The following is a 121,896-nucleotide window of genomic DNA, read 5'->3' as shown; positions in this document are numbered from 1 at the left end:
TCCCAAAAATTGCCCAGACCAGCCATATTTATATGGCTCTGGGAAAATAGATTTTTTACCCCTTTGACATGGTTTTCTTGAGTTGGTTTCTAAAGCAAACTTGTAGAGCTTAAAATTATCTACATTTTGATAGGTTGTTCAACCAGTAACTCCAACTGAGCCGTAATTTATGGCTATTCAAAGATTAATTTGTAGTTTTAGGCCTGAAGCTGACATGACCCATGCTAGCTGGCATGGGCACCCATGATAGGCTCGGGAAAATGGCCAAAATTGACATGGGTTGTGCCTAGTTGACACGGCAAGCCGTGGTGGAAGCTATTGGGTTCATTTTAACACTGTTTAGGCTTGATTTTGTCTGTATGAACACGTTCGTGTCATGGGACATGACCGGAGCATGTTCATTGATTAAAACTTCATTTTAATGGTCTTTTGAATCCATTTTCCCTCTTGAATGCTTCATGTATTAGTTCAATGATGAAGCTCAATGATGAGGCATGACTAGCGCGATGATGAGGCATGACTAGTTAGTGTTCAGCCTTTTATGGTTCATTCTTCATCTTTCTTGGCCATAGGAGCACGCCCGTGCCATGGGACACGACTAGAGTGTACGTCTTGCTCCAACTTCACATTCCAAGGGGTTTATACTATTTTTTGTTCTTAAAATACGTTCTATCAATAAACACAAGTAAAAAATAGTTCTCTAAACTAAAAGAGTAAAAATAATGAAATCACATAGAAATATGGTACAATAATGTAAATCATGCTCATGAAATACAAATAAATGTACAACAATCTATTGATACAATGTGCACTAATGATCTAACTCATATTTTGATAAATGACAAGGGAATTAAAGTTAGATGTGTTATATGATCTAATTACTTTACCAAGTATGCAGGAGTTGAGATGTTTGGAGGACCTGACCCAGGCTGAAATCTAGCCAGGTCCACTGGACTCGTTAGCTGGTGCGAAGTCCAGATTGGTCCACAGGGCCTGATATCTTGCGGAAAGTCCGGTTGGGTCCACAAGACCTGACAACTGACCGAAATCCGGTTGGGTCTGTGGACCTAACAACTGGCGAGAAGACCTGGGAGGTCAAAGGCAAGTCAGGCGACTGCAAGTGGTAAGTAAAGGTAAGCAACTAGAGGAAAGATCCAGTGAGGACGCGTTTCCCGTTGAGGGAACTATAGGCGTCGATCCAACTTAACTCCATTTGGGAAACCTAAGTTGAGACCTTAACTAGATCCTGGTCTCAGGAGATAATATCTAATTACTACTCTTATTTTATTAATGTTGTGCTAATTCTATTTTGCAGGATAAATATATTTTTATTTGTATGAACTAACACCTTTTTACAGGAATTCAAAGGCTGAAAAAAGGGAATCCGGGCGCCCGGAAGGGATCCGGATGCCCGAAGCTGGTCCGGGCGCCCAAACCAACGTCGCCTGGGTGGTCCGGGCCCCCGTAGTTGGTCCAGGTGCCCGAACCATAAAAGTTATCCCGAAGCTGAGTTGGAGCATGATACTAGCCGAACCCACGTCAACTGTCCAAGCACTCGGAAGTGGATAAACTTCACGGATGAAGTTTCGACAAGAGATCTCCACGTCAGCAATGGTTCAGGCACTCGGAAGTGGATAAAATTCACGGATGAAATTTCGACAAGAGATCTCCATGTTAGCAATAGTCCAGGCACCCAGAGGGGTTCCAGGCGCCTGAAATGGGCCTATATAAGGGCCTTCGACCAGCAGCTTCACCTCATCATCTGCTACGACTTTCATTCCCGTGCGCTGCTTCAAAAAGGCTCCGACGACGCTACAACACACCACCGACAATCGGACATCAACTTTATTTAGTTTTCTTTGTTGTCGGTAATTTTTCATATATAGTTCTTGTACTTCATTATTGTATCTTTTCAAACTATTAGTGGATTGCCCAACGAAAACACTCGACGAGTGTGGGCCTTGGAGTATGAGTCGTCGAAAGCTCTGAACCAAGTAAAAAATTACTTGTGTTAGATTGTGCTTGTCTTCTTCATTCTAGCTTTCTTTTATTATTCCACTGCGTAACTTATTTTTAAATCGATATTTTCGACGATCGCTATTCTCCCCTTTAGCGACTTTACGATCCTACACAATCAATGCCTAGAAACATGCATAACCTACACTCATCAATGCTAGGGCAGATGAAGATCTATAGATAAGGAAGCTCCAGACACAAAGTCTAGAGAATAGGAGGTTCATCTAGCATGAGGTAATTGGTTTTGATTGGTATATTAAATGAAATAACGTGTTTGAGGATTTAGGAATTGAAAACCCCTATTTTAGGGTTTACTAATCGATAGGTGAAAATCACCAATCGATTGGGAGCTAAAACTCAAACCTCAAATTCTCAGTTTTGCATCACCAATCGATTAGCACAATCGATTGGTGTAAATCCAAAATTCTAGGTTTAGCAAAATGGTGTATCAATTGATTAGCACGGATTGCCAATCGATTGGTAACCAATTCTGAGTGCACAGTAGCTTCCTAAATTGATTAGCCAATCGATTGGCAAGCTCTCTACCGCTTTCTTCGAAGAGCACGATAAGTTGTCAAATCGATTAGGCACTTGCAAATCAATTGGCAAGCTTTCTTTGCGAGGAAAAAATGTCACCGAATTGATTGATTAATCTATTAAGCTTGTCAATCGATTGGATATTCCCACCAATCGATTGAGATTCAAAATGGGATAATCTCAGCCGTTGATTATGAGTCAGTAACCATTCAATGGACAGACAGATGATCATTAATCAATTGGGATATTTGCCAATCGATTAATGGCAACTAAAAAGTAGAGAAATGGCCTGATTCTAAAGTGTTTAAAAAGGGGCTTCATACTTGAGAAGACACTATTGTTCCATTGCTCCATTGTGCACCCAAGATCTATCTCTTATCTGTAATACCCTCTTAAGCAATTCAAAGAAGAAGAATGGTGCTTTGTCTGTAATCTCTTCTACTTTTTATTTGTGCTATGTTTTTTCTTGAGTGAGAGCTATAAATCCTACTATAAAAGGTTTCTCCACCTTCCATGTTGTTTTGAGAAAAAGAGTTCATAATGAAAGTTGTGATTACTGGTATGGACCCTTGGATTAGTCATCTCAAGGAGGTGAATACAAAGTAAATCAAGGCGTTAGAATTGTGATGTACTCAACTTCAAATATCCACTAATAAACAAGAAGAATCGAAGCGATCGAGTTATTCATCCCCTCTAGCTCTTAAGTGTCCTAACAATTCCGTTTTCAAAATAGCTCGTCATCTTTTAACTTAATAATTATCTTATTACGTCTAATATTACTAAATTTAAATTTCATATATTGTATATTTACTCTACTAAATTTAAAATATTTACAGTGTTTTCTATCAATATTCAAATTTAACATTTACTTATTCTCGTGTCTCATCTATTAAAATAATATCATCAGTAAAAAAATATACATCATGGTAATGTGTCCAGTGGATTCATTCAAAATTAGTATAAAAAAATAAAGATTTAAAGTTGATCATTGTTATCTAAAATCTTCATTCTTATTATTACATACTTATACAGATCTTTAATTATTTTAATTTTTATAGGTCGATAAATATCATAGGTAAATCTTATTTTTGTTTTTTATATTTTTTAATTGATTGTGTATAATTTATATTGTTGATGTTTAATATAAACTTTATGATCATGATTTTTTTAAAAATATATTTTACTATTCTTTTTCAAACTGTATAACTCATTAACTTAATACACTATAATTTATATAATTTTATAGATTTCTTTTATTTTTTTTTATCGCTCTTATGGCATAGCGCAAACAGTACGTATATTTTCTCGGCATATCTCAGGCATCTCGGATTATTCTGAGAATACTAATTTAGAGGTGGCTAATCTGTTCGATTTTTTTCTTATTTTATTTAAAAAATAATAAATGATAATTTACTTAGATTTTTAAATTTAATAAAGACGCACATTATTTTGGTATTTATTAAGGAAAGCACGTTTTTATAGTACTTTGCTCATTTTACTTTCTTGACAAATTTGACTATTTTTTTTTCTTTGTCATTTTTCTCTCTTTTCTTTTTTTCTTTTTTCTCTTTTCTCCCATACATAGAGCATCTTTTATCTTTCCTCTCTTTTTTTTTCCCTTTTCTTTATTTTGCAACATGATAACGTGAACTTAAAAAGCCTCCTGAAAAACTGATTCTTCTAAAAATATTTTAACATCCCTGAAAAATCAAAATAAGCAATGGATCGGATAACACTGTTTCATTCCTTGTAATTTCAAAAATCCATAGAACTTGAAATGAGTCCAATCAGATATGTCTAAATCCATCAATGGGTTTTGACCAAAATTCACTGAGGGACCTACGCAGGTTCGATTGGACTCATTTCAGGTCTTATGGATTTCTAAGGTTGCAAGACTATCCATGACTTATTTTGACTTCTCCGTGGTGTTAAAATATTTTTAGAAGAATCGGCTAAAAAAATTTCATATCAAGCCCGACGTGGGCCAGATATAGAATCATCTCAGGCTCAATGTGAATATGATATGATTCTATATCAGACCCATATTGAGATTTTTTAGCCAGTTATTTCATTAATATTTAATATGTTCCGAGAAGACGAAACAAGCAATGAATAACATCTTTTGATTCTTTACGATCTCAAAAATCTACAAGGTCTAAAATGGGTCTAATTGGATATATCTAGATTCATCAGTGAGTTTCGGTTTGATTGAACCAATTTTATATGAACTCATTACTATTTTCGGCATTCCTAATGGTGATTCAATTTTTTTTTAAAAAAAATAATAAATTCTCTTATTGTTTTTTCTCAAACCTGTTATAGTAAATCAAATCTAACCTGGTCTGATATCTTCCCATGCATATAATTAACACATGATACGTTGAGATATCAGACCTAGATATCAGACCTAATTAAAAAGAAAAGAAATAGAGAATTTCACAAGTCCACCCAATATAATTACCATTTTTTTCCATATTAAATAGAGATAATCAGATTAGTTGTGCGAGTTACAAGGAATAGAATTTATGACCGTAAATGAGTCAAATAAAATCAATAAGATTTATTTTAAATGTTAGTCTAAATTCGAACGTGTTTAATTATTTAAATTTTTTACATTTTAAATGTTATTTGATTAATTCATTATTAGTAAATTTGATATTATAATTTTATTGAATGAATATAAATAAATTTTCATTTAAAAGTTAAGTTGATTATTTTTAAAAAAAAATAAAAATAAAGATAAAACAAGAAAAACAAGATAAGGAATATCTGTAATTTTTCTCTTTTTGTCAATTAGGCACAAGGATAAAAATGATAAAAACGAGTTTGAAACATGGACGAAGTTTGAAAACAATGATAAAAACTGAAAGAGATTTGAAAATATTACCAAAAGAAAGAGTGTATCAAATTGAAAGTGGTGCACAGTTGGCATCTATATTTTTAATTTCAAGATAGTTTCTGGAGTTGTGGAAGAAATTGGCTTGGAGACCAACAGAAACACGAGATGAATAAACAAGTAGCAGATGAAATTAGTCAAACGTTACAGAGCATGTTTTGAGTTAAGATCTGTGGTTTCTTTTTCTATATTCACCCAAACTATGAACTTGTTTCCTTCCTTTGAAGGCTTGACCGAGCACGTAGATCCTATGACGGTTGTGACATCCGCCGAGCTCTCAATTCCTGGGTGGACTTGTGAACTTCTCCCACCAGAATTTATTTCTTCAGAACTGATATCAGTCTAATGCGGTTTCAAAACTTTTGAACTCCATCAAAAATGCTGAAAATAATAATGAGTTCATTCTAGATCCATTAGTAGATTTTGATATAAAATTGATTCATTAGTAGATTTTGAACTCCGATTGGATCCATTTTAACTTATAAATTTCTAAGGGTACAATGAGTCAAAAGATGTTATCCATTGCTTATTTCGATTTCTTGGAAAGTGTTGAATATTAATAAAACAATCAACTAAAAAATCTCAAAGTGGATCTTATATAGAATCATATCAAGCTCACATTGGGCCTAATATGATTCTACATCAGGCCCAATGTAGGTTGGGCTTGATATATAATTTCATATCATGCCCAATGTAGGTCTAATATGTAATTTTTTAACTGATTCTTCTAAAAATATTTTAATACCACTGGGAAGCCAAAATAAGTAATGGATAACATCGTTTAACTCCTTACAACTTCAAAAATCCGTAGGATCTGAAATTGATCAAATCAGACTTGTATATATAGGTCCAGCAGTGAATTTCGATCAAAACTCACTGATACACCTAGACATGTCTAATTTCAGGCCCTATGGATATTTTTGAGGTTACAAGAAGTAAAACGATGCTATCCATTGTTTATTTTGGTTTCTCAAAGTTGTTAAAATATTTTTAGAAGAATTGACTAAATAATCGACTTCTCGAGAAACTTTTTAAGTTCACGTTATTATATATGCAAAAGAAGAAAGAGAAAAGAGGAGACGAAATTAAGAGGAGATGTTGCATGAATAGGTGAAAAGAGAAGAGAAATGACATAGAAAATAAAAAAAAAATTGTTAAATTTTTCAAGAGGGTAGAATGAGAAGAGCATTATAAAAAGATGCTCCCTTTGGTAAATACCAAAATAGCGTGTGTCTTTTGGTAAATTCAAAAATCTAAGAGCGTCCACATCAGCTTTTCTATCTAAAATACATAATTTAGTGTAAAAAAAGTTACTTTATTAAATTTAAATATCTATTTTTCAATACACCATATATCATTTTCCTATTTCTTCTTTCACCTCTATAATATTTAGAGAATGAAATTCATTCCCTAAATTTAAATAAGTATTGTTCATAGATGTATAATTTATATAATTGATAGGATAACTAATGCAAATATTTTTTAGCTACTAATGCGACGATAGAGGGGGGCCCACCCGACAGGGGTCAACTGTCGAGGTGGAGGTCAAAGTCAAGATGGTCAATGACAAGGTGTCAAAAGGCTCGCTTACGGTGGCTGAGTGGAGAACAACTACAGCGGCCGGACGGGCAATCAGGGTCCAATCGGCAAGAGGCTACAAAGGCCGGTTGGGCAATAAGTGTCCGGGTGGGTCAACCGTTTAGGTCAGATAATATTGTAAGACAGTCAGACGCTCAGTGTAAAGCAGCAGGACACTAAGGAGACTGAAGAGCTTGTCCGAACGGGGAGGGGCATGCTACTACACTTAGTCATCGTAGGGAAGAGCAGTTAGGGTCGATAGAGCGGAGGAGTTCCGGCCGAGCGACTACCTTGCTCGGCCAAGCAGCGGGACCTGACCATAACGGAGTGGAGGAGTCCCAGCCGAGCAGCTACCCCACTCAGCCAAGCAGCGGGATCATTGTCGTATCTCTCGATATCCTTTTGGGAGGTAGTGTCGTCGACACGAGGCATAGTCGACAGACGAATCGTACAACTGAAGCTCCTACTATTTTGTCAGAGATATGCATGTCCTGTTAAGGTACGATGTCAGAGGTACTTTCTTGACAGGTCCCTTCATGGGACATATTGGAAAACGTGACTGCAGGATGAGGGATAGATGAAAAAAGTGACTGACTTGATGTCGAGTCAGGCGAGGGAATAGATGAAAAAAGTGACTGCAGGATGAGGACTCTCGTACCTCCGGTGAAGAAATGGAGACCTTATATAGACCTCTCGAGGGAGCCTGGGCGCGCCAATCAAAGTAATCACCTGCTTTCGACGATGCCCAGGTATGGGGCTGTCAGAAGGGCATCCATAAGGCCATACCGTTACTGTATCAACCTCTCCATGATGTGACGACAAGATCCTTTATCGTGAAATCTTGTGTACGGCATAATCATCAGACTTGCCTTTGCTGACATCCCATATCCTGAGCCGAACGAATAGGCCGCTCGGCTAACCTTTGTATCCTCGCCCTTATCCTGGCCGAACGGACAACCCGCTCGGCCCTAAACCCAAGCCTATGGCTGGGTTATCTCTGGCTCCGCTCGGACCTGCTCAACTGCTTGACGCGACCATTACCCGCTTAGTCAGCCCTCCATCCGTCCTCAGGCTGGGACCCTTCAGGAAATGGGTCCCCCATTCTTACCGCCGGATCATTCATTTTTATGAGTTTATCATTTTATATATATCTATCCGTGAACTTTTTTTAAGATTTTTTTTCTCTACATATCATTTTTCCATAATTTATATATTTACTAAAGAATATATTTTTTCTTAAAATATTCTCTTTTCTAAAAAAAATATAAATTTATTATTAAAGTATTTAAAATTCTTCAATTTTACATAAATTTAAAAATATTTTTAGTGGAGCCATGAGGCAATGATGATTAGGAGTGAATAAAAATTTGGTTAAATTAAATAAACGGGTGGAACTGAAATTAAAAATTCGGTTCTGTTAATTTGGAAATTTGATTTTTTTTCCTTAAAATATAGATTATATTGTTTTAATCGGATCAATTTCATTTTTGAAAATCAAAATTCAATTAAACTGATACCATAAATTGAATTGATATCCAATCGATTGATCTGTGCCAATTCCTTCGTCGAGTATTGCGACAAACCCAATTGATTGGGGCATTCCTCCAATCGATTGGGGACATTTCCCCAATTGATTAAGGTTAGTTCTTTCGTGATTCCTTCACAATAAATTCATTCTCAATCGATTGATGATGACAGAATTGATTACCTAATCGATTCCAAATGAAAAATTCAGTTATTTCAATCGAAAATTGTATCAATCGATGTTTTATCAGTTGGATCGGTTCAGTTTTTTTAAAAAGTTCGATCGGTTACTAATTTGATTTGTTCGGTTATCGATGTAATCAGTTTAGTCAGTTCGCTTTTAACTAATTGCTCATCCATGGCTGTGATCGTGACCTTCGTAAAATTATGGCTTAGTTGCAGGGTTGTACCTGATATGTATTAGGTACGAGCAAGGACATATTTATATAGTGACCTGGGGGCCACAACTCCTCATAATTTTGTTTTATTTAGTGAACCAATCTAGTTCAATCCCAACTGACTCTATGTGATGCAGGTGGAATGAGGATGGAGGAGTCATTGTAGGATCGGTGTACATGAAAGAAAGGGGATGAATCATGTATATTTTAAAAAAAAAAAATTTCAGTTTTAAGAAATATAAGTGCGTAGCAGAATAAACAATAAAATAAGAAATGGAAAAACACAAAAGTTTTTATTTAGTTCAAAATCTTCGACGACTCTTACTCCAAAACTCAAGTTTCTTGGACTTATCGATAGGCAATCCATTAATATCTTCTACCGGTAAACTCTTGGTAGAATAATTTAGTACAAAATAGAGAAATAGGAAAATGTAACAACCCTATACTTTCCTTTTACAAATATAAGAGATATACAATAAATGAAATCGTTTCCAACACTTAGAAGAATGAAATTTGATCGAGCTTGTGTGTTGGTGTCATTTTACCGGCAATGGTCGGGCATAGTAGAGTCGTAATAGTTGGAGAATGAAGTGACAGAATGATCGAGAATAAGCATTGAGAAGTACTTATGTAATACTTATACTGGTCGAAGACCTTGTTTTATATACCATTGGAGGTGCCTCCAATGGTTCAAGGCACCTCCAATTACACTTATCAAATCTGAAGTCTTTGATTCTTATCTGATCTGAGGTGCCTCTATCCGCTCTGAGGCGCCTCCGATGTGCTCCAAGACGCCTCCGTTGTGCTCCAAGGTGCCTCCGCACCTCGAAAGTTCATCTGTAAATTTTATCTCTGTGAGGGCACCTCCACCCAGCTCTGAGACGCCTCCAGTCAGCTCTGAGGTTCCCCAAGCACTGTTTATTTGAGACTTAATTTTTGCACTTCACTCTTGCAAAATACATTAGTCCAAATAACAAAAGTTAATCTGCAAAACAGAGTTAACACATTAAAAATAAGATGATTATTAATTAGATCCTGTCTTATCAAGATTAGGATCTAGTTATAATTTTAGCTTAGATTTTCAAAATAGATCTAAGCTAGACCAACGCCTACATCCCCACTGGGCGCAACCACACTGGATCTCTCTCCTTCAATAACTGACCTTCACTTACCATTTGCAGTCACTTGACTTGCCTCTCAACCCACCAGGTTTTCCTGCCAGTTGTCAGGTTCGCAGACCCAACTAAACTTTAGCTAGCTGTCAGGTCCCACAGACTCAGTTGGACTTCCTGTCAGATATCGAGTCATACCTGAACTTCGTCTCAGTTATCATATCCTCAGATCTAATTGGGCTTCAGCTTAGTGTCAGGTCCTCTAGACCTGTCAATTCTTACACACTCAATAAAAGTATTAGATTGCACGGAATCTAACTTTAATAATTTGTCATTCATCAAAATCAAAATTCAATTATTAGTATCAACATTACTAACAAATAACAATCAGCACTTCTCAAGATAACATGATAGATGAGGCCGAGCGAATCTTTTTCATGTACATTCACTTTCGCCTATCAAATCTTCTCTAATTCATCTAAAAACACTTGTTACTATTTTTACCATGTTACCATCGAATATGCCACGATCGATCGTCAAAATTCAAAATTGATTATATATTTAGAAAGTTTGTGACCTAAATTTTTTATTGATAGTTTGATATCAAAATTTCAAAATAATATCGTGACCTTTAGATGAGCCATTGGCTCCTATTTCTCATCGGAGTTGGGCGTGATTTTATTCGTCATTGACCACCATGAAATCTAAGGGTTCGTGATGATTTTTAGAAAGTTTTAAACTTGATTTCTGCCTTAAATTGTGAATTAGGAAGCTATCTGAGAAAGAGTAAATTTTTGGCTTGATTTGTGTGACTTTGATTTGATTTTAATATTAATAATTGGTATTTATTGTATCACGTAGACCTTTTTCCGCTTTAATAGATTTGCAAAAAAAATTAAATGATGATATGAAATTGTTCATTCTCAATAATATCTTAAATTCATAACATATGATGGAGTCTTTTAGAATTATGGATATATATAAATTAGTTGAAAAGTTTTGTGCCCCAAATTTTACAAATTATAAGAGATGGAAAAAATAATTAGAGATGCAACTCAAAATTACGAGTATAATGATATGTTTTGAGAGAGAAATTACTAAAAATATGAGCATGAAAGTGTTATCATTTAAGAGTGCAACATTTTTAAAAAAAATATTTAATTTTCTGTGAATTAGAGAATTGTATTTGATACCGAATATATCTTTTATGGAATTTTTAATTTTTTTTCTTTAGTAATATATTAATGTTAACTTTGAGTATTATATATATTTTTTAATTATTATATTTTTATTATTAAAAGTCATATATTGTTGGATATATGTGAATGGAGAAGAGATGTAAGAAACATGAAGTTTCATTGTGAATGAGACTTTAGTTCCATATTGGGAATTTCAAAGCATATTGGTTGATTTATATTGATTCACATGCATTGGTGATGCAAATAAATATATAGGGGAGGCTCTCATTCATATGTTGAATGCAAGATTGGTTGAGGCTAAAGTTGCCCAAGAGGAATAATCAATATTTTGCCATATAAATTTTTTGTTGCTTATTTAAGAGTGCAATAGATGCATTAAATTAAAACTTAATGCAGCCGAGTGAAATGTTGTCGTTTCACAGCTGGCGAATAATGATCATTAACACTACCCACTGATCTGAGCTCCAATATAAGAAGGTTGTGTCCACAGGTAAAAGGTTACATGCTCAAAAAGTTGAAGCTCTCCACCTACTTTCCCCTTCTTCTCTGTTGTTCATCTCTTGCTCGGTGGAGTACCCGTGATAGCAGTCGAGTACCTCTCAATTCGTCGCGACCATCAGTGATTGGTGGGAATCACAGGTCACCGTTGTACCCTAGGAAATAGATATTAGGATGTATACTAAAAACCTAGCTTTTGTATGAATATTTATTGAATGGACATTTATTTTATAATAAGAATCACATTGGTCAAATGTCTGCATTTAGTTAAAAGCAGTTGTTCATTTAATTTATATTGTAGATAACATAGTGTGTGGTGTCGCACAGAATATCATGTTATCAGTTCCTTATAAATTATAAATAGTAGCTCACAACCAAGATGGATTGGGACAAACCATTGGAATGGTTGTAGTGTAATTTGGTAGTAGTTTATCTTGACTATAAAATAACACAAGTACACTATGCGTGTATTGAGCAGGACCATTTGAGGTTGTTCCTTTTATACTGACTGCATAAAAGAACATAACCTCTGTTATTATTGATGTTTGTACTCTTAATTCCGATATAATAACATGCACATATACTTAGTATTTATTTCTTTAATTTATTAATGAGTGAGATTTATTCGTTAAATCAATAGACCCGATAAGTTGAGAAATAATATTATTTATATGGTGTGTTGTTGATTATAGAAGGAAACTGTGCCCTAGTAATCTAGGTTGATGATGTCCCCTTGAGGAACTCATAAGGATTTTCATGTAAACCCTACAGGTGGACCTAGTCCGGCATGACAATGAAGTTGAGTGGTACTACTCTTGGAGCTAGATATTAATTAAGTGAGTTGTCAGTAACTCGTTTAATTAATGAACATTCGATATATTAAACACGGGGAGATTAATGCACTCATGATCAGAAGGAGCCCATAATGTAATATGAAATTGGTGCGGTAGTTCAATAATAACTCTTTAGTGGTATGAGTTATTATTGATGAACTTGAGTTGGATGTTCGGGTCGAATACAGGATGCTCAAGCTCATCGGGAGACCAAAACCAATTCCTCCTCTCGGTCCCTGTTGTATCCTCTATAAAGCCTTGTATCCACAAAGTCCACTTCTTACCCAAGTAATGGGTCACACACATCCTTGCTTGGTGCAAGGGGGTCGGCCAAGCATTACCTTGGAGCACAAGTAGTGCCAGTCAAGCCTTGCTTGGTGCCCAAGCAAGGGGCCGACCATAGCATGATAGAAAAGGAGATTTTATTTAAAATTAAATTTTGATAAAATCTTTCCTTTTTTAAAGCCATCCACATGGCTTTAAAAGAGAGTTTTAAATTTTAAAATCTTTCCTTTTATAGCTATCTACAAAGGATTAAAAGAGATATTTAAATTTTGTTAAAATCTTTCCTTTTTGTAGTTATCTATAATGTTTAAAAGAGAGATTTTAATTTTGATAAGACTTTCCTTTTTTGTAATCATGATTTAAAAGAGAAACTTTAATTTTAATATTTCTTTTCTTTTTATAGTCATCTACAATGTTTAAAAGAGAGAGATTAATTTTAAAAAATTTCCTTTTGTAACCATCACAATAGGAAATTTAAAAGAGAGAAATTTTAATTATTATTAAAATTTCTTTTTTTGCCATGACTAAGGATTATAAAAGAGAGGTAGAGGGTGCCTTACAAGATGTAGAAAAATCTCTCAAAAGCTCCTCTCTTTTCCTTGGTGGCTGGCACCCCTCTCTCTATTCTTTCCTTGCTTGTTCTCCTAGGGCCGGCCACTATTTTTAGCTATTCTTCTTCTCATCTTGTTTGGTGGCCGAAACCTTGCTTGGAGGGGAAGAACATAAGGGTCGGCGGTTGCTTGGAGAAGAAGGAGAAGAGAAGGAAGTTTCCTATTTTGGCATTCCTAGGGTGGCCGAAACTTGTAGGCAAAGAAGAAGGTTTGGGTGGATTTCATCTTGATAGATCGTCGACCACACGACGTCCAAGAGGAGGAGAGGAATACAGTAGAAGATCAAGAGGTCTTTATTTACAAAGAAAGGTATAACTAGTTCTTAATTCCGCAGTGAAACGAGTTTTTCTTTGTATGGATCCTGAAATACCGACACAAGAGGCTAGCAGTTTTTTTTTGTGTTTCGATTTAGTGTTTTGATCTTGTGCTTATATTGAGGTCTCTATAGTTAAACCTAGCGTTACTGTAAGAAGTTTAAATATCCAATTTCTTTGAAAGACTTTGTCTAGGAAGTGGTGAATGATCTCATACCTAAGAAGGCCGAGTGTCTCGCCATGTTTAACCTGGAAGCCAATCCTTGAAATATATATAGTTAATCAACTTTTGTAATATGAGATGAACTTGGATTAATAATGTTAAGTACTGTTTGCAATCCAAGTTTTAACTACTGAAGAATACATGAGTTGAACTTGAAGTAAAAATATTAAGTTCCGTTTCCAATTCAAGTTTAACTCATGAGGAACACATAGGTTGTTAGGAAAGGTCTGTGCTTGTACAAATTTTTGTATAGGGGAAGCAGAATGGAATTCCGAGTAGTAACTAACAATAGACGACCCGAGGAAACCTTGAAGCACAACCGGAGGTGGAGCGAATCTGTTTCAAGGAAACTACGTTCATCGCAGGCCTCGGTTCACAAGTCCTCTTGCCCGGCCGCTCGTTCGGTCCGCTCGGCTGAACACTCACTCGCCCGAAAGGTCTCATGCTCGGACGCTCACTTCTCCTGCTTGGCCGACCACTTCATCCGCTCGGGTTGTAGTTCGCTCGACTGCTTGCCCAGTTCACTCAACTGTTCGACTGCTCAGCCTCCAACTCGGTTGACCTTTTCGTCCGGTCGGTTGCATGCCAATCCAGTTGTTCACTCGCTCGGTGGTTCGACCGCTTGATTCTTTGTTCACTCGTTTGCTCCGCCCGTCCTGCCGCAACTTGCTCAGTCTACTCGCCTGGCCGCTCGATTTCTCTACCTTTAGGTCACTCTGCCTTCCACTGTAAAGCTAACTGCCCGCACGGTCTAACTGCCCGCTCAACCTGTCTGCTCGATAGGCCAATCTACTATTTGTTGGTTGCTACTCGGAATATCGTATTGGTTCCCCTGTACAAAAATTTTGTACAAGTCCCGAATCTTTCCTAACAACCTATTGTGTTCTTTAGGAATTAAATTTGGAATCGCAAACAGAACTTAACATTATTGATTTCAAATTCAACTTATCTGTTCTTAGAGGTTTAGACTTGGATCATAAACGATGCTTAACATTATTAATCCAAATCCACCCATGTTACAAAGTTAATTAAATATTTATTTCAGATATCAACTTCTAGGTTAAACATGGCGAGGTACTAGGCCTTCTTGGGTATGGAATCATCTACCACTTCCTAGACAAAGTCTTTCAACAAAATTCAATATTTAATCTCCTTATAGTAACCCTAAGTTTAACCATTAAGAACAATCAAATCACAAGATCGAAAAATAAAAGAAACACAAAATCGAAACATAAATTCGATTGTCTAGAATCGTTAGCCTCTTGTGTTTGGTAATTCAAAGTCTATACAAAGAAAATTAGCATGATGCGGAATAAGACAACTAGTTATACCTTTCTTTGTAGCTAAAGACCTCTTGATCTTCTGTTGTATTCCTCACCTCCTCTTGGACGTCGTGTGGGCGACGATCTACCAAGATGAATTCCACCAGGACCACTTCTTCTTCTCCAAGACTCTTGAGCCATCAAGGGATGCCAAAATAGGAAATTTTATTCTCTTCTTCTTCCTCTCCAAGCAACCGGCCACCAAGATGATGAAGCTTGAAGAACCGCCGACCTCAAAGGAAGAAAACAAAAGAGAAGAGCATGGAAGAGATTGGGCCAGCAAGGAATCAAGGCTTGTGTGTCGCCAACCCTTAAAGAAACAATAAGGGTGTCGACCACACGATGAAGAGAGGAGAAATCCTAGGTTGTGTTGTCTCATCAGGCACCCTCTCCATCTCTTTTATAATCCTTGATCTTAGCAAAAAAGAAAAGTTTAATTAAAACTTCCTTTTCTTCTTCCTATGGCCGACCATATCATGGAGTCTAAAAAGGAAAATTTTTACAATAAAAAATTAAAGCTTCCTTTTAAGCCATGATGTCTACAAAAATGAAAGTTTTAAACATAATTAAAACTTCCTTATTTGTGGTCTCCCTTTAAAAGAGAAAATTTTAATAACAATTAAAATCTCTCTTTTTAAATTCCCTATTGCACATGGCAATAAAGGAAAGTTTTAAAAATTAATTTCTTTCTTTTAAAACATGTAGACAACTACAAAAAAAAAGGAAAGATTAATTAAAATATCTCTTTTTTAAATCATGGTTACAAAAAAGGAGAGTTTTATCAAAAATTAAAATATTTCTTTTAAACATTATAAACAACTACAAATAAGGAAAGATTTTAACAAAATTAAAATCTCTCTTTAATCTTTTGTAGAATAACTATAAAAAGAAAGATTTTAAAATCTAAAACTCTCTTTTTAAAACCATGAAGATGACTATAAAAGGAAATTTTAAAAATAAAATTTCTCTTTTAAATCTCTTTCATGAATGATTATAAAAGGAAAGATTTTAACAAAAATAAAATCTCCCTTTAATCCTATGTGGTCGGCCCCATGCTTGGATACCAAGCATGGTTTGGTCAGCCACTATTTGGGATCTAAGCCTATGCTTGGCCGGCCCCCTTACTCCAAGCTGTTGGACCCCGTGGTAGTTTTGATGTGATCAACCAAGTTGGTTAGGTCCTGCTGTGTTTGATCCCTGTGTCTGAGTGTGCAGGAGCTTAGGAGCACAGGAAGTCGAGCGGAAGACGCAGCTAGCGAGAAGGACGGCACGGGAAGGGAGCCGACGGGCTCGGTGCGTCCGAAGGACGAGAGAGCTGCAGAAGAGTACTCCGGTGGGCGTGAAGAGCGTGCGCGGCGTTCGAGGGACGTTAAGCCGAGACGGAAGGCTGCTCGAGGAGAAGGCCGGGAATTGGGTTCGGGTGAGCCCTATTCCGGTTGGCCGTAATCACCCAAAAGAACGGAGCGCCGGAAACTGAATAAACCAAGCTGAAAATGGAGCTGCCAGCTTGGAGGGGCCTCCAGCTTGAAGGCGCCTTCAACCCTATTGAAGGCGCCTTCAACAGGTCAGTTTTAACCGTTTGCGCTGCGGATAAAACTTTATCCGCTGATCGAGCTAGAGGCGCCTTAAACCTTGTTGGAGGCGCCTTGGACCCTCGGGATAGACTTTCCAGGAGTTATATAAAGGCCCCTGGAGCTAGGAATTCAATAACAACTCAAGCAATCAATCTGTAAGCAATTCCTAAGCAACTAGTGCTCTTCCAAAGTGTAAAAGGCTTCTCCGCCTTCAGAGAAGGAGATTTTTTTCTTACTGCGCTTTTTCTACTGCCCTGGATTAATAACCTCCTTGGTTGTAACCAGGTTAAATCCTTGAGTCTCTTCTGTTTCTATTTCTTTTTCTGTTTCCTTGAATTTAGTTGCTATTATTTTATTGCTGCATTTATTTCTGAGTTGAAATCCGAGGAGGGTATTTTTTATTTTTTTGTTTTCAGCAATTCACCCCCTCTTGTCGGTCTCCGTTTCTCCTACAATTAGTATCAGAGCCTGATCGCCTCATAAGGACTAACCGCCAACTGAAGCACTACGATCAAGACGATGGCCGGAGCGAACATCCATCTCCCGAAGTTCGACGGAGACTTCGCAACATGGAAGCGCAAAATGGAGGTATTTTTTAAAACCGAATTTGACATTCTGTTAATAATGAAATATGGCTATGCAGTTCCGAAAGATAAGGAGGAAAATACCTAGACGAAAAAGGAGCAAGCAGATTTCGTCGTCAACAGAAAGGCTGAGTTCCACCTACTCAGTGTTCTACCGCCGCAGGAGGTAAATCGGATCGGAAGCTACGACTCCACGAAAGATCTCTGGGAAAAATTCCTGGAGCTTCACGAAGGTACTTCCGAAGCGAAGCTAGCGAAGCGCGACATCCTCCGAAACCAGTTAACGAACCTCCGGATGAACCAAGGCGAGAAGGTAGCGCAACTCTAAGCGAGAATCAAGGAGCTGATAATGCAACTAACGAACCTTGGAGAAGAGGTAACCAACCGGGATTCGATTCGATACGCGCTCAATGCCTTCACGAGAACTCCGGAGTGGGCTTCCTTAGTAGATGCGTATTACATCTCTAAGGACTTCGAGGTAAGTACTTTAGAACAATTATTTTCAACTTTTGAACTTCACAAATCTCGAGTTTCAGAACCCAACAGAGCTGAGAAGACAAGTCAGAACATTGCCTTAAAGGCAAAGATGAACAGTTCTGACTCCGAAGCCTCAGTCGACCAATCCGAAGCGGCACTACTGGTAAGACACTTCAATAAGTTTTTTAGTACTAACAAATTTAAATCGCAGAGGCATCATCGAAAGAAGAGGGCGGTTCGTTGCTACAACTGCAACGAAGAGGGGCACATCAAAGATAACTGCCCAAAGCTAAAGAGAAAGGAGAAAGAAAAAGAAAAGTCAAAATACAAGAAACCAGAACCCTCCAAGCACAAGAATCTGAAGGCTACTTGGTCAGATTCATCATCCTCTGAGTCGGACATCGAAGAATTCTCAGGGTTTGCACTAATGGCGAACCATCAGCCGGAAGAAGACTCAAGCTCAGACATGAGCATGGATAAAGGGGGAGGAACGTCAGAAGAAAGCAACAGTGAAGGGGGAGCGTCACCAGATCAGGTAAGTAAGGTACGTAATCTAACCCCGAATCAATCGTTTATTAAATCTCTTTCTAGATAATTAGATAAATTAGAAAAAGAAAATGAAAATTTGAAATCAGAAAATGAAAATTTAAAATTTGAAATTGAAAAATTAAAAACTGATGCATGCTTAAAGATAAATGTTTTTCCAAAATCAAAACTTAAAATTTATGGAAAATTAAATTGGTATATACGGAAGCATCAGGGTCAACTTAGGAAAATTCCTAAGGATTATATACCCCCTAAGTTTTTGACTACTCCTATAGGAAGAAACCTTTATTGGGTTCCAAAATCTCTGCTAAATTAATTTTTTTTAATTAAAAAGCTTTAAGAGAGAAAATTAAACATTGAAATTCTTTATGGAAGCTTTGTCTAAGGAAGTAGTTGTTGCTCCAATAACCAAGAAGGCCTAGTGCCTCGCCACGACCTGGAAGCTAAAATATTGAAAGAAAATGTTTAATTAACTTTCTGAAAAATCATTAAACAAGAATTAAATAATGCTTTGAAAGTTTATCAAATATTTGTTAATATTTCTTAGAAATTTTTACTTGAAAAATTCTAACTTAATTGTTTTTTTGTTAGAAATTTTTTTTCTGAAAAACTTCATTTGACTTAGACTGTTTTTTTGGGAACACTTAAAAAATTTTTACTTAGGATTTTTTTTTTTGACTTAGGATTTTTTTTAAAAAAATCCAATTTAACTTCGTAATTTTTTCGAAAATTCATTTTTACTTAGAAAATTTTCAAAACTTCAATTTTATTTAAAATTTTTTTTTCTTACTTAAAGACCCCATTTTTGCTGTGGGAGAGTAAGGTACAAGTTTAGGGGGAGTAAGGAGAATTAGGAAAATAAAAATTTTACCTATTTTTTTAAGATGTGTTGCAATTTTATTTATTACAAAATTATGCTTAAATATGTTAGTTTAGTAATTTTTCTTTAAAATTACTATTTATGTCTATTTGTTACCCTAACTTGAACTTGGGTTGATGCACATCAAAAAGGGGGAGATTGTTGGACCCCGTGGTAGTTTTGATGTGATCAACCAAGTTGGTTAGGTCCTGCTGTGTTTGATCCCTGTGTCTGAGTGTGCAGGAGCTTAGGAGCACAGGAAGTCGAGTGGAAGACACAGTTAACGAGAAGGACGGCACGGGAAGGGAGCCGACGGACTCGGTGCGTCCGAAGGACGAGAGAGTTGCGGAAGAGTACTCCGGTGGGCGTGAAGAGCGTGTGCGGCGTTCGAGGGACGTTAAGCCGGGACGGAAGGCTGCTCGAGGAGAAGGCCGGGAATTGGGTTCGGGTGAGACCTATTCTGATTGGCCGTAATCACCCAAAAAAACGGAGCGTCGGAAGCTGAAGAAACCAAGCTAAAAATGGAGCTGCCAGCTTGGAGGCGCCTCTAGCTTGAAGGCGCCTTCAACCCTATTGAAGGCGCCTTCAACAGGTCAGTTTTGACCGTTTGCGCTGCGGATAAAACTTTATCCGCTGACCGAGCTAGAGGCGCCTTAAACCTTGTTGGAGGCGCATTGGACCCTCAGGATAGACTTTCCAGGAGCTATATAAAGGCCCCTGGAGCTAGGAATTCAATAACAACTCAAGCAATCAATCTATAAGCAATTCCTAAACAACTAGTGAGTTTCCAAAGTGTAAAAGGCTTCTCCGCCTTCAGAGAAGGAGATTTTTTTCTTACTACGCTTTTTCTACTGTCCTGGATTAACAACCTCCTTAGTTGTAACCAGGTTAAATCCTTGAGTCTCTTCTGTTTCTATTTCTTTTTCTGTTTCCTTGAATTTAGTTGCTATTATTTTATTGCTGCATTTATTTCTGAGTTGAAATTCGAGGAGTGTATTTTTATTTTTTGTTTTCAGCAATTCACCCCCCTCTTGCCAGTCTCCGTTTCTCCTACACAAGCAAGGTTGTGTCCGACCCATTACATGGATAAGAAGTGGACTTAGTGGATACAAGGTTTTATAGAGGCTACAACAGGGACCGAGAGGAGAAATTGGTTTTGGTCTCTCAATGAGCTTGAGCTTCCTGTGTTCGCCCCGAACACCCAGCTCAAGTTCATCAATAATAACTCATACCACTAAAGAGTTATTATTGAACTACCGCACCAACCCCATATTACATTATGAGCTCCTTCATATTATGAGTGCATTAATCTCCCTGTGTTTAAGATATAGAATGTCTACTAATTAAATGAGTTACTGACAACTCACTTAATTAATATCTAGCTCCAAGAGTAGTACCACTCAACTTCATTGTCATGCCAGACTAGGTCCACTTGCAGGGTTTACATGACAATCCTTATGAGCTCCTCAAGGGGGCATCATCAACCTAGTTTGCTAGGACATAGTTTCATTCTATAATCAACAACACACCATATAAATGATATCATTTCCCAACTTATCGGGTCTATTGATTTAACGAGCTAAATCGTACCCTTTGATAAATTAAATAAATAAATATTAAATATACATGTTTGTTATTATATCACGATTAAGAGCACGTACTTCCATAATAACAGAGATTTTGTTCTCTTATATAGTCAGTGATCCTGTCTGGAAGCTGAGAAAACGAACCTGCCGGTGTGACGTGTCTGGAAGGTTGACCGCATCCCCATGCCCCGGTTGATGATCTGTCCGTTGCGTTGACCAAGTCATCTGAAGTCCTCCTCCGGTCAACTGTACCTGTATCCAGCGACCGGGTTCCCCCGGTCACTGGTACCTCGGTGCTCGAGGCGAATCCCACAAATGTATGAGTAACCAGATAATAACAGAATAGTAGTAAAATAAATAGATACCGAGTACGAGAACGTACCCTGGCCCAGGGGGGCGCCCTCGGATGAATGGATGAGTGGGTCGGGATACCGATCGAGTCGTCGCGGCTTTGAACAGTAGATAAATGTCCGCTCGGTGAGTAGCTGGCTCCAGTGGCTCGGACCCGGACGCGATATGGATCCGTAGGATGATGCCCTGTCCGACTACAACCTCGGCTCGCAGGCCGGAATACAACAACGGCTCGCAAGCCGGAACATGGCACGCAGGCCGGATAAACCCAATAACCCATCATGATGATAACGATGCAAAGAATAAAATACCTTAGCGCGATGGCCAGGATTACCCATATAATACCAAGCTGCGGCTACCTGGAAGGTGACAATATCCACTAAAGACAGCGGCAATAGATGCGAGGGGGGGCAACTGCAGCTGCCGGCGGCGGCTGTGGTCGCGGGAGAAGGCAGCGGTGGCTGCCGGCGACGATGGTCGCAAGAGAAGATGGCGGTACCCGCTAGGGGCGGCGGCGCACGCTAGCGGCAGCGGTGGCGGGGCTTCTCGTCGTCGTCCGTCGGGAGACCGAAGGAGGAGACGGCTCGACTCCGGTAAATCAGCGTCTACAGAGAGAGAGGGAGAGAGGAAGAAAGGAGAGGGGTAAGTGCGACTCCCTGAACACGAAGAAGCCCCCCCTGGCTTGCCCTCCTACTCGCCGGCGGCTGAAAACTCAGTCATGAGGAAGCCCTTCCTCCTCATGGTGGCGGCGGCGACGCTAAGAGGCTAGAGGAAAGGGATAGTGGAGAGGAGGAGGGTAGTGGCTGTCCGTCGACGCCGGTGCCGGAAAGACACGCGAGAAGAAGCCCGCCCTCTTCCTCGCGGCGGCCCCACCAAAAATGCGAGCCTCTCTCACCAAAAATCCCCCTTTTTCCCTCTCACGAACCAGCCCTCTTCCCCTTAAAGCCCTAGCTTGTAAAAAGACCTAAATGCCCCTGTCTTTCCCTCCTAATTTCCTCTCTGCCACTCAACTATATCCTGATCAGTCAGTATAAAAAGAAACTACCTCAAATGGTCCTGCTCAATACATCCGTAGTGTACTAGTGTAATTTTATAGTCTAGATAAACTAATACCAAATTACACTACAATCACTCCAATGGTTTGTCCATTCCATCTTGGTTGTGAGCTATTATTTATAATTTATAAAGATCTGATAACATGATCTTCTGTGTGTCTCCTCACATCATGTTATCTACAATATAAATTAAATGGACAACTACACTTAGCATAAATATAGGTATTTGATCAATGTGATTTTTATTTCTAAATAAATGTTTATAAAAAAAACTAGGATTTTAATATACATTTCAATACTATTTACCCACCCGACCCTTCAGTCCACTCGGACTTTATTACTCGGACTCGGAGCTCGATCTATATTTAACAATTAACAAAAATCAACCTCTACTAGTAATTTAAGATTATTAGCTCATGTTATTCCTATATATAAATTGAATTTAATTTTATATTATTTAAATTTGATAATGTCTTAAATATTTCTGACCGATTGTTTTGATCCAACATATATAATATATAATAATTATTTTTTATGTATGCGCCCCATCTAAAACTCTCAATCCGTTCCCTAGGTAAATTATTTTGGAAATAGAGACCCTTAAATAATATCACCTATTTTACTACTTTTCTGTAAATGTTTAGAGTCAATTTTTTACTATTATATCTAGTAAAGTATTAAAAACATATTAGCGCACATAAATTATTTTGTAAATAATTAATTCAAATATTTTAAATCCAATTTTAAAAATATCATCATGCTACACATAAATATGTGAGTAAATGACGCTTATACTTGGACCAAAAGAAACCATTAAAATATTTGAAATACATAAAATTAATAAAATATAATTAAATTTTATGATTACTTTTTTCTTTAATTTTTTTAAACGTGTGGGATACCAGGCAGGATCCTATAGTTCCGTATGCCCTGATCCGTCCCTGGACTAGGAGCAGTGATTGAAATGATTTAATGATTCCCATCTGTTTAGCAAGTGGGGATCATTGAATCTCTTCAATCAGTACAGTGGACCAGGGTCTGATCCGCTAAAAGTGAACCAAAGAATCCTTGCTCATGTGATACGGGATAATCAATGAAGGTCACATGATTAAAAATATTAAAAGTTTTGTCATGATAGTAATCAAAGTCAAGGAAGTCGCTACTGACTCCCGACTGCTAGCTCTCGGCTATTAACTCCCAACTCCAGACTATCGACTCGTAACTCTTAGTTCTAGTCTATCGACTTCTGGCTCTAAGTTACCCGGCTCTCAACTCTTAGCTCCATGCTACCAATTCCCGACTATCGACTATCGACTCTCGACTCACATTTCAAGTTTCCTCAAACTAAACCGAAATGACCCCAGTTATCAAAAATTAAAACAACTAACGTTATACTTTGAGGATGTGGATAGAAAGGCGGAAAAAACAACTATTTATCCTAACATAATGGGCCGTAATGATCATTTATTTTCTGAGAACGTAACCACGAATGCAAGAAATGAGGGGGGTACAGGGAAAACATGGTGAAGAGTTATGATCCTATAAAGGTAGTCGTTCCTCATGAGCAAAGGTACACGCATATAAGAGCATCTACAACGCGGCGTTAAATGCCGCGTTATAATGCTACTGTGCATTAACGTCGCGTTGCAGGATGCCAACGTGGCGTTCAAAAGCTTGAACGCGTTCAAGCAATTGAACGCGTTCAAGTGTTCGTGGGGTGGGTCAGGGCGGGCCCACCCCATGTGCAAAACTTTTTTTTTTATTTTTTTTTACCAACGGCACATGCAACGGCTTGTTAACTTTTTTTTTACCAACGGCACATGCAACGGCTTTTTTAAATATAAGTTTTTAAATAATGATTTTTAAAAATAACAGATTTACATTTTTAAATTAAAAAATAAATAACGGCTAGTTATTTAACGGTTACTTTTTAACGGCTAGTTTGAAATTTCGACTATAAATATCCATCCATATGTGCACATATTTTCATTCACACTCACTACTCTTTCAATTTTACTCTCTAAATTCTCTCTCCATCTATTTTTTCAAGTTCCTACCATCTTATTTTCTATCTGAAATGGATGAAAATAATAGGGCATTTTTTACAAATTTCTTGAATCCTACAAACATGTCGCAAGAATATTCATCTTCCCAAAATCCATAAATTCCACCAAATTATCAATACCCACATCCATTTCCCAATATGTCGTTTCCTCCACAAAATCTTCAAAATATCCAAGGTTTTGGAAATTCTATGAATCATCTGAATTATGCCCCTCGAGGTCCATATCAACCGCTTCCAGCTGAATATTGGCAAAACATGAGCCATCCATATTTCATGCCGTCGGTTGTTCATGGATATGGTACCCCACACACAACTGGTATGTCTTTCACTCCTTCGATGTCGAATGAACTTGCAACTCCGACTTTTGTCCCGGAGACTCAACTTTCCGACCGTGAATCCCCAATTGAGGTGGTCAATTTAGAAAAGACGGTTTCAAATGCTGAGAGTACAAGAAAGCGTTCAAGTTGGACAAAGGTTGAAGATGAGGTCTTAGCGAGAAGTTTTGTCACTATCAGTGATGATCCAATAATCAGCAATGATCAAAAGGTGGATGCTTTTTGGGGACGGGTTGCAAGCTACTACAATGAGAATCTTCCCCTAGGTTCAAACACCAGAAGTGCAAATGTTATACGGTCACATTGGCACAATACAATCCAAAAGAAGGTATATCGATTCAACGTAAATTACAATAGTATTTATAGTTCATATCAAAGTGGTCACGGTGATGATGATATATTGAGGTTTAAGTACGAAAAATATCTATCCAAAAACAATGGTGTTGCATTCAATCTCGAACATGTGTGGAGAATTGTCAAAGACCGTCCAATGTTTACTCCACAGTCCGCTGATCACTTTGTGACCACAAAGAAGACGAGGACCTCAGAGTCGGGAGCAAGCAACACCTCCTCCAACCAAGATGTGAGTATAGACCTGGATTATGAAGATACTCGTCCAATGGGGCAAAAAACAGCAAAAAGAAAGGGAAAAGACAAAGTAAAATCGACCATGGAGGATCTGACAGTAAACTACAACAATATTATCACAAAGTTCACTGAGTACACAAGCGTGAAGAAGTCTGAAGTCGATTTGAAACAAAAACAACTCGAAGTAGAGGAGATTAAGGCAAAAGCTGCATTTCCAAATCTGAAGCTAAGAATCGTCGCTTGAAGTTGAAGGAGTACGAAATATTGAACAAAGACACCTCGCAGATGACAAAGGAGCAGCTTATCATACATGAATATCTATGCAAGGATATTAGGTCAAGATGGAATATCTGAATTATTTAATTAACGTTCATTTTCTAGTATTATTATATTTTCGAGTGTTTGTAATTTTTAATTATTGTATTTCTCATTTCGATTAATGTGATTTTTAATTATTATAATTTTGTAAAATAGTCGTTATAAACAAGTTGTTGGAAACTAGCTGTTACAACTAGCCGTTGCAAACTAGCTATTACAACTAGCCGTTGCAAACTAGGCGTTACAACTAGTCGTTGGAAACTTACCGTTGCAAATTAGTCGTTGCAACGCGACGTTGCATACTAGTCATTGCAAACTAGCCGTTACATGAGAAAAATAATATATATATATATATATATATATACCATCATATCATTTCTCAAACACATATACTAAAACGTGTTTCCTCCAAAAATGTCTCATTCTACAGACAGTTCTAGCTCAAGTTCCAGCTCGACAAGTGAAGACGAAGTCCATGTTGAAATCGATGAGCAAGCTTATGATCCGGGTGAAAAACTGATGTTATTGGTTCTTCAACAACACCAACAACTTATGGAAGCATATCAGAGGCGGGACATGCGCAGAAGAAGGTTCGTCCAAAGAAATCGTGAAGCTGGGCATGAGAGACTCGTCAATGATTATTTCTCTATAATCCCGGTGTATCACGATGAAATATTTCGAAGACGATTTCGAATGCGAAGAGAGTTATTCCTCCGCATAGTGAATGCATTAGAGAATCATTCAACATTTTTTCAACAAAGGGACGATGCTGTATGAAGAAAAAGGTTATCACCACTACAAAAATGCACCACTGCGATTCGCCAACTGGCTTGCGGAGTCCCCGCCGATCATCTTGACGAGTACCTACGTATGGGTGAATCAACTGCCATCAGGTGCCTTTTCAAGTTCTGCGAATACGTTGTTGAAATATTTGGTGATAGGTACTTGAGAAGGTCAAATACTGATGATGTTCAACGTCTTCAGCAAATGCATGATGAGAGACATGGCTTTCCTCGCATGTTAGGTAGTCTTGATTGTATGCACTGGAAATGGAAAAATTGTCCAGTTGCTTGGAAAGGTCAATTTACAAGGGGACATGAGTCACCAACAATCATACTTGAAGTAGTCGCGTCTCATGACTTGTGGATGTCATGCATTTTTTGGGGTCACCGGTTCATGTAACGATATTAACGTGTTATATTAATCTCCCATATTCAACGACGTCTTGCAAGGAAATATGACAGAGATTAATTTCACGGTGAACGACACTGCATATACGAAGGGTTATTATCTAACAGATGGAATATATCCCGAGTGGGCTACTTTTGTTAAGGCTTTTCCTTGCCCGGAGGATCCCAAGAGGAAGTTGTTTAAGGAAAGACAGGAGTCTGCAAGAAAAGATGTTGAATGGGCATTTGGGGTGCTCCAATCTCGATGGGCGATTGTCAGAGGTCCAGCTCGGTATTGGTATAGGAAAAAGTTAAAACAAATCATGTTAGCATGCATTATTTTGCATAATATGATTGTTGAGGATGAGGGAGGTCACGTGACAAATTGGTACAACGAAGAAGGTGACAAACCCGCACAACCTATCCATGGCTCAAACCGAGGATTTCAGGATTATCTTCGAACAAATTCTGAGCTACGTGACACTCAAGTTCATCACCAACTTCGCGCCGACTTAGTTGAACATATCTGGGGGCAATACAACAACAATCCATGAATTAATATTTAAAATAAATTTTATTTTCCCAACTTTGTAATTTTAGGTGTAATTTCATTTTCCCAACTTTATAATTTCATTTTCCTAACATTGTAATTTCGTTTTCTCATAAACATCTATTTTATTTAATAAATATATTTTAAAAATTAATATTATTTTTGAAAAATAATAATAATAATTTAAAATATTTTATTATAATTAATAATAAAATAAGATTATTAAACGTTTATTTTTTTAACAAACGTAAGATTATTATTTAAAATAATAATAATATTTTAAATATTTTAAAACATATTTATTTAATATACTATAATGTTAAAATGAGTGAGTGGATGGTGGGGCCCATGAATAATGAGTATTAACGTTAAAAAGGTTGTGGGTGAAAGAAGGATGTTGTTATAACGAGTATGTGGCAGTGGGCCCCATGCTTTTTGATGAGGTGGTAGGTGTTATAACGTTAGAGCACTGTGGATGCTCTAACACATCAAATTCTAATTTCTGTGACAATTTCTCCCTTTTCCGAAGTCTTACTTGAGCGTCAGAGTGGCTGCTTCAAGGAATTCCCTGTATGTCATTCTAACCCGCTCCTCTGGGTGTGTTCTTCATCCAAACACTTTAAAAAAGTCTTGCGAGATTATGTGGCTTGATGATCCTTCAGATAGTCAATATCAATAACACCTCATCTACTAATTGATCATCGATGTTCTTATACATAAAATGTGGAATCATCACATCACTAGCCATCTTAGAGTCGGTCTCATAAATATGAACTGAGGTAAATATAAATACAAAGTTGAAAGAGTATACATACAGAATTATGTTATATATAGACTAAAATGGAAAGAAATTAACTCTTCAGATAGATGGATTATAATATATAATTAATGAAAAAACCTCTAGATTGCATCATCGTGCATAACCATCTCCATATCACGTTGTAAGTTTTTTTTTAACTTATTTTATTTTACAGCTTGTGATCTAAAATGAGTCTAATTTTTTATAGGTGCTATGTCTGCTTCGATAATTAAATTACATAGGATTAAAAAATTAAAATTAATTTGTTAACCTATAAATAATCTATAATATTTTTATAAGTCCGTAAATAGTTGGGCATGTGATGGAGGCCTCCCCTCAAATGATTACAATTAGCCATGATCAGCACGATTGGTAGTCGTGAAATTACGACTAGATCTAGGCCGCAATCAACTAGATCAGTAGACAACGAGTTTTCTCACTTCGTAGATCCGATCATGGTTATCAATTGTAACCTCCTAGCATCTCTACGGCGAGTTGCGATTGCCTTGTAGCTCGAAGACGAGGTGTTTTTTTTTTTAATAATTTAATATTTTTTTAAGAAATAATTTTAGATTGATCAATATTGATATGGGATATTATGGATGAACCCGGATATAACGTAACAGTCAAAGTCAAGAAAAGATAGCAATTAGCGTGTCATTTTCCATAAGATTTTGCTCTTCGCCCAACGCTAAGACCTTCATAACGAGGAAGTCGAAAAGCAGTGCTCCTTATAAACTCGGTCGGATTTTCCGATATTATGTTCTCACTTCAAAAACAAGTCTTCTCTCATATATAGATGATCATCTTAAAGTATCAATTGAATTTCTTGGAACTTGGTTTCCCATTTCTTAGAGATAAGTATTCTGGTATATGATCGGTCGATCATAGAACCGACCAGACCTAGGAGACTTAGCTTCAGATTACTTCCGGACAGTGGCAGATCTAGGGGGGAGCGGGGGTGTGCTTGAGCACCCCCTTGCTCCAGGAAAATTCCACCAGTATGCTGCAGTCCGAGAGGCAGTGAGAAGGAAGACAAGCTCCAGCTCCCTTCTTTGAGCACCATCTTCCTTTTTGTCTGGATCCGCCACTGCTTCCAGAGTATATCTTCAGCATCACCTAGTCCATAACCAAACGACTTAAAGGAAGAGCAACTACATAGTCAACCGATTTAAAAATCCGATTGAGATACACTTAACAGATAACGTGGTCAGAGAATTATAACAATTTGTCAGAATAATAATTGTTTTGTCAAAGAATATTTTTCTATTGTAATATGAGCATTTACTAGAATATTCCTCGAATATGATTACACTTCCTATCAACCGATAACTTATATTATGAAAACATATCCCTTCAACAATTTCATTAATGATGTAAATTATAAAAGATAAAAAAAAATGCATATATGGGTAACGGAAGATTCCTTGAATGATTACTTTACATTGACCAGACTATATATCTTCCCGTATTCGATAATTTCTGACATTCTTTATTACTTTATGATTATAGAGATTATGGGATGTGATATATAAAGGGGATCATTTCCGATGATAATATACATGTCTTATGATAGTCTTATTTATGTATATGTATTTTATTATTTTTTTTCTCTCCATTTATCCGTTCAAAGATCACAATGACTTGAATATTAGAGGATGTTCGCCAAGATTCCTTTTATGATTTTTTTTTTTAGTACTGGTATTGTGTTACTATCTTTGGTGTGCTGTAGAAAAAAAAAATCCTTTTCTATAATTTAAAATTTCCATACAGTCAACATGGTCACCTACTATCTCTTCCATTTTAGATAGGATTAAATATAACAGTTAAGTATGTTTTAAAATATTTTCAAAAGTTGAAGTTAATTGGACTGAGTTAAGCCCTGACAATAAACAATAAAAATAAAGATAAAAATGGAATTTATATCCAAATAGAAAGTTAGAAATTTCTGTGCAAGCACTCGGAAACTTCTTGGTTTCATTCCTGGCCTAAACAAGACAGAGACGCGTTAAATTTTTATATCTAAAGGCGGCAAGTTTTACTTTGACCTCTCGATTTACTACAATTGTCGAACAGTAAAATAAACTAACTAATGAATTAATATTATTATTATTATTTATTTATTTATGAGTCGACCGGGTTCACGCGCTGCAAAAGATTCTCAGATTCTAAATCAGTCCGGGTTCACCGGCCCTTCCTACTCCAACACTCGGCTTGTCAAAAACATAAAATAAAGTGTCAGATAAGATAATAATTTAAACGTGTGTGGTCGGCGGTCCTCTAGAAGACTCCGTCAGAATAATTAATTTAAAGGTGGGGGGCCACTTGACAAATTGTCCTTTTCTTCTAAAAAAGTCAAACAAATTTTAAAAATGACAATAACGCCATCTCGTTTTATCGCCGTGTGATTCAACAAGTTCAGTCTTTTGACTCCTCCATTTCCGGGTCATTTCCCTGCAGTCGAAATGGAATTTCCTCCTCACCGTTCTTCAATTTCTCTTCGATCTCATTTCTCGGAGCCCTATTTTAATCTCTCCGCTCTTCCTCAACTGCCCATTTCTCCGCCATGAACTAGCTCGTTCGCCTTCTTCTCCTCGCAATTTCCCTGCAGGAACCTCAAAGTTACCATCCAGCGACCGATTCGTTGTTTAAGGAGTGGCGCACATCAGCCCTGGGAATTGAGGAACGGCAAGTATGGAGACCTACCTGAACGAGAAATTTGTTGGCGGTGTGAGGTCCAAGAACTCGCCGGACGAGGCGCTCCAGCGATGGAGGGACCTCGTCGGCGTGGTGAAGAATCCTAAGCGCCGGTTCCGCTTCACCGCCAACCTCTCCAAGCGCTCCGAGGTTGCCGCCATGAAGCGCTCCAATCATGTGAGCCTCTTTTTCCCTTTTGTTCCTTCCGCATTGTCGTGCTGCTGCACGCATTTTAGGGATTTACTTAGATCTACTCAAAATTGTAATCCATCTGCTAGAAACGGTAAAGTTTATACTCTCAAAACTGTCCATTTGGCTGATCTTGGAGAGGGTCGGCTTTATCGAACTATGGCTGCCATGGAAAACCTAGACACATATTTAGGAAATAGTATGGCTAAAGCTATTTTTACAGATAGAATTTTCTTTAGGCTTGAAAAGAACTCGTGATCCAAGCTGGAGCAATTATAACCTTAAGAAGCATGTATTGCAGTTCTGAAACAATATTAAAGAATTTATTTCTGAAATACAATAAGCAAAAGCTGAAGCATAACCAAGCTCATCTCAAGCCTGTATCAATAACTTCAATAGTAAATATGATGCCTCTTCAGATAAGTCTGCCTCATCTAGAGCTTGATGCTGTAGAAATTAGTTTAGGACTCTTTCAGTGTAAGTTAAGTATCTAATGGTAGAAACACGCTTCTACTAAATAATAATGGAGAAGATATTAGCTATATTTTTGTTTTCCAATACTCACAATGACTATAATCTATTTACACAAATGGTATATTTTTAGGTAAGACTGGCAAAAATAACAGATTTGAAATAGCACAATGAATGCAAAACCAACTACACTAACCATCAGTTGCACTAAAAATGTGATTTGATGTTAGAGATGTATGGTGATGAATATACTGCCTTGTATATATCTTATATGTTTGGACCAAGTAATCCACAATCCAAGCCTGACTTAGCTCTGCTAACTTCAAGCTTGTCTCAAAATAGTGTTAGCTTAAATTATAGATAGTGTCAATCCTATTACATACACAAATGGTTTAATTAAGCTTGTAACTGAGACATGAGTAGTGCATGAGTGAATTGGTTAGATTAGTGGTAGTATTTGTAGGCTTCGTTCTAGGATTATACTTTTCGTTTTTAAGTTGATCCTCTAATAATACATTTGTTTGACAATGGCATACTGCAAAAATCAATGAATGCTTATATTCTATTCTTCAATCATAGGAATCTCATGAGTTGCAATCCTCTGTCTTTGGCTCTGTTTTATGAATTAACCACAATTATTTAGTCATAATGTTTCCTATTTCGTACAAGTTCTCCACATATTACATGTACACTAATGTTGTTCTCTATCAATATACTGATTTGATATGCCACATTCTTCAGGAGAAGTTGCGAGTTGCTGTTTTGGTTTCAAAAGCTGCACTGCAATTTATTCAAGGTAACCTATTTTTCTCATATTTCAGTAACTTCATTACCTCTCTTAGGTTGCAAGAACTTTGCTGATTCTTTTCTTTCAATTTTGCATCAAATATCATGTTCATTTTCTTACAAGGTCAACCCTTGTTCAGGTATCGCTATGCAAGGTGCATATAATGTACCTGAGGAAGTGAAGCAAGCAGGCTTCCAAATTTGTGCTGATGAATTGGGTTCATGTGTCGAAGGCCATGATGTGAAGAAGTTGAAGTTTCATGGTGGTGTTAATGGTATCGCGAACAAACTTTCTACATCACTAACAGATGGATTAACTGCTACTGAGGAAGATTTAAAGCGCAGAAAAACTATCTATGGCGTGAATAAGTTCACTGAAAGCCCAGTCCGAAGTTTTTGGGTATTTGTTTGGGAAGCACTTCAAGACATGACTCTCATCATTCTTGCTGCATGTGCCTTTATTTCACTAATTGTCGGCGTTGCCACAGAAGGATGGCCTAAAGGTGCACATGATGGCCTTGGAATTGTGGCAAGTATACTTTTGGTTGTCTTTGTTACTGCAACTAGCGATTATCGGCAATCTTTACAATTCAAAGACTTGGACAAGGAGAAGAAGAAGATATTTGTACAAGTTACACGGAATGGTTTCAGGCAGAAAATCTCAATCTATGATGTTCTTCCCGGTGATTTGGTACATCTTGCAATTGGGGATCAAGTTCCTGCAGATGGCTTGTTTGTGTCTGGTTTTTCCTTGTTGATCAATGAATCCAGTCTAACGGGTGAGAGTGAACCAGTTGCCGTGAATGCTGAGAATCCTTTTCTTTTATCTGGCACAAAGGTCCAAGATGGAACTGGTAAAATGCTGGTGGCTACTGTTGGCATGAGATCACAATGGGGTAAACTGATGGCTACCCTCAGTGAAGGAGGAGACGATGAAACTCCATTGCAGGTCAAGTTGAATGGAGTTGCAACTATCATAGGAAAAATTGGATTGGTCTTTGCAATCGTGACATTTGCAGTGCTAGCTCAAGGTTTAATCATCCGGAAATTCCAACAGGGTTCATACTTGAGTTGGTCAGCTGAAGATGCATTGGAGTTGCTTGAGTATTTTGCTGTCGGAGTCACTATTGTAGTGGTTGCAGTTCCTGAAGGACTTCCCTTAGCTGTGACCTTGAGCCTTGCCTTTGCCATGAAGAAAATGATGAATGATAGGGCACTGGTCAGGCATCTCGCTGCTTGTGAAACTATGGGCTCTGCTACATCAATTTGCAGTGATAAAACAGGTACATTGACCACCAATCACATGACCGTAGTGAAGGCTTGTTTATGTGGAAATGTTAAGGATGTCAGTGATCATGGAAACTTGAAAACCATATTCTCTGAGATACCAGATGTTGTTCTAAAAGTACTTAAACAATCTATCTTTAACAACACTGGTGGAGAAGTTGTCATCAACCAATCTGGAAAGCGTGAAATCCTCGGAACACCAACTGAGACCGCTCTTCTAGAATTTGGCTTGTCATTAGGAGGCGATTTCCAGGCTCTGCGCCAAGAAACTAAGATTGTCAAAGTAGAACCTTTTAATTCAGAAAAGAAAAGAATGGGAGTGGTTCTTGAGCTTCCTCAAGGAGGATTCCGGGCCCACTCAAAAGGTGCTTCAGAAATCGTATTGGCTGCGTGTAGCAAAGTACTAGATGCAGAAGGGAATGCTGTTCAGCTCGATCAAGCAACAGCGATTCAAATGAGGACTACCATTGATAGCTTTGCCAACGAAGCTCTGCGCACTCTGTGCCTTGCTTACATGGACGTTGGGAATAGTTTTTCAGCTGCCGAACATATTCCTGTTGAAGGGTTCACTTGTATTGGAATTGTTGGTATCAAAGATCCTGTCCGTCCCGGTGTTAAAGAGTCAGTTGCAATTTGTAGGTCTGCAGGGATCACTGTGAGAATGGTTACTGGGGATAACATAAACACCGCAAAGGCCATTGCTCGAGAATGTGGTATCCTTACCGATAATGGGGTGGCCATTGAAGGTCCTGAGTTCAGGAATAAGAGTCTAGCGGAAATGATGGATTTAGTTCCCAAACTCCAGGTATTGATTGTTTGCTGGTTCATTCAAATCCGTCCTTATTGGCTTGCTTATCTATGAAAATTCCAGGTGATGGCTAGATCTTCTCCAATGGATAAACATACCTTGGTGAAGCACCTGCGCACCACATGTGATGAAGTTGTCGCTGTGACTGGCGATGGTACAAATGATGCGCCGGCACTCCATGAAGCAGATATTGGCCTTGCAATGGGTATTGCAGGAACTGAGGTAATATTTTATGCCGCACACAATTTTACATTTTGTACAATTGTTCTGTTTTCTGTCTTCACGCAATTGACCACAGAATATCATTAGGAATTTGTTCTGAAAATTTTATGGCACAGGTGGCTAAAGAAAGTGCTGATGTTATCATTCTCGACGACAACTTCTCAACAATTGTTACCGTGGCAAAGTGGGGTCGTTCGGTATACATAAACATTCAGAAGTTTGTGCAGTTTCAACTTACTGTTAACATTGTTGCTTTAATTGTTAACTTCTCCTCGGCCTGCTTAACAGGTAAACTCGACTGTCGCAATGAAACTGAGATCTGTCATAACTCAAGATGAATTCTGATTCTAGTTTCCATTTCTTCTTCAGGACAAGCTCCTCTCACTGCCGTTCAGCTACTCTGGGTGAACATGATCATGGATACACTTGGGGCACTTGCTTTAGCCACCGAGCCACCTAATGACGAACTGATGAAACAATCTCCAGTCGGAAGAAAGGGAAATTTCATAAGCAATGCGATGTGGAGGAACATCTTAGGACAAGCCTTTTACCAGTTCATTGTGATATGGTATCTTCAGAGTCAAGGCAAAGTAGTATTTGGCCTCGAGGGCCCTAATTCTGATCTTGTGCTCAACACTCTCATATTCAATTCGTTCGTCTTCTGTCAGGTGAGTTCAAATTCACATTTCAATTTTCTTTTTATCCTTTGTCATTTCGTCATTCCAAACTCTGAAAGATTCGTTATGCGGCGGGCACTTCTTGTGTAGGTATTCAACGAGGTCAGCTGCAGAGAGATGGAGAAAATAAACATCTTCCATGGCATATTGCAGAACTATGTGTTTGTTGCTGTCCTTTCTTCGACTGTCATCTTCCAGTTCATGATCATTCAGTTCCTCGGCGATTTTGCGAGCACCACTCCATTGACTTCGAGCCAATGGCTTTCCTGTGTGCTCATTGGGTTTCTCGGAATGCCAATCGCCGCCATCACCAAAATGATTCAAGTCTGATTCAGAAAGAAAGAAAGAAAGAGAATGGAAACCTTATGAAAGTCTCCTAATTGCTGATTGCTTCATTTTTTGTGTGATAAGATGCGACTTTGAATCGATGTTTAAGTAGTTTAGTAGATAATCCAACGAGATGCATGAAAACGTTATAATTTTTATGCTAACTTTCTTTAAGTCTTCTTCTTGCCGAGGTTAGCTAGTCCTGTTATGTTTCTTTTATATTTGACAAATTTCTATTGGATATTGTTTTTTTTCTCAATTTAATTTGTATTCGAGCACAAATTTTACTTAAACGCATGAATGATTTTTTCCATAGATTTTGTCACGGTGAATTTTTTGAAATCATTTTCTTTTCTATTGGACAAAATCTATGTTTTATATTTTATAGAAAGTAAAAAAAATAATAATATGATCATTTTACTCAAGTTACATTCTCAAGCTCAAATGCCTAAAGAATGAAGGCAATAAATTACTCAATAAATATTAGCATTAGTAGCCCTAAATGCATTGCAGACTTTCCATTGTTTTAGAGAAAATTTAAAACATATGCAAAAGAAAAATATATTAATACATCGATGCATAACTTTTTATGAAAATATTGGCATATGAATATAACTAAAAGTTATTCAAAAATCATTATTAATAATTTTAATTTAAATTTGGTTGTGCTATAATTATATCACTTTATATTAGTATATTGCAATTAACTAAAAAAATGGATTGTGTTTATTTAAAATTTACTAAAATTCTTTGCGCATACTTAATAGTTAATAATAATTTAAATAATATAATCAAAGAGAAAGGGAAAAAAATATTCGGAGATTATCAAATTATATGTACTTTAAGTTTTAGCTAACTGATTCTAGAAGCAGATCATCATTTTTTCCGGTTGAGATCCTCTAATCCGCAGATGAGTCTCTCTCCATTATTAGTGAAGAGTGATAGCCCCCAATGATAGAGAGTGACCCATCTGATCCACGTTTTGCGGATCAAAGGATCCACGTTCCTTTTTTTTCTCATTGGCAATTTATGCACATTTAGAAATAAACTTTCAAAATGTTCGTCTCAAAATTCAAACTTTTATCCTCTATTATCCTCCAAGATATCCTCTTAGGGTGCGTTTGATTCGGAGTTATTCTTGATAACCTTGATTATCTATCCAAGATTATCAACAAAAACCTTATTTGGTTTAGGTATTCGATGATTCCTGAGTAATATTCCATGCCCGACACGTCAGCAAAAGGGTCATGCAACTCGGGAAAACCTCAGAAAACTAAGGTTTTTCTTGATTCCGGCGTTAACAAATTTTTTTTTACCAAAAATACCCTCCGATAAGAAAAAAACATGAAAAAAAGAGAAAAAATGTAAAAAAAATATTTAAAAATGTAAAAAAATAAAAAAAATGTTTAAAAAAATTTTAAATTTAAAAATTTATTTTTTAAAAAAAAATAAATAATTTAAAAAAATAAAAAATTTTAAAAATAAAAATTTTAAAAATAAAAAATAAAAAATAAAAATTTTAAAAATAAAAAATAAAAATTTTAAAAATTTTAAATTTTTTTTTTAAAAATTAAAAATTTAAAAAAAAATTATAAAAATTTAAAAAAATTTAAAAATAAATTAAAATTAAAATTAAAAAATATAAAAAAATAAATATAAAAAATATAAAAACATTAAAAAATAAAAAAACACATAAAAAAGTAAAAAAATATACAGGAAAAAAAAGTAAAAAATTATTAAAAAATAAATAATAATAATAATAATAATAATAATATTATTATTATTATTATTATTATTATTATTATTATGTATAGTTGGTTTTGTAACTGAGGATAATACGGTAAAATATTAAACTAGGGTATTCATTAAAACCTTCAAACAAACAAGTTTTTGTTGCATTACCTAGGTTGAACCAAACAACATTGGTTATGTTTTATTCCCCATAATCTTGGTTATGTGATTACATGATAATCACATAACCAAGGTTATACATGATGACTTGAACCAAACGCACCCTTAGTGTCGACGATCTACAGCCTCACTGACCAACCCCCTCCTTTATACGCAGGGCCACTTCTTAAAAGTTAAACTTGGGTGAGCCAACACCAAGCACTCATCGTCAATGTAGACATAACTACAAGTCTACAAAGGCCCTCGCGCAACAACCACACGCAATTGCAACCACACGCGAGACAGCCGGGATCTCATTAGCAATCTCATGCACAGAGGCTGCGAACTCACATGTGTAATGGTTGCTCATTTGAGTGCTCAAAATTGGCTTGAGCATTTGTTTGGGTGCTCAACACCCATAGATAGAAGAAGACACTAGTTCTTAATTGAAACAAAATCAGAAATCAAACAATAAAAAAAGGGGGCATGGTCTCAAAAAACACTTTGTAAGGATGGAGCTGATCAGAGTGTCTTTATATAGAAAAGTCTAGAAAAAAAACATATAAGATCCCTTGCTTGCAAAAATATAGGATCAATTTGTAAGAGAAGGAAGAAAGAACTTTTTTTTAGGTCAACCATCAATTTCCTAAAGGTATGGCTTATCTTGAACTGCAAATCTCTTCATCCAGCCCAGGAAAAAAAAATGAAGATTGGTTCACAAAACTGCCACAACATGCAACAGAAATTGACATTAGCATCTACCAATTCAAAAATGACAGAAAACCTGAGATCTTAAAATTAATATGCTTACTTTGAGCATCACTTTTACTGCAACGATTTGTTTGCATCTACGTTTGAATCGTTGGTTCCTTGCTTTTCCTGAAAAGGAGATTGGAGCTGTTCAAGAGCTAGTAATATGTTGAAAATGCTACTAATGGAACGAATGTCTTTGAGGTTCTGCTGCGAAGTGATTTGAAGGATGCTACTCAATTTGGGCAAAAGCTTAATATACTGGTGAAGGAATTCCAATATAATAGTTGTTGGTGCAATCATAATTGCTACTGCCTTTAAGTTGTGAACGCACATTTCAATTATGGTGAAAGCGAAATGTAATTCACTTTACTTACGACACATATATAAGCATTAATACTGATTTACTTATATGGTTGACCAAAACCACAAAAGTTTTTCCACAGTAAAAGAATTAGGAAACATAAATGGAAATTGTGGCAGAAGTAATCAAATGTTCAAGTGGTGCGTATAGTTTTATCCATCAAGGTCCTAATTGCCTTCTGCAAAACAATAAGAGAATGATGAAGAGAGATTGAGAATGACAAAGAGAGATGAATGGGTTAGGTTAAACGAGCACCAACAAGACTGAGCAAGTAGTAACAGACATGCGAATCTCAGGCAATAAGACTTAGCAATTAGGTTGAGATTCAAGCAAACACCACTCACTTTCTCCCTTGCATGATAGATCAACTGATTTTCCTAAATCAACCCAATTTATACATTTTCCCATCAGATGTAATTCTAGCTAATTTCATTCAATTCCTAGTTTACTATGCTTCTCTAGCAAGCTTCATGAGATGCCTGTCAGGAAAGATTGGATAGACCTTTGACAATTAGATCCAATTCAATCGGTGAAGCCAATTTTGACAACTATGATTATAAACACGCGCCATAGATCACATTTGAGAGGATGAGGAAAGAAGTGCAGTTGATGTTTGTAAAAAGGGCAATTGAACACACATGAACAAAGACGAGAAAATTACTGATAAGAATAACTAAAACAAAAAAATCTCTCTTCTGCCAATGGAAGCACCATATTAAGTTCATTTGAATGATCCTAAGACAATGAGTAAGAGGTAAAATACAAACCTTGTTTAACAAGCCTTCCATGGTCATGATCTTGTAGAGTTTCTGCATAAGCATTTCTTCTTCTACCTTATATGAACAGGATCACAACCGTCAGGTAATGTAACAGAATTCTTAATTTCAATTATCCGGAAGAAAAAATTACAAGAAACCTGAAGTTTATGTAGCTCATGGGACATTGAACGATATGATTCCATGAGGAGTTCACCTTGCTTCTCCAAAAGCCTGAAAACGAACAATTTCGATACTGAGTTGAAAATTAGAAAAAAAAAAAACAACTGGAAGAAACAGTTAACTGTATCCCATCCGACGCACTTGAACATGTCTGCTGAATGCTCTGCAGCCATCCTGTTGGGAGAATCGGATCCCAAAGAAAAGAAAAGGTCGGAATAAACCTCTGCAAGAAACTACAAAACAATATCAGATATATAGCCGAGGGAGGATTCCCAGATCGAACAAGGTCTCACCGGAAGGGAGGACGTTCGCCGGTCGAGAAAGGAGGGAGCAAATCGCCGTCGCGAGCGTGCGATAGCTGTGCAAGAACACCGACTGATGGAGATTTAGGGCTCCCACCGAACCGGCTCAGGTTCGCTGCCAATTACCGGTTCGATTTCCATTTTTTGGACCCTGAAGCCATCCATAATGGAGCAAACACCTTGGTCCTTTTGTTCGAGTCCATAGATGGATTGGCGGGTTCATCGTTTACCACGTAAGGAGCCGCTTATTCGAATTTTTTTTTCTCTTTTTAATATTAAAATATTATCTTCTTTTTAATATTTGTAAAAAAAATAATAAAAAAAAAAGCATCTCGTCCAATCATCAAAATTTAATTTTTTTAAAAAAATCTATAAATATCTTCAATCTTTCATTTTCTACTCTTATTTATTTTCTTTCATTCTCAATTTATATTTAATACGATGATGATGAAATTAAAGGAGGTCAAAGTTAAAACGATCAATGGATGATATCGACCAATCAGGTGAATCATGCTCCGACCCATCGTCTTCGGTACAGGGAGCATTCAAAACAACCGACGCTCAAGGGAGAACAACACGCAAAAGCCGAGCCGAGCGGCTAGCCCACTCGACCAGACAACGAGGGTGCCTAACTTCGACAGAGTTCAACGAGCACGCGAATAGTGGACTTCCGGCCGAGCGGCTATCCCGCTCGACCCAGCAACAGAGAATGCGACAGTGGACTTCCGGCCGAGTGACTTTCCCGCTTGGCCCGACAATAGACAACACTCGGATAGCAGATTGCCAGCTGAGTGACTATCCCGCTCTGCCCGATAGTAGACAGCACATGGACAATAGAATTTCGACCAACCGACTATTCCGCTCGGCCAAGCAACAGACACAGCAATCTATCTTTTGATATTCTTTTAGGAGCTAGTGCCACTAATAAGCGGCATGATCAGATAGAGGATCATACGGCGGAAGCTTTCACTATCACTTCAGAGATATGCTCGGTCCGTTAAGGTATTGTGTTAGGGATACTTTACTGATACGTCTTTTCAGGGAAAGCTTTGAGACGAGTGCCCACCTTGGGAAGCATGCACGCGTGCTACAGGAGCTCTATATAAGGGGGGGTCCAAGCATCGACGGAGGTAGGCGTTGCATGCGATTTCTACTGTTGCATTACAATTTCTTTCTTACTCCGCTAGTTGCTTCTTCTTCTTCGTCGGAATCTAACTTGAGCATCGGAGAGTCATCACTGAGGACCCCTTCCCTGGCTCAGCACTGACGCTGCTTGTGCTATAAGGCCGGAGCGAAGTCCACAGGAGGTCAGCGGAAGCGCCACATCCCCAGCATCCATCTCATCGACTTTCGGACAGAAACAATATTCAAGATTGATAAAAATTTTAATTCTTTATTTTTTACAAATCTTTTGAATTCTTCAAATACAGAAAAAAATATACATTCTCAAAGTACTCATATTCCTCAAAATGTCCAATCTCCTTTTTTTTTCTCTCGCACATAATACCTTCTAAATTTTTAAAATATTTCATATGTTTCATAATATTCTCAAAATTTCCCAAATTCCTAAAGTTCTCAAAATTTTTTTGATGGATTCAAGTAACCTCAAGCTCATCCACCCCAAGATTGGTCAGCTATGGACAACCAATTTAGGATGTCTTTTCCTTACGTATTTTCTTTTACTCAACCATCAGTCATGTTTTTGCAAGAATGACTACTATTGACCCATCTATTATCAGCGACAAAGAATCTCTAACACCAACATCTGTTCCAATAACTCAGTGACCACTACACTCATTCCAAGAAGAGCATGAAAATGAACCAGAGAAAGATGATTCGAAACGAAGATTTTAGTCTTTTGATGAGGACGTGATCCTTGCAAAGTCAAGGTCAACTATTAGCACTGATGTAGTCATCAGTAAGGACCGGAAAGATTTTTGGGATTCAATCAAAGTCCCACATTGGAAAGATTTGGAAAAGATCATGAGGTTAAAAGGATGTAGGATATCTCCATTGGCATGAGACCTTTTGGGAAGAGCCCAAGAGCAAAGTCATGATAGCATAGCCCCAAAGTGGACAATATTATTATGCCATTTGTGGAGATATGTGAACATTCTTTAGGCACAACAAGGATCAAACTTTTTAGAAACGTATAACTGATTACTACAACAAGCATCAACCCACTGGATCTCTGACGAGAAGCTATAGCGCGACTAAAATTACATTACTATAGGTTTGCACCGATGATAAATGAATTTTTTGTAATCTATAATAATTTTTATACTTATCGCCAAAGTGATTGGAATGACAAGAATGTGTTAAAGAACACACTAAATATGTGGAAAAATAATAACAATAACAAGGACTTTAAGTATATGCACGTGTAGAGAGTTCTTAGAGAATATGAGAAATATGTTCTGCAATCAATTGCTCATTACTCTAACAAGAAAGTAAGAATATTCGAATAAGGAGGAGCACTTCAACATCTAATCCAGATAGGATTGTTGATGTAGATGACTTTAAAGTCTGCATTCGTTTGATAGGGCAAAAGATAGCGATGAGGAAGGGTAAATCCAAAGTTAGAGAGAGCGACATAATGGAACAAAGCATTGACAAAATAATGACAAGTTATTAAAAAAATATCAAATCCAAAAAAATGACTTTACGAGAAGCCGAGATCTTTCATAAGGATTATAAAATTCTTATGAAAGATACTAGTGAAATGACATAGGACAATTTCATATACATAAAAAAAAATAATTAAAAAAATCAAAGAAAGACTGTGATTTGATGTAGATGTGTTTAAGTTATTTTTATATATTATTATAATTTATATTTTTTATTTGATGTGTGGTAATATATATATATATATATTTTTAATTATTAAAGTTATTTCATCTTAGTAATTTATGGATTAAAATTTTATAAAAATTTAATTATATATAATGTAAAATATGAAAGAGAGATAAAAAATATATATAATAAAAAATAAGGGACTCGTAAAAATAGTTGTTGAGAGAATTTTTTATAATGGAGCGATGTGTAATTTTTTTTTTTACTTTTAACATGGAGCAGACATTGTAACCAAGGAACTCTCTACATTATGGATGTCCTAATTGAGTTTAAATATAATTAGGGGTGATTGTGGATCGGGTTGGTTGGTTATTACAAAATGACTTTACGAGAAGCCGAGATCTTTCATAAGGATTATAAAATTCTTATGAAAGATACTAGTGAAATGACATAGGACAATTTCATATACATAAAAAAAAATAATTAAAAAAATCAAAGAAAGACTGTGATTTGATGTAGATGTGTTTAAGTTATTTTTATATATTATTATAATTTATATTTTTTATTTGATGTGTGGTAATATATATATATATATATTTTTAATTATTAAAGTTATTTCATCTTAGTAATTTATGGATTAAAATTTTATAAAAATTTAATTATATATAATGTAAAATATGAAAGAGAGATAAAAAATATATATAATAAAAAATAAGGGACTCGTAAAAATAGTTGTTGAGAGAATTTTTTATAATGGAGCGATGTGTAATTTTTTTTTTTACTTTTAACATGGAGCAGACATTGTAACCAAGGAACTCTCTACATTATGGATGTCCTAATTGAGTTTAAATATAATTAGGGGTGATTGTGGATCGGGTTGGTTGGTTATTAGGGTAAAAAATTATCCAGTCCTACTAAATCAGATAATACAATATCATGACCTACATCCGGTCCTATATCCGGGTGTTATTATGTATCAGATATCCGATGGGTTGTCAGTTATTTGGATATCCGACCCTATATCCAATGAAATATAAAATATAAATATAAAAAAAATATATATTTTAAAATGATAATAGACATTATTCATTACACGTTGTAGCAGCTAATCGTCAGTAACTGCTACAATGTGTAACAACTTATCGGCAGTAACTACTACAACTTATAGCAACTTATCGATAATAGTTGCTACAAGTAGGGGTGATCGCGAATCGGGTTGGTTCGATTATTGAGATAAAAAAATATTCGACTCTACTAGATCGGATAATGTAATATCAGGACCCTACATCCGATCCTATATCCGATGATTTTTTTTCGTTTCGGTTCGAGTCGATATAAGCGGATTGATCGATTTGACGAATTAACTATTTACCCCTACATATAACCCCAAGCCCATAATGCATCCAATCTTCAAGCCCAATTATGAACGAAGAATATAAGATTTCTCCATTTATAATAATAAAACATTTTAACTCAAAAATATAATACCTTCCTATATTTCTCATCCTTTATTTTATTAAGTAGGAGTGCCTTTTCTATTTTTGTTCATCTTATAAAACTATAGTGTGTTATACGACCATATATAGTAATATAACTATACTTGGCACGTATCTAAGCCTAAAATTACAGGTGCTTAACCCAGTCTAAATAACTCTGTGTTGTGCCTTTCGTTGTGTGACACGTAAAGAAGCTGATCTGTCCTTGGTTGTCTCCATCCAATCGACCCGTTTTCTGCTTTCCACGTCAAGCTTGTCTGGATCCCAATGTCTATGATGGTGCATGATGGTGCATGGGCAGTTGCGGGTTTCAGAGCCACTAGCTGCACAGTGTGAGATTTCAATCCGCCATTGTCTCTCCTTGTGTTCTTCGGAGGGTGATGACTGAACGAAGACTGACAGTGTTGCAGAATGTGATGGCATAGGAGGGGGCATGATCCCTCCCGCCTCTGCTGCAACACTGACACAGTTACTGTCACTTTGATTCCTTCCCACGCGTCTCGCTGTCCATGTGTTGATCCTGCTATTTTATTTTGGGCTTGTTTTCTTTTCTTTGCTCCCCCTCCTTCTTCCCTTCCTGCTTCGTAGTTCAATTTGTGGCACTGGTGCGTGTTACCTTTTGCTTTTTTGGCTTCCTTTCGGCAATGGCTATGACAAATTAGCAATTCAAAGTATTTTTCTCTGTTTTCATCTGTTCTCTTTTTCACTTGCGCCAGAAGAATAATAAACTTTAATCCTCAGCGCCATTTTCAACCTTTAGTACTAAGTTCATGCATGGTCACATGCTGCACTCTTGGCTCTCATGCAAATGTTGCATATGCTTTTCATGTGGATTCCTGCAACATGGCCGGATTCCTTCACCTAGAGCTGTTCGTGGCATCCTCGAACTCTCCCAGTGATCGCATAAAGAAATGAAAAGATGCTCATTGTCTGTGCCTCTATTTAATTCCTTCTCCTCGCGCAGAGATGCTGTTGTGGCGTCACAGGTGATTCGATCCTTTGACAGGCGGACTTCGATTTGAGGAATGTGCAGTAATGTCCAGATCTTAACGACCTTGCGACTAGAAAATATGGCAGACGCCATTAACTACTAAGGGAGGTCGCCTGGTGTCAGTTTGCTGCGAAGCTGGGAAACACAAGATCTCTCCTTCCGATTACATCTCTTGGTCATTTTCTCATACAAGTGGTGGGGAAGGCAAATGACCCAAATATTTTTGTTGATCCTCTGTCCTGAAACTGATTGCCTCTTGAACCTCCTTTAGGAAGTCATCTTCTATAAGTGTGCCTGACAGTTTAGCTTCAAAGAGTTGGTATTGCTGATACGAATGCTCGTGTTCTCTCAATAGAGTCAATACAAGTGAAGAAGTGCATGCTCGGAAGACAGAAGTGAAGAGAAGGTGCACACATTTTGTTTGTCTCGCTATGAAGTTCATGAAGCTTGGATCAAAGCCTGATTCTTTTCAGGGTGATGAGAAGGATCAAAGGTACATTGAACTCCTCCTTGTATTTCCATTAAAATCAAATTTTTACGATTTACTCTGCTTGTTGCTACTGTGTTTGTCTTCTGATACAATTACACTACTTCCCCTGGCAACTAGTATTGGCCCTGTTATCAGTGAATATGACTGTGACATGACTTACTATCAAATTGCATGCAAGTGCTCTACTTAGACTTTTGTTATGAGATACAAAATTTCTGTAATAACTGTATCATTTACCTATCTTTAGTGTTTTTAAATTCTGTCTTACCATGTTTCTAAGAAGGTGCTTCCCTGCTGACACTGCTGGTTGTATGTTATAGAACTTTCACAGTTCATTTCTTTTCGCATTCTGCCGAGATGCAAAAGTGCCACCTGATTGTGGTTTTAACGCTCGTTAGCTTGCTGTTTAACTCTACTGGTTGAACTTTCAATATCTCAACCAAAAGTGTGTGTAGGACAAGAACCCAAAATGATAGAAAAATAAGCTAAAGGCTTCAGAGATCAAGGGAATCATGAGCAGGAAGAATAGTCTCTCGATTTAAACTTAGAACAACAAAGGGCTTCTTGATTCTAACTAAGCTAACAATTCAATAGGTAAACAAGTATGGTTTCCTGATTTGATCAATAAATCTATGATCAGCAATGGATCTAGGCTTTAATAGATGAATCACTGCATTTTCAGGGACCAACATCATTTCAGGCTCAGATTGTGACCAAAATGCTACCAAAACAGCTATCACTTTTCATATACAAGTCATGTTAGCTACTTTGCATACCAATGAGTCTCTGATCTAACAGATTTGTGCAACAGTATGGCAGTCTATTTGAACGATCCTAAGCTTCGGTTGGTGAATTAGGACTTACTATTTGATGAGAAGTCCATGATCATGTGTTCTTTTTAACAACTAGCATTACTTGAGATTGTTTCTGTGGAAGAGCTGACTCTGAAGTAGTAGCCTGCAGTTAAGAATTCATTTGTGGTTTCCTTTGTTACAATGTCTAATGCTAAGCATCATGCCTTGCATACCTTTGCAGGTTTGTAGCTTCTGAGTTAGCTGCTGATATCATTGTTCATGTCGGCGAAGTAAAATTCCACTTGCACAAGGTAATGTATCTACTCATCATAATGGTAATAGATGTAAAGAACTGTTAACTTTAGTTATCCTTGTTGCCTTTAATTGGTTGATATCACAATCCAAGTCAGTGATGCTGGGCAACTGTTCTTAGATAAGACTGAATTCCTTTCCTTCAGCTCTTCACCAAATTGTTTACTCAAAATGGTCCGATCGATACATGCAGTTTCCCTTGTTGTCCAAGAGTTATCTCCTGCAGAAGCTGCTAATGGCTTCCAATGATGACAAGGTCGATGAGATTTGCATCACTGATATCCCTGGTGGAGCTACAGCTTTTGAAACTTGTGCAAAATTTTGCTATGGAATGACTGTAACACTCAATGCTCACAATGTAGCCGCCACTCGATGTGCAGCTGAGTACTTGGAGATGCATGAAACAGTTGAGAAAGGGAATCTTGCATACAAAATTGAAGTCTTCCTCCGGACTAGCATATTTCGTAGTTGGAAAGATTCGATCATAGTTCTTCACACAACAAGGTCTCTTCTACCCTGGGCCGAGGACTTGGAATTGATCACTCACTGCATAGATTCTATTGCCTCCAATGCTTGTGTTGATACTTCTAAAGTGGAATGGTCATACACCTACAACAGAAAGCAGCTTCTATCTGAAGTTCTTAATCCACAACAATGGAATGGAGTTAGAAAACAGAACCAAGTGCCAAAGGACTGGTGGGTGGAGGACCTGTTCGAACTCCAAGTCCACTTCTTTAAGAAGATAATATTGGCCATTAGTGCTAGAGGCAGAATGTCCTCTCAGGTGATTGGAGCTGCACTGGAAGCTTATACCTGTCATAGATTATCGAGTTTAGGCAGAGAATCAATGAGAAAGGGAGGTGATAGCATGACCACTTCATTTGTGGAGACTGTGATTTCACTGCTGCCCTTAGAGAAGGGTTCTGTCTCAAGCAAATTCCTTCTGAGGTTACTGAAAGTTGGAAATTTGTTGAGTATTGGCGAAACTGGCAAGAAGGAACTAACAAAGCGAATAGGGCGCCAATTAGAAGATGCTTCAGTTCGTGATCTTCTAATCCCTGCGTCCGCGGAGAGTGCGATGTATGACATAGACATGATTCTCAGTTTAGTAGAAGAATTCAACTGCTCTGCTTTGGCTTCCGGGAATTCAAGAACTGTTGTAGCAAAGCTAGTGGACGGCTATCTTCTTGAGGTAGCACAAGATCCCAATTTGCCTCTTTCCAAATTCGTTGATCTTGCTGAGCTTGTACCAAATGAACTAAGACCTCTGCACGATCAGCTTTATCATGCCATTGATGCTTATCTCAAGGTAGGTCGATTCCCAAATCATGGTTTTGAGTGTCAACTAGGATCTAGACGGATTTCATTCATGTCGTGTTGTGTGCAGGGGCATCCAGCGCTCGGCAAGAGAGAGAGGAAACGGCTGTGCGGTCTCTTGAACTGCAAGAAGCTCTCGGTGGACGCTTGCGCGCATGCTCTGCAGAACGAGCGCCTGCCGTTACGGATGGTGGTGCAGATCATGTACGTCGAGCACATGCGCGTGTCGATTTCTATGGCCAGCTGCCAGGGTGGATGCTCAAGGTCAGCCATGGCGACCGAAACTCAAGATGCACCTGTTGATTCAAGCGGCGATGACGGTCGAAGTATCAACAATGGCAAGACGACGAGAGGCATGGTGCTACCGAAGAAAATCCTCAAGAAGCTGTTGTCGAGCACAGGACAATCAGGAGAGAACAATGGCTCCTCGGATGCCTCAGGAAGTCCGATCTTGGCCAACCCGGAGAAGCAGAAGCTCACGCCTCCGAGGAAGGCAAGGCACTCGGTCTCCTAGCTGAGCATCGCCATTGCTGATGAGCCAAGCAAACACTGCGAGAGAATTTTGTCACCTCTCTGAAGTTTTGACGGATCTAGCTCAAGCTAGGCGCTGTCCAATTCTCGAGGCTAAAATTCTGTTTTAAAAAATAAAATAAAATCAAATCAACGCAGTGTACTGATAAATTCTCTGATTATATTTATGAACGAGCCTTGGCACATTCACCAACACTCCTCCAGACTAGTCACTGCCTGCCCCTTCTTTTCACTCACAAGATTTATCCTTTGTTTATTGCCGTCGTTCGCCCTACGATTCTTCCTTCTCACCTCTCCTAACATTTCTAAAATAAAAGGTATCGATGAAGCAAATTCTGATGTTGTCAGGCTGTGCCCACTTTTTTAAATGTGGAACGTCACAGTCAACTGCAATCACATCAGTGCTCAGACTCTGTAAATTGCATGTTTTTTTTTCATTACGGTGTAAAGCACTATCTAGAGAATCCCAAAATAGTACGTATATAAAAAAACAGGAGGTAGCCGAAAATTCCATCTCACCAGCCAAGAATAATGAAATTTAGCCTCAGTTTGTTCTCTTTTTCAGAACATTGCAGCCCAAAAAAGTTGCTCTCCTTTCTCTTGCTTCCTTTCCTTCTCTCTTACCTCGCAAGTTTTCTCTGCCTCTCCATCCATGGCCGCTGCCCTGCTGCTCTTGCTCACTGTGCCCATGCTTGGTGTTTCAGGTGTGATTCTTATGTTTCTTCCTGTTTGCTTATGGTGTCTAAAGTTGCTGATCAAAGTGTTTTTTTTTTTTTTGGTCAAAATTGGGCAGATGCTGCTTGGTGTGTTTGCAGGTCTGATGCGAGCTCAACCGCACTGCAAAAGACACTGGACTATGCTTGTGGAGCTGGGGCTGACTGCAGCCCTATTTTGCAAGTTGGGACATGCTACAACCCTAACACAGTGCTCGCCCATTGCTCTTATGCTACCAACAGCTACTACCAGAGGAATGGACAGGCACAGACAGCCTGTGACTTCTCAGGAACAGCCACCCTCACCTCCTCAGATCCAAGTAAGCAGTCCCTTCTCTTAGCTTATCAGATCACTGAAATCCATGGAAGAACATGATGCTAATCTATGGTTTTGGTATTGCAGGTGCAAGTGGCTGTGTCTATCCTGCAACTGCTAGGTAACCATTTCTTGTGAGAAACTCTTATAGAGGTTAAAATTTTATACCTTTAGATTGTCATTTTGATTTATGATGTTCATAACTACTGTGGTAAATGTTTAACAAGGTCAAAACTTTAGGCTTACAGAATTTCCAGTTTACAGAAGCATCCGACCTAACTTTTTAAAGCACCTTTCTTATATTCTGATTCTCCTCTGCCTGGTTCCCCTTTTGTATTTTGAAAGATAAGGAGAATATAATCTACCATTCCTCTCTATTCTGCCAAGTGCCTGACTGCCTGTTGTAAGCTTATTTTATGATCAAGATTTTGTATGATGTTCTTATTTGTCCAATCCTATTTTTTTTCGCTAATTTACTCTTTAGCTGAGTCTATTGAGTCTTGGTCTTTATACATGCTAAACACATGATTTTACTTAAGAGTTGTTCACCTGCTTGAATAATGAAAAGAAAAGACAGTCACACCAAAAAAGAAAAGGATGAAAGTTCCATTAGAACTAGAAATGAGAGTACAGAAAGGTCGATGTAGTGCACTTGAAGAGTGCAATTACAAATTGACTGGTCCAAGTTAAGATCTAAGGTTCTAAACCTTTTCTTATCTATCTTCCACTATCCTACATATAAAATTAAGTAAGGATTAAACAAGTGTCTTAATCAGGTGGCAAAACAAGTGTCTTAATCAGCATAATGCTTTATGTGGTCTACAGAAAGAGACAAACTGTAAGGATAAGTATTTCTTACTTTGATTAATCATTCACATGTTCTCCACCTTTGGGCCATTACAAGTAGGCACAAAGAGCTTAGAAACTAGATATCACAACTTATAGAATCTATGAAAAGAATTTATGTTTACACAAATCACGGTGAAGCTAGGGAATGACTGTTCTATGTGCAAAACATCTTGTGATAACAAATAGGCCTCAATTTTAGAGGCTGGCTTTATGGTTACTGGACCTTTATTTGCAATGAAATCTCTGGAGATAAGAGATAGGAAATGCAAATGCGATGCACACTACCCAAACTTCATCGTCAAAGCCCGGGGGAAGGGAAATAATCAACAATTTCTATGACCTCTGTTGATTTAACTCTTTCAGCTCATAGAACACTAAGATTACGCTAATTTTTTGCATACAATTGCAGATGATTAATTGTTTTTCTTTTTTTGGTGTGTGTCTGGTTCTTTGATAAATGAAAGAAAATGAGTTATATCCGGCAATCTAGCTTTTCCCTTTCATTTACATGGAGGATGGTGAAACATGAAAGGAACTAGTAGTAATTGGACACTGGCAAAATTAACTCTGGAGAAGCTTGGAGGTAAATGAGATTAAGTATATAATGGATGATGTTTTCACATAAGACGATTTAAATTATCGACCAATATAAAACTATCATCGCAATTTCTTAAAATTGACTTTGGAGAAAATGGTGATTCCTAAGAGTTGAAGTAGGTGATCCTGTTATGAAAATTGCTCACATTGCAAATTGTTGAGTTTTCGGAACTTATTACTCATCTGTGGATTGGGTTCTCGATACAATCTTATTGTACTTCAATCATAATCTAGCCACAGACTGATTTTATTATAGGGAATTCGAGTGGAGCTTAACCATATTCTTCTCTAATTCTTTGCCTTGGACCAGTGCGGCAGGAACCTCAAGCACACCGACAACTACAATCTCTCCGCCAAGTTCACTAACACCAAGCACCTTCACCCCGACGACAACCAACACTACAAATGGAGTTCTCGGAGGAATAGGCCCAACGGGAACAAGCAACGGAATCGACACTAGCCACGGGAGTTCGCTTCGAAAGGCAGGGAGATGGTCTCTCTTAACTCAAATTCTTCTTCTTCCAACCTTGACTTTGATGCTGAAGCTATGCTAGTTTGGGAAAGCGATTTTGAGGCAAAAAACAATCACCGACTTAGAGTGGTTGAGGTTGTACCAGATGCATGTAATGACAACTTTGGATGGTGATTATAAATGGAAGAACATCACCCACTAGCATTCATTGTGTAATGGCAAGGCTGAAGAGGATGTGAAGATTCCGTGTTTGGTTGGTATGGATTGGTAGGAAGGATGTCTCTTTTGCTCATGGACCTTTATCTTTAGTTTGCTTGCTGGTATCCTTATTCTGTCAAAGTAGTAGATTGATCACTGGACCAGACAGTGTTTTCCCTTGTTCTTCATTAAACCAGGTTCTATATTTCATTGAACTTGTGGACTTTTTTGGATTAATGGATGGATGTATACATAGTGCTCCGATCTAGACCGGGTGAGTCGGTCGGTCTAGTTTGGTTGCGCTGTTGATCTGGTTGGATCGAGTCGGTTAGTTCAGTTAGCTTGATTTGATCAATTGGTGCGGCTGGTTGATTTGGGTGAGCAAAATAGGTCGAGTGGGTTGATTGTACTGCACAGTCCATTTAGATTGAGCATTGTTGCTTACCATTAACTTGAATTGAACAGCTCAATTGGGCTGCTTAGCCTGATTGACCCATCTAAGGTAGAATAGACGGAGTCCCCACTGGTTGACTCAGTTTGCAGTTCGGATCCTCTCGATCAAATTTTTCTGGACCATCTCTGGATCATAAAATTCATATAAAAAGTTATCACGTGCAAGACGCGTACACACAAGAAACGCAACTCACGTGAAACATGTGCCCAAACGCAAGAGGAGGCAACGAACCCTAACCTCTCGCAATCCGCGACAGCCTCCATCGTCCCTGCATCCGCGACGGCGTGAGGTTTCCCAGCCCAAACGCAGAGGAGGTTGGAGCCCTAATCTCACGTCGACGATGGAAAATCCTCTTACCCACAAATTTCCCGGCGACGGAAAATCCTCACGCCCACAAATTTCCTAGCCCTAACCCCTCGCGTCCGCGACAGCCTCCAGCGTCCCTGACGACCTCCAGTGTCCCCGACGACCTCCAAACTCACAAAAATAAGTCCATACCATGATATCCAGACAGACTTGCTCCATTCCAATTCTTGCACACATCAGCAAGAATTACAAGTGATTATAACATCACCAAATCACCAATAAAGGAAGCCGAAACAATTGTACCAATGGGAATACCAATAAAAACGAGGTACCAAAAAGACTTGCATCAACTTCTTGAAACCAAAACCATCCAAACACATTTTAGAATTGTGACACCATCTCAAATCAATAGAATATATATCCAAGCACTAGACAAGCTTATTATAGAGATGACCGCCAATAGAATTGCTGCTCCTTACAACATCACAAAGGGAAAAACACGTTGAATAAATTACAGCTCCACAATTTTGCCAAATCAATTAGAATAACAGCAGCCCTCCCCTATTGCAAAAATAAACAATAGCATTAATAATCATCATCTTTTTTACCGGTTTAAACATACACTCATCAATCAATTACCACCTAGCAGAAATTGAGAATCAAAACTCCATGGTAATAATGAAACTGCACTAAACAGATGTTGGATTCATTAAATATCAAAGCTATCAAAACAAGCTTACCAACATCACCAATAAAACCTCATCAACTTTTGATCAAAACAAATCATAACCTTTTATTCAAAAGAGACAATGTTTCTTCATTTTGTTGCTAATTACAAAGTTATATAACTAAAATCCAACAATCAATAAGCAGTAACAGAAAGTGATATCTATTATAAATTTTAATCAGAATTAAAGAAAGTTGTGATAACTAAGATGTATATATACCTGAGAAAATAGTGATGCCAATAATGGTGGAAATTGAGTCTCAGTCATATTGAAACTACCAATTGTTGGCACAAAATTTATAGACTAAAATAAAAAAAATAAAATACAATCTTAGATAGTTATAACATAAATTATCTTAGATTAACATAAATAAAACAAATACCAACTTGATGATTGATTCAGTCACATGTACGCTAGCCACGCTGGAAATAGTTTGATCTATACCCTGTGTTATAAAAAAATAGAATGATTTAAGTTATTCGAATTTAACAACAAATAATACCAAATGAACAAAATTTGCGAAGTTATGGAATAGAAACCATTACAATTGTTGAAGCTTGGTTTGTTTTCCTCGTTGCTTTTCTTTTCCTTGAAATCTTCTCTAACCCACCTTTCAACCTCTTACCTGACACCGTTTTTTTCTTCATTTTAATCCCTTTCACTCCAAGAGAGTTCCCTTCACCATAATCAAATTCCCAAGATGCTTGGCTCATATTGAATGTTGGACATTTGATTCATTACCTTGTAACTTATCATCCACCATCTTACACAAGCTCAACATAACATCTTTAACAAACATGTAAGTATCATCCCTTTCTACTGCATTGGTATCCAATTGAACATTCAACCCACACAACTCTTTGTAACGCATGTTTTAAAGTACTTTTGGATCCAAACTAGCATTGTTGGCCATTGAATCATTAACTCCAAAATATCCAATTTTTGCTTTTTTTGTCCACCCTTTCAATACATAATCACTTGAGATCTTCATGATATTTTTTCACATAAATATTTTCAGAATATGAGAACACAAAATTCCAGCAAATTCATATTTTCTACAGCTACACTTAATTTTTTCATACTTCTTATCAAGTGTAACTATATGATGATTTTTCTTGTTGTGAGGAGTAACTTTATATTTTGTAAATGTATCAACATTCTCACAAATTTCTAGATTAGAATCATGAGATAAGCACCACTATTGTTGAAAACACTTGTATACCTCAGGAGTATAAATTTCACTAGCATACTTTAAAATCTCAATTGGAAATATTAAATAGGGAACAATTGTATTTGATTTGAAATCAACTTTTAATTCCTCATATTGACGATCATCAAGGAGTCTTTGGAAGTGACTGAAGAAGTATAAAAACTTGTGTTTATAAGTGACATACTTTTTTCACAATACTATTCATGCTCTCACTTCTTTGTATTGTAGTCATATCTGCGTAAAACATTTGTCGTCCATATATTAAAGCCCATTTTTTCTTAATGTTGTACATGCACCTTAACCAATTAATATTATTGTCTTCAAGTACATACTTGGTTAACATCATGTTCCATGCTGAAATAAAATCTTCCTCTTCATCAAAATCATATATACATGAGGTAAAATTTTTAACAAAGTCTCTAAACTTAGAAAAAACTCCACTCAAATGTATGACAACATTTTGATAAATATGCCAAATGCACAAACGATGATGTGTTTCAGGCCATTTAGAAGCTAATGCTTTTGTCATTATTGCATCTTGATCTGTAAGAATAGTAGTTAGCTTTTTCTCACTCATAGCTCTAGTTAATGCATCAAATAACCCCTCAAAAGTTAAACTGATTTCATCATATAATAAAGCGATACCAAAAAGTATGGATTGTTTATGATGATTAACATCTATAAACAATGTAATTGGTCAACCTTCATTATTTTTTTTGTAGGTTGTGTCAAAGTAAACAACATCTTCAAAATTAGCATAATCAGCTCTCATCTTAGCATCAGACAAAAAAATATTAGTAATCAAATCATCTTCATCAACTTGGATAACATAAAAAAATTAGGATCATCGAACTGCATTTTCTGCAGATATTCCAATACACCCCCTGTATCCTTAACTCTCATATTTATTGTTCTTTTGGATCGCAAGTAGTTTTTATATTCCTCAGGAATAAATTCTAAATTCTCCCTCCCACCTACTTGCCTCATCATAAGATCATGAAATGCTTTTGGGGGGATTTCCACATCACTTACCATCTCAATTTATATCGCTGCAGAAGAAGATATATTTATATAACTTCTATAGAGGTGCGTTTTGTTTGGACTTGAGAGATAATGATTATGCTCTTTAACAAACTACACCACAGTAAACTTGTTTTTTTTTCCAATTACAAATCTTCATTTTAGCCTCACAACCAAATCTTGTTTCATCACGACTTGCTTTGGCATAAAGATCTCGTTTGTCTTTTCCTCTTTTACCTTGGGCACAACAATAAAAAATTCTATCAAGTAATTTACCCGATTCATCCTTGTGGAGTCTACCTCTCCTTACACCAAATCAAACATTTTTAGCATATGTCAAATAAAATTGATATGCATCTTCTTCTGTCTCAAATTCCAATCCCATTTGTGGCATATCCAAATCTATTTCAATGTTCAAGCCTATACAATCAAACAAACAAAGCAAAATGGCTAAAAAGAAAAATTTGATATACTAAAGCTCAAGACATTCCCAATATCATTCTTATTACTTCATCAATAATATCAAAGTCACCTTCCTGACTATCTTCATTTCCTTCAAAATTTAAACGACGACAACTTGTAGATTCACCCTTCATGATAATTACTTTGATCCTGTAAAAAAATTCTATTTAGGGCAAAAAAAAAATAGTCACAAAAGAAGCATCTAAAACAATAATTTTATGTCAAATTACTACATGCCCAACTTCTCTTTAATTATCAAATGCTCCAGATATTATCAAGAACAGTAATTAACTAAGAACTAGAATTCCCTAGTAAATGCAAAATCAATTCATAAAGTGAGCCTTAATTTGTTGTTGCAGTAGTTAAGTACAATTATTCCCAAGTGAGCTCAAACTTGTATTTAAAAATTATTTGGAAGTGAGCCTTAATCTGGGACTCAAACTTGTTCACACCAACAGTTGGAATTATGAGCAGCACCTGCGAGTTGCAAAGCGCGTAGCACTGGAAACTCCGAGGCAAATTCTAGTGTATTAGTGCAATTTTTTCTTAATAGTTTAGAGGAAATACATAAAGAGTTTAGTAGTGCAATTTTTTCTTGTTGTATCATGTAGGAGTTTAATCAACAAAATTCAATATCAAATCTGGAACTCAAACTTTTAAATAGGAAGCAATTAAAGGAAAGCTCAAACTTCACACCAACAGCTAGAATTTCGAGCAGACGCTGTAATTGGTCGTCGGAGGTCAGTTTTTGCGTGAGTCGTGACCGCTGGAGGTCGTCGGAGACGCTGGAGGCCGTCGCGGACACAAGGGGTTAGGGTCGAGAAATTTGTGGGTGTGAGGGTTTTCCGTCGCTGGGAAATTTGTGGGCGAGAGGGTTTTCCGTTGCCGGCGCACTACAACAAAAACCTTGATAGACATCGGTTTTCCACCGGTGTCTATTTGATTTTCGACTGATGTCTATGAAGCCGATGTTAAAAGTCTGCCATTTTAGACATCGGGTTAAAATCGGTGTAGTATCACTTAACGACACCGGTCTTCGAATCGGTTATTAACCGGTGTAGTATCACTTAACGACACCGTTTCATCAACGGTGTAAAACCGATGTAATATTGTATGTTAATAACACCAGTTTTGGCAGCGGTAAATGACCGATGTAATATTACTTTATAACACCGGTTTTACATCGGTGGAAAACCGATGTAATATGTATATTTTTTAACAGCACAGATTTGATTTTAAAACAGACAATAACAAAAAAAAATACATAAATATTCATAAATTGTACAAATATTCTTCATTCAATAATATCCATAAAATACACAAATATTCACAAATTATATAAATAATCTTCTTACAACAATATCCATAAAATACCCAAACATTCTTTTTACATCAAAAGCTAGCTAATAGATATCAAAATCAAAGTATAACATTCTGTTAACACATCAAGGTACAACTGTCTCAAATGTAATCTAGCATGCATTCAGCCCACTCGAACCGCACTTCATCAATTTCAACTCTGGAGTACTTGAGATTTGTAAACTGTAAAAACACATAAATCCACCATATGTCAAATAACTAAAACAAATGTGTGCATGTATCAAATAAAATAGAATACTGAGTTTTTAAAGGCTGCTGTGGAAGATAACGAATATAACAGTGAAGGAAGCATAGAAGAACAAAGAAAATGTTCATAGTTAACAAGCAAATGAAGAGATATACTATTTATTGTACTACCTCTGATGCCATCTTCCAAATCTCATAAGCAAGAATGCAACTGTGCCCTTTGTATACACATGGCTAATAGACATAATACAATAAGGAGTAAAAGCTATAAAATTCACCATCACCACGCAATCAATGAAGCAGGCAAACATAAGGTGGGTTGATATGCAGTGAAAGTGTTAATTAAGTGGAACTACAACAAATCATGACTCAAGTATGAGCTTTTTTTGCTGCTTTCATCTTTCCCAGATAATTCCTTCAGTGATTTTTGCTGCTAACTTGGTTTCTGTTTTTTCACATCTTTGTATTAGCGGAATGGATTAAGATTATAAAACCCTCTTACATTTCTTTTGCAGTTGGTTGATTTTGAGAGCTGGAAAATTATTTTCTCAGAATCTAAGAAAAGTGCTGGTTACTTCAGCATTGTCTCTCTTCCAGAATATAATGTTCCTCGAGAGCAACAAGAAATGGAAATTCCTAAAGCCGATGGTTTGTAAACTCTGGAGTACTTGAGATTTGTAAACTGTAAAAACACATAAATCCACCATATGTCAAATAACTAAAACAAATGTGTACATGTATCAAATAAAAAATATAAGATCACAAGTGTTTGTCATAAACATGCTTACCAGCGTGTTGAAACCTATTATGTGAATGGTGGCTTCGAATGAACTTCACGAGCAAGGCCAAAATTTACTATCTTCACAAAGTCCTTGGTTACCAATAAGTTCTCTGCAAAGGTCATAATCTAGTTTAATAGAATGCTAACTTCACCAAAATAATTATAGGTGCATAAATCACATTTAACAAAATAAATGCTAATCCTAGATAACAACGTTGTAGGAATAGATATGTTAAGAGCACACAAATGAATCTTTATAGGGATATTTGGTTAAAAGCGGAACTAAAGAGGTACACCTACCTCCCATGTCAATAAGTCACTTCCTCGAGTTGGATATGGCTTTTGCAAATCTAGCTCCATATAGAAGGTGTAGAGTTTGATATCTTGAAGCTGCAAATCCAATCAGAAGTAGGATTAGCGTGGTAAGCAAGACATTGAAAATCCCATTAATAGACACATATTGGCCATGAGAACCCTTGTTCTTGTCATTGAAATAAGGTGACTAGGAATAAAATAGGCACTAGGAATGACTAAAAATAAGTACAACTAAAATTCATAATTAGGATATCACTATGAACGACAGTAGTGAAATAGTCTCCTTTCCGATGCCAATCAATTTTTGTCACAACCTGCAAAGCAAAAGAATGAATAATAGAAAGGTAGTGGCAAAGAACATTATAAAACTAAAATTATTAATAGGTTGCAGCTTAGGAACACACGCAATATAATTAAAGAAGGAATCAAATATAAAACTGCTTTATTGCATAAATTCCTCAAGCCGAACCTTATTTTCTCCCCCATTTTCTTTGGCTTCATTTTAGAACACTTGCCGTGCCAATCACAACCTTCCGCAACGATCCAATGTTTAGAAAATCTTAAAATATCATCTTAAGCATGTTTTCTTAGGCTTCATTTTAGACCTGTCTTTTGTCGGCCTACTAACAATGATCTTTAGCAAAAACAATAAACTGACTGCAAGCTGTGCACCTAATCTCATTATATGATAATGCAACAATCAAGTTGGAAAAAATTATACTAGATGCCATATCTGTATGACAAAACATTTCAAAGATATTTTTGTAAATCCATTTAGGTACATCAGTACATATTTGCTTTCATCCACATACTGAAATGTAAAAAGGATGAAGCAAAGCTGTCAACCTTTGGTCATATTGTTTGTTCTTATAACTGAATTGTAAAGATCAAACTTGTTAACAGATAGTGGAGGGAAGAAAGTGAAGAAAGCTTGCAGAAGCTACAACCAAATTCAGCTACAACACACACAGAAACATCAAACAATGAACAGGACAACTGGGAAAATTCCACACAGAAACATCAGTATAAAGAATGAGTCACGACTCCAACATCTAAGACAGCATCATCTATGGAAACATGATACTAGTGGAGTTGAAACTTACAGGATAGAAAATTCAACAAAAAAAAATAAAACAAAGCCATCATGTGTCTCAAAGTCAAGGCTCAACATCATAAGAAATATGCATACCAAACTTATAAGTCGTTGATAAAATTAATTCTTGACAATAAGGATACTAGTTGGTGCTTACAGGTAAGGGGTTTACGGAAATGAATTGGTCAAAAAAGAATAAATTATCAAGCAAAGAACATGAACTTGCTACCGTAGTCATGTAGGATCAGCAAGTACTCACGTATCTTGACTCGAGGAGATTCTTCAAAGTTTCCTGGAGAATCTATCATTAGTGGCAATACAGTTTAATGACAGAATCTGCTCCAGCTGTGAATAGCCATGGCTGCCTCGGATGAAATTTACAATCTAAAACACCTGTTCAATTAATAAGTTAATGTTAGGTCTAAGATAGGCAGGAATTGCAATTTTTATTTGAGTTAGAAAGCCATAGTTTCTTAATCTAGACGCGGTAAATGAAAAACAAGGAAAATAACAAAGTTTGCAACACAACTGACCTCTGCCATTAAACTGAGAGAATTTGGTATGCCTAAACTTTTCAGGGCACTTTAGGTTTCATCCTGATTCCAGCCTCAAAGGCTAGGTAACTAGGTATAATGTCATGATTTTTATATATTTCCAATTTGTCAGTGTGTATTAGAAAAAAGAAAGAAACAAAACTGAGATATAAAATAGGCACTAGGAATGACTAAAAATAAGTACAACTAAAATTCATAATTAGGATATCACTAGGAACGACAGTAGTGAAATAGTCTCCTTTCCGATGCCAATCAATTTTTGTCACAACCTGCAAAGCAAAAGAATGAATAATAGAAAGGTAGTGGCAAATACTCTACCAATTAAAATAAAGTAATCCAAAGGATTAAGTCTATGTCCAGAAACAATTAAGGTAATTTGATGTGCCTATATTGAAATTAATTACTATACAGATACATATGTACTCTGAAGGGGGGATACACAGTGAATATAGCTCACCTTGCAATGCTTTAATCGGATGCAATCATATTTATCATCTCGAACCCATCTCACTGCTGGAGTGGTATTTCCTAAAGCACAGAATCGAGTGCCAACTAATCTGAACAGAAACTAAAATAATATTATGAGTAAAAACACTTACCCTCATCCTCCTCTAGTTTTGATTCCTCCACATGAAGCAACTCCTTGACCCTTGCTTGATTCTCTGCACTTCCCAATCCAATATCTAAAATAAGCACATCGCATCCTCTGAAACAATGTGTAAATGTATGTCAGAAAGAAGCAGGGTGGAATTAGGCATCGAAAACTGAATTAAAAAAAAACCCTAGAGGGTGGAAATTAAATTACAAAAACCTGGAGGAAATGAACATACAAAAGAAACGCTAACCATAGGTACGGCTCCCTTCTTTTAACATAACCATATTAAATTTATATTCTAACCTAAACCATCTAATATCTAAATTCCCATTAGATCTTCAAGGTTACAATCTTCCATAATCACCTAACATGAAACCTAAATGTCACTGAAACCATTTCAGATTCAGGTTAATCTTTATTTACAACATTCAATTACCCAATATAACAACTCTTATCCTTGTTAACTAGTAACACATCATACCCTTAACCTCCAACACCAGAACAAACAAATTCTTATTGACTCTGCCGTGGATCCAGCTCAAAACACACAGGATTCATTAGGTAACATCTACTGCAACTAATGATCGCACAAGGGTAAGGAACAAGAACTAAACCGTACCTCAATCCCCTACAAACAGAACATTACATAGTGCATCTTCACTAGCCGGATCAAGAAGAAAGAATAACAAGAAGTCATCAAAACAACCTGTTAACAACAACAACAGATCGACCTCATTACCTCTGCACCCTTCAATCACCGGAGACGATCACTGATACGAAGAAGAGATCGATCCAATAGAGCTGTGGTGGCCGGGACCAAAATACCAGTCTCTGCTTCCCAGAAAGAACCACCTGAATCAACACTAGAAAGGATCAAGGTTCGAATTCACAACCAAAACCAAACCCTTACCTCCAAGATCGAAGTTAGGGCAACGACTTGTTCTTGCCGATGAACAGGGACAGAGATCGGGAAGGAACAATGGTTGTTACCTCCTCCAAACAATCGATGCTGGCCTGATCCAACGCCGACGCCCTTGGTTCCCTCCCGACAGCCGGCGAAATTCACCGATCGAGATCCGTCGCCGTTGTTCACTGAGATCAGAGAAGGGAGGAAGGGATCGGGGAGAAAGAAGGTTCGGCTGTAACTAACCTCTCTTCCTCTCAATGCTCCAAGGTCCGCTCTTCGCCGGTGCCACCGAGAGAAGAAGAAATCGCTGGTCTCGGTCGCGTGAAGTCCGAAGTCGCGAGAAGGAGAAAGTCGGGGGAAAAGAAAAGGCTTCGGCGCTTTATAGAGAGGTAATTAGACGATTAAGAAGAATGAAAAGAGGAAACGAGAGGTTTTGACCGTGTACCCAGCGAGTGAAGAGGCCGAGAAGGAGAAAATGAAGCACGGAGAGCCTTTATGCCTGCAATTTTAGAGTTTTAACAGGCAGACATACTTCGTTATTCTTGTACTGCACTCGATCTCTCTGCTTCAGAAGAAGGAGACCCCTTTACACAAGATCGGAGATCTCGGTGTTGTTCTCTCTTCCTTCGGATTCCCTCATATTGCCGACCAACCGTGCCATGGTGGTCGTGGGCGTCCTCTAGCTGTTCGGATCTTGTCGGCCCCTACCTTAGCCGGGAAGAGCGAAGAGAGGAAGGAGGAGGAGGAGGAAGAGAGGATCGGACGAGGAGGCAGAATGGAATGATTTATACTGCGATTTTGCTTAGGATCGAAGCAGGTGGTTTTGATCCTAAGGGGCGTCGATCCAGGAAGAGGAAGAGATCCAGGAAGGGGAAGAGGGAGATGAGGCTGAGAGAGATGGTCGGAGGTTTAGGTTTAGGTTTAGGCTGAGAGAAGGGGGGCGATATTGGTTTAGGTTTGGAGGGAACTTTGTGAAGTGTTATAAATTTTGGCTGGTGGAAAAATTAAATTATTTTTTTTTGGTTCATTAACATCGGGTTTTAAAAACCGTTGTTAAAACCGATGTCTATTAACAAAAAAAAAGGCGCTCATAGACATCGGCTAAAAAATCGATGTCTATGAGCGAAAATCTGCGCTTATAGACACCGGTTTTTGGAAAAACCGGTGTAAAATACTCAAAGACATCGATTTTTGCTTAAAACTGTTGTTGTTCCACCGATGTCTATGAGGTTTTTTCTTATAGTGGCGTGAGGTTAGGGCTCCAGTCTTCTCTGCGTTTGGGTTGGGCAACCTCATGCTGTCGTGGACGCGGGGACGATGGAGGCTGTCGTGGATCGCGAGAGGTTATGGAGGCTGCCGTGGATCGCGAGAGGTTAGGGCTCGCTGCCTCTTCTTATGTTTGGGCACACGTTTCGCGTGAGTTGCGTTTCTTGTGTGCACGCACCGTGCACATGATAATTTTTTATATGGATTTTGTGGTCCAAGGATGGTCCAAGGAAGTTTGGTCCAGAGAATCCGCTCAGTTTGTACTTGGATGGTTGTTTTAATATATTTTAAGGTTAATTTTTAACGGATTTATTGGATATCTGATCTCTTGTACAAAGAATTACTGTATTAGGATAAATATTTTTTTTATGATTTATCACTTTTCAGTAGTTATAGGGCTGTCATGATAAGCTGTTAAGATGACAATTTTGCCTCGTGTTCCAGGAAGGTAAAATAGGCGGAGTGTAAAAAACAAGTATTCATAAAATACTTTTTTAACGTAAACAGATATTTATGAGCGATGCATTTTAATAATTTTCAAATGAGAGATATTGTTTAATAATAGGGATAAAAGATTTTTTTTTAAAAAAATCTTATATTTCTTTTTCTATTATTATCAATTATCTATATAATTAAAAGTGATAATATATTTAATTTGGTGATTGCGTTGTTGTTGTAGCAGCAGCGGTAAGATTAGCATAATGAATTTTTGGACGTTAATTTTTTTTTATTCTATCAATATATTAATATTTCCTATTATAAAAAAAAATTAGCGAACTCCCGTTATACAAGGTTTCTGAGAAAGATCTATTATATATAATCTTATCTTATTTTTTATCAGAGACTGTTTTTAAGATTTAATTTAATTTTTTTTTTTTTATCATATCGTAATAAGGCTGATCTTTTTTGACTTTAATTTGAAAGTGTACTCAAATAGGAGTGATCCGTTCCTTTCAGTCGTCAGATTTCCTCCTCTTTCAGACTTGTTCTTTCCAGTCGTCCGATCCGTCGCCGGGGGTATGGCAGCTCCACCGGGCGACAACGAGCGGCCGCGTGTCGGTCTCCTCTACGACGAGCGGATGTGCGCTCACACGACGCCCGATGGTGAGATCCATCCCGAGTGTCCGGAGCGGATTCGATCCATATGGAAGAAGCTCGAGTCCGAGGGGATCCCTCAGAGGTAGATGTGTATTCTCGATGGTTGTTGGTTCAGGTTTGGGAAATATATTCGGTGTGGGCTTATGAACCCTAGTTCGCAACTGTTTTACGGAATGTCTCGAAGGAGATCTCTCTGTGGGTATTTGTGTTGTTTAGAGTTTGTTGAAGGCACCTGCAAGAACTAGATAAGAGATATTCATCCATCTGAAAATACTACAAAGATGAGACTTTTTAATTACAAAGTTACGCTGAAATTGTTGTGGTTGAATAAACTATTGTAAATGCCGATAGTTTCTTTGTTTTTAGAATTCTAAGAGGTACTTTGTTTGATGGCGAATATGAATGCAGACTCGCTCCTTGTCCATAATGACCTATCACTTATAGGACATGTTTCCGAGCTCGCTTTGTAACCTACAAAATATGGATACCTTTTACGAAATACAACATAGTGATTATTTAGAAAAATATATATATCGGTTACGGAAATTGTTTCTCTTACTTTTTTTTCCGTTGGGGTTAGTAAATTATTTTTATACTGATACATTTCCTATTGTATTTTTTTTTAAATGGCTTTCCAGATGCATAATTCTGGATGCTAAGATGGCCGAGGACAAGCACATTGCATATGTCCATAGTGCGAAACACATCAAGTTGATCAAGAGTATCAGCTCTAAGGAATTTGATTCTCGACGTCAGAGAATTGCTTCAAAGTTCAACTCTATATATCTCAACAAGGGTTCATCTGAAGCTGCTTACCTTGCAGCAGGATCAGTTATTGAAGTAATGTGTGATGTGTCAATGAGTATAATTGCAGTTGACTATTTTATTTGTGCTAAAACATTTTGTTCATGCAATCTAAATGGAGTTTCTACTGATAAAATTGATCTTCACTTTTTATAAATTTCAAGTAGGTCTCTGAGAAGGTTGCTAAAGGTGATATCAATTCTGGTATTGCTATTGTTAGGCCTCCAGGACATCATGCGGAACCTGATGAAGCTATGGGTTTCTGCCTCTTCAATAATGTGGCAATTGCAGCTAATTTTCTTTTGAACGAGAAGGTTTACTCATGTCACATATTTTTTACTATACTACTATATGACATGTTGTTCTTATGTAATTGCTACCTTTTTTTATTGCAGCCAGAGTTGGGCATAAAGAAGATATTGATTGTGGATTGGGATGTTCATCATGGAAATGGCACCCAAAAAATGTTCTATGATGATCCTCGTGTGTTATTTTTCTCGGTTCACAGGTATACCACCTTTTATTGTATTGTACTCAATACCTTTTGTATCATTGAATTTTCTAACTAATGTTTTAGCTACTTATTTTGTAACATGTTTTATACCATAAATTCATTACTTTCTGTGTTTATTTATTTAGTTTTTGCATCTTATTGGTTCCTTTGACTATAGGTATCTTATAGAATACATGAAGTTGAACCTGCTCCAGTCTTTTCTATCTCAGATGTTGTCATAGATAATTCGGGCTGCACCTCATTATAACTTCTATATGTTGGTTGAGGTGTCACATGATTCCTATGGCACAATGTCTTGCATATGAATGTATTAATGTCTCAATATCTACAGCTTTGTAGACCTTCTTAGCATGATTCTAAGACTAATTAGGATATCTCATGATTTGATTTCTGCAAGAAAGGCACTTTAATATTCAAGTATCATAAATAGTAGTTATCATGAATTGGAATATTATTCCATGACAGTATGTGTGGTCAATTTCACCAGTCGATTGATATACTAAATAGGTCAAGGTAGACGGATGGTGGGTTTTCTTCCACATGCGAGTGTTCCATGAATATCTTTGGTGAGCTAGAAGATTCGATCCATCTTCTCGTTCGCGATGACTTAGAACAACTCTACACAACTCATGAACATCGTTTGCAACGAAAGTAGCTTCTTCAAGCTCTATGATGACTAGGTATAGCTTTGCAAGGATCACAATGACTCGTTAATAGCTTTCGAGATCGCATAACTTTTGATACAACTCCATAGGGTTAATTTAGCTCACGAATAGCTCCATGTGGACCACACAAGAGGGCAAAAGTCTTGAGTAGTTTCCATTGACCGCGGAATAAACCATGGAATAGTTCCTCTTTATGTGTTGCTATCTTTTCTTATTTTTCATTTTCCTCCTTCCTCCATGTCCAATTTGCCATGTGTTGGTATTTTTACACAATATTGAAAATGCCTCTTTCTAGCAGATCATCAAAACTCTGCCTCGGATTGAGATTCTAAACCTCGTAGCAATGCCTTTTTGTTTGTGGTAACTCCAGATACACCCCTGTGGATTCAAATTTCAACAATACCTCATGCACTTGACAAATAAAAAAAATGACGTTCGGACGCAATGCAGTTGGCTTGCTTGAATTGTGTCTATGATCATCCTGGGGCAACATCAAGAGTCGTTAGAGAACATTGCTAGAGTTTTATCTGGAACTTTGCAATGCAATGAACAGAGGGATTGTTCATACTGTTGGAATTAGGTTGAAAATTTGCCAAAGGACACTCAAGCACCGCAGGAACATTAACAGAGAAAAACAAACACTTGAATTAGGTCAAACACTTTTAAGTTTTAACAGATTTTTTGTCTTTTCATAGTGACATGTTGGAGGGCGTACCTGCAATTTTAAACCTAAAGAGGTCTATTTTGAGTTGGTCTGACAATTTACCTTTTTCAATATACTAATTACTTGATTGTATCTTTGCTTATTGACATGATTCATTTATTGATTATGATTGTAGGAATGATTCCTTTAGTTATCAATGTTTCATCTCGGATATAGTTTTTCTATTAAATAGTTGGAAGTGAAGTGCTGATATTTGTTGTTAATTTGTTAGTTTGCTGATTCATCTCTAAATGATAATTGTATGAATTGAAATATTTGACTTTAAGGTTTGAGAACATTTTCTTCCTTCAATCAAGATCTATGGTATTTAATGCTGCTGTTGACATGTTTCTTTCAATGTATAATGTATTTCTACTAGATGATTTGTGAAATGTTTAACTTCACTTTCATTGGATTCATTGAATAGTGTAGTCGATCGCATTGCTTTAATTAACTAGTTCATTATGAAGTTTGGGAACAGCCAAATATTCATCCTATAATTCTGTATTAAAAATCTCATCCAAGTGACAAATTCACCAAATTGATTTTTTTGTTCTTTGTGTTAAATATTCATTCTATAATTCTGTATGAAAATCTCATCCAAATGACAAATTCACCAAATTGATTTTTTTTATTCTCTATATTATTATCCTATAACAATCTGCAATTATCAAAGAATTTCAATTTTATTATTTTCTTTTGGACATGACATTTTTTGGTTTTAGGTTTGATTATGGAAGCTTCTATCCATCTGGTGATGATGGTGCTTATTTTATGATTGGGGAAGGACCAGGGGCAGGGTATAACATTAACATTCCCTGGGAGCATGGTCAATGTGGTGATTCAGACTACGTGGCTGCATGGGACCATATATTGATTCCTGTAGCCAAAGCATACAATCCTGATATTATCTTGGTTTCTGCCGGCTTTGATGCAGGTTACCTTTGTTTTACAGTTACTTTTTTTTTTTAATGCATAACCAAAAAGTAGCTTGGTGGATTTTGTCGTTATAAATTTGTTGTAATAAGTAGGGAAAAGTGCCGATCCACATAGGAGTAAAGAAGGGGTTGCCTACTTGTAAAAGCCACACTTGTGAACTTGCTCCCGGAGGCACAGCGAGAAAAGGGTCAATGACACTCAAGCTCACAAAGGTAGAATTTGCAAGTGTGGAAGTAGATAATTGCAATCGGCAACATTAGGTGCCATCAGGTAGAAGTGACCTAACGTTAGAGGTGAATGCTACAACAGATGACTCTCACTGATAGATGTTCCTTTTGCATAATACAAATGCTGGTGAAAGCTGACAGTTGACAGAGTGCTTCCAAAACACATTGAGATGAATTGATTGGAGTAGATCCAACTCCCCCATGTGACTAGGGCACAGACAAGCGTGCGGTGATCGTTGATGTATGGAGAGGAGGCGAGTCCTGCTTCTGGCTATTGTAGATATGTTTCCTCATGGTGAGGAAGGGGATTGTACTGAAGAACTTGTAGAATTGGGCAGAATGCTGCTTACGAATAGGAAGCATGAGAGAGAGATGAGTAGAGAGGATCAAATGATGGGAGAAGCCTCATTGGAAAAATTCCTACCCATTAGAGACTTATCCTACTACATAATACCCTATTAATCTGATACTGCTAGCATTTGTCTTATTGAGATGAGAATTCCTCACACTCCAAGTTTATTGCAATAAGCAATGAAATGCTTTAGAAGCAGATATAAATTGTAGGGGACTTTTAATTGATTGCTACAGGAGACGGACTTAGAATTTGGTTGTCAGTTATGCAAATATAGTTAATCAAGCTCAATAAGCTGGTCTGATCCAGGATGAACTAGTTGATATCTACATCTTAGTCCACGTATGACATGCAACTTCATGTAATAACTAAACAAGTACCCCAAACGTGATATCCATATAAACATCAATAATGCTTCTCTTTACTGTGTGTTACATTTGAGATAAAACTAAAAATCTTTTTGTTTAAATTTTAAAAAATTGAAATCTTAGATTTGAAATGACCTTGAAAAATTGTGCTCTATACCATAGGGTTGCATTAGGTACTGGAATCATTACTAGAAATTCTCAAAAGCTAAGTATCAGTGATATCAAATCAGGACTGATATAAAAAATTTAATAAATAAAAATCAATTAAAAAACGTAACAACGTTAAGATAACAATGTTTGCTAAATAAGACATCAAAAAAGATATCATGCTCCTTTGTTCCTGTGAATGAAGCCACAAAGTGAGCACCACCTCTCAAAGACTTTTTCTCGGATTATCATCAAAGTTTATCAATTATTCCTTGACTTTTCAAGATTGCACAGGTTCTTGGTGGGGCGTTCAAGAAATTACCTAAAGTCGGATCAGCAAACACCAATTCTGATCTAACTCACGAATACGTATCAGGATCGGCTGAGTTTGCCAACCATATTCTATACAATAATTAGTCCTGAAAGTTACACAATGGAAGCTACCACAGAAAATCATTCATAGTAATAAATAGAAAATATCTACTTCAGTAATCATGCCAACACATTTTTGGTTTTGGCAGTCCAGAGAGTTAACTTGCTTGTTGGTCAATCTAAGAAATTGTTATTTTTTTACTCTGTTGGTCTGTGAATGGCCAAGTCATGCTTCACAATGTGCAGTAAGTACCTTGCTGTTATATGGCACAGATACACTACTTGAGTGAATTTCTGCTTCTCTTAACTGTTGTTTTGAATTGTATAATTTTTATAGAACAATTTCTCTGGTTTTCATTATAATTAATTTATCTTGAACAGCCATTGATGACCCTCTTGGTGGTTGTTGTGTTACACCTTATGGTTATTCACTTCTATTAGAAAAGGTAAACAATCTCCAAACCACTGATTTGTTTGCCCAACCTGATTATTAGAAATTGTACTGTCAAACTTAGTAATTCATATTTATCCAAATTGCTTCAACCTTTTCTTTGAACACAGATTTTTCTGACGCTTAGACTTACAATTTTGTGTAATTGCTTGTCTTCTGTTAAAGTTGATGCCATTTGCCCAAGGAAAGATAGTAATGGCCCTGGAAGGTGGATATAATCTCAATTCTATAGCTAACTCTGTTCTGAGTTGTGCAAAAATACTGTTGCATGAAGAAGTTGTTGGATCTTCACGCAGTCCTGCTTTTGAATCTACATGGGATATCCTAAAAGCGGTAATACATTTGTCATCCATTTTCATCTCATGATGGCTATTTCCACTTGTGGCAATTTTTTCTGTTCATGATGGTTTCTTCAGGTTCGACATGAACTAAAAGGATATTGGCCTGCTCTTAATATCAAGCTACCTCAGAGCTTACTAGCTAGCCGTGGAAGACCTCGCCCACCTGAGGTGAGTAGTGTATCTTTAAATTGCATTTTTGTTTTGCATACAACATATAATATGTACTTCCTATAAATCTTTGAAACCTGTGCAACTCAAATCAAAGAAATTACTCCCCACTTTTTTGGTTAATTTATTTTCCAGGCATTTATCTGAGGTTGCTGAACCAGGATTGGACTATATTCCTATATTACTTGATAGTTGAGAGAGAGTTTGCTTAAATATCCTGGTTTAAGAGCTAAAGGAAACTAATGCTTTGCCATATATTTTCTAGATGTGATATCTGCACAATACTAGCTCAATCTCAAATGTAGGATATTTTATGCACATTGACCAAGGCTTCTAGTAGGTCTATAAACAAGCCGAGCCAAGCTTTGTGCTGTTCAAGCTTGTTTGATAAGATAGCCGAGCCAAACCGAGCCAAGCCGAGCCTAAAATGTACCAAGCCATTAAAATAATTGTTCAAGCTTGGTTTAGTTTCTTTTTTATGAGCTTGAGCTTGGTTCGAGCTTGGCTTGGGCTTGGTTCGTTTAGATGTTATCGAGCTCTTAACTCAAACTTGTTTGATTGTTTGAAATTTTTACATTTTAAGCTTGTTTGATTAGTTATTGTACTTGATAATACAAATTTGTTGGTTCATTTTGAAAGTTTATTTATTTTAGCAAGTTGATGAGAGTTTTATTGACGAATATTGCTCACGAACGTTGCTCACAAACGTTGTTCACGAACATTTTCACTAATATTAACGAGCTGAACATATATATGTTCAAGCTTATTCATTTAGTTAAATGAGTCGTTTCAAGCTTGTTCATTTAATACATCTTGTGTATATTGAACGAACGTAAACAAACTCTTACCCAGTCGAACACCAAGCTTGTTTATGAACGTTCTATTTATTTACAGCCATAGCTTCTGTCTTATTGACGTTTAATCAGCTTTGAAGTGAGACAATCTAGCCCAATCTCAAATGAGCATCTCGGTAGGTAGTAATCCCTTTGAGTCTTTGTGGGCATCGAAGTGCCTTTGTGGGCATTGAAGTACCTTAGTGGGCATCGAAGTTCCCCACTCATTATCAGCATGAAATTCTAGATGTGATGTCCAAATGCACATTGCTGAGGTTATTTTATGCAGATTGACCATGACTCCTGGCTTGACAAGGTCTTGTTGTTTTGGAGCGAGATAGTTTTACCCAGTCTCAAATAAGCTCAATAGGTAGGTATCTCTTAGAACCTTAGTGGGAATTGAAGTTCCCCACTCATTATAAAGGTGAGACAAAGTTCAACCCTTGGGGAGAGTTGAAAGCTCGTTTCATTTCCACAGGGTGGCGCCATATATTGTGCGCATTTTTGACTTGGTTGTGGGTCCATCAAGTTCTTACTTGGTTTGGAAGTCAGGCACATTCTTGCTGTTTAGCGCTTTATCAAAAGACAGATTGTAAGGTGGGAGTCTCTTTGAGCTTTAAAACGCATTAAAGTGTTCTACTCTCTTGAACATGGGACTATATTCCTTTCATTAAATAATAAGTTCTAAAATCTCAATTGCTTGAATACCATGTTTTGATTCTCCTTCCTCCTGTTGTCACTACCACATTAGGTAGGTTGTTGTATCTAGCATCAACATGAGTTGATTGAATACCATGTTTTGATTGATTGATTTTTTTTTTTTTCATGTGTTGTGAATTTTGATTTAGTGGTCATATATGTTGGGAACTAACATGGGGAGAGAGGAGAAAGGAGATGAATTTGTTTGAGGGAGCTAATACCTATAAATCATGGTATATTTTTTGTTGTCTCATGATTTTCTTGCTCTCTTATGAATGCTACATATATACTATATTAGTAGTACATAAACGAACAACTTCATACTCAATAACCAGATACATAACTAAAACGACACATTACAAAAAAGTAGTAATAATATGGAATTAGTCTGGTTGTTGTGTAGCTTGTTCTTATTCTACATTCAAATTAAAAGATGATTCTCTTCTATAAAAGCCAACTCCTTGCTCGTGCTTCACTACACACCTCTCATGTGAGATTTGCTTGGAGCCCTTCGTTTGAATAGGATCTCCATTGTGGAGGATTCTCATAACTGTGATATGATCATCTTCATGAGCCGTGGTTCATAATCAAGTTAAGAGGTTTTGGTTATCATTTTGTGTAGTTCAATCTCAACCACACCTTACCTGTCTGACATCTGTGATACTTCGCCACACTTGCTCTTCTTCTTTGAATGCAACACAAATTGTGCATGTTTAGTATCCTGCACAACTCGTGTTGCTTCTCATTTATCTATCAGTTTTTAGCCATAAAAGGATCTGAATATAAATTTCAGGTAACCTACTCTAGTTCTGAATCTGAGGTGGAGATGGATAAGGGCATCAACACTGCAGAGAATGTGGAGGATGGAAAATTTGCTGAAGATCTGATTCTACCACTTTCAAAACTGGATCTAGATGAAGATTGCGATGGGATAAATGCTTCAAGTAAACTTCAAATAGAGGGACACTCATCTCAATGCGAATCATGTCATGATCCACAAACACTGATACCAAGCGATATTATTGCTAGTAGCTTCACATGGAGATCTTCATTGTCAAAAATTGAAGTTTGGTATGCAAGCTATGGGTCAAATATGTGGAAGCCAAGGTTCTTGTGCTACATAGAAGGTGGAAAGGTATCTGTAAATTTTTGCACAGCAAATAATTACTGGTATTCTAGATATGGGACTTCTCTGTTTATTTTCTGAGCTGTTAAGAAGGCATTTCTATTTTATGTTTTCACAATTATGCTTTACCTTATATTGTATAGAAAGTTAACTTTTTGCATTCTTCTCAATTGACTCAAGTAGAAAGTGGGTGCATCTTTTTACCTGCAAATTGATACCATACTTCTTTTAGTAAATCCACTTTGCTGTCTGATCAATATGTAGTATGGTCTGCCTATTTACACTTCCAATGTAGGTCTGAAGCCTTTTCTCTTGGTTCCTTCACCATTTGGATGCTTTAGTGTACAAATTTCACTCCCAATAATTGGTCTAAGAAGATAACATCCTTGTTCAGTGGATTTAGCAGATAGTTTGGTGGGCAGTTTTTTAGTTCTCTTATGCGAGGTTTCATGTGCACTGTAATGCGTTTATACTTTGATGAATATTCATTATTCTATGAATCCCTTTCTTTCCCTCTCTCCTCACTCCATTTTTACTCCTACTTTCTTCCCTATTATTCTCTTCACTCCTCTTTCTTTGCAGTTCACTTCATTTGGATCAGTCATTTCCCCCTTTCTTTCCGTCTACCTACAAAAGAAGAAGAAAGCTAATCACTAAAGTTAAGTTGTCACATACGTGATAGCTATTATCTGCTACAATCCCACATTTCTATGTAGTCCCTTAGGCTAGGTTTTCTTCGGTGGAAAGATAGGAAGGAAAGGAGAGGGATAAAGAAAGGATCATGGAATTCATGTTTCATGAATGATAAATCACTCATGTATATTTTGTGTTGCTTTCACTTTGCCCTACCTATTATCCTTCCAAATAAACAGCCCTAATATACATCATGGATCATGTAGCTGATGACATTTCTTCTCTGGGAGAAAGAGAGATTGGGTGGGAAAATGCTAGTTATGTAAGAAAAACTGACTGCTGCAAACTAGTGTGCATCACTTGTTGGCGATGTGGACATGTGTGTAAAGATGACCGATAGTTTCTATAGTTAGATAAGTGAAACAGTTATTTGACAGAGTTGAAGAATCTTCTAGTTGTAGGCTATGACACATCAATATTATTTCTAAATTCCTCTTCACTTAGTGTACAAATTGAAGTCACCAGGAAAGTTTGAGTTTTTGCTGAGCCCCCTGTGTAATATTCTATTTTAAACATCAATTATGTCTCTAGCAATTAGAAAAGACATGCATGCACAATCTTTCAAATCTCATGCGGTGTAAGCCAGCATATGTTAATCCTTCATATTGTTTATTTTAATTCATGCAAGCTGAGAGTAAAGATCAATGGAAAAATGACATGGGATATATATATATATATACCATTTTTTTTTATGATCTTATGGGTTTATGCTTCTTAGAAGTTTTTGGACGTTGATATCAATAGTACTCAGTAGTAAATCTTAGCACCAAGGTTCTAAAATTCGCTAGGCGCTAGTTGAGCGCAGACCAGCGCCTAGCGCCTAGGCCGCCTAGGCGGGGACTAGGCGCCGCTAGGCGGATTCCTCGGTATCCCTTGTTTCACGTGGACTGTGGACAATGTTATATGCAAATCTAAATGTTGTTTTAAACAATTTCATAGCAATGAAGATCTAACTATGTATGCTGAAATAAATACATACTTTCCAATACCAAAAAATGAAAAACTATAAAAGAAAACTAATAGTTTTGTGCAAAGGAAATATACTAGGCTCAGTAAATATGAGTAAAAGAAACAGTTAAACAATAAAACATGCAGTAAGTTATCATAATCATTTAGTAAACAGTAGAACATTGGAAAATAGTAGCAATAATTCAATTCAAGATTACAATGCATTGTGAACTAGTAACCACTAAACAAAATATAATTGTTAAATAACATAAATCATCTCTTAACAAAATGAGTTCAAAATTATACAACTAATAATATCTCATAGACTCATATTTATTCTGCTTCTTCTTCTCCATAATTTTCAATAACTTGTTCTTCATCGGACACAAACTCAATATCATTATTGTGATCCTCATCTTCTTCTTCGGATTCAAAATCATCTTCATGAAGTTCTCTCACTCTAGAGCTTCTTCGGGGTTGTAGATTTTCATCCGCTCCACTTGCTTCATCAACCATTTGCCAAGTGAGCCCGGAACCTAGTTCAACTTCATCATCTTCCCCACCATCCATAATCCAACCTTGTGCATTTGAAGCATCTTTTGCAAGAAGGACATCAACATTTCTTTCTTTTTCTCTTTTTTGTTTGTTCAACAATCTAGCATTAAATTGGACAAATACTAGATTGTTCAACCTGTTGGCATTCAACCTATTTCTTTTCTTTGTGTGAATCTAAAAAAAAACAGAGAAAGTAAATACTATAGTTAGTACCTGAATATAGAGTATAGACGTTAAAAATTATAACTAATTTAATTAAAGAGTAGACTGAAAGTTTAAAACTTACTCCTTCAAATGTACTCCAATTTCTTTCACACCCAGATGTACTTGTAGTTAATGAAAGTATCCTCAATGTCACCCTTAGCAAGTTAGGTGTGTGAGCACTGTATGTACTCCACCATGCACATGGATCAAATGTATCATCATTTTTTTCACATGCTTTTGCTGCCAATGTTTTTCCAAATAACCCAGTCTTATTTCTATATTTTGGAAATTCCTTGTTAATAATTGTATCTTGTAGATCTAACTCATTGGCATGCAAAGTTTCCATGCATTCAAAAATCCCCATCGCGACCTCCTCATAAAGAGCAATAGAACTATCTTTGTAGTAAAAATAAGGATTCAACAAAAATGCAGTGGTATGCAATGATGTATCAAGTCTATCCTTCATTTTTGACTCAATAATGACTATGATAGGTGTTGATACATTCTGACTGGCTGTTATTTTGATCTTTAGCTTGATGAAGCTCCCCATATAGAAACCCCATCGATGACTTTCTATCTCCATATACCAATCGAAGAACTCTTACCAAAGGAGCAAATATTTTCAAACAAAGTGTCACACCATTCCAAAAACTCATGCTCATCACTGTAGAGTAAGCCAATTTTCCTTTGTTTGTTTTTGACCATTTACATTTCTCCCACATATCACTTGTAAACATGACCCTTAAACTAGCTTTTTTTTTTAATCAAACTTTGCAATGTGAGGAAATTTGATGCAAACCTGGTAACTCTTGGTCGGACTATGTCTCTCTTCTTCGTGAAACTTCTTATCAATGATAAAGTTTTATGGTGAGCATAGATGAAAATGGTAAAAGCCTTGGATTGCTCAATCACCTTTTTATATCGTGAAAGTTTGTCAATACTTTCAAGCATGAGATTAATAGTGTGAGTTGCACATGAACTCTAAAAGATCCCGGGTCGTTTTTCTCTCATCAATTTAGCTGCAGCCATATTGTTGGTGGCATTGCCTGTAACAATCTGAACAATATTCTGAGCTCCTACTTGTTCAACACACTTGTCAACATACTCAAAAATAAGTTTAGCTGTATGCGCCTCCTCTGAAGACTCCTTAGACTCTAAAAATGTAGTACCCTCCTTGCAATTAATACACAAATTTAAGATTCTTCTTCTTTTTCTATCACTCCATGCATCTGTCATGATCGAGCATCCATTCTTTGCCCATTCTTCTTCATGTTTCTTCAGCAATTGTTTTGTTTTTTCAACTTCGGCTTTCAATAGTGGCTCCCTAAGTTGATATTGAGTTGGAGGCTTGAATCCTGGTCTAAATTGACCCACTGCCTCCATTAGTTGCTTGAAGCTATCATTATCAACAACATTGAATGAGATTCCATGTTTATAAACTCATCTCCCAACATATTGTTGAACTTGTTGAGTTCTCTCTTTGAAAAGAGCCTCATTTATATTTTTTTGGCGAAGCACTTTACTTCCACTGGAGCCTGCATTTTCTGGAGCAATTGTCGATGCATATCTATCCATGGGGCCAAGTGGAAGAGGTTTTTAACTCCATCCATACCTTCAATTTCAAGACCTTCTTCTTCATCTAGGGAAATAGCCACCTCTGCTCTATAACTTTGTTCTTTCATTATTTTGTTCTTCTTTCTGTTCCTCCCTTCTAAAATAGCCTGTTTGTACTTATTTTTGTCTTCTTGAGATGCTTTTCGACAACCAGATACATTTTCAGGTATATTTCCAATGTGCTCCTTTATCCTATACACTCCTCCTGACATTGCTTTTCCACATAACTTACATTTAATTTTGTCGAGGTTCTTAGGATCAATCAATATCCCAAACTCCCATTCGATATCATTTGACTTTCTTCTAAAAATTCCGGATTCGGGTTGAGTGACAGATGCTGTCGAAGATGGATTGCTTGTCATTGATAACAGATAATCTGAAGGAAAAAAAATTATATATAACAAGACATAATATGATAATAAAATTTAATTATACCATACAAATATACAATACAAAATAATGAAAATATGGAATATAACATTAAGTCATTAACAAGTGAATATTTTTTTATATATCTTAATCTAATTAATAAAATTTATTAGATATTTGTTTAAATAAATTTAATTTTAAATATATTTTTTATATTATTAAATCTGTTATATACTTATATATAAATTAATAATATTTATTAGAATTTTTAAAATTTTAATTTAATTTTCGTATTTTTAAAACTGATTTATATAAATTAATAATATTTATTAGAATTTTTAAAATTTTAATATAATTTTAATAATTAATATTTATAAATCCGATTAATATACATTTATAATATATAAAATTTATAAATATGATTTAGATAAATTAATAATACTTATTAAATTTTTTAAAATTTTAATATAATTTTAATATGTATAAATTCGATTAATATAAATTTATAATATTTTATAAAATTTATAATTTATAAATAATTAAATATGATTTATTAATTTATTAATATGTATTATATGTTTTTTAATTTTAAATATTTTTATATTTTTAAATCTGATAAATGATAATATTTATTATAATTTTTTAAATCTGTTAATATATAAATTAATATTTAATATTATTTATTTAAAAAATTAAATATATTATTTATATATTTAAATATGATTATATAAATTAATAATGGTTATTAGAATTTTATATATTTAAATTTATTTTATATAAATTAATAATATTTATTATAAAAAAGATAAATTTTAAATATATTTAATTGGGATCTTAATTTTATTAGGCTTTATGAACTCAACCCTATTATTAAAATTATCCCCGTTAGGAGTTAGGAATTGTTTTAATTTATTAAATCTAAAAAAAAATTAAAAAAGAAAAAAGAAAAATGCTAAAAACGCCGTCTCTGTCGCGACTCGCGCGACGACGCGAACGCCATTGGCTGCCACCGACAGCTCGTGGGAGGGCTCCGGTGCTGCCGGAAGCTTCGCCGGACGAGTCCGATGCGTCCGGCGTTACTTCCAGCGGCGCCGGTAGCGTCGCGCGGAAAGCTTTTGGCACAGTCAGAAGCATCGCGACTCTACCAGCGTTGCTCGAAGCAACGCCGGACTTCGCCGGACGCGTACGGCGCGTCCGGCGACGCTTCAGGCAGTGTCTGACACCTACGATGCGTCCGGTGTTGCCGCGACGAAGATTTGAGAAACAAAAAAACATAAATGAACAGGAAAAAAAACTTATCGGAAGCAACGCGATCAGGGAAGACGAAGAGTCGGGGCGATGAAACAAACGAACGCCTAGCAAATACCTAAAATACCGGTTTAACATGCCTTAAAAAGCTAGGCCCGCCGAAGCTCGTCGAAGCCCGCCGAGGATCGCCTAGGCGGCCCAGCCGCCTAAGGCTTCCGCCTCGCTGGTTTCCGGCGCGGCAACCTGCCGCACAACGCCTAGGCGGCCGCCTAGGGCGCAATTTCGAACACTGCTTAGCACAGTAAATACCAGCAGCAGGAGGTAAGAATAGCAGTTATACTCGGTAATGTTTATACTCTTTATATATATATATATATATATACTAGGTCTAGGGCTTGTTGCTTCCTTACTTCTTTCTAATGTCTTCTAGTGAGCCTCACCTATAAAAGATATACAAGAAGGCTAATGCCGCAGCTATGTAGGAATATGGCTATTTTGTTGTCATCCTTTCTAAGCCAGCACAGCACAGGTCTTACCTTAGCCTACTTATCTTTTACCGCTCACCACCATGTTACTTGGAAAAGGACTAAAGAAGACCTTAGAGGTAAGTAAGAAAAGAGGCTAATAACTGGATAGACTCATCTTAAGAAGTAGTACGTACTTGTATACAGATTAGTAATCTTATATAGATAGAACTAGCGCAGGATAATTTACATAGAAATCTTACATATTGCTTTTACATAGAACTAGTGGTAGATAACAGATAATATACAAGATAATTTTACAGATAGAATATACTGCTCTTACATAGATACTAAAAACTTATAGAACTATTGCTGGGAGAACACTTGAGCAGAGGAGAGTGATTGCTTCGAGTCCTTGGAAGTGGAAGAGGAGGGGCTTTTATAGACAAAGAAAAGAGAGGGTACTTCAGAGAGAAGGAAAGTTTTCTTGCATGAGAAGGAAAGCATCTGGAAAAGAGAGGGTCTGTTGGAATGGCAGACAGGTGAGGAGATAATGGAGGGCCTTCGTTTCGGAATGGAAGACGTGGTAGAAAAGGAGGACTGGTGGCAGGAAAAAGAGGAGGTCCTGCTTTTAGCTTTTAGGAATGGAAGACGGGTGGTAGATGAGGATAGCTTGAGGATAGGAGGTACTATTAGTTGAGTGGAGTTACTATAGAGTGGGTCGAATTTTAGGGGTTGATCATATTATCTATATTATGTTCTCCTGTAGAATCCAAAGATGGGACTTGTGAGCTTGACACTTGGGTTGGTGCTCTGTGCCTGGCCAGGGCAGCCTGGTAGGCTCTGGATGAAAGTGCTGAACTTGCTAGTCGTTTGTTACTCATTCTTTCTGTCTATTTTTGATAATGATGAAATAGAGTAGTATGCTAGGTAGTAAAATTGAACGAAAAGAATCTAGTACCCATTTCCTTTGGTTAGTAAATTTTCTTGGCGAAAGATTCTCCTACCAGAAAATAAGTATCCGGGTCTTAAATTTTGTCCCAGCCCTATTGTATTCCTTGGACAAAGGCACGCCAATGTTTGAGTTGATCAGCAAAGAGGGAGGAGCTTCCTAAAACTGTCATATTTGTCAAAGTCAATACAAGGTGAGTCTTTCTTTTGGCATTTGAGTTTGGGGCTTGGCCTCATAGACTATTGTCATACCTTCAGGAGGAGTTTTGTGAAAAAATTTCAGGGCTTCACATAGTTCAGTCTCAAACTCAAATGCCAAATGAAAGACCCACCTTGTATTGACTCTGATAAATATGGTTGTCAATGCCAACTTATTTACTCTTTTCGCAGAGCCAATGTGGTTTATGAAACTTACACAAAAACCGCCTACAAAGACCGGATTATTACTCCTTTTACTTTACTAGACTATGGTCTCTGCATAAATTATGGACCATGATCCCGATTCAGTTAAAGACTTTCCCAAGAAATTGGGCACTGTTATTTCTACAGCATTAAAAGAAGAAATATTTATGGTCTGCACATTTGATAGTACTCCACCTGAATGGCTGAAACTCAAAATCGAACCCACTCGACATCTAGTCAAAATTGACGTTAATGAGGTTGGTGGTTACCAAGCATAACTAGAAGACTACCCATCTTACTCAGACTTTGATTGGGAAGCTCCTCCTTTTGCTGGGACTGGAACAAAATTAAAGACCCAGACACTTATTTTTTGGTAAGAGAATCTTTCACTGAGAAAATTTACTAGCCAAAAGAAACAGGTACTAGATTCTTTCCGTTCAACTTTACTACCCAACATACTACTCTATTTCATCATTATCAAAAGAAGACAGAAAAAATGAGTAACAAACGGCTAGCAAGTTCAACACTTTCATCTAGCTGCCCTGGCTAGGCACAGAGCACCAACCCAAGCGTCAAGCTCCATCTTTGGATTCCATAGGAGAACATAATATAGATAACATGATCGACTCCTAAAATTCGACCCACTCTATAGTAACTCTACTCAACTAATAGTACGTCCTATCCTAAAGCTATCCTCCTTATCTGCCACCCGCCTTTCATTCATATAAGCTAAAAGCAGGACCTCTTCTTTTTTCTACCACCAGTCCTCTTTTACCTCCTTTTCTGCCACCTGTCTTCCATTCCGAAACGAAGGCCCTCCATTATCTCCTCACCTGTCTGTCATTCCAGCAAACCCTCTCTTTTCCAGATGCTTTCCTTCTCATGCAAGAAAACTTTCCTTCTCTCTGAAGTAACCTCTCTTTTCTTTTAAAAGCAGTCTGTAAGATTTATGTGTAAATTATCCTGCATTAGTTTTGTCATAAGTTTACCAAGTATTAATTCTTAAGATGAGTTTGACCAGTTATTAGCTTCTTTTCTTACTTACTTCTAAGGTCTTCTTCAGTCCTTTTCCAAATAACATGGTGGAGAACGGTAACGGTAAAAGATAAGTAGGCTAAAGTAAGTCTTGTGCTAGCTTAGAAAGGACGGCAACGAAATAACCATATTCCTACATAGCCGCGGCATTAGCCTTCTTGTGGATCTTTTACAAGTGAGGCTCACTAGAAGACATTAGAAAGAAGTAAGGAAGCAACAAGCTCTAGACCTTGTACATAAAAATAAAAAAAATAAAAAAAAAAGAATAATAAACATTACAGTGTTCTTACCTGCTACTGCTGGCATTTACTGTGCTAAGATTTACTGCTGAAAACTATTGATACCAACGTCTAAAAACTTATAAGAAGCATAAACCCATAAGATCATTAAAAAAAAAAATTGGTTATTGAGCTTAAGTCATTAAGTCAAACATAGGCTTTTTATGGAGCTCAACATTATATTTACATTTTCGTTCAAACATTAATCTAATAAATGAAACATATTATTTTCTTAATATGAGTATATTATAAACAATATAAAAGTATAAATTTATAAGATATACACCATATTTTAAATATGTGACTATTGAAACTAAAAAGACGTGAATAATATTATCAAACTTTATCCAAAGTATGAATGAATTAATTGTAAGTTTTGCTGATGAACCTTAATGACACGAGCTCTCTAGTGCTGAATCTCGTTTTCTTTTTCTTTTTAGAGAAAAGAAATATTCAAATGTATAAATTGAGCCGGGTACCGAGCTTCTACATAAACATTTTAACTCTTGCAGGTGCAAGGTATGACTGTTCCATGCAGTGGATCACTTGATAAGAGTTTACCAAGAAGCATTATCTGGAAAGTTTTGCCTCATAGATTATTGTTTGGAAGATCTTATACCCGTACATGGGGAAAGGGAGGTGTTGCTTTTCTTAATCCTGAAAGGGACACGAGCGAAAAAGCTCACCTGTGCATGTATAGAATAACGTATGTCATTTGCCTTGTCCTAAAATTGCATATTTTGGTTGTTAACATTCCACTTATATTTTCCTTGTTTTCCACAATTCTTACCTAATAGACTCGAGCAGTTTAATGATGTATTGGCTCAAGAGAATAGTCTGCACCAAGAAGATGGAGCAATTCAGAGGATGGTATCTCCATTGTTGGATGTAGACATCCTTAATTATGTCGCCAAGAACAAGTCTACTCGCTTGGAAACCATTAAGGTACTACACCTAAGATTTCTCAAATTGTTGCTTGTCATGTGAATGCTATTTTTCGGAAGAGAATCTAACCATTGTGGAGCTACTGCAGGATGGATGGTACTCCACTGTTCTTTATTTGGGGGAGGAGGATAATGTTCCAATCTTAACAATGACGTATGTTACTTAACTATGGTCCAGATTTTTATTCTTTTCTTTGTCGATTTGCTCTAAATGGATACTCGTTAATGATCCATATGATTTGCTGTTCTTCCTTGCACTTATAATTTAAGGTCCATTTCAAAACCTTGTCACTGTATTCTTCTATGCAGTTGCTCAGCGTCAGATATACAGTGTTTCAAGTCTGGTGAGTTTCCGACATCTGCGCCTTCTAGAGACTATATGAACACGTTGGTGAATGGTCTCGTGGAAGGGAAGCAACTCACCGAGGCGGCGGCCACTGCATACGTCGATGATGCTGCCTCGAGAAGATTATAAGGTTTAGAGTTCCTGTCTCATTTTGTGAATTGCTTCATTGAGCAAGAACAAAGTCTCAAGTGCCAGATTTCTAGAATCCATACAACTCATTCTGGTTGAAAGGTAGACTATGGTCTATCGTCATCAGATTCAACTTTACTAATCTGTAGTTACTGTGTGTTTCCTTTGAGTAAAATCTATCCTTCTGGATAAACTAGCTACTTAAATAGTCCGTCTATTTATTATTTTGCTGAGAATTGGTAACCGCGGACGTATATACAAATCGGCAAAAGAACTTACATTAAAAAAAAAATAATCAAAAGAACATGTTTTATCCTTATAATACTCTTTATTTAAGCATTTTTATAGCTATTAGTACTCTTAACTGTTAAAGCTATAGCTGCTAAAATGTGTTTAAGATTTAGAGTTTACAATTTAATCAATGAATTATTCACCTTGTAACAGTTATAGAATTATTTCTACATGTTAACTGTTAATCTACAATAGTGTTTATTTCAATAGTCTTGAAAATAAAAAACAAATGTTCTAACTTTTACATATTGTAACTATTTGATAGCTTCTATTTATAATAGCTATCCCCACAACAATACTAATGGAATGGATTATTTATTTATTTATTTTTTATTAAGCCTCTAATTTGATATTTCTTTTAATTCGAGGTGCCTTTTTTTTATTTTTTTAAAAGTTTTTTTCCATGAGAATTACATTTTAGATAATCACAGGAGGTCCAACACAAAAAGTAGCAAGGTGAGAAAGTTAAACAAAGAATATATCAGAATATGAAACAAAAACGTGTAGTTTATTCCTTGATTTTATTATATTTTAAAATGCTTTTAATAATTTTATTATCATTATTTAAAAGCTCGTCATAACAAAAGGGTTTTTTTTTTTTTTTCGTTTTTAGACATGCAATTACAGTCGCATTAAACCTGACTGCCAGAATAATAAGGTTTATGCTGTTCATAGTCCACGCTTGATAATCGACAATGATAATCATATAAGGAAGACCATACTAAATAATCTCTGATATATCTAGAGAATCCGAAACCAAGTTCATCTAATTAGCCCTGTTGGCATAGTCATTACGCTGCTCATCATCGGAGGCACCACCAAATCCTCCACCATTGTCGCTACCATATCTGTTTTCACCTCCGGTAACATCAAAATTGCCACCTCCGTAAGGATTTGCACCGCCACCGTTGTAGCTGCCTCCACCAGCATAGCCACCTCCAGCAGCACCACCACCATAACTGCCACCATAGCCACCTCCAGCAGCACCGCCACCATAGCCGCCGCCATTGTAGCTGTCTCCACCAGCATAACCACCTCCAGCAGCACCACCACCATAGCCGCCTCCAAAACCACCACCATTACCACGAAATCCACCCGTTCGATCAGTAGCATAGTTAACTCTAACCATCCGGCCATGAACGTCCTGATGAAAAAGTAAATTCATAAATGACAACAGAATACAAACAGAAAAAGTAGACAAGTGCCCAAGAAAAAAAAATATCGGACTCAGTTTTCCTCTTCCCTATAGAAATTTTCTATTATTTCCTTCTGAGTAAACAGGAAGAACCTCCTTGGAATTTATTTTCAAGTAAGAAAATAATAAAAATAAAACCAAAAATGTTGTGAGAAACAAGAATTCTACCAGTTAAGAGAGGAGTAATATTGGAGTAGCAAAGGGAAGATACAGTGATAGAAACAATTGAGAAGAATAAAAAAACTTCCTAGATTTGTTTTGAAGGGGAGCATGAATGGACACAGTGCAGCAAGTTGGAGTCTAATTTAGGGGCATTTTCAGGGTCGATGACGATATTAGTGGTCATTGCTGAGAACAAAATGGCATGCCCTGGATATGTGTATAATATTGCTTTAGACATAGTTTGACAGGGGTAGGCATCGGAGATGCTAACTCGGATGAAATAAGGGCAGGCAAAAGTCCAGATGTATTGATGTATCAGAAGCCGATGAACACCACATGTTTGAGAGGCAGTGGGAGACCATCAGTAGCGAGGTTTAACCACCTCTAATTAATAGGAACTTTACTAGGCAAAGGTACAAAGGCTGTGCTTATAAGATATTAGCATGACGGTTCAACATGGTTGACACATGTTTCCTATAGACTTCACCAATCAAATCCTTTTTTCAGTTCTGGTCTTGTCCCCTTTGAAACAGTCAACTCATAGCATGTTTCACAATCACCTCTAGTATCTCTAGAAATTCAAAAGTTGAGACGTGGTGTTATTGCACAAGAGTAAACTTCGGTGAATTGAAAATGCAGATACAGTAGTAGGGAGGCAATAATTCCAATGGTACAAAAGAACATTTCTCTAATTTTTCTGTTTGATAGGAAGTTTATTAAAGAATCCAACATTTAGATCTTATTTTCTGATAAACAAAGAATCACATAAGTTACAGGCTGAAGCCAAGAAACAATTTTAATAAGTAAAAAACTACTTGGTACATAGAAAGCTAAAACACATGATATTCAAATAGACTAGGGTATTTTGGAATACCAGAGCAATAGCTAATAGATTCCAGTGCAAGTTCGTCATCAGTGACCATAAAAGAATAGAAATCCAACTGATGCTCATAGATGATGACTAGTAGGAAGTGAAAATGAAAATATTGAGTTATTTTATAATTAAATCAAAGTGGAAAGATAATAACTGATAAGATTATAAGCAAAGGAATAATGCAAAGAAATGCTTTCTCAATAAAGAAGCCAAGTCACAAGATTCTCATGTTACATATGGTAAACAACTAGAAAATAACTGAGACAAACTATTACACATATGTACCTTTCCATCCATGCCACTAATGGCAGCAGAGGCTTCTTCGCTAGAAGTAAATGTCACAAATCCAAACCCCCTGGACCGTCCAGTTTCCCTGTCCATGATAACTCGAGCTGCAAATAAAAATCTCTATGAGTTATATCATAAGCATGTAAAATTGAATTATTAATATTGTGATAAAATAACCACTTGCCTTCAACCACTTCACCAAAACTAGTAAATGCTTCTCTCAGACTTTGATCATCCGTGCCATATGAAAGTCCTATAAGCAAGTAGGAGAATGGGTTAGACGCTAAACAATGGTTATTCACAGTTCACAAACTTTGAAGAATTCAGAGATATTGAGTCAAACCTCCAATGAAAACTTTTGAGGATGACATCCACCTTGCTGCTTGAAATAATGGACTGGAAGTTACAGATTTCTTCAAGAGCTTACCAATTCTATTTGCAAAAGCCATCCTTGACACCAAATACTGACATGAAGTTAAAAGTTCATTATGAGTTAATCATTTAAACACAAATATCCATGCATAAGTTTATTTTAAAAAGCACTGAAAAATAAGATCCTGATTATAAACAAGAATGATGGCTGGAACATATCTAGGGACAGCAGGGGAAAGACATGACATAATCCAACTTGCAAACAAGAAGGTTCAAGTCAAGAATAACCATGCTAGGGTTAGAAATGGACCAATCAATTTATGACTGACCAACTTGTATGCCAAGTTTTGCACCTTGCTCTTGATTAACCAAATAAAAATACTATCATACACTGAGGGTCAGTTTCATCATAAGATATAATACTCATCCAGATTAGTCCTCCCCCCAACCTAATCTGATTTGATTCAGTCACCTCAACAATGAGATGAGCTAGGTTCCTAGACAAACAGAAGGTGGCAACCCATCAAACAATTGATTGTTCGAAAGGAAATACCTTGGCAAACCATCTCATAGTGAAAACTTCCCATCTAGACTGCATTTTTCATAAGAGATTAGGCAATTCTGTCATAATAATGAGCAAACACTGATTGTTTGTTAGTGACACTTGGATAGGTAGTGGAAGACACTAATGAAGAACCAGGTGTTATCAATGTCCTCTGGCATTTTGAACTGTGGATCTCGCATTCAATAAACTAAATGTGGAACTTACACTGATCAACCCTCATATTGAGCTCCCATTGTTAGTAAAAAACAAATATCTAATTAAAGAAAATGCATTTTTTTTAGGTGAGTATGCTATTCCTCTAGCACCACATGACAAGCTCGCCCCTTATCTATATGGTAACTATATATGGTGTTAATATGCTCCTAGACGAGGTAACAACCTCAAGCTTTAGCATTCTGTTTTCCCTTGTACATTCATCACTTGCCCTTGACATCAGGCCTATGACTAGTGCCTCTTGCCCTTGTCTTGCAGGTGCCTAAGCACCAGATCGCTGCATACATACTGTTGTATTTATCAAAATCCCAAAACTCTAAGCACATGTACTCTCTTCTATTCCTTCTTGTATGCAAAATCCAAACTGCCCAACTTAGTCACTCAACTATCATTTCTTGATTTATTTTAGATGAATCTTTAGTAATATATGGCAATTCCAAATCATCAGATCAGATAGAAGCACAGGATTAATCACACATCATATAATAGAGGAATTATACAGACAGGCGGATTGAATGCCACTCCCAGAATGAAATGCTACAACGAAGTATATGCAGGTAATATGTTTTGCCAGGAGAGCACAAAATCCTCAGACTATTTGTACTTTACATTCCCCGACTGAATGGTACATCTATCATCCAAACCAGACTAACCGTGATAACCAACAGACTAAAAAATCTACCTTTACATCTCGACAAAGTAACAACCCGAGGATCCAAATCACAATAACCAAATTACACTAATAAAACGAAAGACAAATTAAAAAAAGATTCGAACAGGGAAAACAGTTCATCGATTGATTGCATGCATCAGTTTCCGAAAACTAAAAGAATCGGAAGATAAACTTGCGTCGAGGATTCGTGCAGGTCGACAGCTACGCGCAGCCAAAACCCTACTGATTTCGAAGGGGGCAGGGTTTAACGAGTAAACAGACGGGGACTTATTTATAGCTGTCGTCTCAAATCCTGTCCATTAATCTTCGAAAGATGACGGATAGCCGTTGAATCGATCATAACTTGCGCTAGCGCGACGGAAGTCAATAGGTCCATATATAATTCCAACCGTTTGATTATGATTTAACGACAGAGATTAATTTACTTTTGATCGTGCGGCTTCAGACAATTTCGCGTTTGATTACTTGCAGCAGCAGCGCACCGGCGACCTCCGCATCTGGCGTCCACTTCCGGTCAACGTTACTAAAATTGGAAACGTTTCGCTGGGAATCACTCAGGCGAACATCCATATCTAGAATCAATCAGGCGAACCCCAATGGAGCTTCTTCTATTTTGGAGTCTCTCAGAAATGCTGAGCAGTCGAAGCCGGTGGTGGAGGGAGAAAAGACCAAGCCATCAATCACTCCAACTAGAACCGTCAATTTGGGTTAGACTCGTCGGGTTGGCCCGCCCCGCCAAACCAATTAAGCGGGTTGGGTTGGAATTTTATCAACCCAAGTTCGCCGTGGGTCGACCCGCCTAGGCCCGCGACCCGCGCGGGTCACCCCGCGATGGGCTTGGGTTGACCCGCGGGTTGAGAAACACATGTAAGCAGTTTATATCAGTAGTCAATGCTGCAACTGTGAGAGTACCAGGGGTTAAATTATATTATTTCATTATCTTCTTCGTTGAGAGGAATACTAATTAGAAAAAGCCCATACTTGTGAAGTTGAGTGTGATAGATAAAAGTTATAGAAATATATATATGCACAAAAAGTCGATTAATCTTAAAAGTAGATGACCTTCTTATTTGATTCATTTATAGGATAAATCTGAAATATATATTATGCATAATGAAGAGCTTTGTGTGTGTACCCAAACTAGATGGCCTTCTTAAAAGTAGATGACCTTCTTATTTGATTCGTTTACACACGCACAATCAGGGTACCACTAATCTAAATTGCTCGACGCACAACCAGGAGTCCTAATTACTATTCCTCTTCGTTGCACAATTTTATAGCAGTTTATTATCTTTCTTTGTTATAATTTTAAAATAAAAATAGTACTTTTGACCTAACATAAGTACTTGTTTATGCCCATTTATATTTAAAATACTTGTTTATAAATACATTTGATTGATAAAATATTTCCGAAGTAAAACATTGAAGATATGAACTCTTTTTTTTTAAATTTTTTTTTAAAAAATTTGATAGGCCCACGGGTTGGCCCGCCAAACCCGCGACCCGCCTTGGATTGGGTTGGGTTGGAAATTTCCCAACCCGCCAACTTGACGGCCCGCCCCGCCCCGACCCGCCAAATGGTGGGCCCGCCATGGGCCGACCCGCCCCGCCATGGGTTGGCCCGTTTGACAGCTCTAACTCCAACCCCAACGTAATGATCCCCTTGGGCACAACTGACTCAGGGGGAGAATAAGGTGGGACTCTCAAAGTTAGATTTGATGTCAAAAAGGTCGACTGATATGAATATCAAAGTCAAGAAGGGATGAATTTTCGGGGCTATCAACAATTTGTTCGAGCGAATATCGAATCCCCAACATTAATCCAGTCGGACCTATAGGGGTCAGCTCCTCGCTTCTCATGAGCATGACTCTCAGTTTACAGCTGGTCGGTCCGAAAGTTGATCGGACTTACAAAGTCCAACACCCTACTTCTCCAATATAAGATTCTCAAAACACCCGGTCAGACCTAGAGTCGGTTGGACTTATGGGATTCAGCTCTCCATTTCTCATGAGCGTGACTCTCAGTCTACAGCCGGTCGAGCTACTTACAGGGCCCAATTCCTCATTTCTCAAGAGTGCGACTCTAAGTATGTTCCGAGTCGGCCCAAGTGTCGGCCCGATTCCTTATAGAAAATAATATTATCATAGAATCACAATAACCTGTCAAAGAGTAACAGTTACTCATCGGAAAATATTCCGCTACTCTGACATATACGGTCTTCACTATCTAACATATTCTTACATCAAACATTTTTTGCCACCTCATTATTACGAAGGTTATGAGAGACGGTATAAAAAGAGAATTCTTATGCAAAATGGCTCATGCTCACGTGTAAGCGTACATACATCCATATTACTATTCTACTCTTCTCCATTTTTCATTTGGTTACTGTTCTGACTTGAGGGTTCGAGTGCCTACGCTATAGACCCCTTCCTTGGCATGATGACTACCGCTTTCTTCTCTCAAACTCTATTTTTATTGTGAATTCCAGCTCTAAGTTAGCTAGGCCATGTTTGCCTCTAGCTCACGGTCTCCACATTGTTAACACTAAAGCCACCTCGACGTCCCTATCTAGTAGGTAATCTCTCCTAGATTTAGACCGACCTTTTTCATCAAGTAATGTAGTGATTCAAGAAGTTGTCACACAATTACTTACAATTCATTTTTTTAACTAATAAAAACTTTTCCTTTTTTTAGAAAAACTACCCAGAATTAGATAGAATAATTTCTCTCTTTGCTCCTCAGCCAATAAGCAATCATATCTTTATAAGAGAAGGTTCAAAGGATAAAATCTATCTATCTTATACTTGACTCGACTACTGAATATTATCACATACCCTATCTCCATTCATGTAGGGGATTATTGAATATGTGTGAATGGAGAAGAGGTGGAAGAGGATAGAAGCTCTATTGTGAATGAGACTTTAGTCTCACATTGGAAGTTTCATGGTATGTTAGTTGGTTTATATTGATTCACATACATTGAGGATGTGAACAAATGCATGGGGAGAGACTCTCTTTCATGCGTGGGTGCGCAAAGAGAGGTGCAAATTCAGGGTTCGGATTGCACTGAACTATGTTGACTCGTGTGCGGGCATGACCTGCGCGCGCCGAATGTCGGACCGGTCGGGGCAAAATTTGCCCAAGTGGAACAACTAACTTTTTGATGCTATGAAACTGATGCATTAAAATCGAGATTAATGCAGAATTAAAATGGTCGAGTGATAATGAGTGAAACTTACTGCTGAGAGGCACCCGATTGCTCAGCAGAGTGCCCGTGATAACAATCAGGTGTCTCTCAGTTCGTCGTGACCACCGGTGCTTGGTGGGATTCACGGTCAACCATTGTATCCTGGGAAACAGACGACCCTAGTAAGTCTCGAAGCACAGTCGGAGGTGAGGTGAATTTGTTTCAAGGAAACTGCGACTCTCGCAGGCCTCGTTAACTCGCCCCTCGGAATCTTCGCTTGACCAGTCTCTCTAATAGCTCAGTCTGTCTGCTTCACTCGCCCTGCCTGTTTGTTCGCCCGATCGACACTAGCTCACCCGACTAGTCTCTTTGCTCCTTGGCCTATCTGTTTGCTCGATCGGCACTAGCTCGCACGACCAACCTCTTTGCTCCTTGGCATGTCCGGTCGGTCATTGTCCGCCCGATCGACCTCTCTGACAGCCTAGCCTGTCTGCTTCGCTTAGCCTGCCTCTCGACCCGATCAACCATTATGCTCGATCACTTGACTCTTTTTTTCCTCCTCCAACAACAACTCTGTTTTCCATTTTCTCTATCAAGGGCACCAACTCTCCTTCTTCCTTTCTTGTTATTGTTTTCCAACCTACAACAACAATCCTTTTTCTTGAAGATTGCTTAAAACGAGATTTAATTAACAATATAGAATATATTCCATTATAGATAATTTAATATTTCAAAATCCCATAACATCCAACTTTATTAAACATATATATAGTTAAGAATTTCTCCCTTTACTAACTAATTTTAGTAAACCCTAAAATAAAATTACATTAATATCTATTTTTTCTTTTTACACTTAAAATATTTTTAAAATTTATTAGTAATTTTCATAAACGTATGGATCTAGAAGTCAAGACTCAGCTGCAGTATATTATTAAAATTTTTTTCATTAATCAATCAGTGATCTAGAGATCGAAACTCAATTACGGTGTATTATTAGAAATTTTTCTCATTAATCAATTAGAGATCTAAAATTTTAAATTTAGTTGTGGTGTATTATTGAGATTTTTTTCCATTAATCAATTATAAATCTAGAGTTTTCTTTAGTCTCGTATCTTATAATGGGTAACACCACGAGCAGAAAAGATTTTATAAATACCTTGGACCGTGATGTTAAAAAATATACTTTTTTCAGCTTTTTATCTAAGATCAAGTATGATATTAAATTAATTTTATATAAGGGGGAGTCCGTTGGAATTCTCAAGTATTGTACTATTGTATGGGTTTGGTGTACCCTTATCTAATTTATGGGCATGAAAGAGAGTCTGTTATCTGCATGCATTCATGTATTATATTACACAAGCAACCAGGGGCAGTATAGCATTGGTGGGGCAGTTATCCCACTTCAATTTTTTGTAAGTACCCCTAGAGTTCTTACCTCATCTCTCCCCCATCTGGTATAAGGGGCTTAGCTCATGCGATCCTAGTATTTTGTTAAGAATTTAGACCCTTTACTAACTTTTAATTAATTTGATGAATTCTAAAATTAAATTATGTTAATATCTTTTTTTCACAACTAAAATAATTTAAAGGTTTATTAGTAATTTCCACATATATATCAATAGGGATCTAGACTTCAATACTTAGTTGTGTATATTATTGGAAATTTTTTCTCATTAATTAATCAGGGATCTAAAGTTTGAGACTCAACTGCTGCAACGTGTGATATGATGCATAAAAGAAGGGTCCGATAAGACCAAGAAGTCAAAAGTCAAGAGGATGTGACAGTCAAAAGTCAAGAGGATGTAGCAATCAATAGTCAAGAGGGCGTGACAGTCAATATTCAAGAGGAGTGACAGTCAACAGTCAAGGGAAGACAAGAACCAGGGCCGCTTCGCATCACCACCTGCATAATTCCTAGTCGGTCACAGGCAGGGCAGGTCCCCGGGTCTAAGCTTTGGAGTGAGACAATCCCCAATCGGCTCTGTAGCAGCCAGATCATGAAGGCTGGATCTTGGGCCATCGTCTCCGATAATCCCCGGCCAAGTTGACACGGCTCTTCCTCTTTATCAAGACTCAATCCTTGTAGCACATCTGAGCAGCCACCTCGAACTATCTGCAGTTGTACCCGTTCAGGACGAATAACGCTAAGCAACAACAGTGTCAGGGAATCATAATGGCTTTTCAGAGAACAACTACCATCATTCAGGGGATGTGACAGTCAATAGTCAAGAGGACGTAGCAATCAATAGTCAAGAGGGCGTGACAGTCAATATTCAAGAGGAGTGGCAGTCAACAGTCAAGGGAAGACAAGAACCAGGCCCGCTTCGCATCACACCTGCATAATTCCTAGTCGGTCACAGGCAGGGCAGGTCCCCGGGTCTAAGCTTTGGAGTGAGACAATCCCCAATCGGCTCTGTAGCAGCCAGATCATGAAGGCTGGATCTTGGGCCATCGTCTCCGATAATCCCCGGCCGAGTTGACACGACTCTTCCTCTTTATCAAGACTCAATCCTTGTAGCACATCTGAGCAGCCACCTCGAACTATCTGCAGTTGTACCCGTTCAGGACGAATAACGCTAAGCAACAACAGTGTCAGGGAATTATAACGGCTTTTCAGAGAACAACTACCATCATTTAGGGAATATTCCAGTGGTCTGCAATACACTGAAGGTGGAACCTTCCTTCAGTTAATGGGAGGTCGCCAGACGTCCTTCCTCCCTTGACATAGCCTGACACCCGACATTCTCTGACAGTGATCATGCTCAAAAGGCAGGTAGAGTCTTATAAAAGGGGAGGTCTTTTTCATTGGCCAAGTACACGCACATTCGCACGTATCTTCAACAGTTCTTTTTTCATTTCTTCGTTCGTACACTACTTTTCCGAAAAAATGACCTGACTTGAGCATTGGAGGGCTTGTGTCAAGGACTTTTTCCCTAGTTTCTGGTCTCTAATGCTCCGTGTGCTTATCTGAGTGTACGCAGGGCCTAAGTACCACCGGCTTCGTTACTATAAACCCTTAGTACCATGTGTAAGTTCGTTTTTCCGACACACGTACACAGGGTGCGTCAAAGTCGCCTCTCCGTCAACCCCGACGCCACCTTCGTCGACCTTCGTTTGACTCAGATTCCTGACAAAATCAGTTTTATTGAGAATTTTTTCATTAATTAATCAGGGATCTAGAGTTTAAAACTCAACTTCGACGTTCTGTTGGGTTGGCGACATTAGAAAATGTACGTGACTTTTTAGTTAAGATCAAGTATGATATTAAATTATTTTTTTATAAAGAGGAGTCCAAGCTACTGTTAGAGTGTCATCTTTATATTACATTATAACATGAATCTGACGTATCTTTACCCTACTCAAAAATAAATTATATTATCATATAATAATCTTGTTTAATTAGTTGATAGAAAGTATTAATTTTATAAAATTAATCAGGAAGGATGGTAGAACGCTGAAAGATCACGTTGAAGAAGCCTGAACCACAAATCCGAAACATATAATTAATGAATGCAGTTTGCAAACAGCTCACCAAGAACTGATCAAGCTGAGAGCAATCATTCAGTTCATTAGACCACCACCATTATCAGTTCGGAGAGACTGCATCTCTCGGATAGGTTTAGTGGCTAGAACATGAAATATTATCATCATGAAATCTGGGGTTCGAATCTCGACAAAATCAGGATTAAAATTTGCCTGATCGAGGTCAACTTCCTGCTTCGTAAAATCAATGGACCAGAAATTGACATGATTAAGGTCCCCTTCAGTTATTTTTGAGAATGACATCTGCGTTTCTTCCACCTTCTCCTTTTTCTGTAACATCAACATTCATTTCATCAGTTTCCGCCTTTAATTGTTTCTTCTTCATTTTTTTTTTAATTTGTCAAAGTAGTATTTCTTTTGTTCCACACAGGAGGAGAACAGAAGAGTCATACCGCCATAGGATACAGCTAGAGAGTCGTTCGCATTCCACATGAAGAATCATTTCTTTTTTCTCAAAAGTCTTCTCTTCTAGAAGACGAGCTCTTCCATTTCTTCCTCTCCGCTCCTCTTTCCATCTGCATCTCTCTCTGAAGTTTCAACAAGGTGCGCGTCTTTTCCTCTGCTTCCTTTCTTCCTCTTTTCGACAATTTTCGTGTTGTTCTGAAAGCAGTATTTTGCTTGATTCATGTAGTACCGTGTTTATGGATTGGATAAACGCATCTCGATCTAAATATATTTATGATTCGAGCACAATTTATGTTTTAGACTGAGTTTTTTTTTGGATTATGTTCATATTTTCTTTCTTTCTAATGAGATAATGTTCTTGAGAATAGTTCTTGAGAATCATGTTCCGGAGGAAGCATAATTCTCATGGTAAACAGGACCATCACGCCGAGAACCAAGAGGAAAAAGTAAGCTACTCGAAATCTTTAGCCTTGTTATGCTGCGAATAATTGTTTGAGATCAGATTCTTTTTTTCCCTGGACAGATTGAAGAGCTGAGAGCTGAAATAGGCCCCCTGGAAGGCCGCAGTCTGAAATACTGCACCGATGAATGCCTGAGAAGATACCTGGTGGCTCGGAAATGGGACGTCGCCAAATCCAAGAAGATGTTGGAAGAAACTGTCGAGTGGAGATCCAGCTACAAGCCGGAGGAAATCCGATGGGTGAGATTGCTGACTCTCATCGCGCGCTATCCCTGCTAGCTAGCCGCAATTACTGACTAACTAGCTAGTTCATCGGAATTCAGCGTGAAGTCGCAGAGGAAGGCGAAACGGGCAAAGCCTACCGCGCCGACTTCCATGATCGCGAGGGGAGGACCGTCATCGTCATGCGACCAGCCAAGCAGGTCAACGTCTAGCTAGCTAGTTAGCTTCTCTGATGTTTTTTTTTTTTTAAAAAAAAAATTCTGAACATGTTTCTCGATCGGTTTGTTTGTTTGCAGAACACGAGCTCGCAGGAGAATCAACTGAGGCACCTGGTGTACCTCCTGGAGAACGCCATCATCAACTTGCCGGAGAAGCAGGAGGATATGATGTGGCTGATCGACTTCACGGGGTGGTCGCTGAGCAACGCGGTGCCGATCAAGCAGGCGAGGGAGATCGCAAACATTCTCCAGAACCATTACCCTGAGCGCCTCGGCTTTGCCTTCTTGTACAATCCCCCGAGAATCTTTGAAGCCTTTTGGAAGGTTCGAACTCGATCGATCGATCGATCGCCGATCCATCTAAATGGATGAACGAATGATCGCATGCTCCGTTTCGTTGGCTGCAGGTGGTGAAGTACTTCCTGGATCCGAAGACCTTCCAGAAGGTGAAGTTCGTGTACCCCAAGAACCAGGAGAGCATGGAAGTGATGAGCGAGTTCTTCGATCTAGACGTCCTGACGGCGGAGTTCGGGGGGAGGAACAAAACGGAGTACGAGCACGAGGCGTTCTCCAAGATGATGGAAGAAGACGACGTGAAGACGGCCAGGTTTTGGGATTTGCAGCAGCAGGCTTCGACTGCAGTTTGACTTGTTAATTTAATGGTAAAGGAGGCTCGATGAACACTGCTCGTTCATGTCGTCTCTCTTGTTTTGTTTGTTTTCCATCGAATGAGCTGTTGCGTTAGAGTAAGAACTAAATTCTAGTTGAAAAATCTCAAATAATTTTAATTTGATTATAATAGCACAAAGGTGATTACATTCATATCCATAGTCCGTCCCAGCAATGGGCCAATGGCATAGCCAGGATCTATCTTCAATTATCCAAAAAGATATCTAAATACCTTTCTCGGGTCCTCCTCTCCTTTTTACTGGCAGACTGAGGTGGAGATATGTCCTCTTATGCGCTCATTGCGTGTGTCATGCGAATCCAAATGCATCCGTCCGGGACCACGCAACAAAGCACTGTTTGTGAAGAGACGAGGGAAGGTAAAAAACTAAAGAGGAGAAATTTAAAATTTTATTTGGAAGGGAGTGAGTTATTGTAAGGAAAAGTAAATTTTAATACTTTTACACATGAAATAAAGAATCTCTTATATCCTGATTTGGAGGTAAGAAAAGGTAAGAAGAATTAAAAATATTTGTATTTCAATTTTATTTTTATTTTATTATATTAATTCTAAAAATCATTATTTTAGATATTCTTTACGTCGTGATAAAAATACTCGTACCACTTAGCTCGCACTACTCGATTCGCATTGCCCGACTCACACCACCCAACGCTTGCACTCTGTCAATGCTGACGTTGACGTCGACTTCAATACCGACGTCAACTTTGATATCGACGCTGACTTCAATGCCGACCTTAACATTAACAAATGAGCTACAAATGTTTGAACGCATACGTCTTAATCAATAAATGTATGTAAGATGCATTAGTTTCTTGAATGCGTAAGTTTTTAACAAAAGTGAGGATAATTTTATAATTTTATATATTTAACTTTCATTACCTTTACTTATAATTTTAACACGATAACACATATTACATTAATGAACCTTCCCTCATTCCCAAATAAGGAGAATATAAATACTTTATTTTCCCTCCCTTTTTCTCCCTCTCTCTCCTTTTTCCTTCCGTTAATAAATCTTCGCTTACCCCCTAGCGTGTGTGTAAGAGAGCATAAGAGCTGTCCCCTCGGAACGATCTAGTGACTAACACATGAAGTGTTGTCATCACGAGAAAGCATAAGAGCTTAAGGAAAAAGAGAGAAAAGTTTGACCATTATATTATGAGAGAAGAGAAGAAAATTATATCTTTACCTACCTTCGTAGACTCTTATATAACCTCAGAGTTGGAGCTAAGTAAGCCGCAGGATGACCACACTAGCAAGCCCCACCTCTTGTCTAACCACACAAGCAGGACAATGACTGTTGGATTATACTCCTGATATTATCTAGTCATTAGCCCAACTACGCTTTTCAAGTAGCCATCCTCAGTAAGGTCAATTTCACATCAAAGATAGTAAACCACTGTGGCCGTATAGATAGGAGAGGTCAGTGCCTAATGGGGCAATGAAAGTCGATTGACAAACATAACCTAGATAGAGCGATGCCCCCACTGGATTTACTTGGCTGCATGATAATTCATTGGTTATATAGTTTCTTCAGTATACGTACTGTATTTAGTATTTAATTTTCTAAATCGACTAATTTTAGAGATCATCTATTTGATTTTACAAAAATTTTCTAATGACTATCAAAAATAAATCTGAAAAATACTTATGAAGATCTATCTAAGGAGATTCACATTCTTAGATTTAGATTTATCATTTTACAGAAAAAAAAAATCCCTATAAGAATTTAAATTTTAGATGTCTAATTAATCTATTAAAAAGTCTAACCGCTGTTCTCAATCCGGAGGCTTTCTTTGAGGATCATTGTTACGTATATTTGGTGGTATCAGATATTTGATATAAACATGTCTGATATAAAAAAAGGTTTAGCTCAATTAGTAAAAAAAATTAAGTTCAAATTTTGCTTGGCTAATTTTTTAAAGGTAAATAATGTTCTCTTTTTAATTTATTTTGATGAGAGAGAAAGTGTGATGAGAGAAAATGAGGAGAGAGAGCGTGATAGGAGAGATTGAGAAGAGAAAAAGTATGATAAGAGAGAAAGTGTGTTGAGAGAGAAAGAATGATGAGAGAAAATTCAGAGAGAGAAAGTCTGATGAGAGAAAATGAGAAATTGAGGAGAGAAAGTAGAATGAGAGAGAAAGTGTGATGGGAAAAAATGAAGAGAGGGAAAGTGTTATGAGAGAAAATGAGGAGAGAGAGTGTGATGGAAAAGAATGAAGAGAGATAAAGTATGATGAGAGAAAATATGAAGAGAGAGTATGGTAAAAGAGATTGAGGAGAGAGAAAATATGATGACAGAGGAAGTATGATTAAAAAATGAGGAGAGAATGAAGAGAGAGAGTGTGTGATGAGAGAGAATACAGAGAGAAAATGGTAGAGAATGTGTGATGAGAGAGAATGAGGAGAGAGAGTGTATTTGAAAGAGAATGAAGAGAGAGAAATTAAGAGTAGATAAAATATGGAGATAGAGTATGGTAAGAGAGGTTGAGGAAAGAGAAAATATGATGAGAGAGAAATTATGATGAAAAAATGATAAGAGAATGAAGAGAGAGAATAATGAGAGAGAGTGTGTGTGATGAGAGAGAACACAGAGAGAAAATGATAGAGAATGTGTGATGAGAGAGAATGAGGAGAGAGAGTGTGTTAAAAGAGAATGAAGAGAGAGAAAGTAAGATTAGATAAAATATGGAGAGAGAGTATGGTAAGAGATTGAAGAGAGAGAAAGTATGATGAAAAAATGAGGAGAGAATGAAGAGAGAGAATAATGAGAGAGAGTGTGTGATGAGAGAGAACACAGAGAGAAAATGGTAGAGAATGAGAAGAGAGAAAATATGTTGAGAGAGAAAATATGATGATAGAATGAGGAGAGAGAAAGTATGATGATAGATAACAAGGAGAGAGAGTGAAATGAAAGAAAAATTGAACAAATATATTAAATGTATTTTCGTCCAAAACTTAATTCTTATTCCATTCAATCAAAACCCAAGGGAGAGGGTGAGTTTCATCCATACCCAAATTTTTGGGTTTTATTACAAAATCTTGATTCTATTCCTATCAATCAAACTTAAAGTTTGGAAATAAATTCATTCCTTCATTTCCAAACCTCTAAACCAAACGTCTAATTAAAGATTTGATTAGTTGAAAAATAATAAAATAAATATAAATACTTTTTACCCAATCTAAAATAATTCATAAAATAAAATAAAAAACTCTGAATTGTACTGAAAAAATCTCGGCCCATTTCGGATCAACCAGCTTATCGAGCGGCGAGGAGGCGATGCCGAGAGTGGCACCGCGTTTACCACTGTGCGGCGGCCTCCTCTGCCGGACATGGCGGCGTGGGTTCTCGGGCGGCCTCCGCGTGGTGCCATCTGATGCTGCAGGGAGCCAGAGCCGCGGCGGCCTCCCTCGCTTCCACTCCCCCTTGCTTCTTCCCTCTAAGGCGGCTAAATCTCTGACCTTATTTTCTCAATATGCCGCTGTTTTTTTTCCTGTAGCTATTTTGTCGAGCTCCTGGTGCTCGCTTATCGTTATTTTGATGGGGGTTTCTTTTTCCTGGGGTTTTGACTTTTGACAGGGAAATGTTGTGCGGATCCAAGGTGACGAGTTCTGGCACATGTCTAAGGTGCTGCGCCTTGGACCAAACGATAGGTATGCCGCGGACTCGGATCAAATGCAGCGCAGTGCATAAACTTCGTAGCCTTTCCGAACGGTCTTTAGTTCCATACCAGAACTAATAAATATGGCTTCTTTGTTGATCTGACTCTCATACTTGCTATTTTGACTCGTATTGTGGGGGTGGCTTCTTCCTTCCTTTACCCTAAGACACTTGTTCCCCCTTTTGTTTGTTTGTTTGTTTGATCATTTTATGGAACTATGCATGGAGTTAGCTTTGTTTTTTCTCATGCTGTTTATTTTTTTTCATGAGAAAGGTGGGCATTTGAAGGTTATATATAGTTTATGGTCATTTGATTCCATACTCAAAAAGCAACCTTTTTTATCTGTCTTGCATTCGGTTCTTATGTTACAATAGTGTTTCTTCCTGTATAACACTCAAGGGTGCAGCTTTTTGATGGGAAAGGTGGTTTAGTTGAAGGTTGTATACAGAGTGTCAGTCGAGCTGGTTTAGATATCATGGCTGTAGAAGAGCCTCAAGTTGTTCCTCCGCAAGGTATTCAATGGCATGTATATGCTGCTTTTGGTGAGTCCTTCTATCCCTACTTTTCAAACAACCATACTATAATCTCTATTATTTGGACTTGTGTCGAGCTCCATTGTTTCAGGGACCTTGAAAGGTGGTCGTGCAGATTGGCTTGTTGAGAAGTGCACTGTATGCCACCTCTATTTGTGGATAATTTCAGCTTCCTATGTGTATCACATGAATAATTGGTTCATTTCCTTTTGCATGTTCTCTTAAGGAACTGGGAGCTAGTAGTGTGACCCCCATTTTAACGGAGAGGTCACATACCATTGCAGAAAATCGGGTAGAACGTTTGGAGCGTGTTGTAGTAGCTGCTGCCAAGCAATGTAATCATTTTTTGGCTTCTTTTACAGGATTGTAGTAACTTTGCCATTTTATATATCTTTACGTGTCAATTAAGTGCATTAATTTCTTAGAACTCCATAGAGAATACCTTAGTAGTTTTTTCTATACCTATATTGCATTCTCATTATTTTTTTGTGCATAGGTCAGAGACTACACCAAATGACTTTAAATCCTCCTTTGAAGCTTCAAAAACTTTTGTCACTTGTAAGTTCTTTTGGTCATTCATAACTATGTGATCTCCTGTGTTGTAATTCTCCTATCTGAGTACCTCATGCTTATATTCTCTTAGTTATACCAATTGCTTCATACCCGAAGTATTAGGTTCTGATTGGAGTTAACTTAGATGGCTTTGGACACGATCAATGATTAATTACACACTAGATTCCAGGAGAAATCTAGAGAGCCCTAGGCCTATACAATATCATATTATTTCTGAAGAAACTAAGCAATGAATAGAATATTTCAGTTCGGTGATATATCAATTGATTGGCAAAATAATATGTTGATAGTTTGTCAGATCAAATTATTCTAGGTTGCCACTTGTTTGGTTGGTTGCAAAGTACCCGATTGTCATGCTATTTCTTATTTATAACAAGTGTGTTTCATGAGTAATAGTTCTCAATCAAGATATAGGGATTTTTAATTGGTTGTGTAGTTAAAATGTTGATTCTATTAAAGTGGAAGGTGTAAGAGATAGAGGGAGACCAAACAAAACATTAATTAATGAAATAAAATAATTTGGTTAATTTGAATATTACTAGTGAGATTGCTTTCTATAAAGCTCAATGCACGGATAAAGTTCACGTGACCGACCCTAAATAGTTGGGACAAACACAGGATGACGACTTTAGTACCATACATTGTAGCATTTGTTTCAGTCTGTGTGCTAAGTGTCTAATGTTTTATTACTAAATGAGCTCCTTTTGTTTTTCAATAAGACCATCCATGCAACTCTTTATGGAAAAATTGCCTAGATGATCTTAGTTTTCTCAAGATAGAATTCGTGTATTGGTAAATAGAAACAACATATGTTCCTTAATTCCCAATGGTTGGTGTTGACTATATGGGTCTTTCCTGGTTATCGAGCTTATTGTAAGACCATATCTTCCTCATTACGAATACTTCCTTTGAAGAATTCATCTAAAGGTGAGCAATTGACTTTGTAGTTTTGTTAAATATATCATTTTTTTTTTTTTTGAGTTTGCTTGTGTGTAATAGAGGTAGTAAAGTGATGTCAGATTGATGCCATATGAACTCTCATCTTGTAATTTTATTATCAGTTTCCAGAACCTAGTTCAGTGGTAATCATAGGTTAAACATGTTTAGGTATGCTTTGCTAAGCTCGCTTTATGTTTCTATTCAACTGATGCATGTTTCTCCACCAAAGGTTTCTTCATTCGGTTTCAACATCTGTGATTTTTATGTGTTTGTCTATTTTTTTGCACTAGGTTTCAGAGTCAAAGCTTGCCTTTCTTGCTTCAGCAGAAGAAACTCCCCTTATGAATGTCTTATATCATTCAACAGCCCAAGAGAGTGGAATTCTGATTGTTGGACCAGAAGGGGGTTAGTAGTTCTAGCATTTTTCTATACCGTTATAGCTTCCCCCTGATTTTGACTGGATGCATTTAAATGTGTTTCATGTTCTTCGGAGTCCCACTGTTTCCAATTCCCTTGAAATAAATTCACTGCAAAGGATAGTATGGAATGGAAGGGAACAAAGGGTGGAGCGACTGGGAACGTAAACTTCCCCAAGGGGTGATCAACTATTTACAGGGGAGGAGACAACTACATATTGGGGTGGAAGAAGTGAAAGTAGACGGGGGAGGTGGCATTACAAAATTGAGCTTGCATATAGGAGGAGAGAGAGGAGGGATGATACAATTGCAAGAGAGGAGTTTGTTGTTTGTGGGCAGAGAGAATTGCTTTATTTTTTTCACGAAAGAGCCAAGGGAAGCAACGTGCAGAAGAAAGGGGGAGGTGATCTGTGCAATGACAATGGACTGTGATAAGGTGCAGAAGAAGGGGGAGGTGATCTGTGCAATGACAATGGACTGTGATAAGGTGAGGAGGGTAAACGAGGAACGAAATTCGGCTCAAATACCATAGTATAATACTAGAGAAATCTGGGTGCAACACTTGCAATCTCACTAAAGCCTTCGTGTTCTCACAAAAGAGGAGATTAAATGATAGATTAGAAAGCTTGTATTAGATTTGACTATCATAACAATGTGATGGAATGCTTTTTCAATATACTTTTACGATAATCTGGTCGCTCTAGGACAGTCTAAATACACTGTATTCTTAACAAGGTAAAAAGTAAAATGAAATTGTATTACAGATCTTCGAATTGGTTTGTTTTATTAGTTCAGTCTATTTTTAAACCCTTGTATTTTTATTTGCATCAGATCCTACAGGAAGCCTTTTAGAATAACTGTTTTATTTTATTTTTTCTTCTTCTAAGAATACACTCACTTCTCTTTTTTTAGTTTTTCTATATATTTGGATAGTATTTGTCTTTGTCTCATCAGGTACTTTCTTTGCTAGCGTTTCTTTGATGTCTGTAAGGATAAATCTAAAATCACCTTTGAACTGTGTGATGTCTTTGTTGCTAAACCAGTTTACACAAATTTACAAAATTGTGTATCATCTTGACACCATAACGAATATGTTAATCGCTATGATTGAATGACAGATTTGCTAATAGCTATTTTCAGATTTCACAGATGATGAAGTGAAGCTACTGGCAGAAGCAGGTGCTACTCCCGTCGGGCTTGGCTCATGCAGATTGCGAGTTGAGACAGCGACTATTGCTCTCCTATCAACTCTAATGCTGTGGTCTGATGTGCAAAAGATTCAGTTACATTTGTAGTGTTGAGAAAAAATTTCCATTTACATAATGCCATGTCTATGAAACTAGATCTACTGAATGGTATTATTGTCTCAAGGTTTAGCTGGCTCATTTCATTGTTCTTATGATCGCAAAACATGAATTATGCAAAATTGTACATTTCTGAAAAACTATCATTCGGACTTGGTGAATATGGAACTTTTAAGTCATTCCAGTATCCTTTTTAAGACACTCATTAACTATATCGAAGAACAATAATTGACTCTTGTATTGCTTTCGATAGTCAGAGACTTAAACTATCTCCTTGGTTGAGTCATGGATAAGTATATAGTGGTAATGCATGGACAGATCTAGCGTTATATAGTATGAATAGAATCAGTAATATGAACTTACAGTTACAAATAACATTGTTGTCTAAACTCAGATTAAGAGTAAGAGATGACCTATTACAGTAACTATGGATTTGATGGATGATATGAGGCTGTGCCAATCTAACTGCTAATACCAAGAAGCATAGAAGGTTGAACAAAAAGGATATAAGAGACCTCAGAAAACCAATTTTTAACTGAAATTGTTATCGACTGTTAATGTATATTTACAAATTAATGGGAAATGTCAGAACTTAATGTTCCTGGGCAGGTCACTTTCTTGGAAGCTTGTGTTCCATTTTGGTCACCAGCATCAATCCTCAAGATCACTGAAAGAGACATCCTCATCATTCACCAAAGGGATGTTGGTGCTTCTTGAGGCACCCGTTTCTTCTGTTTCTTCTATTAACCAATCGTCCCCTTCCTCATCCTCACTGAACTGCTCAACGGAAACCTGTGATGCATCACTGTGACTCTTTTGTGTCTGCTGAGGGGGTTCTTCTTCAATGACAGTTTTGTCAATGATTTCTACTTCATCTGTTTGCACTGGGAGTTTTTCAGTCATAACATCGATTGTGAGAACAGCGGTTACTACCTCCTTTGTTTCGGAAGGTGAGATTTCATAAAGATCCTTTTGTTCTGTAATCTGCTCCTTAGATTGAAGTGGACTGTCGTCCATTTTCCTGTAGGAGACATCTACTTCAGGCTTCTCTGTTTTTGCTGGAAGCTGCAACTGTTGTAATAACAAGGCTCTGGCTTCGACGATCTGTTCAAAAAAGAAATATGAAAATTAAAAATGCAAAATTTCTAACTAATTAGGCAGGTAACCAATTAGGCATGAGTTTCTAATTAACTCGAGCAGATGTAAGAATTAAACTAATTATTTGTGTTGTTTGTTAACTGCCCCACACTTGGACAAATTAAATAGGATTGAGGGTATCAAAATTATAACTTTTTAAATATACAAGCACATGAAGATTCACACGACTTTAAAAGTTTCTCTATTTCGTTCCACTCTTCATCCTATTAATGAATTTTCAGCAACATTAAGTTCATATAGTAGTGATGTAAAAGATAGAAATTTAAAATAACTTTATAATTATAGCAAATCATTTTTTACATTCCTAACAGCTTTAACACTAGCAGCTTCATTTTCATACATATCCTTTATTATATTGATATAATTACTAGATTCTTTTAATTTTTTGAAGTCCAACACATCAATAGTATAGAGCCATCTTAATTGTTTTTCCAAACATTGTTTTCTCACTATTTTTTTTTCATTAGCCATCTTATTAAATAAATAATATCTTGATTTTCTAAGCATGAAACTAAACAGATTCTGAAATATTTTTTTTGTTCCATCCTTATTTTTCTCTAAATCACCTTTCCAAAATTTTACAGTATGGCTCAGTAATTTATCCTTGCATGATGATTGTAGCTGAAACTTGTGGACTTCAAAAAGATTATGAACAATACTAAAAACATGACTTATTTCATATACTTCACTTTTAAATACCAAACCATATACTTTAATACGAATCTTAAATCTGGCCTACAATATAACACCTTAAGGGATCTACTTATAAGTTATAAATGGAGGAGTGGGCAGTGATAGTAAGAAGAAGAAAATACAAAAAGAACATCTACGAAGAGAAGAACCTGAGGTGTCGAGAGATGTTCAGAATCATGCTTATCGAGCCTTGGGTGCAAAAGCACAAAATAGATTTTCCAAAAGCATCCTTCACTCATATGACTTGGGCAAAGTTCAAGCCTCAAAGCGGCTAATCTCGGTGCAAGGCGCTCTACTGTCAAGGCATGTTCTTGCTGAGCATCAGACATGTCAAAATCTGAAAGACGATAGATAGGAGAAACCCCATTAAAGTAGGAAGAAATGTAACTTGCTGAATCCAATTATGCAATCTCAAAGAAAAAAAGATACTGGGAGAGAAGCTTTATGTTCTATTCCTCAAGTCAAATAGGAACCCTAATGCCCTATGTCTATGATGTATTATACGAGCAACAAAATTGTAAGTGAAGCTAATGAACAAAGTAAATTGTACTGAAAATTTCTTTAATATCCATAAAAAGGGAAAAATAATTGGACAAATAAAACAAAGATAAATAATAATTATTAAATTTGAACTAAAGAAGACAATTTTTAGGTTGTCCAAGGGCTACGAAACCAAGATCCTGCACTCCCATGAAAGTAGGTAGTACACCTGAGTTTAGGAATTGGAGGCTTCCATGTTATGTATGAGCCTCACTAGGACTATTTTACATCCTTTAACATACTAAAACCTGTGACACATTCATTTTCTCAATAGGTTTAAGGCAATGGTTTCTCCAATCCTTCATTACTTAACAGCATTAAGAACACAAAGTAAAAGAGTATCTAGCTAAAAGTAAATGAAGATTGAATTTGTTTAGATGTCCTGAAAATGGAGGCAAGGACTACCCATTATCTTAGTGACCTCGAGAACGCTTCAGTAATAGTTTCAACGTTTCTGAAAATTTCACAACATTCCTAACTTCTTAGTAAGTACGTTATGCATTATTCCATCAATCAATCAGGAAAAGAAGTAATCTCGAATTCACAGTTCTAAGATTACCTGTAGAAAAGTTTTTATCGAAATTCAATGGGCACAGAGTAATGATACTCATATTCGATATAGGATCTCTGGTATCTCTTATCCAAGGAAAGGAATGAACAAACCATTTTTTTTTTTTGGAAATGTAAGCATTTGCAAGGAACTAATGATTGGTTCAAAGTTACCACCTTTTCTTCCAAGACAAGCGAAGAACCCAAAGAGAAAACAAGTCAAATTTTAACAGGAAAGAAGAAATACCGTCAGATTCTTCATCATCAGGCAACAATGGGAAATCCAACCACGTCTCCGGATGCATGGAGATGTTCCTGACGAAGGCCATGACCTCCTCGGTGACGCCCACGGCTTCCGTCCCGTACTTCCCTTCCAATCCTTCATCCTCTTCGTCCCCGGGCCCGAAAGGAATGAACGTGGACGCGATCTTCGAGATCTCCGTGACCGCCTTGGATCCGGAGAGCCTGGAGATGCCGGACCTGAATCTCCCTCCGATCTCAGCGAGGTCACTCTGAAGTCCTGCGATAGAGGGGAAATCGGAGAACTCTTCGGGCACATCGCGTCCAGACGGGGTAGCATCAGAGGAGGAGGTGGGAGGAGGAGCGAGAAACGCAGCGACGCCGCGGAACTGCCGTGACAGGGTTTGGGTGAGCTCGAAGAAATCTTCCTTGACGCCGCCGCCGCCAGAGTCGTCTTCTCCGCTGCCGTCTCTGCTGCCGCCGGGGTCCGCCCTCTCCGCGGGATCGACTTCGTCGGCGTGGCGGTCGGGGATCAGCGCGTTGGCGAGAGACCTCGCGAGCCACGACATCGGCTTGCTCGTTACTCTTGTCGTGTCCCGAGTTCGTTTCAAGATCGCGACGACAGATAAGGAGGGCGATCTTATTCTTTACAGCTAGACCCGACCCCGGGCCGGGTCTGGCCCGGACCCGGCCCGGGCCCGTAACCGGGTCAACGGGCCGGTTGCCCGTTGACCCGGTTCGCCAGGCCGAACCGGAACCGGCCCGGCAAGTTGCCGGGCCGGTTCCAGTTCATTAGATGTAAAAACCGGCGAACCGGCGGTTAACCAGTGGGTTGAACCGGCGGTTCAGTCGCAAATTTTTTTTTTTTTTTCAAAACGGCTTGAACCGCCGGTTAACCGGCGGTTCATAGCCGTTGGAACCGCCAGTTAACCGGCGGTTCGTAGCCGTTGGGAGGGTTATTTGACCGTTTTTTGATCAATGGTTATGATTTAGTGTCCGTTACCATCAAAACTCTATAAATAGAGAGCTCATTTCATCATTTTTCACACACATCTTCTCTACTCTTAATCTCATTTTCGTATTCTCTAATCTCTACGCGCTTTCGTTTTCAATTACAATGGAAGGAGGCCGCGGAGGTGCATCATCTCGAGCTCGGAAGGGAAAGCAAATAATGAATCCGCGGGAGGAGGACCCCAACATTCAATCTACCGATGATGAGATCGAGCATCTTCCGAATCCGACACCCGAAATACAAGGAAGTACCGATGCAATTACTTCTAAGGTTCGGGAACTTCCTCCTCTAAAGTCTTCTATTTTTACTAAACATTTTGAGAAGGTCACTCTTCCGTCAGGAGAAATGCGTGCAAAATGTAAGCACTGCAATGCTTCCTACAAATTCCAAACCGGTGGCGGCTATGGGTCGTTGAAACGACATGTAGAAACGAAGCACCCGACGGAATATGAACTCGACCGTTCTCAAACACAATTATCAAGATTTTCTTCAACTAGCGGTAGTACCGATTCCGGTTTATTTTTATATTTGGATAATAAATTAAGAGAATCATTAGCTAAATTTGTTTTCGTAGAACATCTTTCTTTTAGTTTTGGATCTAAATGCACATTTGAAGATTTTTGTAAAGAATCTCTTAATCCATGTGCTAAACGTGTTCCTAGGACTACACTTACTCGTACAATTAAAAAATTAGTAAAACAAGGAAAAAAGAATTTAATTGATGAATTTAGTAAATTAGATAATAAAGTTTCTTTATGTTCCGATATTTAGAGTGATCATTGACAAACACATTCGTATATGAGTGTGACTTGCCATTGAATCGATAACTCTTGGAACCTCCAAAAAAGATTATTAGCTTATAGAGTTTTTGATGAATCACATAATGCTCATAATATCGCACAATTATTATGTTTAATTTTAGAAGAATATGGTTTAACTCATAAAATATTTTCAATATCATTAGATAATGCTAGTTCTAATACCGCTTATATAGATGATCTAAAATTTGTTTGTCAACCTATTATTGGAGGTTTATTTTTTCATATTCGTTGTGTATGCCATGTTTTAAATTTATGTGTTCAAGATGGTTTAAAAATTTTAGAAAGTTATATTAAACCAATTAGAATTGCAATTTCTTATTTATGGTCTCATCCATCTATAATGAAACAATGGGGTAGGTTTTGTAAAATTAATGGAATGAGACCTAAAAAATTTCCACGTGATGTACCAACACGTTGGAATTCAACATACCAATTGTTACAAGATTCATTTCAATATAAAGAATTATTATGTTCATTTTTTGCACAAAACACTAATACTAATATATATTTATTTTCACAACAATGGAATATTTGTAGTAGTATTTGTGAAATTTTAAAAGTATTTAATGATGCAACCGAACAACTTTCCGGTGTTTATTATCCGACTGCTCAATTAGTTTTAGAAAATTTTTCTAATATAGTATTAGTTTTAAATGAACATATTAATAATCTTTATCTCCTTGCATCTTAGCTATGAAAACTAAATGAAAAAATATTTTTATTTAATTCCTGAAATTTATTTAATTGCATTTGCTTTAGATCCTAGATTTAAATTAGAAGTTTTACAAGAAATGTTAACTTTATATTATGATGCTTTAATTCCAATTAAATATTCTTCTTCCCCTGATCCAGCTAATATTATATATAATGTTAGAATTTATTTATATGATATTTATAATCAATATTATGTAAAATATGGAACACAAATTAATATTTCTGAAATTCAACAAACTACTAGTAGTAATTTAAAACTTACAAAAGCACAACTCTTATTAAAAGAACAGACAAAACGTCCACGGGGATCCTCAAGTTCCACACAGGAACTTGAGAATTATTTTACGACTTCTTTTGATTTTAATGAAGCAGATAGCGAAAACTTCGATATCTTAAAGTGGTGGTCACAGAAGGCTCAAAACTTTCCCGTTTTCTCCGTGATCGCAAAAGAAATTTTAGCTGTGGAGCAAACGTTCAGTGCCGGCGGCAACATATTAGATGAACGACGATCAACTTTGTCTCCCGACTCCTTGGAAGCCCAAGCATTACTGGACGATTGGACCAGAGCGGAGAAAAGAATCCAAGGAATGCAACTTTCAGATGACGAAGTTGAAGATTTTGATACTGAAGGAACAAATACGACAGGAACAGGAAATGGAAGTGAATGAAAATGTAAAAGGATAAAAAATGTAAAAGAACTACGTGGGCTTTGATTCCCCTAAAGGGATACGTAGGCAACTTAAATAAGTGCAAGCCCTTTGTTTAATAAATTTTAATTTCTAATTTTTAATGTTTAATGTTTAATGTTTAATTTTTAATTTTTAATTTTTTTAACATATTAATCTTGAACCGTGACGAACCGTGACGAACTGTGAACCGAACCGTGAACCGGTGGTTCTGAACCGTGAACCGTAACCGTCTTGGGCGGTTAAGGTTAAAGGTCGATCTGCCTGGAACCGTCGAATCGGCGGTTCCGAACCATCGAACCGGCGGTTCCGAATCGTCGAACCATCGGTTCCGAACTGTGGTCAGGTCTATTTACAGCAGACAAACCGCATAGAGTTCGAAGTATGCAGTAGGGACTACAAAGTTTAACTATGGGCTTACTTTAAATACCCGCACAACGAAAATAATTAATTCGCACATGAAAATAAATAAATTTTATTATTTTGATACAGAAGCATCAAAACTAATTGCTGATTTTTTAATAAAAAAGTAATTTTAACTAGCAACATTTTTTTTTAAAAAAAGTTTAAATCTTATTATTAAATCTAATGACATATAATATGATAAATTTATTAGTAAGGTACCACAAGTCTGATGCAATGATAAAAGTATTCAGAATTAATAATAAAAATTAAATAGGATGATATTTTAGATGTTGATTAATGGTGTTTAGTTCGGGTTATCTTGATAATTTTAATTATATTATCAATAAAAATCTTATTTAATTTAAATAATAGTTAATTTTTAAATAATGATCCATATTCCATAAACCCTAAAATGTCAGTAAAAGTGATAGCAACTCAGAATCAGAAAGTTTCAGAAAAAATGAAATTTAACTAAAAATATCTATAAAGTTTTTTATAACTAAAGTTTTATTTTAAATTATGAAAATTGAATAAAAATGAAAATATATGATATTTTATTTAAGAAAATAAAGTTGTATTTTTGAATATACATATAGGAAAGTTAAAAATATACTTAAAAAAATATAAAGTTCAAAACAGAAAGAAAAAAACACACAACGTAAAGTACCAAAAATAAAAAACAAAGAGAAAAACATAAAGTAAAAAAAACGTAAAGTTTTAAAACATAACAAAAAAACGTAAAAAAAAAAAAAAAAAAAAAAAAGTTGATGCGGCAATAAAGAGGAGTTTATCGGACACGGGTCAATAGCCACGATGGAAGTTAAAGTCAACACTATTAACATCAGGGCTCAAAGAGGCTCGATCGCTTCGCTCGAGCGAGAGGGGGCTACATAGGCCGATCGGAGGAACCGTCGTCCGGTCGACCGTTTGGATGAACAATGTCCGGTCAACCCGATCGGCTGGAGAGTGGGCTGAGCGAGCCATCCGTCCAATTCAGGGTATGACATTGACAGTGAATAATGAACCAATATAATAAAAGAGAAAAAGACAGATATTTAATAAGGGAAAGAGAAAACAAAAGAGAACACTCCATCTATCATTGAATGCGAAGAAGCCAAGACAAAGATGTCTTCTATCGGTAATTAATATCATTAAACAGGTAAATATAAAGGGTCACTAAGAAAAGTATAAAAGAGTACGATAGGTATGAAGAAAGGCAAGATTCATCTCTGTCCCTAGTACTTTCATTTTCTCTTATTCTGTTTCTAACTTGAGCATCGGAGGGTCAACACCAGGGACCCCTTCCTTGGTTTGGTTTTATTTTGTAGAGAGGAACGAGGTCTTTATTCAGTCAGCAGAGCCGCCATATCCCCAGCTTTCCAGCTTCACGCTTTCAGACAAGATCATTTTGGCGCCATTTGTGAGAACGTAATCTGCATCCAAATGAGAAGATAGAAGACGCTAGACGATTCACAATGGTGACACTGACGCAAGAGGATCTTGACCTACTGATACAGGCCCGAGCGGCGAAGATAGTGGAGCAAAAGCAACAACAGACGCTGGCCGATCGACAAGCACAGGAGCCTGCAGCTTCAGTGGCCGGTCGCCAGACTGAGCAAGGGGACCGAGTGGAACAACTCTCCACTCAGGAACCGAACAAGAGGCCGATCGACACCTATAGGGAAGCCCCTAATGCGCTGGTCCCAATCCACCGAGCACTGTTATGGACTCCAACAAAAGAGAGGGACCAAGCGGATAGAGATCGGGGGTCTTCCTCGGATGAGGCATCGGCTTGAGACAAAAGGAAAGGGAAAGCACCCAAAGAGGATGATTCGCCCGAGCGGATCAACCAGCAGTTTTTGGAAGGGATCCTAAATGACCCTCTACTGAAGCATTATACCCCACTGACGATCGGGGAATATAATGGAGTGGCCTACCCCCGACGACCACTTGGCCAAGTTCAATAACGTGGTCACACTTCACTAGTACACAGATGGGGTATTGAAATACCGAGTCTTCCTCACAACGCTATTTGGATCGGCGCAACGTTGGTTCAAACGGTTGTCGAGTAGCTCGATCCACAGCTTCCAAGACTTTCGAGCGGCCTTTCTGCATCACTTCGCTAGCAATTGCCGCCACCAAAAGACGAGTGTGAATCTATTCTCACTGAAGCAGGGGTCTCGAGTGGCATTGAGGGCTTATATCCAGCGCTTCAATCAGGTGGCGATAGACATCCCGGTGGTCTCCTCGGACGTGTTGGTGAATGCTTTCACCTAAGGGATCACCGAAGGAGAGTTCTTCCGGTCACTCATTCGGAGGTCGCTAAAGGACTTTGGCCACCTACAAAAGAAGGACAACGAATACATCAACATGGAAGAAGCCTGGGCGACAAGGAAGAAGGAGATGACCGCCGAGCCCGCAGGAGCATCTGAACGGCGGTAGATGAGCAGTCATCAACCCCCCAAGATGCCTTGATCAGGAGCCCCACCACACGAGCCCAGGACACATGTCGTGAAACATGTGGTGACCGCTCATCCAAAGGAGGCAAAAGGCAAGATGTGGAAGCCGATGTTCTGCTCCTTCCACCAGTTAGCAACGCACAACACCCGGGATTGCTACAACTTGGCAGCTAATAGGGCGGCCCCGCGGGGATATCGTCGTCGATCCCCATCACTTGATCGGCGACAAAGGCGCCAATCAACCATCCAAAGGGAGAAAGAAAGAATAGCCAAACCACGCCACCATCGGTCTCAGAGTGGGAACAATCCAAGTCCCGCCCGAGTCTTTGCCGAGCGGAACAAACCGTCGGCACGGGAAGAAGAGAATTGAAGTAACACTGCTCAAGGAGAGATAGGAATGATCGCCGGAGGGCCGACCGACGGAGATTCTAACTGAGCAAGGCAGTCGCATGCTCGGCAATTCGAGATCCACGCTGTTGGCTGTAGCAAGGAGAGAGCTGAAGGACTCGAAATCAGCTTCGTCCCTAAAGATTTAGAGGGAGTGGAGGTCCCTCATGATGATGCACTGATCATCCAAGCGGTAATCGTCAATTATACAATCCATCAAACTTTTGTTGATACAGGGAGCTCGGTGAACATCATATACAAGAAGACATTTGATCAGTTACAAATCGACTGGAGTAAACTGCTACTGATTACGACCCCGCTCTACGATTTCACGGGCAACGAAGTGCTACCAATTGGCCAGACCAAGTTGGCCATCTCACTCGGCGAGGAGCCCCTGAAGAGGACAAGGATCACAAACTTCATTGTGGTATACGCACCATCAACCTACAACATTATATTAGACTGACCGACCCTGAACAAGTTCCGAGCGGTAGTGTTCACATACTGCCAGAAGATTAAGTTCCCGGTGGATGACAAGGCGGGAGAAGTCAAAGGTGACCAATTAGCCACTCGGTGATACTACGTTGAGATGGTTAGATAAGAAGCAAGGACCGCTCAGAAAAACCCGCGCCTAGAGGTGAACACCATCATTGAGAAGCTGTTAGACCACGACGGCCAGCTAGAAGGGGGGTTGAATAGCCTGCAAAAACAAAAACAAAAACTCTCCTCGAACTTTCAACAGAACACTTGCATAAAATAGAGAAGCAATAAATTGAAACAGAACAGAAAGAAGAGGCACAATGATATTTACTTGGTTACAACCGGGGAGGTTGTTAATCCAAGGAAAGTGTAGTACTAAAATACTCTTTCAGGCGGAGAAGCCTCTTACAGCAATGAAGTGCACAAACAGAGAAGCTAATCTAGAATTGAAGCGTACAAGTGTTAGAAATGAATTCCTTGAGTTGTTTAAAAGCTTTTGGACCAAGGCTGTATTTATAGCCTTGGTCGGGGCGTCCTGAAGGGGTTCCGGACGCCCTGGGGGGATAAAACTTTATCCCCCAACGTTCAGATCGCGATTGACGCGATATGGTCAAAAAGTCAACTCCAGGCACCCGAAAGGGTTCCGGACGGCCCGGTTGGAAAAGTCAACTCCGTTGACTTTTTTCAGCCCGGGTCTTCTGCTCCGACTCCGTTCATCTCAGACCGAGTCTTCTGCTCTCTTGGGTGATCTCTGCCATCCGGAATAGGGCTCACCCGAACCCAACATCCGATCTTCTCAAGCAAGCTTCCGCTCCGGCTTCTTGTCCCTCGGGATCGCCGCATGCTTCCTTCTCGTCTGCTAGCGTACTCATCCGCATTCTTCGTCCCTCGGTCGCACTCCGTGCCGACCTTCTCGCTAGCTGCGTCTCTTGCTCCTCGAGCAGTTTTCCGCTATGGCTTCTCGTCCCTCGAAACCAAGTCACACTTCCTTCTCGTCTGCCGGTGTACTCTTTCACAGCGCCTCGCCCCTCGGACGTACCGATTGCCGTCCTTCTCGCTAGCTGCGTCTTCCGCTCGACTACCTGTGCTCCTAAATGTTAGGACCTTCGGACGTGGCTAGAGAGGGGGGGTGTGAATAGCCGACCCCAAATTCTCGTTTCTTCCTATAATTTTAGTTAGTGCAGCGGAAATAAAAGATAGAAACGAAACAGGAGAATATCAAACCTCAAACGCGATGATATAACGAGGTTCGGAGATGATACTCCTACTCCTCGGCTTGTCCGTAAGGTGGACGAATCCTATCAATCCGTCGGTGGATGAGACCCCGGAAAACCGGCTAATAAAAACTCCTTCTGGGTGGAGAAACCTCGCCACAATCTCTCTTGCAACAGCAAGATCGGAGTACAAGAAATACAGCAAGAAGCCAAGAACAATATGAATGTAAAAACACTAGTTTGCTTGCCTTCTCGTTGACTGTTGATGAAGCATGAACTTCACGGATGCCAACCACAGCAGCAACTGATCAGTTGGAGTCCAGCCGAGGGAAGCTCACACGAAGCTTCAGCAGTGGAGAGCTCAACAAAGCTCAGATCGCAGGAGCAAGAAAAAGTCTTCCTTTTTTTTTCTTTTCTTATATCTTCTTGCAGAGGCCCTCGACCTCGTTATATAACCTGAACCTGCGAAGAAGACAGAAACAGACACAGAAATCTAGCCGTTGTGACTCAACGGCTAGACCTAGACCGATCAGGCTCCACCCTGATCGATCCAGGATGGATCTGATCGGTCAGGGGACCGATCAGGCCCTAGGCTGATCGGTCCCCAGACCAATCCCAACTCTCATAGAGAGTTGGTTTAGGGCCCTGATCGGTCTGTGGACCGATCAGGCCATAGGTGGATCGGTCCACAGACCGATCCCTCCTATTCCTTCTCCCAATCTGTTTGGTTACTGATCGTTCACCAGACCGATCCAGATACCCATAGTATCACTGGATCGGTCAGCAGACCGATCCAATTTCCCAGCCTTAAACCCTAAAGCCTTCCTGATCTAGAGAACGAGCTACCGAGCCCTCTCTGACCTAGTCCGGAGAACGAGCTACCGAGCCCTCTCCGACTTCCACGTCCGGTCCAGAGAATGAGCTACCGAGCCCTCTCTGACCTAGTCCGGAGAACGAGCTACCGAGCCCTCTCCGACTTCCACGTCCGGTCCAGAGAACGAGCTACCGAGCCCTCTCTGACCTAGTCCGGAGAACGAGCTATCGAGCCCTCTCCGATTTCCACGTCCGGTCCAGAGAACGAGCTACCGAGCCCTCTCTGACCTAGTCCAGAGAACGAGCTACCGAGCCCTCTCCAACTTCGTCCGGTCCAGAGAACGAGCTACCGAGCCCTCTCTGACCTAGTCCGGAGAACGAGCTACCGAGCCCTCTCCGACTCCATCCAGTCCAGAGAACGAGCTACCGAGCCCTCTCTGACCTAGTCCGGAGAACGAGCTATCGAGCCCTCTCCGACTTCCACGTTCGGTCCAGAGAACGAGCTATCGAGCCCTCTCTGACCTAGTCCAGAGAACGAGCTACCGAGCCCTCTCCGACCTCTCATGCCAAGCTTCCATACTTGGACTTTTCCCCGTGCCCAGCTCCCTGCTTGGACTTTTCCCGTGCCAAGCTCCCTGCTTGGACTTTTCCGTGCCAAGCCTCCATACTTGGACTTTTCCCGTGCCAAGCTCCCTGCTTGGACCTTTCCGTGCCAAGTCTCCATACTTGGACTTTTCCCGAATCAGGTCTACTCAAGTCGGGTCAACCAGGTCAACCTTGACCAAAGGTTGCACCCACAATCCCCCAAGTTCCTATTCTTGTCAAATATCAAAATATAACTTCTTCATTCTTGTCAAACATCAAAATATACCTCGAGTCAGGTCAACTCGAGTCGGGTCACCCAGGTCAACCTTGACCTAAGGTTGCACCAACAATCTCCCCCTTTTTGATGTTTGACAAAAACCATAATCAAGTTAGGTTAACCCGATAACCTAACTTAGGTTTTCCAACAGTTCTCCAATGTTCTTCCTCGAACATTCTCTGAACATTCTCCCCAAACTCCAATATTCTTCCTTGAACATTCTCTGGACATTCTCCCCTTTTTTGACACACCAAAAAAAGTGAATCAAGGTCAAGAGTTTCTTCCTAATGAAAGTCCCATACCTTTCATTGAAACCCTTAATTTCCCCCTTGATACTAAAATCAACAATCAACTTAGTGATAATCCCATATCACTCATCCTCAGAAATCTTGACGAGTAAAAACTCCCCCTAAAAGTCAACTCCCCCTTGACCAATAGGTAAAACTCCCCCTAAAGGTCAACTCCTCCTTGACCATTGCACCAACAATGTCTTGGAGAGTTTCAACCCTTTAGAAATCTAAAGCACTAACTTCCATAGCTGAAATTTCAGACAACAGTCGAAAATCAGCATTTTGGCACGCTCTGATCGGTCACCAGACCGATCAGGACTCCACTGGATCGGTCACCAGACCAATCAGGACTCCACTGGATCGGTCACCAGACCGATCCACACTGCCCTAGATCGGTCCAGTGACCGATCCAGACTTCCCTGGACCGATCAGGATCTCCTCTGATCGGTCCACGACTCTCTGATAAGAATTTCTGATTTTTCTCCCGAAATTCAGAAACCCCTAAAAAATTACAAAAAATTCCAAAAATTGTAAAATTTTGAGGATACATTCCTCATAACATATATTATCATGGAAAAATAGTTTTCTATGAAAATAACTCCCATTTTTTAATCTTGATACAAAGTTCGAAAGACTTTGAAATAGCTCAAGGTTAATCCTGTTGGGTTTTTCGGGCCGCGAAAATCGCTTTTTCGCGTCGCGAAAACCTCGAAACCCCTAGCCATTGGATCCGTGCGAAGAAAAATTTCCGAAAATATGAGTACGAGTTTTAAACTATGATCTACAGTAGATCTACAAAGGAAAAACATTTTACCTTCGAAGCGTGCCCTTGCAAATCCCGCTCGTCCAACGGTACGCCGGATCTCAAAGTTGTCAACGTAGACAACTCTCTAGTGATATCCACACGAACAAGAGGTGTTCTCTAACACTCAAGGATGGAGAAGAGAGCACCCAAGTGTGCTAGCACTCTCTAGGGCTCTCGGGTAGGATTTAAAAGGGGAGAAAGGAAAGAAAAGAAAAAGGGATCTCACATAATCCTCTAGGTACCCTCCTTTTTGACCTTCACTTCACCCTTTTCTTGGAACACAACTCATACACCTTCTCCCTCCATGAAAGCTCACGGCAACCACAGCAAAGGAGGAGGAAGAAGCTAGGAAGAAGATGGAATAATTACCACCTAATCAATTGCCACAAAAAATGAAACCTCCTTTCATTATGTGGCCGGCCACACATGGGTAACTGTTGGTTGCTACTCGGAAAACCTAGAGGTTCCACTGTACAAAAATTTTGTACAAAGGTCTGAACCTTTTCCTAGCTACCATGTGTTCTTTTAAATTAAATTTTGGATCGCCTGCGGAACTTAACACGTTTGATCCAAAACTTAACCTATTCGTTCTTTTAGGTTTTGACTTGGGTCTCCTGCGGAACTTAACACGTTCGACCCAAATCACCTTAAGTTATTAATTCCATTAAATATTAATTTCCATAATTGGTTCCCAGTACTGACGTGGCGAGGCACATGGCCTTCTTGGATATGGGAGCAACCACCACCGACTAGACAAAACCTTTTATAGAAAGCTAATATTTAATTTCCTAAAATAACTTTAGGTTAACCAAAAAGAACAATCAAATCACAAGGAAAAAAAAAACAAAAGAACACAACTTCGAAAAACATATTCGAAATACTAGAACGTAAGCCTCTTGTATTTGGTATTATTTCCATAAATAACTAGTATGATGCGGAAATAAAAATTACTAGTTATACCTTGTAGAAAAACCTCTTGATCTTCTATCGTATTCCTCTTCTAACCTCGGACGTTGTGTGGGCAACGATCTACCGAGATGAGAAACCACCAACCACCTTCTTCTCCTCCAAGCAAGGTTCGGCCACAAAGGAAGAACTTCACCAAAGAAGAAAACCAAAATACTAACCAAGCTCCAAGAGATGCTAGCTTTCTCTTCTTCTTCTCCAAGTAGTATCCGGCCACCACAAGAACTCCAAGAGGGATGAAGTATTCGGCCACCACAAGAGGAAGAGAGGGAGAGGATGATGGCCGGCCACAACACCAAGGAAAAGAGGGAGAGAAAACAATAGAGGTTGTTCCATGAAGCCACCCTCACCCCTTCTTTTATATTCCTTGGCCTAGGCAAATTAGGAAATTTAATTACAATAAAATTTCCTCAATTTCCTTGTCATGATTTAATTGAGAAAAAATAAAATAAAATTTCCCCAATTACAATCTCATGGCCGGCCACATCATTGGAGAACAAATTGGACAAGTTTTAATCAACAATTAAAACTTCCTAATTTGTTTCCGGAAATTTTAAAAAATAAAATTTCTTTAAAAATCTCTACATGGTTAATAAAAAGAAATTTCCATAATTTTAATTTTACAATATGTGAATAATTTTTAAAGAGAAAGTAAAATATCTCACCAATCTACAAATAAGGAAAGAGATCAAATCTCTTTCTTTAATCTTTTGTAAATTTTACAAGAGAGATAATTTTAATTTAAATTCTCTTTAATAAATTATTTCTTCCACATAATAAAAATTAAAATTAAAAATTCTTTTTAATTTTATTTTGGCCGGCCCTACTAGCTTGGGTTCAAGCTAGGGCCGCCCACCTAGGCCGGCCCTAGCTTGTTCCCAAGCTAGCTTGGCCAACCCCTTATTGAGTGGGTATAGAAGGTGGGTATAGGTGGGTATAGAACTCTATAACTAAGAGGCTACGATAGGGACCGAGAGGAGGAATTGGTTTTGGTCTCCCGATAAAATTAAGCATCCCGTGTTCGCCCCGAACACACAACTTAATTTTATCAATGATAATTCATTCCACTAGAGAACTATCATTGAACTACCGCACCAATCCCAAATTACATTTTTGGGCTCCTTCTTATTATGAGTGTGTTAGTCTCCATGTGTTTAAGATATTTAATGTCCACTAATTAAGTGAGTTACTGACAACTCATTTAATTAATATCTAAGTCCAAGAGTAGTACCACTCAACCTTATCGTCATGTCGGACTAAGTCCACCTGCAGGGTTTAACATGACAATCCTTATGAGCTCCTCTTGGGGACATTATCAACCTAGTATCTCTAGGACACAGTTTCCTTCTATAATCAACAACACACACTATAAGTAATACCATTTCCCAACTTATCGGGCTTATTGATTCATCGAACTAAATCTCACCCATTGATAAATTAAAGAAATAAATATCAAATATATGTGCTTGTTATTATATCAGGATTAAGAGCACACACTTCCATAGTAACCGAGGTCTTTGTTTCTGTATAAAGTCAGTATAAAAGAAACGACCTCAAATGGTCCTACTCAATACACTCTAAGTGTACTAGTGTAATTATATAGTTAAGATAAACTGATACCTAATTACACTACGACCTTCTAATGGTTTGTTCCTTTCCATTTTGGTCGTGAGCTACTGTTTATAATTTATAAGGTACTGATTGTTAGAGTATATACTAAAAGCCTAGCTTTTGGTATAAACATTTATCTAGAAATAAGAATCACATTGGTCAAATGTCTACATTTGTGATAAATGTAGTTGTTCAATTAATTTATATTGTAGATAACATGGTGTGTGGTGTCACACACAGAGGATCATGTTATCAGTACCTTATAAATTATAAACAGTAGCTCACGACCAAGATGGAAAGGAACAAACCATTTGAAGGTCGTAGTGTAATTAGGTATTAGTTTATCTTAACTATATAATTACACTAGTACACTTAGAGTGTATTGAGTAGGACCATTAGAGGTCGTTTCTTTTATACTAAAAGGAACAAAGACCTCAGTTATTATGGAAGTGTGTGTAATCCTAATATAATAACAAGCACATATATTTGATATTTATTTCTTTAATTTGTCAATGGGTGAGATTTAGTTCGATGAATCAATAAGCCCGATAAGTTGGGAAATGATATCACTTATAGTGTGTGTTGTTGATTATAGAAGGAAACTGTGTCCTAGAGATACTAGGTTGAGAATGTCCCAAGAGGAGCTCAAAAGGATTGTCATGTTAAACCCGGTGGACTTAGTCCGACATGACGATGAAGTTGAGTGGTACTACTTGAGCTAGATATTAATTAAGTGAGTTGTCGGAAACTTAATTAGTGGACATTTGTTATCTTAAAACAGGAGACTAACACACTCATAATAAGAAGGAGCCCAAAATGTAATTTGGGATTGGTGTGTAGTTCAATAATAATTCTCTAGTGGAATGAATTATTATTGATAAATTCGGGGCGAACACGGGATGCTTAATTTTATCGGGAGACCAAAACCAATTCCTCCTCTCGGTCCCTATCGTAGCCTCTTAATTATAGAGTACTATACCCACCTATACCCACCTTCTTACCCATCCTATAGGGGGCCGGCCAAGCTAGCTTGGAGACCAAGCTAGGGCCGGCCATGTTTTGGTTCATGGGTGAATTCATGTGGCCGGCCCTAGCTTGAACTCAAGCTTAGGTGGCCGACCCTATTAAAATAAAAAGGAATTTTATTTTTTTTAATTTTTCTCATGTGGATAACATGATTTAAAAGAGAGTTTAAAAATTTAAATCTTTCCTTTTATAAGATTCTACAAAAGATTAAGAGAAGAGTTAAACCTCTTTCCTTATTTGTAGATTAAAAGGTTGATTTTAATTTTGGTAAAAACTTTCCTTTTAATCATGTTCATGATTTAAAAGAGAGTTTAAAAATTAAATATCTCTTTTATAAAGCTTCTACAAGGATTAAG

General features: G+C 37.7%; 11 protein-coding genes and 1 long non-coding RNA gene across 20 annotated transcripts; 8 read left to right on the top strand and 4 right to left on the bottom strand.

Moving 5' to 3' along the window:
- Positions 1-24,581: 24,581 nt before the first annotated feature.
- LOC122010781 (glutathione S-transferase T3-like) lies at positions 24,582-25,610 on the top strand. The gene has a single exon (XM_042567260.1). It carries the CDS (start codon positions 24,582-24,584, stop codon positions 25,608-25,610), a length of 1,029 nt encoding a protein of 342 aa, XP_042423194.1.
- An 840-nt stretch (positions 25,611-26,450) lies between these two features.
- Positions 26,451-27,407, top strand: LOC122010780. Its single transcript, XM_042567259.1, has 2 exons — positions 26,451-26,625; positions 26,917-27,407. Exons 1-2 carry the CDS (start codon positions 26,451-26,453, stop codon positions 27,405-27,407), a joined length of 666 nt encoding a protein of 221 aa, XP_042423193.1.
- Positions 27,408-30,627: 3,220 nt separating this feature from the next.
- LOC122008929 (calcium-transporting ATPase 10, plasma membrane-type-like) lies at positions 30,628-35,925 on the top strand. Its single transcript, XM_042564843.1, has 7 exons — positions 30,628-31,076; positions 32,301-32,355; positions 32,486-34,437; positions 34,504-34,662; positions 34,779-34,950; positions 35,032-35,330; positions 35,430-35,925. Exons 1-7 carry the CDS (start codon positions 30,897-30,899, stop codon positions 35,667-35,669), a joined length of 3,057 nt encoding a protein of 1,018 aa, XP_042420777.1. The 5' UTR covers positions 30,628-30,896; the 3' UTR covers positions 35,670-35,925.
- A 2,118-nt stretch (positions 35,926-38,043) lies between these two features.
- LOC122011489 lies at positions 38,044-40,062 on the bottom strand. Its single transcript, XM_042567881.1, has 6 exons — positions 39,902-40,062; positions 39,750-39,841; positions 39,587-39,659; positions 39,438-39,503; positions 38,368-38,435; positions 38,044-38,279 (listed from the first exon to the last, which is right to left on the bottom strand). Exons 2-5 carry the CDS (start codon positions 39,779-39,781, stop codon positions 38,382-38,384), a joined length of 225 nt encoding a protein of 74 aa, XP_042423815.1. The 5' UTR covers positions 39,782-39,841; positions 39,902-40,062; the 3' UTR covers positions 38,044-38,279; positions 38,368-38,381.
- Positions 40,063-44,500: 4,438 nt separating this feature from the next.
- LOC122008927 (BTB/POZ domain-containing protein NPY4-like) lies at positions 44,501-48,895 on the top strand. 2 transcript variants are annotated; one of them, XM_042564841.1, is made up of 5 exons: positions 44,501-44,804; positions 45,164-45,683; positions 46,716-46,785; positions 46,980-48,095; positions 48,174-48,895. In XM_042564841.1, the coding sequence occupies exons 2-5, from the start codon at positions 45,622-45,624 to the stop codon at positions 48,615-48,617; spliced, it is 1,692 nt and encodes a 563-aa protein (XP_042420775.1). In that variant the 5' UTR covers positions 44,501-44,804; positions 45,164-45,621; the 3' UTR covers positions 48,618-48,895. The 2 variants fall into 2 exon arrangements, with proteins under 2 accessions (XP_042420775.1, XP_042420776.1); XM_042564842.1 differs by having other exon boundaries at positions 44,501-45,385; positions 45,462-45,683.
- A 257-nt stretch (positions 48,896-49,152) lies between these two features.
- Positions 49,153-51,994, top strand: LOC122008926 (PLASMODESMATA CALLOSE-BINDING PROTEIN 3-like). The gene is made up of 4 exons (XM_042564840.1): positions 49,153-49,338; positions 49,428-49,667; positions 49,751-49,784; positions 51,420-51,994. Exons 1-4 carry the CDS (start codon positions 49,287-49,289, stop codon positions 51,661-51,663), a joined length of 570 nt encoding a protein of 189 aa, XP_042420774.1. The 5' UTR covers positions 49,153-49,286; the 3' UTR covers positions 51,664-51,994.
- An 8,263-nt stretch (positions 51,995-60,257) lies between these two features.
- On the bottom strand, positions 60,258-61,892 carry LOC122008925. Its single transcript, XR_006119425.1, has 5 exons — positions 61,854-61,892; positions 61,603-61,715; positions 60,868-60,974; positions 60,726-60,796; positions 60,258-60,537 (listed from the first exon to the last, which is right to left on the bottom strand). It is a non-coding gene; the product is annotated as an uncharacterized LOC122008925 (long non-coding RNA).
- Positions 61,893-63,971: 2,079 nt separating this feature from the next.
- Positions 63,972-83,229, top strand: LOC122008924 (histone deacetylase 5-like). Of its 2 annotated transcripts, none has more exons than XM_042564838.1 (13): positions 63,972-64,216; positions 64,773-64,974; positions 65,106-65,252; positions 65,334-65,446; positions 67,546-67,757; positions 69,607-69,671; positions 69,842-70,009; positions 70,093-70,185; positions 72,511-72,852; positions 82,117-82,310; positions 82,402-82,549; positions 82,638-82,702; positions 82,858-83,229. In XM_042564838.1, the coding sequence occupies exons 1-13, from the start codon at positions 64,056-64,058 to the stop codon at positions 83,021-83,023; spliced, it is 2,076 nt and encodes a 691-aa protein (XP_042420772.1). In that variant the 5' UTR covers positions 63,972-64,055; the 3' UTR covers positions 83,024-83,229. The 2 variants fall into 2 exon arrangements, with proteins under 2 accessions (XP_042420772.1, XP_042420773.1); XM_042564839.1 differs by lacking the exon at positions 63,972-64,216 and adding an exon at positions 64,274-64,436.
- Positions 83,230-83,935: 706 nt separating this feature from the next.
- Positions 83,936-87,911, bottom strand: LOC122008923 (glycine-rich RNA-binding protein 4, mitochondrial-like). 2 transcript variants are annotated; one of them, XM_042564836.1, is made up of 5 exons: positions 87,833-87,911; positions 86,177-86,297; positions 86,018-86,086; positions 85,831-85,937; positions 83,936-84,458 (listed from the first exon to the last, which is right to left on the bottom strand). In XM_042564836.1, the coding sequence occupies exons 2-5, from the start codon at positions 86,280-86,282 to the stop codon at positions 84,081-84,083; spliced, it is 660 nt and encodes a 219-aa protein (XP_042420770.1). In that variant the 5' UTR covers positions 86,283-86,297; positions 87,833-87,911; the 3' UTR covers positions 83,936-84,080. The 2 variants fall into 2 exon arrangements, with proteins under 2 accessions (XP_042420770.1, XP_042420771.1); XM_042564837.1 differs by having other exon boundaries at positions 87,761-87,891.
- A 6,818-nt stretch (positions 87,912-94,729) lies between these two features.
- LOC122008922 (CRAL-TRIO domain-containing protein C23B6.04c-like) lies at positions 94,730-96,520 on the top strand. Its single transcript, XM_042564834.1, has 6 exons — positions 94,730-94,932; positions 95,163-95,240; positions 95,318-95,494; positions 95,578-95,676; positions 95,773-96,018; positions 96,102-96,520. Exons 2-6 carry the CDS (start codon positions 95,175-95,177, stop codon positions 96,339-96,341), a joined length of 828 nt encoding a protein of 275 aa, XP_042420768.1. The 5' UTR covers positions 94,730-94,932; positions 95,163-95,174; the 3' UTR covers positions 96,342-96,520.
- Positions 96,521-99,602: 3,082 nt separating this feature from the next.
- LOC122008920 (ribosomal RNA small subunit methyltransferase E-like) lies at positions 99,603-103,988 on the top strand. Of its 6 annotated transcripts, XR_006119424.1 has the most exons (9): positions 99,603-99,827; positions 99,963-100,036; positions 100,444-100,586; positions 100,669-100,715; positions 100,804-100,912; positions 101,074-101,135; positions 102,380-102,494; positions 102,573-102,941; positions 102,993-103,208. XR_006119424.1 is itself a non-coding variant. In XM_042564830.1 (8 exons), the coding sequence occupies exons 1-8, from the start codon at positions 99,663-99,665 to the stop codon at positions 103,798-103,800; spliced, it is 861 nt and encodes a 286-aa protein (XP_042420764.1). In that variant the 5' UTR covers positions 99,603-99,662; the 3' UTR covers positions 103,801-103,988. The 6 variants fall into 6 exon arrangements, 5 of the variants coding, with proteins under 5 accessions (XP_042420764.1, XP_042420763.1, XP_042420766.1 ...); XM_042564830.1 differs by lacking the exons at positions 102,573-102,941; positions 102,993-103,208 and adding an exon at positions 103,655-103,988; XM_042564829.1 differs by lacking the exons at positions 102,573-102,941; positions 102,993-103,208 and adding an exon at positions 103,646-103,988.
- Positions 103,989-104,140: 152 nt separating this feature from the next.
- Positions 104,141-107,603, bottom strand: LOC122008919. The gene is made up of 3 exons (XM_042564828.1): positions 106,997-107,603; positions 105,810-105,997; positions 104,141-104,913 (listed from the first exon to the last, which is right to left on the bottom strand). Exons 1-3 carry the CDS (start codon positions 107,556-107,558, stop codon positions 104,461-104,463), a joined length of 1,203 nt encoding a protein of 400 aa, XP_042420762.1. The 5' UTR covers positions 107,559-107,603; the 3' UTR covers positions 104,141-104,460.
- Positions 107,604-121,896: the final 14,293 nt, after the last annotated feature.

The sequence above is a fragment of the Zingiber officinale genome, chromosome 8A, assembly GCF_018446385.1.
Source record: "Zingiber officinale cultivar Zhangliang chromosome 8A, Zo_v1.1, whole genome shotgun sequence".
Classification (NCBI taxonomy): Eukaryota; Viridiplantae; Streptophyta; class Magnoliopsida; order Zingiberales; family Zingiberaceae; genus Zingiber; species Zingiber officinale.
This window is presented reverse-complemented; position numbering and strand designations above follow the sequence as displayed.

Bases quoted from the DNA above. Each gene is read 5' to 3' on its own strand.
- LOC122010781 (XM_042567260.1), top strand. From the start codon at position 24,582: ATGTCGTTTCCTCCACAAAATCTTCAAAATATCCAAGGTTTTGGAAAT.
- LOC122010780 (XM_042567259.1), top strand. From the start codon at position 26,451: ATGCTGTATGAAGAAAAAGGTTATCACCACTACAAAAATGCACCACTG. The intron at 26,626-26,916 runs GTACTTGAGAAG...ACGTCTTGCAAG, and splicing joins GTTGAAATATTTGGTGATAG to GAAATATGACAGAGATTAAT.
- LOC122008929 (XM_042564843.1), top strand. From the start codon at position 30,897: ATGGAGACCTACCTGAACGAGAAATTTGTTGGCGGTGTGAGGTCCAAG. The intron at 32,356-32,485 runs GTAACCTATTTT...ACCCTTGTTCAG, and splicing joins TGCACTGCAATTTATTCAAG to GTATCGCTATGCAAGGTGCA. The intron at 34,438-34,503 runs GTATTGATTGTT...TGAAAATTCCAG, and splicing joins ATTTAGTTCCCAAACTCCAG to GTGATGGCTAGATCTTCTCC.
- LOC122011489 (XM_042567881.1), bottom strand. From the start codon at position 39,781: ATGGCTGCAGAGCATTCAGCAGACATGTTCAA. The intron at 39,660-39,749 runs GTGCGTCGGATG...GTTCGTTTTCAG, and splicing joins CATTCAGCAGACATGTTCAA to GCTTTTGGAGAAGCAAGGTG. The intron at 39,504-39,586 runs GTTTCTTGTAAT...TGTTCATATAAG, and splicing joins ATGAGCTACATAAACTTCAG to GTAGAAGAAGAAATGCTTAT.
- LOC122008927 (XM_042564841.1), top strand. From the start codon at position 45,622: ATGAAGTTCATGAAGCTTGGATCAAAGCCTGATTCTTTTCAGGGTGAT. The intron at 46,786-46,979 runs GTAATGTATCTA...CGATACATGCAG, and splicing joins TAAAATTCCACTTGCACAAG to TTTCCCTTGTTGTCCAAGAG. The intron at 48,096-48,173 runs GTAGGTCGATTC...TGTTGTGTGCAG, and splicing joins CCATTGATGCTTATCTCAAG to GGGCATCCAGCGCTCGGCAA.
- LOC122008926 (XM_042564840.1), top strand. From the start codon at position 49,287: ATGGCCGCTGCCCTGCTGCTCTTGCTCACTGTGCCCATGCTTGGTGTT. The intron at 49,339-49,427 runs GTGTGATTCTTA...AAAATTGGGCAG, and splicing joins GCCCATGCTTGGTGTTTCAG to ATGCTGCTTGGTGTGTTTGC. The intron at 49,785-51,419 runs GTAACCATTTCT...GCCTTGGACCAG, and splicing joins GTCTATCCTGCAACTGCTAG to TGCGGCAGGAACCTCAAGCA.
- LOC122008924 (XM_042564838.1), top strand. From the start codon at position 64,056: ATGGCAGCTCCACCGGGCGACAACGAGCGGCCGCGTGTCGGTCTCCTC. The intron at 69,672-69,841 runs GTAAACAATCTC...CTTCTGTTAAAG, and splicing joins ATTCACTTCTATTAGAAAAG to TTGATGCCATTTGCCCAAGG. The intron at 70,186-72,510 runs GTGAGTAGTGTA...TATAAATTTCAG, and splicing joins GAAGACCTCGCCCACCTGAG to GTAACCTACTCTAGTTCTGA.
- LOC122008923 (XM_042564836.1), bottom strand. From the start codon at position 86,282: ATGGCTTTTGCAAATAGAATTGGTAAGCTCTTGAAGAAATCTGTAACT. The intron at 86,087-86,176 runs GTTTGACTCAAT...ACTTGCTTATAG, and splicing joins CTCAAAAGTTTTCATTGGAG to GACTTTCATATGGCACGGAT. The intron at 84,459-85,830 runs GTACATATGTGT...CTTTTTCATCAG, and splicing joins TTAGTGGCATGGATGGAAAG to GACGTTCATGGCCGGATGGT.
- LOC122008922 (XM_042564834.1), top strand. From the start codon at position 95,175: ATGTTCCGGAGGAAGCATAATTCTCATGGTAAACAGGACCATCACGCC. The intron at 95,495-95,577 runs GTGAGATTGCTG...ATCGGAATTCAG, and splicing joins AGCCGGAGGAAATCCGATGG to CGTGAAGTCGCAGAGGAAGG. The intron at 96,019-96,101 runs GTTCGAACTCGA...CGTTGGCTGCAG, and splicing joins TCTTTGAAGCCTTTTGGAAG to GTGGTGAAGTACTTCCTGGA.
- LOC122008920 (XM_042564829.1), top strand. From the start codon at position 99,663: ATGCCGAGAGTGGCACCGCGTTTACCACTGTGCGGCGGCCTCCTCTGC. The intron at 99,828-99,962 runs GCGGCTAAATCT...GACTTTTGACAG, and splicing joins CCTTGCTTCTTCCCTCTAAG to GGAAATGTTGTGCGGATCCA. The intron at 100,037-100,443 runs GTATGCCGCGGA...ATAACACTCAAG, and splicing joins CGCCTTGGACCAAACGATAG to GGTGCAGCTTTTTGATGGGA.
- LOC122008919 (XM_042564828.1), bottom strand. From the start codon at position 107,558: ATGTCGTGGCTCGCGAGGTCTCTCGCCAACGCGCTGATCCCCGACCGC. The intron at 105,998-106,996 runs GTATTTCTTCTT...ATCGTCTTTCAG, and splicing joins TGATGATGAAGAATCTGACG to ATTTTGACATGTCTGATGCT. The intron at 104,914-105,809 runs GTTCTTCTCTTC...TTTTTTGAACAG, and splicing joins AACATCTCTCGACACCTCAG to ATCGTCGAAGCCAGAGCCTT.